The sequence below is a fragment of the Pimephales promelas genome, chromosome 13, assembly GCF_988280905.1.
Source record: "Pimephales promelas chromosome 13, fPimPro1.hap1.1, whole genome shotgun sequence".
Classification (NCBI taxonomy): domain Eukaryota; kingdom Metazoa; phylum Chordata; class Actinopteri; order Cypriniformes; family Leuciscidae; genus Pimephales; species Pimephales promelas.
Window position 1 is genome coordinate 20455149 of NC_142781.1, and position 144179 is coordinate 20599327.

Below are 144179 nucleotides of genomic sequence, written 5' to 3' on the forward strand. Positions count from 1 at the left end.
AGGGACTTTGCCATGAGTGCTTGGCATGCTGAGCGAGGAGCTGGCAGGGACTCGACTGAGGGCAAATAGCACAGATGAGACAGGTTAGTCTTTATCGTCTGGCTAGATCTTCACACACATTTCCCTTACCATTTGTACAGCTGGGACCTGGGGCTTATTGGTTCATGGGTAGGTCCACAACATCAGGGAACACTGCCAGGGCTTGGACACCAAGACCCACTGGTCTCATTTGACCCACTGGTGTCCCACACTTATTCCTCATTGCCTTTTTGAGAAGCCCCAATAGCACAATAATTGAGTAGTTGCAGTCAGACAGAGCTTTGAATCTTTCCTCTATTTATTTTGCTGCCTATCCCACTTGCTTTGATGGTGAGCTGTCATAAATTGAGCAAGGTTTCATTTTGACACAGACAAATTGCCAAGAAAGGAGGTGTGGTGACTATCATGCTGAGAAGGTCCAAAAAAACAGGAGGGAGGAACACCCGAGAAAAGTCTGTTAGATAAAAGTCCTTAGTTCTCCGTGTAGGTTCTGCCATGAGCAGCGTGTGACTGTTAGCGGAACTGTCATAAACACCATAGTGCATTAATTGCGAACCCATCACCAAGAAAGTTAATTACAAGCACTCTGGATGAGTTGGAGGTTGAGCACGCCCCTTTTCTTGAACTCTGAAATGTCACCTCTCATTTCACTCTCCCAAACATTTAAATAGCACACCGCACTTGTTGTCGTTGCAGCTCTGCGTCAGTGTCAATGCACGGCACGAACATTACAAGTGCTCGGCTTTCCCCCAACATTCAGCCCAGATCTGGCTGTGCATCACATCGCTGCAAATGTAATTATGGTCTGTAATTACAAGGATCTCAGGGAGTTTGACTGAAAGTCAAATTACAAAGGCAACAAAACACTGGCTGAATTTTGGGAGTACTTGACAGGGGTCATTAAACCGCCATTCACATTCAAATGTCTGAAGCGTTTCGATATCGTTCTTTGGGTTTCGGCACTTCGTCTCCTTCTTCTTGGGATGTTTGCTCAAGGCTTTTGTGCTGGGATTAAACAAATGCTTTGTGGCCTTTCAGTGCAGGTCATGAGAAAAATAGAATTTAGGCCAGATTTTCCCAACTCCTCCACCCACCTGCGAGGGCAATTACCATATTGTTTTATTTGTGTAAGAGAACTGCACTTGAAATAGTATCAAACAGTTTTTGGGAGGGTTGGCATAGACAGAACTAGCAAGATCATTTCAAGAAAAAATACTTAAATGGTGCATTGATATACAGGACTCAACAATTGTTAAAAGTCACCATGAAATCAAAATGTTTTTTTTTTTTTTTTTACCACTACAAACTGGCATTCAGATCTGCCACTATTTAGTTGGCAACTTCCAAGTTCCTGAAGAACAAAAACAAAAAAAATGTCCATCGTTTCACATGGATATATGCCGATTTTAAGGATGGTCTGGACCAGTATGAGAGTATCAGACCCGGATCACTTGTTCTTTTTTCGTCAGTTTTGCATTACCTCTTCAAACATTTCCATTCATTGGTTGTATACATCCATTTTATCCATTTTCATCCAAGTGCACAGTTGTTTTGCTAATTTTGTTATCTACCTGGCTGACATAGATGAAAATATTAGTTTGTTAAATTAACAGAAAGTACTTGTGAAAGTCTTGAAAGCATCCGTAAGACTGTTAAAAATTACGAACCAATCAGTCATGTTTTGCATCAGTTTTCAGAGAAAAGTGAGATTGGGTTTATGTGCAGTTTACACTCAAAAATATTTCAAATATGACAAACTCATTTAGTTTGTACCAAATCGATTACAATTTACATTGGCAATAAAATTCAGTTGAACCAACTTAATAAAATTCAGTTTCACCAACTCAATGAAATGTAGTTAAATTGAGTTGGCTGAACTGAATTTGGGCTTTTTTTTTAGTTGAGCCAACCTAAAAAAAAAAATTGAGTTGGACTAACTCAATTTAATTGGCCAAAATTGCCATTTTTAGATAAAATTGAGTCAATTATATTGACCCAAATTGAGTTAGACCAACTAAATGGCAATACAATTGAGTTGGACCAACTTAATAAAACTGAGTTGGAAGACCTTAATTGAATTGAGCTAGACCTAGACTTTTACATTCCATTTGTTCTCAGCTCAACTCAACTAAAAATGAATTGGACCAACTCAATTACATTGGCCCAAATTGAGTTGGACCAAATGATCACAGTTAAACAGGATTTGTTTCCAGGTATCACTGTGTCCAAAAAAATGTGCTTTTGACTATACGTATATAATTTATCATTCTTAACAGTATTATTTTATTATCAGTTTTAGGCTTTGCTAAAATATTTACTAAAAATAAAAGTTCAGTTTTTACAGCAAAGAACAGAAATACATAGCATAAAACCATCAGCCATGTTTATTTTTTGTAATAATTGGTGCTGGAATTTATTTGTACTATGAGTGCCATGGTGGGCTGACAGGCTGACGACTTTGGTCAAAGAAAAATAAACCATGCAGAGTTTAGTAGTTTGGCATCTCTTGGATGTGGCATGCAGCATTCCTCCAGAGGAACTGCACCCTTACACTTCAGTCTGTTCTTAAACTAACTAACAGACCCACTTTGGGCTTTACAGCACACCACATCCTCCCCAATGCCAACCAGACAAAGGGATTTTGAGAAGCAGGGCTTGTGGTTAATTCATTATTCTTTCGAAATAAAGCAAGTCTTTTTTGTTTTCTTGCCATGTGCCACATTAAAAAATAACTAAATCTTGTGAACCTATCAGATTCTTTCTACACAGCTGTTGCTGCTCTCTTGTAAACCACCAGGGTCCAAACGACTTATCACCTTATGTTTTTTTACATATCATTTCGCTCTTTTCTGTAGTAACAGATTTTAATAAGAAAGACACATACTCCGCTCCCCAGGTGTTCCCTGGAGAATGAAGTAAACTGATTTATATGCAGCTCGCTGGGTCATTACCACACACTAACCACTGCAGAACTCAACAGGAAGGGAATTTCGGGGCGCATTTAGACATAACATGCAAAATGTATCGATCTCTATGCAGCCTGGCGTCCATTTGTAAAACTACTCCTGTTGCTTCTGTCGCTGCTGCAGCAGTTTTTCAGCATCTTTTTTCAAAATACAGCAGTGTGGCAGTGGCAGCAGCTGGCTGACCCAGTTTCCCGACTTCGGCAGAGATTTGAAGTTTTCGCTCAGCACTTCTCAGGTGGCCAAGGGGCAGAGTCCTATGAGACTCATTCTTCTCTCCCTGATTCCCTGTCTTCCCTGCAATGTTATAGGAATTAAGGTATGGTCATTATGACCAGGGTAGGAAATTAGTGTTGCATGGCAGTGGTCCTGCAGGGGCACTATAGGCTTTAAGCACCATTGTTGCATTGTGGTTTTTCCCCTTATAGTATGCAGTGTCCATTCCTCTGCTGTTCTGTGCTTTGAGTTTAGAGTGAAATGAGTGTGAGGTGGATCTTTTTTAAGTTTATTTATTGTATGTATATATTTTTTTAAAGGGCCTTTCTTTAATTACTTAACACAAGTGCTTAATTGTTGTTAATGTAATTAATTCATTAAACCAGGCAATTACTTCAGTTGAGACTAGTTGTTATTTTTTTTATTTTTTATTTTTATTTTTTTAAAGCTTTGGGGGATAATAATTGTATCCCTTAATAGCCAAGTCAAGTTGAATCATTTACCTTAAGTTGTTTACTTTTCATTTAGTTCTTAGGTGCAAAGAACTTATATGGCTTTCTTGGCTCTTGAAAAATGCCCAGGTGCTCCATTTTGAGCTTCTGAGCCGAGCTAAATTGTGATTGAATAATGTCTAAGAAATAATCAAATGAAGTCATCTCAAGGATTACACAGGGGCATGTCTTTAAAACGAATCCTCCTCCCTCTCAAATCTATTGTAAAGTGGGGGGCCTCCACAGGGAAAAACAAGGCTGTGTAATTATGTCTCCTGCAGGCAGGGCGAGTGTGCCTTTGACAAAGGGCCGATTCTCTAGGAGAGATGTGAGGAACTTTGGGGATCAGAGAAATCCGGGGCTAATTATCTCAGTTCTGCCTGGGTGTGGGGGCTGCAGAACGCCCTCCCTCATTGGTCAGCTCCGTAGGCATAACTGAGGATTAGAGCGAGGGGGGGGGGGGTGGGCGGAGTCACCCCTGCGGTGTGGAAGATCATAATTGAGGACATTCCAACATTTCCAAGGAATCAGCGCCGCAGTGCCGCGGACAAAAGTTTAGGTGTGGACAATAAAGCTCTCAGTTTGGCTCCACGTACGGGTCCGGAATTATCTGCGGCATTGTTACCCTTGCCTGCATTTAATTTCCCTGCAGTCCCCTTTAGTTCACAGTGTCTAAGTCTCTAGATGTGAGTCTGAAAAGGCTTTTGTGAGAGGTGCATGCTGGGAGCAGGGTCTCTGGGTCTTGTCTATGGGCAGCTACCATCCTCTCTTTGGTTGACAGCTTTAGCAAAGGAGGCAGTTTCGGAGTGGGCAGCGGTGGATTTTATATTTTAATATTCTTGGATATGGTTAATTTGAAATGGGCTGGGAATCTGTCAGTGTGCTAGACATCTTTATTCAAGTTCCTCAGCCAGACTTCCATCTCCAGCGGCCGACTGCAGCAGTCCTGGTGCTAACTCGCCGCCTCGCTGACCCTGACCCGCTAAGCTCCATAGCTGTAATGAGCAGGGAGCTCATGCTAGCAGGTTAATGTGCTTTTATTGTCATGGTGCACCTATTAGAGCTGTGATGTCTTTCAACCTAGATCCCTCAATTTCTCTACTAAATGGAGGACATGGTGGAGGGAGAAAAGTCACAGTGAAATATCCCAGAGGGGATGGAGGCTGTCTTTGAGCTAGAATGCACCTGATGGATAAAACATTTTGACAAAAATGTATAGCTCTGGGACACCTATACAAATGATGAGAAGTTTAAAGTGAAATCTCTCTATTTTCCTTTCCCATCAATCCAATGTTGCTGATTTTGGGTCATTGGTGAATTTGACATCGCTCAAGGAGAGAAGGGAAAAAATGACAACTCTATACATTCCCAGTTCCCTTCCAAAACTCATAAATTTATTGATTTTAGCCTAGTCTCAAGCTTGGAGACCAAACTGCCACTTATACAAGCACACTGAACTTTTGCTCTAATGCACTATTGATTTATCATAATGTTTTGCATTAGCTGAATCACAAATATATGCTTCTCTCAAGCCAGTTAATGGGATGTACCAGGCAAACTGAAATATCTGATCAAATAAACAACTTTTAAAACGTTCCAGACACACATTTATTGGTTCAAATCCAGTGACACTGATTTATGTTAGTTAGGATTTTGCTAAATTGCAGTTACAACATAGTGTATGTAGGTTATTCTGGAAATGCTGGCTATTCAACCTATAGTCAAAGAATTGCAGCAAATATTAGAATTATGTCAGATATGATAAGCTGTTCATTATTTTGGTGTGATAACTGATGTCAACAAAAGAAAGAAAAGAATGAATTTTAAAAAATAATTCAATAAGTAAAATAAAAATATATCATGAATTGCTGATATCATTGTTATGGGAATAGGCGGGAACCGGCAAACATTTAAAGGTTTTAATAAAATAAATCCCCTTCTATGGTGGACGGTAGCAGGCTCCTCCCGGACAGCATCCACCCCTCCAACACCCAGGTGGCTGGCAGTAGGGTTGGGTATCGTTTGAATTTGAACGATTCTGATTCCGATTCCGATTCCTTGTTTCGATTCAGGTTCCTAACGATTCTCGATTCCGATTCTTTTAAGAGGCAGGGTCAAAAAAATTTAGCTAACCTTGCTAACCAACCGCCTTTCTGAAGGAAATACTCCTTCTGTAAAAATACTCCTTTTGTCACAAATTTTGCATTTTGCCGAGATTTCGTTATTTTTAGAAAAGTGAAGCCACACTTTGGATCGCCGACGTAAGCTACTCATGTTCGACTCGCGCGGTTATACCAACACTTCCGGTATACGCTTCTTCGTTGGTGTTGTTCAGTGGTTTCTTCTTCCGCTCGGCGGACTGTGAATATCAAAACTAGGAATCGAAATTTTAACTTTTGAACGATTCCGGGAAAAACGAAAAGTTAGTCTCGGTTCCAATCGATACTCGATTCTCGATACCCAACCCTAGCTGGCAGCGAGATCCCGCCCCGGCAACTCACTCTAGCGCACAGTCTCGAACGACCATGGCGATGGATTCTGCCCGCCATGCTCAATGGCCGTTGATTCGCCACAGCGGTGAGGGCTCTCAGACAAAGCGTTGCTCCTCCTTCCTAGGTTTCGGCACTAATTTAACAAGGTTCAGTTGTTATGGGAAGAAGAAGGTGGGAACCGGCGAACGTTCAACAAGTTTGATCAAATAAATCAACAAATACAAAAATGAAAGTATAAGCCAGCAGCCCCTCACGAATGACTGCTGTACACACAAAACAGAAACTAACCAAAACACAAAATAAAATGAGGCCTGTTCCTCATCCTTTATGCTACCGCTCCTCCATGAAAGACTGGTCCGTCACTCAGGTGTCATTCATTATCACTCATCACTCGCCGCTCTCTCATGTCCCTCAGCCTCATCCTGCTCGCCACATTCATTTTTAATAAAAAAAAACACTTTGATCTGCTGTAGCTTAAGGTGTTATCTGAACAAAACCCACTAGTTTTAATCTGAGAAAAATTTGTGCATAGATTTTGAAGTAATCAAGTCAAGTCACCTTCATTTACTGTATATAGCGCTTTTTACCATTCAGATTGTTTCAAAGCAGCTTTACAGTGATGAACGCAACAAAGATCGTTTTGAAAAAAGTATCTAGAAGAAAGTCACTGTCCAGTTTTTGATTGATTCATTTTCGTTGTAAAAATCATTAGTTGTTAACTTAGGGGCCGCTGACACGACACCATTTTCAACTTGAAAAATAAAACTTTTAATGTGTTCTGGTCGTTCATTTACACATCAACAGCATTTTGGTGACATGAGAACGCAAACTTTGAAATGGGTTTCAAAGTGAAAGTTTTTGAAAATGAGTTTTGAAAACGATACCGTTATCGTTTTCCGTGTAAACTTCAAAAACGTGAATCTGTGAAAATGGTGACGGCATGCACATGCGTATTACGTGTTTAGTCAACATACAGTACATGTTTGAATGCTTATGTCTGCAGGCGTGTAGTCTGTCTTTACAGAGTGACATTGGCAATTGTTTGTCTGGCATGCACAATACACTGGTTTTAGTCGCTTTTACGACCTGGCTCAAAGTCATAACATAAAGAGGATGGAACACAAACTGTTTTACAATAGAAAATATAATTTTATTTAAAGTTAAACAAATAACATCTAGGATCAAAACATAAGATAATAATTATAAATATGAACACAACATCAAATCAATAAACGGTTGGAAATGAGGTTTGTGGAGCTGTGGAAATAATATGAGAACACAAACTCAAGAGCCCACTCTTCAAACAAAATCACAAAACAAAAATGAGAGAGGTTGCCACAGGTGCTCCTTAAATAGGTTGCCACAGGTGCAGCTGATCTTCATTAGGGCAAGCACGCCCTAGGCCTAGGTCCTAGGATTCTCACAAGAAATAAGAAATTAAAAAAAAAAAACAGGGGTGAACGGGAATCATTTTAATAACGTTTTTTAACTGTACAGAGGAAAAACCTTTTTTCATGACAAAAACTTTTGACGATGAAGCCTTCGCAGGGGATAGTCTAGTTAATATTTTTTTTCCTTAGCCAGTATTTTTGTTGTTATTGTAATCAGATTGGAATGTCTTTAATTTTGAGGCTCACAGGGTGTTATAATTGAAGCAGCCCCTGCCAAGCAGGGCAGTATTGTGCATTCCTCATCCGGCTGTCTTACAATGTGTGTCCATAAAACCATGATTCTTTTGCATACTCATCTGCCCTAGAAATGCATGGAATATTTAATAGACATCGGTATTCCAAGCCATTCACCCACAGCAGAGTCCGAACACATCCTATCCAAATCCAGCTATCAAAATCCCAAATCATATGAGTTGTGTCCACACCAAGAGTAGTAAGATTTATTTTTCCTGCAGACTACTCTGATGAAGTCGGGGTGTTTTGCCATTCAGACTGTGTACATATAGAAGTGTTTACCCTGTCTAATATAAGCTGTGTGAATGTTTAAGTCGAGCAGACATTCTTGACTGTTCGTACTGTAACAACATTCTTCTAAAAGTAGGTCTGCCCGATACTGAAGAAAAAACTGTGATGCAATTAATTTTTAAAGAGTGTAAAATCAATTTATATCATATTTAAATATATTTAAAAACTGAATACAATAACCAACATAGATGTTTCACATTAGTTCTGGGAAAAGAAAGCATCTCAGCTTCTGAAAGATGATCGCCTCGCAAATGTCCACCCTACCCTATCTCACGACCAATTCGTACGAATTCGACGAATGATTAAAAAGTGGCTAATTCGTACTAATTCGATTCGTACGATTTGTCTGAACCCACGTGATGGGTAGGTTAAGGGGCAGGGTAAGGGGTAGGGCATTCCTACGAATTCATACGAATTGCCCAATTCGTAAAATATGTACGATTTAGCAAAATCATAGAGGTCGTACGAATTGTTAAGAATTAGCCACCTCGTAAAATTCGTACGAATTTCCATGAGATCAGGCTGGTCCACCCCACGTAACAGTGGCATGCTCAGTTTATTCCCTGCTAGCTGTGATGTCCTAACTTTCGCTTTTGTATCAAAATATTGAAATCATTCAGTTATTACAAGGAGTTACTATATGCATGTCACCATTTTTACATTTGCGATATTTTTTTTAATATATCATGCGGCCTTATATGCTTTGAATGTTTCCAAAATGTTTTGTTTTTGTTTTTTGTTTTTTTTTTTAGATGAATGTAAGGTTTGAAATGAGGGTAAGTAAAATTATGTCAGAATTTGTATCTTGGCATGAACTATCCATTTAAATTAATTTCTTATTGCTGTTTTTATTTTTATTTTCAAACATCCAATTCACATTCTGACACCTCGGCCTCTCTCTGCAGTGCCGGGGCTTCAGTCTACAGAGGAATTCCTCTGAACTGAAGTGCCACTGAGAGTGGTAATTGTGGAAAAAAAAGGATAAGAAAAACAATGTCTGCTTCCCTCATGTTTGCCAAGAGTCTCCTACTCCCCTCCATGCACTCCTGTCCAGAAAAGTAGGATTACGTCTCCACCGAGGCCAGTAAATCTCTAAACCCCAATTACTGTGCTATTTGGTGATTTATGGGTTTATTTTAATGACACATTAAAATGCAATTAGTATTAGTATCCAGAACAAACTGTGTGCATCCAATGAAATTCCAGCACTGTAAATGACAGCCTCTCTTTCTTTACACATCACTGAGTGGCTGCTTGGCAGGGTGGATGGTGCTGTGTTTTGCCCGTTGGCTGCAATCAAACAACACTTAATGGCTGATCCTTTAAACCTACTGGGTAGTACTTCCATGGTGTTCCTTGTAGGAAAATTTTGGTTTCTCTCTCTCCCTTTTTTAGGAACTATTATGATTATTATTATTATCATCATCATTATAGTTACCATCATCATCATCATTATTATTATTATTATTATTATTATTATTAATCTTATATAAAGGAATAATTAATTCCCCCCAAAATGATAATTCTGTCTTGATTTATTACTCTCGTGTTGTTCCAGACCTGTTTAACATGTTTGTGTTAAAGCTGGAACAGCTTTTTTTTTTTAAATAGTTACACCCATCAAAAAGGACACAAACGCACCATAAAAGTATCATACATTTGTTGTTCTTTTATATTAATGTGGGCTTTTTTATTAAAGGGACGGACTGAAATGTTAGTCTATATGCCTACAGTAACTGTCCCTTGGCACATACATTTTTATTTATTTTTTTTGATTAATAATAACATGGTATCATTCAGTTTACAAGACTAAATCTGATTTAGTTCTTTAGTTCAATTCACTGACTCGTTCTGGTCACTGTGGTTAACAGCTCACTGGATAGGAACATTTTCAGTGAATTACAACATCTGGGCCATTTTTATAATACTTTTATGATGCTTTTATGTCCTTTTTGAAGCTTAAAAGCTTGTGTGTTCCATGAAAGGAAAAACTCATACAGGTTTGTAACAACATGAGGAAATCATGACAGGATTTTTATTTTGGGATGTTTATTATTCCTGTAAATGGGAAAACTGGATAATTCAAAAGAAAACCCATTTCAAACATTACTATTTGGTAGCAATACGCAAAGACGTCCTCCGGCATTGACCTCTGAAATGAAGGAATTAGCTCTGGTTATGTGTGAGGAAACATTTTCTGACAATATCTCCTGTGACCTACAGATGCCAAACCAAAGGCTGTCTCCCCGCAAAAATGATAGTCATCTTTACATGCGGCAACATACAGAAATAGCTCAGAGATCAGCCGATTGCATTGTGAGATGCCCCACAGCATACTGATTGCTATTCCCAAGCTCCTCTCTGAGAAATGAGTTCCCTCAGTGTAAACACAAGGCTGCAAAATTAAAGCACTGTATGTCATGCAGAATGGCTGCTATAATATCTTTTCATCTCAGTCATCTCACAATGCGAGACACGCACAAACAAAAACCATGTAAAAAGATACTGGAGGGACTCATGAACGTCACAATAAAATACAAAAATGTGATGCAGAAATTGGTAAACACAAAATTTCACTGTGCACTTTCCTGTCATATTTGTACTTTCTGTACTTCTCTTGTCCATTAAATGCAGTTCATGCTTTACACATTAGCCAGTGTGTGTAGCTTTTTTAATTATAATTTTATAATAATTTTATATTATTTATAATAATATCATAATAGCGTTTTTATCATATATTTTTTTCCTTTCTTTTTTAATTATTATTTATCATTATGTATTTATTTTCATTGAATTTATTTTAATTTTATGTATATGTATATATTCTAAAATTTTATTTAGAAAATTTGGGTTCTGAATGCACATGATCAATGTAGGAACTACGGAAGAGGATTAGGGCCGAGCAATAATAAAAAAATTAAACCATCTCAAGATTAATGACATTATAATGCGAGTTAAACTTGTTAAATTTCGAGATAAAAAGTCGAAATACAATCTTGAGAATAAACTCATTAAATATAGAGAATAAAGTCGTTGTGTTTCGAGAAAAAAAAAACTCGTTAAATTTCAATAAAAAAGTCGTAATACAGTCTTTCCTGACAATAAATTCATAAAATTTCGAGAATAAAGTCATTGTGTTTCAAGGAAAAAAAAACTCTTTAAATGTCAAGAATAAAGTCATGTTTCAAGAAACTGTCTCCATGGTTACTTTGCAAAAACCTTTGCATTGCTGCCACACTATACCATTTTCAGACCCCATGTCCGCGCGGAGCTCTCGGGACACCCTCCTATGCCAGTAACTATGAAGCAGCTAACTGGCTATTACTTTAGGATCGTTATTGGTTGTGTATGTCTCCATCCACAGAATCTAAAGACTGTAACCATCTATACAACCATTAATGGGAATGGCGTACATACGGTTTTAATTTATCAGCTGTCCATATGCCAGAGTGCATTGTGAGACGGTGTGCACAGAAACGGTGCGTTGTGGTGCATTTAAAGTTTTTGTAAAATATCATTTTCCCATCTGGTGGTTGTTTTTGTCGTTCAACAGCAATTTACTAGTGAAATATGTTATTGTTAGAAGTTAAATAAAATAAAATAAATCTTATATATAAAAAATTAAGTCATTTAAAGTTTCATTTAAAGTTAAATTGTGTCCATTTGTCTTTGTCCGTCAACAAACAAAACAAACCAAAAATACATGTTTCAGGACATTTTTTAGAGGATAAAATGTTTTTGTTGAGAAAATTTGTTTATGTTAAGTAATTATCATTTCTTTTACATTTTATCTTTCAAATAGTGGTTAAAACCAAGCAAATATCGGCCAAATATCGGCCAAAATAAATTGGCAGCATTAATCGGCCATCGGCCGACTCGGATTTCAAAAGATCGGTATCGGCATTGGCATGAAAAAAAAAAAAAAACATATCGGTCGACCTCTACACTGAAGAGCAAAGAAATGGCTTTTCACAATTTTAATCTTGCTTCAAAATGTTTGTACTTTCAGTCAATATAGGGCTACGTTTCCCAAAAGCATCATAAGCCTAAGTTGATCGTAGAACAATTGCCACCAATGGTCTCTATAATCAAATTAGGCTCACAATGCTTTTGGGAAACGCAGCCCAGGTCAGTAATTCATGCAGTATGCCATTTGGCACAGCAATCAGTGTGCCAGTCTGATTTGAAAAGTTGATTAACTGAGGGTTAAACCTGTGGTTAAAAAAGACATTAACACAGACTTAAGTATGTAGTGTGAAATGAATGCTAGTTCACACTGCCCTAACAGACACCAACACACACCAGCAGTTGTTAGGTCAAAATGCGTCTACAAGGTTTGCATTTGTCGGGGCAGCGTGAAAATCACAGTTGTGTTCAAAAATTCAAGGAGTGTGCCAAATATCACTGGCTAGAGAAGCAAAACCTTCTGCGGAACTAGTTATTGTTATTGCATTCTAAATGCAGTCACATCAAGGGTTTCTTTAGGAGGAAAGGTGAAATCAAAAAAGATAAATGAAAGAGGACATCAGAGAGTCAACGACTCAGGGTGAAGGAAGCATCAGACATTGAGCACAAAGGTTCAGCTGAACTACAATGGCAGTCTGGATGTGAGAAATGACCAGAAGCCAACAGCCCTGTCAGCACAACTGACCAGTCCAGGGTCCAGTCCAGAGTCTAAAAAGGGTCTCAATTCCATTTATAAAACCCCACATCTGCATGTTTATGTCACGATGGCTTCCTGGACAGCAAATGGCTCTCTTGTAGCGATTCTCTCCTGCTGTCTCTCTCTCTCTCTCATAAACTAATTAACGCACCTAGAACATATGGCTGCAAGCACAGTGAAGTAATCATATGCAAATCTCAGAGATGTATTTTAGGGTTTTCATTTTGCCTGGGACACATGCCATGAAGCCTGTCAGGACAATGCGACGAGGAAATATCCGACTCTGCGGTATTTGTGTCCATGGAGACTGCAAAAAATATCAAATTATGCTTCTCTCTTACACGGATGGTAATCCTAGGCCGTATTCTTTATTTATTGAGAATTGGACACTATTTAAACAGCCACTGCACTTCAGTAGTCTATATATAGTCTTGTGGAACAAAAAGTGCTTGGTTTATTTCAAAGGATAATGAAAATGACAGTAAGCATGACGTCCACGACTGTTCAAAGATCAGTTTCTTTGACAGATGTGTGCTTGAGTTCTTGATAAATCTCTGCTATGAGTAAGTGCTGTGGATATGTCAAACTAACATTCCTCTCTTAAGAGCCGTCACTAAACCATTTGCATCATTTTCCAGAACAGTCTTCCTTGCCATAGCTCAGATGCACTTACCCAGCCTCGACAGATGTACAACACAGCTGACAGCTGCATTACCAGAACAGAATTAACAGTCATAACCCAAATCAGGATTTCTCCTGAACAATTACTTCTGAATGGAGGCCAAGAGGTTAATTTACTAATCATGAAATCTGCATAAATGGGAGCTGTAATGAATTATGTTAACTGTTGCAGTTGCTCGCCACTCTGAGGGGAAAAAAAAAAAGAATGTGTTTCAAGAGGGAATATTTATATTTGTTGGCCTATAGGCATATACAGGCATAAATATGTCACCAAAAAAAAAACATTAAATGAGTTAGAGTTGAGTTCCTTTAAACGGCGCCTATTATTGGTAATATAGCATTCTGTGCATTTAAATGTCTGTAAAGTTACAATGCAAGTCCACACCAAAGGTAGTTCATTTCTTCAACAGAAAACCCTTGCCTGAAACGCCTCGATTGTAGTCCTGCCATTATTTCTTTGACATGATCATTATTTCCGGCACAATCTAACCACAAATGGATGATAACCACACCAAGAATGCAGTATAATGTCCACACCAACATACAATAACATTGTGCTTATTATAAGTGTGTGTTGCAGTTATGTCACATAGCACTTTAACCTTTTCCCCGCGTATTAAAAAAAAAGAAAAAGAAAAAAGTTGCCAGCCATCTGCAGTCTTTTTGATAATTTTTACAAAAATATTGGCCACCAGAATATTTTGTTGTATCAATATCTGAACATGGAATATCTCAAAACAAAGAACATAGCCAATGTTTTTAAACAGCTCCATGCATTATCAAACTGGAAAAACTTTGAAAATAAAACTTTTTTATAGCACATATACAGCATTTGTTAATTTTTGTTGATGTTATTTTCAACATTTACTAATACTTGATTAAAATCTTGTTAACATTAGTTAATGCACCGTGAACTAACATGAACAAACAATGAACAGCTGTATTTTCATGAACTAACATTAACACAGATGAACAAATGCCGTAACAAATGTATTGCTCATGGTTAGTGCATGTTAGTAAGTACATTAACTAATGTTAATGAACCTTATTGTAAAGTGTTTTTTTTTCAAAGACTGCAACCTGCATAAACAAAGCCTTTACCACTTGTTTCTGCTCCTTTTTTGTCTTTGTTTTGATCTTGATTACTCTTTCAGAAGGTTTGTAATGGCGCCCTCTACCATATAACATTGAAAACAAAGAAATAGAAAAAATTCCATCAGTAGCGGTTATCTATTAAGTGTTAACTCATAAATGATCGAAAATTCTGTCAATAGGGAAAGAGTTAAATGCTTGAGCTCTTTAAAGTCAAGTGGATTCTGTTTTGCTGACAGTGTGTGTGTGTGTGTGTGTGTGTGTGTGTGTGTGTGTTCAACAGGTGGATAAAAACATTCTGAAAGTGATTCCAACGACTTTATTGTTATCACTATTGATTGTCCTTGGAGTGAATGGGCCTTGCGAGTTTGAGAGTGTGAACTGCATTGCTTGAGAATACATTATCTCGCATAGGTACGAGTAGTCGGTGTATTCTCTGATCTGTTGTAACTGTGTTGCTTAGGTTTTAATGCTAGACCCATAACATCATGAGCTCTGGTCAAGGGGGACGTGGTTTCCCATGATCCTTATCACGATGCACAATGCTCCACAGGTAAAGGTGGCAGTAAGCTAACCCAGTTTACAATAAACACACTACATGAGGTGAGGAGGAGACATGTACCCCATATATCATCAAGGCAGTTTTTCAAACGAGGACAATACACCTGAGGTCGACCGAGCACAATAGAGGAATACAAGCTTTTTATGTTGTTGTGGAAGAGTATAAACATGTCAAGGGAGAAGGATTATATTTCAATTCAGTTCCATTCAATTCACATTTATTTGTAGTGCTTTTCACAATACACATTTTTTCAAAGCTCCCAAACAGAAAATGCATGTCTACATTGCAATTTAGAGTGATCTGTTACGTGATCTGCCATTTTAGTTTCCTCAGTCTGATACAGTAATTTGCAGCATCGTTGGATAAAAGCGTCAGCTAAATGAATAAATGTAAATGTAAAACAAGCCAAGAAATGTCATAACTACAATGCTTGCAGTAACAGAAATAATCCACACTCACATTGTCATTAGTTTGGATTTCAATCATTAAGCATAAAATGATTTATTTCCACCTGCTGCTTATCAATTAGCCGAAGCGCTGTATCTATTAATCATGAAAACAATCATCATTGATAACAATGAGAGCTGAATTTGTAGAATAATACGCCAGCAGTGAGAGTCACAATAGTCCTCCTTGATCTTGAAGATAGCTCAATTTAGAAGAATTTTCTGGCAAATTCCCTCGTGCTGTGGTGGGATTACACTGCCTCGTACCCCTGGGAGTAATCAATACTGAATGTCTGTTGTTGCCTCTCAGAACTCCGCTTCCCTTCTTAAAGTTCAGCTGTGTTCCCATTTAAACACATCAGTAACACACTGGGACCCAATCAATGGCGTCAGTATCACCACCCACAGAGGCATCAGGGCATCGACCCACTCCGCTCACCATGGGGCACGGCTCCAGTCGCATGTTCTTTTTCCTTTCCTTTTGTTTTCTTTTATTACATAGATAGATAGATAGATAGATAGATAGATAGATAGATAGATAGATAGATAGATAGATAGATAGATAGATAGATAGATAGATAGATAGATAGATAGATAGATAGATAGATAGATAGATAGATAGATAGATACCATTTTGATGCGTAGCTCTTGTTTGTATGAGTGGGTGACTGTAATGTTCAGCTGTGATTATTTGCTGCAGTTGAGTTGTTATCAGCTGGGTTTTATCCCAACCTGCCATCCTACCAGAGCATCAGCCAAACATCTGTTACCACCTCTGCTATGCTGATGCCGTGCAGATAAATTATTACACATTCACGACTTCCAACTTATGTCTGTCTTATTTCCTCCATGTTACTCGCTCAGGCTGATTGTGGTGTGGTTTTTCAAGCAATGTGTAATTACTGAGATGAATTAAACAAGGCAAATTGCATAGGGATAGGAATAGCAATATGAAATTGTCAAACAGTTCAGCGTCGGTGTTACCAGATGTCTTTCTCATCGTATTCAGAAAATTGAAGCTTATCGATTTGGGCTTTTGTCCAGAGCTGAACTTCAAGAAATGAAATTCAAGAAGACAGTTTGCCAAGCCAGCTATTAGATCAAATAGTTTGTTCCAAGAAAATGCGCTTTGTGCATAATTGCCATTATGACTCGTGATTGGTCAAGTTGTTGGGGTCAAGTACTGAATGTGTTAACCATTACAGATAAATGCCTCAGAATGCAGAATTACTTGACAGTTAAGTTCTTTGTTAATAGAGATTTTTTTTTAATTTATTGTTTGTTTGTCTTCATTTCTCGCTCTGTCTGTCTACCTTCATCAAGGTATCAACTGCATCCTGCAGTCATTTTTTTCAATGGTGTTCTTCTGTGATCAGATTGGCAGATATCCTTTATTCATCTAGTATCCCAGACCATCAAAGCCTCTGGGATTCTCTGTTCTACCCATTATTACGAGTAATATTCCACATCTTCTGCGAGATGAACTGATAATGGTGTCACAATGCTGTCATCTCTCTGAGCTTCATCCACAATGGGCTATTCTCCCATCTGTTGAGTATTTCGTGTCGTCTGAGCCCGAGAAGACACTCTCGTGGCCTCCATCTCTGACCCCACATTTTTCACGGTGTAATAATTACGTTTGTTACAGTGTAATATATATTCTACACAATTATATTTTTTGTGATTATACAGTTTTAATGTAATACATTTGTTACAATGTGATTATACATTTATGCTGTAGTTATATATTTTAATGTACTACAGTACTGCATAAAAATGTTTATTACTTTGTTATAATACATTTTTTACATTGTGTAAATATGTAATTATACATGTATTACAGTGTAATAATACATTTGTTAAGTATAATACATTTTTTACAGTGTAAAAATGTTTGTTACAGTGTAATACAAGATTTATTACAGTGTTATTATACATTTAATTGTAATTATACATTTGTTACAGTATAGTTGTGTGTTTATTAAAATGTACAAATAAATTTGTTACAGTGTATAAGGTGTGATTATACATTTATTTTAGTGTTACATTTGTTAGTGTAATTATATGTTTACTACAGTGTAATAATACATTTTTATACTGTAATTATGTTTATTAGAGTGTAATATGTTTGTCATAGCATAATTATATGTTTATTACATTATAATATTACCAGGGCTGAAAATGGGGGGAGACAGAGTCCGGAGAGTGAATTCCGAGGGGGATGATGTTCCAGTTCATATCATTAAAAAAAAATGTAGATCTGTGTAAACTGGAATCATTCTGACAATGTTATCATCTGTATAGTCTGTTTTCCATCATTGTCATGTAAACGTACCGTTATTTGTTTCAGTTTATGGAATGTAATAGCCTATGTATAGAATATAGAATATGTATCTCTAAACATTGTAAATGAATGTACTAATAATGCTTGCGTGGGTTATAAAACCCAATGTTTTCTGTTGTATTGTGTATTTTTTCTTCTTTTTGTCTCTTTCTGCAAAACATCATCTGTGTGGTGCCTGTACAGACCATTTCACAAGATATAAACAACACTGGTCCAGAAGCACTTCCTGTTTCAGTTTTTTAACACTACATAAAAACTGGGATAAAATACAACCAATAGAACATATAAAACTGAATCAAAAAGTTAAACGAATATCTTTAAGATGTTTTCTTTACATGTGAAATAAAGAAAACAGTTACAAACTGAAACAGGAAGTGTTTCTGGACCAGTGGTGTTTACATCTTGCAAAATGGTCTATATGATTTCCACCTCTGCAGCTCATTTCTAATTGCTTAAACGTATCGAGTGACGGCCTCCCTTACTTTAGTTTTCTATCACAATGTGGCTCAATTTGAAGGGAGATGGTGAAAATAATGCAATATTTTCAAATTAAAAGCTGTCTAAAATTCATAAGGGTCTACTGGTTTTTCCTCGGTTCTGGAAATACAATGCTAATCCATTTATCTTGCTGACCTTTTAAATCTTTTCAGGCCTCAGATGCTGTAAGCGCAGTGGCAGCTCCATCCACACTTGGAGTCATTTCACCATCATAAATGAAATCTCTGTCCTTCCAAATATGAGCTGTCCGTGCCACAGGCCGGCTAATGGCGGCACCCCTATTACTCATCCCGGTCCCGTGTGCCTTTGAGGAAACCATCATATCTGCCAGATCCATCAGAGGAGGCATCAGCCAGCCTGTGAAATTGATCATCTGCTCAGGAGATGGGAGAGGATGGCAGAGAGGGGACACATATTTTAGTGGTTCCTTTAAATACTTAATGCCATGAGGTGCCATGAGCCCGGCCATAAAAAAAAGGAAATGTGCCGGTCCATGCCTCTGAAAGGGCTCGGACTGAAATTGCCTTTAGGTGTAGCTAAGAGATATGATAAGAGCATTTAAAAGGCTTTTAATAAACAATACAATATCCCTGAGTCCAGTCACGCTATCTCTCTCCATTCACCACTAAACCTGATATATAAAAGAGCAAAAGCCATAATATTGACTTTAAATTCCTCAACACATTTGCATCGGAAATGGAGATGCCGGTGATCTTGAGCCGTGTGGCAACGGTCACCGAGTGACCGAGAGGAAAAGATATGTCTCCTTTTCACCGTGTTGATATGAATGGCTGATTATTAATGTTATTATAACAGGCACGCTGGATCCCCTGGCAAAGAAAGCACTCGGTTATCATTATTGCATCACAGTGCATGGGGATCGTAATTACTACCCAGAAACTTTCTGCACCTTTCCAATTATACGGTACATCATGTTCTCATGGGTATTGTATAACCAGCAAGGAATGAGTATATTAAAAAGGGAAAAAATAATAAAGGAAGAACAGACCAAAAAAAAAAACACACACACACACACACACAATACATACACACATAAATCAGACTTTATGTAGCTGGATGTGGTTACACTAACACACACACAATGCTAAATATTCTAAGTTCAAAACAAGTTAAGCTCAATTGAAACCATTTTAATATTGATTATAATATTGATTGATCGTGTTGCTTTATTAGTGTAATTGTAGTATCATTGATATACAGTTTGAGGTCTGCACAGGCTTTAAACTTAAGCCCAAACCCGGCCCGTACCCAAAATAATTTAACCTGACCCAACAAACTTTACGGTTATATTTTAAGCCCGACCCGAAGTAGCTTCTTCTTCTTTTTTTTCTTTTTTCTTTTTTTTTTTTTTTTTGCAATATGCTGTATTTTATGATTACTTACCACGATTTTATGTTTCACCAAGGCACAGCGACACCCTCAGTTCACACACAAGAAAAAAAAAAGAGAAAAGCATGGACTTATTAATTACGAAACTTTGATGTGGTTGAACAGGTGAAACAGTCACAAATTTCCCGGGAACTCAAACACTAAACTTCAAAACAAAGTTTGCGCTGTTGCACAACTATTTACATAATTTAGTCTATCCTTCTCAGTTCGAGTTATAAAGGAAGAGCAGCATCGACAGATGTACTCAGTGCCGTTCTCTGTAATACTGCGTGAGGGAGCACATGTGCAAAAAAGATTTTTAAAATGAAATATGCTAAAATAGAAAATTATTCATATATAATTTTACAAAAATGTTTTGCACATGTTCTCCCACACGCACAGTATTTCAGTCACAACACTGCAATCAGAGGAGGACGGCTGAAACTGCGCACATCTACTTTTCTAAAGCTGCTGGCTGTTTGACACATTTAACATTTATTGACACATTGGCATTTAAACGATGCCCAGTTGGCACTAAGGGGCCTAAAGTGTGCCAAGAAAACATCCCCCACACCATTACACCACTACCAGCCTGCACAGTGGTAACAAGGCATGATGGATCCATTTTCTAATTCTTTTTATGTCAAATTCTGACTCTCCCATCTGAATTTCTCAACAGAAACCGAGACTTATCAGACCAGGCAAACTTTTTCCAGTCTTCAACTGTCTAATTTTAGTGAGCTCTTGGAAATCGTAGCCTCTTTTTCCTATGTGTAGTGGAGATGAGCTGATTACCCGGTCTTCTGTTGTTGTTGTCCATCCGCCTCAAGGTTGTGCATGTTGTGGCTTCACAAATGCTTTGCTGCATACCTCGGTTGTAACGAGTGGTTATTCCAATCAAAGTTGCTCTTCTATCAGCTTGAATCAGTCGGCCCATTCTCCTCTGACCTCTAGCATTAACAAGGCATTTTCGCCCACAGGACTGCTGCATGGAGGTTTTTAACTTTTCACACCATTCTTTGGAAACCCTAGAAATAGTTGTGCGAAAATCCCAGTAACTGAGCAGATTGTGAAATACTCAGACACCAACAACCAACAACCATGCCACGCTCAAAATTGCTTAAATCACCTTTCTTTCAAATTCTGACATTCATTTTGGAGTTCAGGAGATCGTCTTGACCAGGACCACACCCCTATATGCATTGAAGAAACTGCTGTGTGATTGGTTGATTAGATAATTGCATTAATGAGAAATTGAACAGGTTTTCCTAATAATCCTTTAGGTGAGCGTATGGAAGCTAGTTTTAAGCACTTTTTAAATTCGTTTTTTTTTTTTTTTTTTCAAAAGCTTGTTAGTAGAAAAAGTTATGTTTATCTGAACTTGGCTGATGGCTATGATTTTCAGTAAAGGAATTTTGAGAAAAACAGGTTTAATTAACTGTCAACGTCACCTTTTTTTTCACATCATATTTTAGTAATCATCATAAATTAGGTATAATTTGAAAGCTTACAAACTCAAAATTCATCCTCTGAGTCCATTATGATATAATTTAGGGCTCTGACATCACAGGAATTAGCAGATTGAGGCGAGCAAGCTCATTTAAGTGAGCAGCTATTTCAGACTCCGTTGTTCTCTTGGTCTCCTCCATCTCAAAATAACATTATAAAACTGTGTTAAACAGGATAAAGCGCACTGATACACGTTCACGGGGAGGAGACTTTATAGAGTGTTCAATGCTTGCATTGTATAAAAGATATTGACCAAAAATGTATGCACCTCTTAATGGAAATAACATCACAATGTTTATTTCCATCAAGAGGTGAATTACTGTTAATCAGCTGCCTTTAGCACAGTATATCCATAATGTTCAATGCCTTAGTGTAGAGTTGTAAAGAGAGTTGGGTTGAATCTCTTAGGAAACTTTGAGCAGGTTTCACGCTGAGCTGTTTTCATTAGTGAAAGCTGACACCTGAATGTGTTCAAGTCATGTAGCGCTTGTACACCTGACAGAATGAACGCTTGAGACAGCTCCCTCGTTCATTAATGTCAAACACACACGTCTGCACTCCAACATAGAAAGCAGTGTCTAATGTTTATCCTCTCTTTCTCTTTCTCTTTAGATGCCAGGCCATTAAAATATTGCATATAGACAAAAAAAAAAAAACTCACAGAATAATCTGTGGAAGACAGACTGTGGTATTTGCTGTTTGTGAGGGAATATGGCACGGATGAGTGTTCAGTCCCTGGTAAAGTTCATCAGTTAGGCACCTGGCAAATTTTTCTATCATCCCGAAAATGGCAGGAGATAAAGAATACAGGAGCTAAACTCATCTCTTTTTCCGTTAAAAAATACTGTCAGGATTTACAAAATTCACGCATTGAAAACTTTTAAAAATACAGGGTATATTTGTGTCTGACCTTATTGCATATGCATTTGTTGCAGTTTTCCTTTCAGACGCAACATTTATGGGATGAGAGTATTTAAATGAATCATGCAAGGTGTTTTAGGCTTTATGCAAAACAATTTACTATCACTTGAGCCATTATATACTGCCCCCAAAAATTGAAGATTTTTTTTTTTTTTTTTTTGGAAGAAGTCTCTAATGCTCCCCAGAGCTGCATTTATGATCACAAATACAGTAAAAACTGTAATATTGTGAAATTGTATTTTTCAGCAGCTATGACACCAGACTCAAACATATGATCAATGTTGAAAACAGTGGTGCTACTTGATATTTTTGATTTAAAAAGAATTTACTTGAAATATAAATTTTTTGTAACATTATAAATGTCTTTACTGTCAATTTTCATCAATTTAATGTGTCTGCTGAATAAAAGTATTAATTTATAAAGAAACAAAAAAATAAAAAAAAACAACAAAAACAAAAAAAACATCCAAGCATTTTCTATTAGTGTACAGGACAAAGACACTCGAGACAAATAGGTAGTGCACTGAGAACGTGAAAACAACAGCTGGGCAACATCTTGATTTGGCTCTCACTCAACTTGCTATCAGAAATATTCCTCTCTCTTGCGGCAAATGTATTTTTTTCATAATGTGCAGGTTTATGGAGTTCCTGGAATAACCTAATAAACAGAGTGATGTCAACATTAGTTAACTAAATGAGTGGGTCATAATCATTCGTGAAAAGGATGGAGAACATTTGTACCAGGCTATTTAATCTTGTGGAATTATACTGTGTAAATTGCAGGATAATGATTCAATTGTTGAAGCTTGAGCTGCAACTGTTTTTCCATTTTTTCCTTGATGTTCTGCCGTGCAAAAAGCTTGTCGTTCGCTGAATCTTGATCCGTTTCATTTTTTTTTCTTTTAAAGTAGAATCTCAAATGAACTCTAAAACTGGAAATGTCATGGAATCAGTTGCACTGTTGTGTTTACACCAAAAGAGCATAACAGCCTGGTAATTCTTGATGGAAGCAAGATTAGCAGGGATTAGGAATGTGTTGTCATCAGAGAAACAGCTCCTCTCGTCCTCCCTCTGCTGAGAGCCTATGAACTTGTGCCAGAGTCTTTTAGTAACCACATATACAGCTTTGGAGACATGATTAAGGTTAAGATCCCCCCTGAGTTAATAAAATAAATATCGGAGTATATGCAGTGATATAATCTTTATAAATCCATTAGGGCCTCTTTGTTTTACTCCCAAAGGGGCTGTGGCTTAATTTTCCCATGTCGGAGGCTTTGGGTAATGTCTTTTTAATGACACTATCCAGGATCCTGTCATGAGCAGGGTCATCAAACAAATCTCCCACCCTCTCTTCCTCTCGCTCTTTGTCTTGTCAATACATAATGTTAATATTCAAGTCAAAGAGCTTCAGCAGGGAACCATACAACTCCCAAGGGTCATATTATCATAAGTAGCCAGTTGAAAAACAAAAGTAACAGAGTGACCAGAACTCTGCAAAAATCTCCCTTTCAAGTGTGAATTTGAATTGGTCATGTCCTACAGGAAGCTCAGCTGGAATAACAGGAAAGATCATTTTATTTTTATCAGAGTTCAATTTTTTTTTCAATAAAAATTCTAATTAAACATTGCAAATCACTTTCAAATTCAAATTACAATTAGTTATCTGGTTTGCTACCTTAATCAAAGATTGTATGTTCAGCATACCAAGATAGTTTCCTTATAGTGCTATGAATGGGAGAAAGTGCAATGTGCATTCTGGAGGAATAAGTCCCGCCTTCCAAATATACTGGAAGAGCCAATCGGCAATTGGTAAAGTCTTCACGTCATTGCAGCTGCCGTTAAAAGCTCAAGTTCGCAAACAATCAGTGTCCTGAGATGCTTGGAACTACACGTAAGAAATGTAGGTGTCATTTAATGCTGATTTGAAATATATGTTATTCAAATGTGTTAAAGGAGCTCTATGTAAGAAATTTATTTCAATTAACCATAAAATGGCCCTGATATGTCACTAGACATTAAGAAATCATGTTCATTTCAAATACTTATATCACTGACAACAGTAGCCCGGCCAGGATATTGTCAGTTAAAAAGTGAAGTTGCAGCCCTCAACTGATTTTGATGTTGTCATGTTGTGTTTTGGTCTGATGCTCCACCCTCCACCGATCTACCAATCACGAAGTCAGTAGTGTTGCGGCATCCGGGTTTCCATACCGCTTTACAGTAATTTGAAAGTGATTGCAGTACCAGTTTTGGTCACAATCTTACATACAGCTCTTTTAATAATAATGTGGAGAATATATGTTAAATAAATGTGAGTTTGGCATTTCCCCATTCAAGTAAAAAGGAACAGGTCTTGTATGCCTGAAATAGTTGCCAAATATGGTTGCTGAGTCAACGGATTTTCCTTGAAATGTACTTTGCTTCAAAAGTTGAATTCATGTATTTAAAAGGCAAAGGCATAAACCCATAAACTATAGTCAAACCTCATAATTGAGAAAAACAGAAATCGAAGGCACAGACACCACTATAGAGATTGCATTATATTTCCAAAAATATATGTACAGTCTATTACAAAGGTTACAAAGCAAAAAAAAAAAAAAAAAAAGACAAAAATGGTCTATGTAACAAGAAATTGTCTAGGTAAATGACCATACCGTTTTTCAGCTAAGGAAAATACTTCTTTTTTTGACCAATGAATAATCCATACTCTTGTCACAAAAAATAAATAATAAATCAACAATTCGTTTGTACTGTACATTTTTTTCCAACCTAGAAGAGAAAAAAAAAAAATCTTTTAAAATGAAAACCTATTAGCTCTCTTTGGTCCTAAATGAAAAATTATGTACAACTAAAAGAGTGAGGGTGAAGATAATCAGCTGCATGTGAGATAGAAAAATATAGTGCATTTTCAATGAGCTCACTACAGAGTACTTAAGTGAAAAATAAAGAGAAAAAAAAAACAAAGAATTATAAATAAAATTTACAAGTTTTACAGCTGGAACATATACAAATCGCCCTCTGGCTTGTGATTACTCTGACACAATCAACAGTGCTGAACTCTTTGGAATATTCCACTTCACTTTTGTCTAGGTGGGCTCTTGACCGTCTTTCTAGAAGTCTTTAATACCCTGCTGCACCGTGAACTCAATCAATCCACAGCACAAACTGTCTTGACCGAAAACTCTGCTACTATCAAACCAGAAAAGTTAGAAATGGCACAAAGCAGAAAAATTGACAGATTTGTCATTGACCCGTACGGTGGCCTTAATGTGGGATTGATTGAATCCAGGCGTTAATCTCAAATTGGCTCAAATTGCTGTCTCTACAGGGGCCCCGGATCCGAACGGAGAGGGTAAGGGACTGCGAGGGGCCCCGGGAGGCTGGAGTGTGAGATCAGAGTGCTCGGGGAGGCTGATCTGAGTGACTGCAGCTACTGCCGAAGCTCAGGAGGTTTGTGCTGACCGAGAGCCTTTCCGCTCGCTTTCAATTCAAAGGCCTGGCGTGGGCTCAATGCTGAGGTTAGCGAGATGGAAGGATAGCGGATCGGAGTTGGGCCTCAAACCAGGGCACAATATGATCCATGAGAGACGCACACACAAACCATCTGGGTTCACAATGGAGACGGCACAGTCGATGGCTTTTTTGAAGCGCAAAACGTTAGGCTAAATCCTCCAGTGATGCTGCGCTCCAACGACTCCATCTTCGCTTTCTTTCCAATCAAGAAAAATGCCACACGTTGGCACGGCTTTTGTGGTAAAAAAAAAAAAAAAAAAAAATGGCATTGGCTCCTGGAAATAATGTTTTGTATGTTTGAAATGTGTCACATTAAGGTTTTACAGTACAAAAAAAAAAAAAAAAAACCTTCCTTCAGCTCAAAGCTGAATAAAATGGTAGAATTTTCAAAGCCCAACAAATTAAGCCTAAAAATGTACACAGTACTCCTTAAAGTATTTAACACTATTACGCGTAACAATTGTCAACGAAACATTCAGTTGAGAGTGGAAGGCTGTTATGGCACTAAAACTTTAGCGTAAGTATCAACTTTGAGCTCAGCATAACAAAAGGGTGGAAGAAACAAACCGAAAACGTTGCAGTCTAGGTGATGAGATCCTAGTAAATAAATTCAACAACTCTCTTTGATCAAATTTGACAGAACTGCTGCTGATTTCCAAGCAGTACGTGAGTAAAAGTCTATACAGCACCTCAAATTATTGCTCATATTTGTCAGTCTTTGCCCAACACAGCTGTGATCTCACCAATAATCTAATCAACTAAAATTAAGAGCAATAGTTGACTTGTTTTAAGGCAGTATTACTCCTTTATACCACAACATCGTATGATTTTAAAGTCAGTCGCCTGCTAGGAAACTGATACTAAACACAAATGAAACTGTTGCTGAAACTGATTTTGTTTCTAAATTAAAAAAAGCCTAACTTTGTTTTGTTTTTTTCATTTTGTGTTTCTTTATGGAAACAGGTATTTATGGTAAATCATGTCAATATTAAAAAGGACACATTCAACAACAGCACTGATAAATCCATTCATGTGGTAAATATAAACTTAGAAAGAATATTGCCACCGAAGTAGTTGTTCTTACATTAAAAAACTCCATCACCAATTCTCTTTGTACTAATTCACATCTGATGTCAAGTAGGATCATAAAATATACCTAACTGTCTGTTCAGGCTGGTATAAAACACAACCAGCCATCCTCAGGAGCTTCATGTATCCAAGCGGTGGGATATTTCTGCTTGATAAAAAAAGGGCAGGTCGGCCCGATTCTCTGCCAATGCTTCAGTCTGCTGAGAGCTTCATGTAATAGTGCTGGCTGGAGAAGACAAATCTCCTCTTGTCTACTTTCAGCCTCTGAATCGGTCTCTTTCCCTCAAGATGAGACGTTTTACCCTGTTGTCAGTTCCGTAACACAATTCGAGAAAACAAGCTAACAAAAATCAATCGAGTAGAAGAGTAACACACCACATTGTCTTTATGTGGATATTACAAACCAAAGAAAAATAAATCTCTCCAAATTCACTCCTCATGAGGTGGATTTGCTTATTTTTATATTCACCCTTGATTTAAAAAAAGAAAGCAGTGAAATCTATAGCAACTATGAGCAAATCAGCCTTTCGTGACAAAGTCCGTACAAAGCATAAAAAGTCTCTCAAACTCAGTGACGTGAGGAGTTCTTTAGAGCATCCAGAGGAGGGTCCATGTAGGATTCTCTCTCTCTCTCTCTCTTTCGGCGCATGTTTGCTTTTTCATTGTCTCTCCATCTCTTGGTTTCCAGCACCTGCGCCAAAATCCTTCGCAAATAACAAAGGAATGATTCTGTTCTGCCAGTTGTGGAAGGTTAATCTCACCGGAAGGGTGTGGAACGTTTTTTTTTTCTTTGTTGTTGATTTGATTTTTTCATATTTTTTGCCGCGTCACACACTTTACGGTGTTTCCTGGAGAGTTCTGGTTCATCCGACCGGGAGGGGCTTTGGACCTCCATCACACTTGAATACCCGTCCCGTGAAGATGCAGCATCTGGGCTCTCATAGTCTGTATACTGCTCATGATCTTCTTCTGATGGCCCACCAAGGAGATTCCCAAACTCATTACATCCCTAAAGCAGAAACACAACGTTCATAAATCACAGCAATGGAGCATGAAGTGCCTGAGAGGTATTTCATTACCAAAGCAAAAGGAAACTGAGAAAAGGCCATATTAACTACAACACGAGTCAGAGTGTGAGTCAAAGAGGTCTGATTAAAATTCAGTGCAATGTCAGGATCGTATTGTGAATGAGAGCTGAGGGCTGAAATTACTCCTAGAAAGATCATGCATTTCTATAGAGCGTGACAGTGTGTAGGATAGATCACAGCAAAGCGCTCTTACTCGATAGTCATTCTAGCGACAGATTCGAGGGAGCTGTAGCCGGCAGCTGTGAAGTTGTCCACGTATCTCTCCATCTTGATAGCTTCCAACCACTCACTGACCAATCGGAAAGAGGTGAAATCTGGAGTGTTCTGGTCAAGCAGTGGGCTTATGGGTCTGAGGAAAAGGAAGATATATATATATATGAGTGTTATAATGGCACAGTAACATTATCATTATTACATTTAGATTGCCATTGAGGTAATCTCACATCCGCAACACGACAATGATTGAAATTTTGTTTGGTATTGGTATTCAGCCATTAATTCTCATTCACAATACAATATTACGCCAATCCTAACTAACATGGATTTTTGTATTCACATTGTACTAATTTAGAGAACTGTTGCTTTGCCTTACTTTGAAACAGGCATGATAAAGGACGGTTACGTGGGTTTCTTCCCAAGATTTTAAAGGTCATATCTTCAATGTGAGATGCAGATCCTGTTGTGATTGTAAACACACTTCCTCTGACTAATACCTCACTGGAGGCTGAAGTTCCCACAAGGCTTTAAAGTTTCAAACACTCATTATGACAATTGATTTAAAGTCCTTGTTATCGAACATAAAAGCATGGAGGCTGTTTCGCTTTATTGATTCCCTGGGATTTATCTTTCATCAGTAAGCCCTAGCAGATAAACCAAATGCTGGACAGATGGAATTGTTCGCAAATTTACTCACGGACCTATAAAAGGGCTGAAAGACATTGCAGTGATGTGCAGGAGTATAAAACATAACAAGCAACGTCCATGCATCGTAAAAACAAAGCTGGTCTGTCAATGGCATCACTTTCTTTGAGAAGAGATAGATAAAGCCGGGCATAAACAAAAAAATAAATAAATAAAAAATTGAGTGGGTGTCCTCACCGCGTACACGTTCCCATCGGCGTTTTTAAGGTGTTAGGGTTGCGGATCATTTTGTCCAAGATGCCGACGATCTGGTCGAATTTGGGTCGGTCTGCTCGGTCTTTCTGCCAGCAGTCCAACATGAGCTGATGGAGGCCAGGAGGGCAGTCCATAGGGGCGGGAAGACGATAACCCTCCTCTATAGCCTTTATGACCTGCAAGATCAAAATGAGAGATGGGAAATTAGGTCAAAACGAGACAGAGGTCAAAACGAGTAGCTTAGACATTAGCATCCAGAACAGAAAGTGCACAAAGCCCTGCCTGCACCTCCAGCTCTCTATTTTATCCCTTTCTCCACTTGCTCATCCTTTAATCAGGACTCTGTAAACATCCGCTTTGCTGGATAAATCTGTTGTGGTTTTCTTCCAGCATTACAAACTTCAACAGAGGAAAAGCAGGCTAACCAGATGTGATTATTCTTGCACTGGTTATTGGAGGGTGCCTGAGTGCAAGGAAAGTGTACCAAAAAAACTGGATGTGAATAAATCAAGCGCACTGAAAGCTGTTTGTCAACAGCTGCTTGTGACAGTCACACTATCATACTATCACAAAGTAACAGTTTAAACCAAGGATGAACACATTGTTGGCTGGGTGTCTGTGCACGTCATGGTTTATGAATTGAATGAGTCCATAGGGGGTCCATTTTGTCCTACTAACTCGGCATGCTAAGAAATGATTCTAATAAGACATGTTTATTGAGCACCAAATCAGCATCTTAGAATGATTTCAGACAGATCAAGTGGTACTGAAGACTGCCTGAAGACTGAAGTCCTGGCCTTATTGGCTGCTGAAAGTTTAGTTTTGCAATCACAGGAATTAATGGCATTTAAAAATATATTATTACAATATATTGAATATATCACAATATTACTGTTTTTCCTTCTTGCTGTAAATGAGACTTCTTTCAAAAAAAAAAAAATAATAATTGTTACAACCCTACACTTTTGAACATGTAGTGTCTGTGTCTGTATGTGTTCGTCAGTAAAAAATGTAGACATACGATTATCGTACAGAACATGAGCTCACAACTAGCACTAAATTGATAAGAATTATTTAAATCGAGGCAACTAAACTAAACATAGATTTGGCTTGTCCAGATCTATGTTTTTTTTTTTTTCCCTGGTCTACTCCCAAGGATAAAAGCAGACTGTATATTTTCCCCAAATCCTCATCTGCTATTCTCGTCGTGTCTCTCCAAACCAGGCTTAAGCTAAGGAAAGAAAAGTGTCAAAACAGAAAGAGTTGAAGAAATGTAAATATTTTTTTCTTTTTTAGCAGCCCTCAAGGAATTGTTCACCTCCTTCTCAAAAGGGTATAAAAACATCTGACGTTGAGGCCTGACAAGCATCAAGACTCAACTGAGGCGAATGTTGTAACGCAAAAAAAATAATAATAAATAAATAAATAAATAAATAATAATAATAACATTAAAGACTGATACAAGCTATTCACTTTCATGGAGAGCTAACATTTGCTAAGGAGCAGAGAATTATAAATCATCATTAGTTTCACTGATAATTTCACTGTTTACCTTCTCTCAAGCTTGTGTAATTTTGACAAAGAATCTGCCTAACAGAGCATTGTACACAAGACAAGTGCCTACATACAGTGGCGGATTAACAACACTTTCCCTCATACATATCATTAGCCGTGACCATATCTGAATTTCCATCCGGTTCAACTTGAAAACCCTGCGCGCATGTGATCAGAATGATGAACGGCACTTTGCTGTCCCAATTTCTTTGAGACAAAAGCTCAGCGCGCATATCGTTCCGAAGGTTTTGCATGGCTAAGCAGATATCTTTGAATTGATTGAACTCTGCTAATGATGAATTTGGCACGCATTATCATTTCTCATTATAAAGGTTGAAAGTGTAGCAGAATACAAAAAAGGAATTCTACAAGCAAAACACAGCATTCCTTTCCACAGATCCATTAAACCTTTTTATCCTCAAAATGTATCATTAGAATAAGGTCACTCCTGACACCTGTGTTGATATCCAGCTAGAAAATTCAAAGTGTCAGGCATGCTTAACGTCCTGATACCTACAAATTATGTTCACGTTGTAACTAAGGACTTTTATTGCAAGCCGTGCTTTTACAAGACTATAAAGATACTTCTATTTTCTGCTAAAAGTGCCTTGAGGAAGTACACAACTTTTAGTTTTCCTAAGCATGAAAGACGCTTGAAGGTTATCAAATATGTATAATGGTGGCATTTAGGGATATGATGGTGAGGAAATTTTCTCACCGGTGTGACAATCTGTAATACCGTATCTGTAATCTGTAATTTTCCCTCTTTTCCACCTCACTTTTAAAATCGCTTAAGAATGCCTGTGCGGCAGTGCGCATTTTACTTTCGCCTTCAAATTAGCGCCAATTTGGAGGCAGAATTTTCTTGAATGGAGGGTTCATTGTTTTTCTTAATGAAAAACACAACAACTACAAAATTACAACTATTAGCATTGGATTTAAATCCAAAACATAGGCAAATAGGAGCTTTTACATTTCGCTTTTAAACCAAATCTTCCACCATCAGTCAACTCGCCTCACTCTCGTCACGTGATAAATGAAATCTGACTCCTGCTTCTGATCAGTGCTGTGACTCTCATTTGTCTCCTTTTAACTGTAGTGTCTATTCTCTTACTGAACTAAATGGGGGTGCGGTGAGCAAGTGATGTAACCGGTGTGTGTGACACTGGTAAAACTGACTGTTCAGCAAGCCTAGCGGCATCATTAAATACGAATTATTGTAGAAGGAATTTAAATCATGATCACAGAACCTACATATGCATTGAGTGCAGTGGTGATTGGTGAATTGATATTGTGATGATGACTGCCTAATTGAAATCGGATATTTGCTATTGTGATGATGACTGCCTAATTGAAATCTGTTCAACTTATATAGGCATGATTTGAATGAATACAACTAAAAAGTTGACTGATTGCTAAACTGCAGGAATAAGTAAACTTTAGAACAGTATAACACAGTTTATAACTGTAGTATATTGTTACATAAAATATAATACAAATTGTAAATAATTGTGCAAATTGTATAATTCTTTGATATAACTTGTGCTAATTTTATCTTTTTTATATAATTGTATATGCATTTTTTATAATCTTATAGTATACTGTATCATGTTACATTATTCCCATTTCAAGAACCATTTGGGTTAATGTATCTGTACAAAAACAGTAACCTACATCTTGATTGGACATGTCCCAGTAAGGTCGTTCCCCGTAGGACATGACCTCCCACATGACAATCCCATAGCTCCACACATCACTAGCTGATGTGAATTTACGGTACTGGATGGCTTCCATTGCTGTCCACCGAACTGGGATCTTGCCACCCTGTTAAGTAAAATATAGATATTTTAAAATAAAAATAAAAATCACATTCAGTACACTCAACCAGAGAAGAGTTAGAAAATATTGTATTGATTTTTTTGTAAGATTCTACCATCACAATGCACCACAAACAGTATCTATATTTGTACAGCACGGATTGATTTGTTTATTCTGAGAGCGCCGTGGGCTTTCAAGGCAGGTACAATGAGACGGCAGCTTAATTGACTCACCGTTGTTGTGTAGACAGCTTCGGGATCGTCGTCAATCACTCTGGACAGGCCGAAGTCGGACACTTTACATACTAGATTGCTGTTGACAAGAATGTTTCGCGCTGCCAGATCGCGATGAACGTAGCCCATGTCTGAGAGGTATCTCATCCCGGCTGCGATGCCACGTAGCATTCCCACCAACTGAATCACAGTGAACTGCCCATCATGTTTCTGCGCAAACACAAAAAGAGAAACGTTGTCTATCCATCACCACCGTACAACAGACACATGCTCCATCCACCACATGGGGGGATGCTGACAGTGACACGGCCGAAGAATGAGCAATGGAATGGTAAATCGCAGTGGGTGTAATGAACAGAACAGAAAAGATATTGTATTCACTGACCAGATTGTCTAGGGTGGTTTATACGTACCCTGAGGAATGCATCTAATGAGCCATTTTCCATGTATTCAATTACTATCATGACTGGTTTTCCTGAAAGAGCAAAGAACAGACTCCATTAAAGTGAAGTGCGGCCAACGCACACTGTACGAAAGCAGTAATGAGAAACAATTCACAGACAATTCTACAACACTGGATTCACTTTAGTCTGAAGACGGGGCTTTTCATAAACACTTTTTGAATGTACACCCGCCAAAAAATAATAATAATCGGCCCTGAGCCACTGACAATTTTATCCAAAATTACAAGATCAAATCATAACAATATGACTTCACAACTGAGCTTATGGTAAGTCATAACTCTTCAGAATTTACAAGATTAATAGTGCGCCATAAAAGTTAAGCAATAATTTGTCTTGTTTAAATGTCGTGTAACTGCTTTAGTCTCTAACTGATTTTGACTAACAGACCTAGATAATGGGATTATAACTTTGGGATTGGACTAAATTCGGCCTTGTCGTTTCGTCTGATGTGTATTTAAGATTTTAAAATATAGAAAATGTCAAATATATTGAATAACAAACAAGTACTTTGCATGCACTTTAGTATGCTAGTCATCACATCAAAATAAGGGCTTCTTTAAAATGCATTACAAATCATTATGATTTAATAATCTTGTCATGCTTTACAGTAAAATTGTAAAAAAGTGCACTTTTTCAAAGTGTATTTAAGGATATTTAGAAACGGTCATGAAAGTGTACTCTCTTCATTTTTACAAGATAAGGACTTCTTGCTAGTTAAGAAACCACATCCAGTATTCAATGCATGTGCACGTGATGAACTTCCCACCTCTTGTGACGACACCCTCCAGATGGACCACATTCGGGTGATCAAACTGGCCCATTATGCTGGCCTCGCACAGGAAGTCCCGTCTTTGTTTTTCAGTGTAGCCTACTTTCAGCGTTTTTATGGCCACTGACACGTCCCTCTTTCCCGGCAGCTTCAGTCGTCCACTGCACACCTCGCCAAACTCTCCTGTGAAACACGCAACCACCAGCAAGCTGAGTTCGAGAGATCCAGGTCAAGTTTAACACCGTTACCTGTTCCGATGGTGCTTAATACATTTCAGTCATGCAGGCAGCAGGATTCAGCATTATATGATGCTATGCATGGGGGAGTGCAACCAAGAGAGCAGATAATTGGATATGCTACATAGAGGACACGCTAACACACTTATACGGTTTGTAACTAAAAGGGATGTGGCAGCAATTCATCAATGGAGATGCATTTATGTGCATCCTGGCCTTAAGAGAAGACATATTAATTATAAACCAATCCTACAGCAGCGCTATCAATAACAGGAGGCCAGAGAGACGCACTGGCCGCTATCGAGAGTGTAAATATTTGGTTGTCATTGTGATAAATGAGAGAAGTGTGTGACTAAAGCGAGGCAGCGGAGAAGACAAGAGAAGAGCTCACCTGCGCCGATAACCCTCTCAATCTTAATGCAAGAGGCATCCAGCTCCTTCGCGAACTGATGGACAGCCCGGTTCGGGTCCTCGTAGGTTTCAGGGTCAATGTATGTTTTGGTGCCTGGAAATTTAACTGTAGAAGGGTAAGAGGATTACTGTTACGATTAAATATGCATGCCGCACACACACAGAGCCCTTGATGGACGGATGCGATTACTGGAGGGTTTTGACACGGGGCTGTGGGCTAAACAGGCGCACTGTGATGGTAGATAGCATGTCAAAAGGTCTCTTTCATCAAATAATAAAACCTATGCTTTTATTTTTCCACACATATTTCATAAAAAAAAAAAAAAAAACGCTATTACATTTTCTTGTTAACCTTCTCACAGTGGAGCCGAAAGGGTATTAGCCATACAGCATGGCAGCAGCATGCATAGCTGTCACTCATTGGATAATGGGTTTCATAAAACTGAGCTATTGTTTGAATGCCGAGAAAGAATGTTCAAGTGCATTGTGAAACAAACATGAGAGATTTGGTATTATTATTATTAATAAATATGTAAATATATAAAAGATAATATAAAAAAAAAACCTATTTTTACCAAAAAAAAATTATTTTTAATAATATTAATAACAAAACAATATTTATTGTTTTATGAATACCATGGATGGAATTAATTATTCATTGCAACAATTATTAAAACATTATGTTAATAATATAAAGCACTAATTACATTAATAAATTATAATGCCCAATTGACAATATTTTACTTTATTTTAACCATACGCAAAACTTTTTTATTTAAAGGCCAATTAATGTGCTCGCCCAGTCTTACTATCTAATCAAATCCTATAATTACATTGCTACCTGTCAACTTCAACATTAAGCTCCACTTAATGAGATGCAAAAACTAATATGCTACATCATGCTGGGATGAAAACGACTAAAATGGACTGTTGCTAACGAGTAATTAAATTACTAATTTGCAACAAAAGCAATGCCGACGAACAGGGCGAGAGCTTTTTCCTGACATCCCCCCATTCCTTCAAGGCAGCGCCGGCCTACACGATGACATAATCAAACAGGCGTTGTGCTCCAGTCATATGCAATGGCAGCAGATATTTCCCTTCTTCTTGCCTGCTATAATTGCTTCGTCCATCTAAGTTGTCAGTAAATCTGATAGAACGCGTTTATCGCTGCTGCCCGCACAACACAAGCAACAAATTGGGCGTACGAGTACGATGCGCGCCTTATCTGCCTTTTGTCAAACCAGCTAGCATCTTGTGGTTTTGCGTAGCTGAGCAGATTCTCTTTATAAGCAGATGTTGTCTGTAGTGTCTGGTGCTGTTTTTGGCAAGGTTGCAAGACGGCGAGAATATGGCAAGCTGTAAGCCTCAGCGTGTGGGTAAGAACGCTAGTGAGATTGAGCTGCCCCTGAACAAGCAAGCTGTGCCACCTTGAACCTTTGTTTCCAAATCAGCAGTTTGCCTACAGCACTGATAATTAGCAGAGCAAGTCTAGGGATGTCGTAGCCAGCGCTATCTCCAGGGGCTTCATTAGGGATTGCTGAGAGAAAACATCTTACTGGCCGAGAGGCCTGGGCGCAGGGGTTCAGAACACCTAGTGGAACATCTTAACGCTAAGAGGTCTGAACGCTCTCTTCAGATGAAGATCTGGGGATGAGGACATGTTCCTATAGGGTTATGGCCAAGCTTTACACCATAGGCAATGCTAGACATGAAATTTGTGAACATAGAGCATTGACTGTAGCTCTATAGAGTTATTGGCAGGATTTGCACACATTTGTATTCTGTGGAATAGATTTAAACTTGGCAATGTGCACAATATATCTTATCATATCATGTTAAACTGTGTTTTTTTAAGTATCTTATTTAAATTATATGTGTTTTTCTCTTCTGTGAATGCGCACATGCATGTATCTTCTGTGAAGCACTTTGTAAACAGTTTTTTTTAAAGTACTATAAATAAAGCTTTATTTACATTTAGTTGTTTAGGTCTAGTCTAGAAATCTAGACGCACCCAAGCGGCAGCAAAAATTATTTTGCAGCCAGTGTGGTCTAGCAACTCTCCGTTGGCTTTCGAAGTGGAAAAACCAAACTCTGGTCAGGCCAGTCACATCGTGTATAGAGTTGGTGGGCGGGCTTATCTGAGTGCAGGTAAATGGAGAAAGAGTACAGATTGTTCATTTACATATAATCATTAAAAATGGTGAACTTATCATTTAACCAAAACTAATAAAAATTAAAATATAAATATTAGATAAAAAACTTGATAAAAAATGGTGCCTTGGCAACTAATTGAAATACGTTTACTGTATGTTAAAGCACTAAAATTACTAACTGGAAATTAAGCCAATAATAATAATAAAAACACATAATAACATTACGAATAAAAAGCTGAATGTATAAAATAGTATAAAACAACATATAAATTGGTGTATCATAATTGTATTTTTTTTTTTGCTAGCTAAAAGCATTAAACTAAAATGATCTCTTTGAGTACTTAAAGGAAAGGTTCTAGATTTTTCTTAAAAAAACTGGAGCATATGAGAGGGTACAGCTGTTATGGTTGACCAGAATGTGATCAATGATGTACAGCATGGCTCAGTCTTGCTTCTCTCCTCCTGCAAAGTTTAGTTCCCATCCTGATTTAACACACCTGCCTGTAATTTTCAAGTGTGAGTCCAAAGACCTTGATTAGCTGGTTCAGGTGTTTGATGATTGTTGGAACGAAACTCTGCAGGATGGTTCTCCAGGGGCGAGGCTGAGCACCACTGATGAGCATGTGTATTAGGGATGTGCATCTCCATAGCGGTGGCCTATGCGATACACATCTCGATGCATAGCCAATGATACGATACATTAAAGATAAACAGCTACTGACGCGATGCAATACGATTCACTACTATTACGATGCAGTGGGATCCGATTTCGATTCGATTCAACGCGATGCGATTCAATTTAATACGATGCAATGGAGAAAAAATATGATGCTATGCAATTTTTTATTATATATATTTTTGTTCAGACGTACAGCAAATCATAAAGTATCTTAAGTGCCATCTGACTTTTAATGCATGGCTCTTTCAAAATATTTGGTTTTCACAAAACCAAAAGATTAGGCTAAATAAAAACGGACATTCTTTTCCTATCCTGTCTCCAGTTACATAAATAACTCACAGATTTAACAGTGAAACAATCTAGGGATGCACAGGGATAAACAATAAAGAAATGTTCTGTAACTTGCCAGCAGGCATTTGTGAGTCAAATATTATACAGTGACCAGAAAGCAGGACCTGTTTTGACATAAACAATAATTAACTTTCATAAACAGGTCTTTCATAACTGTATTCAAATGTAAACAAATATATATGAAAAACTAGTATTTGCATTCACAGGCTTCTGTAAACCAGATTAACTTAAATGTCCTACTTTAAGGTTTAAAGGTGACTCTAAGGACACGCCGTGCACTCCATATGGTTGTGATACGTCATATTCACATGGCAACAGCAGCGGTGGTGATGAGAGAACGCGCTTGAGCAAGAGTTTAGTAAGGAGAAATCAATCTAGTCGAGCTGGACGCGACGCAGGACCTCCAGACCCACGTCAATGCGTCTTTACATTGACTTTACATACGTATCCACGTTCGGTGTGAACGCAGCCGTTACATAATAACATATTGGTCACAAATGATTGGTCACTTTCTAAATAGTAAAAGTATAACACATCTACTAATAATTACATATGAATAAATATTTTTTTTTTACCAATGCAGATATGTTAGAAACGATGCCTCGCGATACAAATGCCAACTTGTATCGATGCACACTTATTTAAAGGTGCCACGAACTTGCAACATTTCTTTTGGATTGGTAAGTAAGATGCTGTAAGTATTTCACTAAAAGTTTGTTTTATATGTTTGTTTAGTTTTTTGGGAAGTAATAACATAGAAATGTATCAAAGGATGTTCGATTACAGTGCTAATGTTAGCGATGGCTAACCGTATTTGTTAGCGCTTGATAGACACAGATCCGATCCGATTTTCACCTGTTATCTACCAGAGCCCGTCTCTACCAAGGGGATGGTAAAATGTAACATTAGCTAAGAAGCTTGACATGTCTCTGTGTCCTCTTTGCTTTGCGATTTTTCGGTACATGGCAGCTCTGAATGGCACTAGCTTGGTCAACATCAGCGAATGCTGTCTGTCAAATGAATGTAATTCAAACTAACAATAAAAAGGTAATATTAACAGATTGACTGGTAAAGGTGAAGGGGAAGTAGCTTGAAGATGTCATATTTAAAAATCACTTGACATCAACCAACGTTCCTCTGGAATCAAAATGTCCTCTATTAGGAGTTAGCTTTGCTTCGGCTATGGCTCAAGGGTCGTTGTGAAGGTAGGGGCGGAGCATAGAGACTATGCCGTTTCTCGTTTGTTACTCTAGAAATCCCTTTCTGGAGGTATACTGCCCCCATCTGGTATGGAATGTGGAGTATGATTTTTTTTTTAACGGGCACCTTTAAATCAATGCATCGCATCGTTAGCTTTTATGCAGATGCACCGATGCGAATCAGTGAATCTTACCATCCCTAATTTGTATAATGAGCTGGTGAAAGCTGCCACTCACATTGAAAGTAGAGCTCCTCGTCCCCTTCCTGATCGGCCTTACTGTAGCCACAGTGTCTATTAGGGAAAAAATAAACTAATTAATGTCCTGCAGTCACCAGACATTTCATTTAAAATATAACATGGCTATTTTTTCTGAACACGGAATAGAAATGCCGTGTATTCCTCTTCCGCTCTATGAGCTTCAACATAAATTAATTGATTTAGAATTTTGTCTTTCAGAATGATTGAAATTTAGATAGTTTAGATAGATAGATAGATAGATAGATAGATAGATAGATAGATAGATAGATAGATAGATAGATAGATAGATAGATAGATAGATAGATAGATAGATAGATAGATAGATAGATAGATAGATAGATAGATAGATAGATAGATAGATAGATAGATAGATAAGAATAAATCCATAATGAATTGAATACCAAAGCATTATTATTCAGAGCATTCAGTGTCGATGGACATGCAGGAGAGCAATACGTGTTTGTGAAGGGTTGGGAGGACATGGGTATCAGTGACAAACATCATGAGTAAAGTTTTCAGAAGGAAAAACACTGGCCCTCTTGGTTCAACAATGACAAACAGGTACACAAGTGAAAAGGAAGGATTCACAGTTGTGAATCGCATCCTGGGTGTATGCTAACAGAATGAACTAGTGAGGGGAAAATGCATCAGAGGTCACATTCCCACAATGTACAACATGATGGTGTGATCACACGCAAGTGGGCGAGGGTGTGAACTCCACAGCTATGGTGGCCTTTGAGGGACAGAAAGGCAAAATGAGAGAGCGTACGAGACTCACAGTAGCGGAGAGTCAATGGGGGCCGCGAGAGCGTACCTTCTCCCTATGATGAAACCAAACACCATGAAGACCAGGATGATGGTACCGGCTACCGCCACCACCGCAATGATGATGACTGGATTCTGCTCACTCGAAATGACTGTAGCTGCAAATGAAAAACAAAGGGATTCAAAATATATCTTTATCATATTAGAATTCGTTTTTAACATTTACGTTATTGAATTAATTGTTTATGCTCATTCCTCCTATTTTTACACTCTGGTTAAATGTGCTGTCATCTAACAACACTGTTAAATTAAATCTTTATTAAATCTCAAAATGACTAACCATTTTCATACTGTTCATTATTATGTTGTAATGCCTAAATTTACTTGCAACATTTACAATGACAACAAATTTAAATATTTAAACACAATTGTTTAGAATTTGAAATATCAGTCATTTACAGCTTATTGGAATTGGCTAGAATTTCAGACTAGCTTAAAGCTAAGCTCCATTGAAAAATCATAGGACGGTTGTAGCCCCCGTTTCGTCCTCTCTCTGGTTCAGGGAGGGGCTGGCTCTATTTTAGGGTCTCGCTTAGTGCACGGTTCTACTGTTTCAGAAAGTGGGCTTAATAGTCCCAGATGGTAATACAGTGGCCTGCATTTGAAACAATGACACATTCAGGTTGGATTGTTTCACGTTAGGTTTGTTTCTTCGAATCGAAAACACTGCACTCATTGACAAACCGCAGAGGGAACCGAAACATCTTATCGAAAATACACAATGCCTTGGAAACAGTCTAGGTCAGAGATTTTATCTGGAAGAAGCTGGACCTTGCCTTCAGGTGTAATCAGATCATAATGCAAAACCTTGCTAAACTAGAGCTACACAAGCAGGTCAATTAGCAAAAGCAGATAAGAATCACATACTGTTCTGCTCACCAGATCCAGTGGATTCTTCCTTGGTGGTGACCTCTAGTCTTGGTCCGAACATGCCGTATCCCGCAGCGGTGAATGCTCGAATCTGAAAGACGTACGCTGTGCTTGGCTTCAGATTATTGACTGTGGCTGAAGTGGACTTTGACTTCACGGTGGAGTAAATGCGATCCTTCTGGTCCTTCGGGTTCAAAAGAAGAAAACAAAATAACAATCTTGTCACAGGGTATCAAAAGCACAAAATTGTACAAATTCTTTATAGAGAGGGGGGTTACGCTGAAGTGTTTGGCAGCGAATACTGGAGCATTTGGCCCTTTTCACACGTAAAGAGTTCAAGCAGAGGCAATATCACAGTTTTTCAGCCGTAACCTAGGTAACCAGAAGCAAGCTGTTTGAGGGGAGCTGGTGCTTCATTTACAATTGGAATGTCAAAGAGAGCTTGAGGAAACACAAACACATGCACACCCACACAGAGTGTACGGCTATATCCCAATTTGCATGCTATCTGCCCTATGTAGTAGTTGAATTTAAGATTAGAGTGTCAGTGTGTTGAAAATGGTATGCAAAAGATGTCTGAAGATGTTCTATTTTAGTAAAGAAAAAAAGAAATCCATGTTTTTTTTTTTTCTAATATTGCCTACTTGTACAACAAAAAGGAAGCAGCTTGCACTGGTTCTACTACCACAATAATATCCAAATGTTTGAAATTAATTCTAACTAAATTAATTTAGCTATATGATAACATAATATCTACCTGCATGTCCATTTCAGCTTTAACAAAAACAGATACGATTACAGATAACATTAAAACATATAAATAAATTGAAAATAAATAAAGTTGCAATTATTGAAAAGTTGGTAATTATACCAACTTTTTTTCCCCCAAAAAGTTGGTAAAATTAGTTGGAAAGTTGGAAAAAAATAACTGTGAGATAAATACACAATTACGAAATAAAGTCACATTGAGATAAAGTCACAATAGTAATATGTAAACTATGAGAAGACAAGAGTTGCATTTACACAAAGTACAGTGAAAATTGTGAGATATTTTAAAAATTATTTTAAATTGTAATATAATATTATACAGTTTTTACTGTATTTTTTTAAAATTAATGTATCATTGGGGAGCATATAGACCAAAAACATATTACTGTAAAAATTTTTACAAATCTATATATTCTTGTTTTAATGTAAAAAAATGTAAAACATTTTTTTTTTAAATATCTATAAAAAGTATATATTTATGTAAAGGTGCAAATGTTTTTCAATGCATGAAACCTGCATCACCTGTGTGAACGCCAAAGCTGCAACATACGAATAGCATGTGCACTAGTGCAATAAATAGTATTTTCTCTTGGACTTCAGCAAAAAAAAAAAAAAAAAATCCTTAAATGTAATGCCACAGGCTGTTAGGAGTGAAGTCAGGCTTGCTTCTAATTTTCAAACAGGACGGACAACAGCCAGGGAGCACTGCTCAGGAGGCTTGCTCTGCTTTCACATTGCCTAAGAGACCGGAACCCTACAGGGTGAGCACCGAGCGAACGTGCTGGACCTTTCTGCTTATGCTTGACTAGCTTACATATGAGTTTGATGGTAGACACTATCTTTACAATGGATGGGAGGAGAGATTAAGCAGGAGAATGAGCTGAGGTGAAAAAAAAATTAGGTGTGGTATGCATTTGTATTCACGATTTTTTTGGGACTACAGTACTGCTTAATATTTTAGTGGCAGCGTGAGCAAACCTGCAAGGAGTTGTGGGTTGTTTTTCATGGAACAGATGCTCAGGTACAATTCCAGACATCACGAGGTATGTGTGCTGCTCTTGTGCGTGCATTTCTGAAGTGGTCTTAGACATGCACGAGTGTGGCTGTGGTAAACTGAGACGGTCTTTTGTATGTTTGTGTGGGATTGGTGAAGGACCTCAGTCTAATTAAAATCTTATGAGTGTCTAATTCATTATAGCAATTAGATGGGAAGGATCCACTCAGACCGGAGAGTTTGACTAAGAGCTACGTGCACAGAGAATCCAAATCATAAAAAAATCATGCAGGATAGGACAGGTTGCATGAGAATTGGGATGCTGACGGACAGGTAGACACAGTGATTGTCTCTCTGTCTGTTATTTTCTGAAACAAATACATATATTCATTAATAGCTTGAGCTCTGGAGCAGGTGGTGTGGACTCACTTTCTCATAGTACTTGATCTCATATTCGGTAATGACGCCATTGGGCTGTTCTGGTTCCTGCCAGGAGAGCTGAACGCTGTGCTGCTGAACTCGCTCTTTTATCACCTCACTCACCTGAGATGGGGCTGAAAGAAAGAAAAAAAAAAGAAGAAAGATTTTTGAGTTTTAGTAATTCAGTTTATGTTAAAAAGGAACAATATAAATACCTTATTACAAAGTGAACAAATCTTATCTGTAAAACTGAAAGTTGCTTGATTGACATATCACAAAACTGATGTTTGTGTAACTCTGTGTATTCTCTGTATTGCACAATTTTAATTTTAAATGAAACATACAGAAACAATTCCAAGATATAATGGACAGACAGACAGACAGACACTGAACCAACAGCACCTTAATCTATTCACGTACTTAACACATAAGAAAAAAACAAAGAAAAAAAAAACTATTTCCTTGCTTTAATGCAAATTCAGTACAAATACACACAGACAGAATCTTGTGTCACTACTGCTGCTCTGATGAATATTCACTTGGTGGCTGCTAAATGTTTACACCTCATAATGGAAATTTCAATTACTGAGCAAACAGCAGAAGACAGCCTTATCCCAGTCTGAGTAAAAGTGCAACGTTTGGTTTATGAATGTCAATTAAGTCAAATTAATTCTGCCGACACATGCGGAAGTGCTTTTAAGAGAAATGCACCCAACCCCGTTGGGCGTCTCATTTATTCCCTCCCTTAAGCACCACTTCCAGATCCTTGTGTGCCTCCTATACTCTTTCTTCGCCAGTGTGCTATAATTGTCTTTAAATTAGAAAGTTATTACACACTTTGTATGTCGACTGGGTATACTATTTCCAAATGCAGTGTGAATTTAAAACGAGAAGCTTGTGGGTAGCCCAAATGAAATTCCTTGTTTTTAATAAACTCAGAAATAAGATCCGTTTGAATCTCAAAAGGTAACCTTCGGATGAGGACGTTCTGGAAGAAGTGCGTGGAAAAGTAGCGCTCATGCACACAGCATTAATGAGTGTGTCCACTCTCGACTGACGTCTGTTAAAGTAAGAAAAGACAGAATTGCCTCAAGTAGAAGGGAAGGAAAAAGAGAATTAGGCTTCGAGAGGAATTTAACTGATCTGTGTGTGTGCAGTGAGACAGAGTGAGAGAAGTAGTGACATCTCCACATCGGTGCTCAGTGATCCGTTGAGGGCAAGAATCCAGGGTCACGACCTCATTTGACCCGGGATTAATTTTTTTTACGCTGATCTCGTGGTAATGAGCGATTCAGGATTAAAACCTCATTACGGCCTATCTGGTACCACGGATGGCAGCACAGACCTAAAATCGCAGCAGTCCGATTGTGTTTTGACATATGCAGTATAATCCAACTAAAACAATCTAACTTCCCATCCAGATCTAAAGGTTGGCCAGACCAACTCGCACAGACAACACTGTGCCAGCCTGCATGGTAGTTCGTAATACCAACCAAATTTCTTGTTCTCCTTAAGAGGCTATTCAGTCTACACCACACTAGCTTTCATTTAACACCACAACAATCGTATCGATGCATTTAGGGATGTTATTACATTCTCAAGGTGTTTTTAACTCCCTCAGTCGGAAACTGTGCTGAAGAAGAAGACTTAAACAAGGCTGATTTCCTACTTTTTTTTAGCTTAGTCAAAAGAGCCCGAGCGTCTCAGAATCGGTGTTTGTTTTTCGCCTCTGTCCACATTCATTGTATGCAGAGAGTGTCAATTACCCATGAGGAGTGGGCCGATGGCAGGCAGGACACGCCAATTTAAAGAGCACACTTGTACAGCACAGAACCAGTTGTACAGGGGTAATTGGATCTTTTGCCCCTTTCAACTGACTGCTCCTTCTGTAGTGTTTCGTATGAGGTGCTCGATTGTCTTTCGGAGTAATAGCCTCGGTCCTTTTAACCTGATCTGGAAAATAAAAGTTGTTACTGTTTCTCTGGAGTTACTTCTTCCACATGAAGTGTTTTCTTTTTATTCTTGTACATGAATTTCCATATCTCGGCACCAGATCCGATGAGCCATATACGCACACTGCACAAGTTGCGTAGGGACCTACAAATTACTCAAGGCCCCGCCTCCCCCTCATGTCAAAGCGTGTCAATCAAACGAAAATTAAGCGGAACTCTCCTTCTGGTCACCAAAAGAGAGAAAAAACACAATGAGAGTGAATTGCTGGAACAGCGCTCAGACAGACTTGTGTTTTCTCCTCTCCAAGTTTGATGTCAGCAAAGAACCGTAAAGTACAGATGATGTGCATCTCTCTAATCTGTCTGTCCGTCAAACCCAGCTGGGCAGTGCATATTTTGGTCTATCTGTTTCTGTCTTGCTAATTCTGGCAACTTCCAGGGCTGTGCTCTGTGATTTTGTGCCTGACAAAAAAAAAAAAAAAAAAGTGAATAAAATACAACTTTATACAATCGGAAAAGCTAACTGTGTCGCGCCTTAACATGGGTTCATATGCAAGTGCACAAAATGAAATGCACACTTTTCAGCAAAACATCTGTAGGGACCAGTACAATATGGGCGTGATGGCACTCCTCATCATAGGCGCGCTTACATTTAAAACAAGACAATTATTATTTAGTCTCCAAGTCAGTTTAGTTAAAACTCTGCAAGATGGCATTTTGCATTTAAAATGACTTTAAAGCATTTAAAATGTTGATTGGCTGGACATACTGGTTAATATGGATGCCCATTCTTCAGCATTACTGTCTTGATGGTTATTATTTTGTTATCATTTAAAACACAGTGACATGCTATGACAAGCCATTTTAGCTTGTATTCATTCACAGGATGCATTTTTAATATCAATAATTAAATTTGTACTATTTAAAATGTGAATTCTTGATATTAAGAATGTCTGTTTCTGATATCAGGAATTACATTTTCATTAGTACTATTTACAGGAGGGAGGATTGTAGTGGGAGCACTGGGGTGTCAGGTGTGACTGTGTGGCAATGATAAATGGTTTAAATGGCTCATGGGTCAGGGGGGCTTCAGAAATTTGCTTAGGGCCCAGGGAGGTCAGGATCGGCTCTGTCCAGCCCACCCTCTGACTTCTGAATCTAGTTACACTATACAAACATGTGTACGCTGCTCTTGGGATTTCAAAGGACAATTTTCGACTGACAGGAAAATTGTCGATCTGTAAGACAATTGCATACTTGTAAAATCACTAAACTTTGGCCTTAAGGCAACAGATGTTTGCTAGTTTTGACAAAGCCACTTATCAAGATAAAACCGAGTAATAAAACCAAATAATATTAAGTAAATGGAACCTAAAATGTGTTCAAGTGTAAACGGATGTCTTTAGAGAGAAACTAGAACAGAAAATTCAGTTCTTTAAAAAAAAAATGAAAAAGAGTTGTGGGGCTTTTAGTTCAAGTCTGTTAGATTTGAGAGTTGATCTGCTGATGCACTGACATTAAAATTCTGGCCAATATAGATAATTATATTAATGTTATATCTGATAACTGCCCTCGTCAAGCCAATTCACTGGGTCTGAGACATCTATAATAAGAACTTCCATAAGAACAACCTTACCACTACCTTCAAAAACTTAAATGTGGACAACTATTTGAAATATCCACTGATATATTTATCTGCTCCACAACTTTCATTACATCATGAAAGCTAAAAACGCATATCTATATATATATATATGACATAATTTAAGGCAGGAGCCAAACTTTCATTCTAAACAGCAGCCTCCAGTTCCAGCAATGCAGGACAGGCCACCATCGCCTCTCCGCTGAGAACCAGCCGGGTAATTGAGAATCGAGCGTGATGACAGCCCTCATATCGACTCGAATCTGCGAGCTGGAAGAGAGACCCTGAGTTCAGTGTTAATATGGAGGAAATGTGTCCCTCACTCCCTCTCCGTGGCACTTTCCCCATGGTATGTTTAACCACTGCCCTATAACAACCATTAATGACATGCTTACCTCAGAACGAGTCAACCCACTCCCACTTTTATCGCACGTAAGGGGCCTAGCACAGCAGAAAATCAGATAATTGTTCCGTCTGTCCTAAAGAGGCAGTGTGAGGCGGGGGGGGACGTTTTGTGTGCAGTGGCTGGGTGACATAAAAGCAGATATTAGTGACCTTCTCAAGCCTCCTAATGCATAAGTTAATTCAAGCAGAAGCAAGCGTCTATCATGCTCTGCATTAGAATACATTAGGGATACATTATGCATGGATGTTTTTATATACTCTCAGCTTCTTTCTCTCTCTCCCTCTGTTGGCTGGCTGTGGGATTCAGTATCTGAAAGTGCAGAAGCACTATACAATGCTACAGAAATCATTTACTCATTCTGCTTTGCTTGTGCAGTATTAACTTTGAAATATTTTAATTATCCAGCCACTTAAGTCAAGGCTGACACTCTCACGTCCATGAATTCTTTTCATCCACCTAAGAACTATTGAATAACTCTGAGCGCTTACCAAGAGATGCCAAATGAAACGGCTCCACAAACACATCCTTAAGTGCTGCATTGCAGCTCCTATTCTTTGACGAAGGCCAGGAGACAGAAGAATAGAGGTTTTGCTTTAACCAAGGGTGTAGGAATAATCTGAGAAGCATGTTAAAAAACCTTATCAGCCTGGCTCATGAATATTAAAGAGTCATATGAAGCCATTTTCATACAAGTTAATGATTCTTTAGGGTATAAATGAAAAGTTTGCAATATACTTTAATTAAAAATTCTCATTAGTATTGGAAGAAAACACTAATTTTACCTGATCAAAAACAGCTCTGTTTTCAGCACGCCATTTCAATTCATATGCCTTTAAATGATAACTCCTTTATAAACTATAAACGTGGAATTATGACTTATATTGAGAACGTCGTAACATGCCGTAATGTACCCAGAGTGTAAACCTTAGCTGCATTCTTTGGGAAGCGTGCAAGCTATTTGCAAAGATTAATATAAAGTATACAATTTTACACTCACTTCTTCTGGAGGTGCAGCAGGGACATGAATAGTTCGTAACGATTCTCAGCCAGTCCGGTGAAAAAATATTTGTGAATTGTGCAAACATGAAAGCATTGACGTTGCTCGTGGGGAATTTTCGAAAACAAAACTCAGCCACTGTGTCTTCATCATTTCGATTTTAGGAACATCAAAATGACTGTGTTTGTTATTACACCTAAGAACAGAACACCACAATCATTTAGACGCCATTCTGCTCCAACGTATCAACAATGATAGACTATGATGGCAGCTCGCTGAGGGGGGGGTCTGTGTTGAAACACTGCTGTCAATTAACAATCGTGGGAGGGGCATCAGCTCGAACAGCTCGATTTAAGACAGGGGGAAACATATAAGGAGATTAAAACAAAACACAGAATGGATTTTTAGCATTATATGATGGTTGGGTACAGGCACTGCCCACACACATTTCAGTACAATCAACTTGTAAAAGTTCATGTACCATTATATGACCCCTTTAAAGAGGCAATGTTAATTTTCGCCCAGTAGTTCTAACTGGTTTGCTGAAAAGCAGGTGGCTTTGTTTGATTGACTGCTAATTCTATCATCCAGCAGAGGCTTCTTCTTGGTTGTAAGCTGTTGTTTTATGTAGCCAGCTACATTTTTGTCTATCAAAACAGTAAATAAAATTACTACTGCAAAAAAAAAGTGTTATAATAGTCAATACAGCTTTAAGTGTGGGCAGTTTGACGCATCACTAAAGAAATCCTGCATACACAGCAGGTGGGGAGTTAGGCGGGTATGTGGGACGTCCTCTCTACAGATTTCTGTCATTTGCTGGCTATTTTTTATATTTATGGACGTCCCTCGGCTGGAGCACAGGACTTTAATAGAGCTGGGCCTCCCACAGACGGCTTTTCCAGAGCCCTATGAAAACATTGAGATCGGTGACAAAGCTCTCGCTGGACGGACACTAACGAGGGCTGACGCAATCAACATTACTTAGCTTGACATTTTGACTCTAAGCAGGAAAAGAAAAAAAGGCCCGTGAAAGAGACAGAGCAGCATAAAATAAAAAAAACTCAAGGAGAGGCTGTACCGGTGTGTGAGTGTGTGTAAATGAATATGAGAATGGAGAAAAGCGTGGGTGTTAGATCTGCCTCATTATTGCCCCCGGCTACCGCAAAATGTGTGTGAGTGTGTGAAGGAGCATGTCCTCTTGTTTCTTCAGTTTGCCGCTGCTTCACAAGCCCAGGGAGATTGTGTGTGTATGTGTCATACTTATTTAGACTAACCTGCATAATGAGTTTTTGTATGTGTGAATAATGGTACTTCATGACCCAAAAATGATGGACAGCAAAGGGAAAAAAACAATGCTCAACGTAAACAATGAAATGCTACTAATAAATGTATAAATCAACAACTTTAAAAAAAAAAAAAAATCCTATTCAGAATATTGTTGAGCCTATCGATTTTACAGTCATAATCAAATCATGTTTATTTATTTAGCACATTTTTGATCCAAGAAGTTGATCCAAAGTGCAGCACAATTTTAAATAAATAAATTGATCAAAATATATGTTTACTCTTGTAAAAATATTACATTATATTATATTATAACAAATCATACATAACAAATAATAAATTATAATACTTAATTTTCTTTTTATTTACTTTTGTAAAGTCCAATGTAAAATAAAACAAACTGAGAACAACTAATGCACATCATCATTCTCTCGTGGTTGTGTATGCTTGGACCGGCTTCACGGCGAAGGTTATTCACTCAGGCAGTTGATAGTGCACATAGTTTAGTGCAAACATTAGAAAGACTGAGTGGGGAAAAAGAAAGAGAGGACAAAACGAAATAAAGAGACAGAAGCCAGAAAGGGAGAGAAAGCAAGGAGAGGAGAATTCACTCCGTCAGTAGAGGCTCAGTGATTCAGAAAATAAAGTAGGTAGAAGATGATGGCCCCCCGTTTTGATGAATGTTGAGGGAACTGGCAGAATTGCAGTGACAAGGTTTTCTCTTTTGCTGTCTTGTGCTGTCTCTCCCTCTCTCGCTTGCTGTCTGTCCCTCGACCCCCGGCCCCGGCGTCCACCCGCTACACACTACCAAACAGAAATGTGCTTTCCCAACCACCGTTACCAAGAGCTTTGTCACTTTCAGTTAGAGCGGGGCCAGGGGGACGCTCCGATTTGGCGCTGCACACAAGAACCGCTCAAGCTGCTAAGTAACGCTTTCATTTCTCTCAGGGATCAAAGCCTGAGCTTTTCGGCAAACCGTGAGATGCTTTAGAAGTGAAAAGGCCATTGAAACTCACGCTTGCAGCTGAATCTGAAAGTAAAAATTACAGTTCTGGGTCTAGTCACGTCTAGTTTGCTTGGTGTTTTCTTTAAATGATGTGAATGTAAGTAAGCGAAACGATCACAACCTGTAATATTTTGCCCTAATAATAGCTTTTTAGAGTTCCATATGAGAGTTCTTGATGACACAACCTGTGCCGTAGAGGAGTCCTATTACGATAGCTCTCTCAGAACTCAGTACTATCCTATTAGGCTGTAGAGAGAAGTGGAATCCAATTCAAAAGCAGATCCAGGCAGTAGAGGCTATTCTTTCCGGAGTCTGTCATTGGTAGAGCTGATTGATAAAGATGACTATTTGAAAACACAGATTTGGAAAAGCTCTAAAACATACAAATTACAGCTTCACACTGTGAAAAAAAAATGTTTATCCAGAACAAAAACAAATGTTATGTAACAAACAAAAAACTATTTTATTGGAGGTTGTTTCTGGCTAGGAAGGGAGGGAGGAAGGAAGGAAGGAAGGAAGGAAGGACGGAAGGGAGGAAGGGAGGGAGGAAGGGAGGGAGGAAGGAAGGAAGGAAGGAAGGGAGGAAGGAAGGAAGGAAGGAAGGAAGGAAGGGAGGAAGGGAGGGAAGGGAGGACGGAAGGAAGGAAGGAAGGAAGGAAGGGAGGAAGGAAGGAAGGAAGGAAGGAAGGAAGGGAGGAAGGAAGGAAGGAAGGAAGGGAGGAAGGAAGGGAGGAAGGAAGGGAGGGAAGGAAGGGAGGAAGGAAGGGAGGGGAGGAAGGAAGGGAGGAAGGGAGGGAGGAAGGGAGGGAAGGAAGGGAGGAAGGAAGGGAGGGAAGGAAGGAGGGAAGGAAGGGAGGAAGGAAGGGAGGGAAGGAAGGAAGGAAGGAAGGGAGGAAGGGAGGAAGGAAGGAAGGAAGGGAGGGAGGAAGGAAGGAAGGAAGGAAGGAAGGGAGGGAGGAAGGAAGGAAGGAAGGAAGGAAGGAAGGAAGGAAGGAAGGAAGGAAGGAAGGAAGGAAGGAAGGAAGGAAGGAAGGAAGGAAGGAAGGAAGGAAGGAAGGAAGGGAGGAAGGAAGGAAGGAAGGAAGTCTTAAGGTCCTTCTCATTTTTTTTATTTTTATTTTTTTTTTTATTTTTTTTATTTGGAATCCTTGCCTCTTAGCTCCACCCCGTTAGAATGAGAGGGAAGGAGACATCTGTGTATCCTCGCTCATGACTCTACTGGAAGCCTCTTCGTTCCTCACCCTTTAGTGGCACAATTAGAGAATTGAGATGTCCTTCAAGATAGCAGAATTCAATCGGTTTCTGAGCCACAGACTGGAGGATGTAGGAGTGCGGAAATGAGGAAGCATCAATTTGAGCATTGAGAAGCACCCATAATCACAGTCATTTTTTTGTTACATAACATTTCTTTGAAGGAAGAAAGGAAGGAATATGAAAGTCAAAATTAGGAGAAAATAGACCAAGTGAAACGGCAAAAAACAAAACGGCAACAAATCAGAGCCACTAATATCTCTGAAAGATGTTTGATCTGAAAATCTAGCTTCCTTCAATATAGTGAGCCCCTTGATCACACGTCACCTGCCATGGATTCTAACTCTTACTCTAACAGCCCAGCTGTCCAATGCGACGAGCATGCCATGAGTTTGGAATGGCATTTAAACGTGCAGCAGGACGCACGCCGGAATGTCTGATACCTACAGCGGAGCTGGTGAAGTTCATCCCCACACTTCCTCTCACAAAGCCCAGCGGTGGCAGCCTATTATCAGCCATCACTGTTCTCACTGCACCATCTGACCCCCAGACAGAGTCACCTGACCTACATTAGAAACACTCATTTACAGACGTATAATCATACAGTAATCATGTAATCTCACTGGTCCAAGGTTGCCACTGTCCACATACTGTGAGGTTCAAAGGACACTAATGAAAATGCTTCTATCATGCATTATGAGCATATCAATGAAGAGTTTAATTGAAAAATGACAATACGTTTCAAAATACCCTAGTATTAAGTCCGTTCTTCTTTTGTTTTAATTACAGCAGCACACAATTTACTTGAAAATGATCACCATCTTCTCCAGGATAATTTGAGATGATCCAAAGAGCATCTTGTGCCTCAGTGGAAACAAGAACATCTGACAGTCCTTAGAAAGTGTCACATGATAAATGTCACAAATTAATTCTTTGAATCTGAAAAATCTGAAATATTTCTTATTCATTTTCCAAAATGTTTCATGTCAGATTTTCAGAGTATAAGATTTTGGGGTCTAAATGTATCATTAAATTGGATTCGTACAGCACAGCAACAACAACAACAAAAACAAAATCTCATCTAGTTTCACATTTTTGGTATTTGTGATGCATTGCTGTTATTTCTTATTTCCATACCACCAAAATTGGGCCAGTAAGACATAATAAGAAAGCAAAAAAGATTTGAACGGTAACATCCGTAAACACAATGAGAAATTTTTATCAACACAGCACAGAGACGTTCCAAAACAAGCAATAGCAGAATTATGTTGTCATTTCCAAAGATGAGTAATAGTTAAGGGAGATAATGAGAGACATCCGTGTGCATCCGAGTCTCCGCTGTGGGTGAAGAGAGAAGAAATAGAAATCATGTGATTATGACTTGACTCCCATGCGCTAGAAAAGACAGCACTCTGGATTTTATCAGGCTACCCAGCATCCCCTCCACTCAAGCGTGATGGCCTCAGCCATAAGCGCCTCATCATCTCCGCAATACACACATCAGCACTCCACGTTCAATTCCCAACTACACCACAGCTTCCGTAGGAGAAACCCTCAGACCGCTCCTGACATTACACACCCCATCTGCTGCCACGAGCCGCCCATGTGAATTAGTAGCAAATGACACAACACAATCAAACGGCTGAGGTTGCATAAAAATTGCTCTAGATTTGATCTTGAATTCTGTGGAAATGACAAATTTGACATATGGTTTTTGCTAGGGGTGTCACGATTTCGATATTAAATCGAAATCGATCGAAATTAATTCAATGGTATCGAAATCGAAATAAAAAATGGTATCGTCGATACTGCCACGCCCCATGTCGTGTCCGTGATGGAAAGTTCGGATCGTTTTACTGACTCTATTGTTCAATCTCGTTCATCAAAATTAACTAAACTTTTTTTTGTCATTTCAGGGGCTTTAAATGTTATACCATTAAGTTATGTTACTTGTTTTTGTTATATTTTAAATTTGGCAATGGTGTAGTGTACATTGTGAACAAATTTATATTGCATAATGCATGAATGTGTAGTCTAAAAATTGCATAGCAATCTGCGCTTTACTTTTTTTTTTTAAATCGAGAATCGAATCGAATCGTGACCTTAGAATCGATAACTTAATCGAATCGAGGATTTGGAGAATCGTGACACCCCTAGTTTTTGCCTTACTTCACTCGAAGTTCACTCATGCTGAGACTGGCCTCTGGTTTAAGCATGCGCGCACGCACACACACACACACCCAAACAAACAATCATACTTCACTCTAATTACAGACTTTTCAGGAACACAGACTTCAGTGTTGGGGTGAAAGGTTGCTATGTAATCACAAAAATATGCCACAGACCCTTCTCTCACTGGGCGTTTCAAACAGTGATCCTGACCGCACAGACCATCGGAGCAAATACCCGACCCTGAAAGGGACGCAATTCAAATGAGGGATGAACTTCCTGGGACAGAGGCCAATTTTGGCCCACTCTTCCAGTTTATCTGCTGCCAGCCTGACCTTTGGCTATACAAGCAGCTACACGACTACAAGACATCTCGGAGTGTTAACACGCGTCATGCTTTTCATAGTTTGTCTTAATAAAACAGAGGCTGCATGACGATTCGCATTTGAAGGGCTCACTAAACAGACAGAAGAACCTCAGCCTTCTCATCTCAGCAAAATGTCAAAGTAATGCCTCAGGCTTGCGCAACACATTCACACACGCACGCCGTGCTGATTGCATATCTGAGCTCTGGCGGACCCGAAAAGCTAAGATTATTCACCAAACAAGCTGTGCTTTAAACTGATGGGTTTTTCAGGGTCAGAGGCACATAGCAAAAGCTATTATTTTAGATTTTGCATGCATTCAAGGCCACTTATCTTAGTTTTACCATCAGTTCAGTTCCTTTGACTATCTTTTAAAGGGACAGCTCACCCATAAATGAAAATCCTTCCATTTACTTACTCTTGTGTCATTTCAAACCTGTATGAATTTCTTGCTTCACATATGGAGGCTTTGGATGAGAAACGGACCATTTTTATGAGACTTTTATGGTGCTTGCTTCCTTTATGAAGCTTGAAAGCTACATTAATTGATATTGAATGGAAAACAGCGACCAGAACCGTACTGTTTGGAATCTAGGTCTGGAACGACGTTGATTGTGTAAAATAGTCGGCATGCTGAAAATCAGCCGTTATTAGAAAAATATCAAGCCCGATCTAAAGTGTGGAAAGATTTTTTAACAGAGACCGAATAAAATGGTGCTATGCATGCTCTATAAAACTGAAATGGCAAACCACACCCGCACAACTTCTATACAGGACCATAGAAAGTTTTACACAGCTTTAGAATAGACTGTAAGTTATGACAAAATATGCCTTTACATTGCTTTAACTCATCAAAAAAGTTAAGAAATGTTCTACTATTTTTATAAGTCATACAAGATTCAGCTCTTTTAAAAAAAAAAAAGTCAGTTTAATGAAATTTAAGTTGAAATGATTTAAACATCCAAGTTGATTGAACTTAAAAATTTAAGGCAGCAACTTTTGTAAAGGTTGTCAGTCTCATTGCGTGCATACAGTATTCAGTTAACAAAGCATTTAATGCTATTGTTGGTTATTTAAATATTTAAAGGGTGAACTCACACCTTGATCGCACTCATTTATTTAACTCCTGTCAATCGTGGTAAAACTTCAGGGATTTATGGACAACGTCATGTTTGATACTGTCGCTATTACCGCTATGGTTGGCTAGTTAGTTACAACTGTAAAATGTTTGTTTTTTTCATACAACTGAATAAATATATGTGAATAAATAACTGAATAAATAATAAATATAAATAAATGAATTCATACAAATGAATAAAATAACTTAATAAGCAGCTACTTTAATCTCTAAAAAAAAAAAAAGAAAGAAAAAAATTAAAGCAGCTGCTGCTGTAAATCCCAAAAAGTGACTGTGAACACAGCCATAGTAAAAACCTTTCCTAATTAGGCCTACACTGCAAACCTAAACTTGTAAAATTTCATAGATAGATTAGTTACCGTTACTATTTGTTGGTTAACTATTGGTTATTGTTCATTTGTAAATTAACCAAAGGATTAATCAACTATTCGGAAAATAATCAACAGATTAACAGGGAGGAAAAATAATCATTAGATTATTGAATTAATCAGAAAAAAGAAATAAAAATAATAATAATCAATAGATTAACCATGAGGAAAAACAATCATCAGATTATTTGATTAATTGCAAAATAAAACCATCAATAGATCAATCGATTGGAAAAATAATAGTTATTCCCAGCTCAAGACACAAGTAAAATTTTTTTTTCTTTTTTATTTACTGAAAAAAACATTGCTAAAAAATAATTTAGCACCTGATTGATGAATTTAAAAATCTCTAATTAAATTAAAATTGCACAAGCGCTTTGAAAAATGATGCCATCATACAGTAAATAGCCATTTATTATCCCAAAGCATCTGTCATCGGCAATATGATTGTATTAATCAGACCTCATATGCTCTTTAATCACAGGTTTGGATGCCGTCCACATGGGTGGAACCAAATCCAGTACCGCTCCGTTTTTTCCTATTTTCACTGGTTAAATGTATGGCTCTGATTAAAGCTTGTGTGAACGCCAAAAGGCTTAGTCATTCACCAAGAGCTGGCTAAACTGAAAATCAGAGTCATTGATCTTTCTTAAAAGAACATAAAGAAATACTTGAGTCACATAAGAAAAGCTCAAAATCACACCCACCCACATGATCATGTTAGACCGACCCACATAAATAAATATGTATATATAATTAGTGTTGCATTTAAAAGTTTTTCTGATCATCCGATTATGATAGATGCACATTCTTTTTTGCATGCTTGCTTTCTTAGATGGTGAGTAATGAGGAGAAAGAGAAGAAAGGCACAGAGAGAGAGAGAGATAGGCATGTATGTGATGTTTTATTTGGCCTGAACGCTGCAATCAGAGGCAGAGAGAGGGACACATCTGCAAAAGCCTGGACATGCTCCGCTCCAGCCAAATTGGCATCAAAGCGAGAGAGAGAGGTAGAGAAAACGAGAGAGAGACAGATGAGAGATTGAAGGGTAAGAGAGAACTGCTCGTTCAACAAACACTCCAATTCCGCTTGTAGCCAGAGAAAATATGAAATGAAAAACAGAGGAGGCTGCCTGGGCCTAAAAACCAAACAAAGAAAATATTTTTTTTTTCCTTTTACAAAGAAGCCAAATTTATTTTCCAGCCTACAGTGTCGACCCACACTTGCCCCTCTCTCTCTTTTTAATGACCTCTTGTTATCCTGCTAGTGATGGAGAGAACATTTGCTCAGGTTGATGTCACCGTTACTCCACACAGATATGCGGTGACAACCCCTCAGGTTTTGTGTTTAACATATCTGCACACTGACATGCCATATAGGCACTCGTTCAGCCAAACGCACCTGGCAACAAACAGATACATACCATACAATGTGTACTCCGCTTTGTGTGTGTGTGTGTGTGTGCTCAGTTGGATTCGAACAAATCTGCAATAGCCATAAATAAACCTTGTTAATATTGTATCATATCCCTTTAAACAGAGGGTTACAACAATCTTCAACAAACTCCGCCTAGTGTTTTTTTTTCTTTGTCACAGAAACACATTAACATTTAAATTACAGAAACATATCAAAAGAATTTGATAGTAAAATAGGATTTTTTTTTTTATTTTAAGAAAGAGACATTAGATAACAAATCCATCAAATTCCGCTGGGAAAGCCTCCCGTCTGGTGTGTGTTCTTCAGTTTTGTGAGGCAGATCAAACAGAGAGAAGAGAACTGTTCTGATCGGCTATGTTTTGTGATTGATGGTGTAGTGGCACGCCCCACTTTCATGTTCGGTGTGAACAGACAAATTGCTTGCGACTGCAATCCTTGTTATTACAGTCGGACAAAACGAGTGACTCAACGTTACAATTGGCTTGTTTTGAGATGCGTCTGGTTTTGTTCATCTGCGCTGCAGTGAACAGACTTTGATGGAGGTCATCTTAACTAACACTAAACTAATTCCAGACACGCTCGCACACCAACACCAGCTGTTCGTCTGCCACAGCGGCAAGACTTCTGAGTCATGCCATTGCGGATCGTGTTTGTTTGCATGTATCTGTCATCGCAGGTGAGCAGCCCTATCATTTTTATGTCTCATCTGGACTTGACGTCTTCTTCACAGGCGCACAGAACCCAGCGTGAAGGAATCGCTTCTATGGCACGCAGCTGCGTATGAATGGCTGCCACATCTTTCTTTTTTAGCGTGTTTAGACAAAGTCCTTGTCGGTACTTACAGATGTATTGCCTCACGAAATTTATTCCAAGTGGTCTTGCTTCTGTTGGCCTGCGATATTACTGTGCGGTGACGTCCATCGGATTACAAGTAATGAGGCCCAGAAAGACCCACTGCTCTGTTCTGTTAGCGAACAGAAACTTCTGTTGATTGTGATTAATGTCGAGTTGAAATGGAACCAGAAACAAACAGATTTGTTAATGAGAATTGTTGTATTAGAAATAAAAAAAAGTACGTTTTTAGTGGTTGGGCAGTAGATCTGTTTTAATCACACCTGTAATGATGATTTGTTATCAATGACCTGGTAATGAGATGATTCATGCCCCGATTAACTCTGGCTCTGTGAAACAGACGTTTCAGGGAACCGGACTATGCAACGGGGGCTGAAAGTTCAAGCTGATTTCAGTGCTTTTATTCTTCTCTTTGGTTTTGTTCCTGAGAATGGGGTGATCAGAGTGAGAAAGAGCTGATTATTCTCTCTGTCTGAAGAGAAGAGGATTCTGGTATCCATCTGGCTCGCTTTAGTGTGAGAACCTGAGCGCTGCTGACGGATCCTCTACAAGCTACAACAAAGCTCTCTCTTACTCAGCCGTGGTTTACCAAAGCTCTCCTCTTACACCCTTTCCCACTAAATGAGTCAAATCGAAAACACAAGAGAGGCAAACATTTTTGTTTTTAACTCACAGGCAACCTTGAAAATAGTATAAAATATGAGTATAAAAAAAGTCTAAGATCACTAGTGGATTTTATATATATATATATATATATATATATATATATATATATTAGTGCAGCCAAACGATTAAAATATTTAATCACGATTAATCGCATTAATGTCCTAGTTAACTCGCGATTAAATCACAATTAATCACACATTTTGATCTATTCTAAATGTCTCTTGATTTCTTTTTGTCCCATTATTTTTTCTCATTTTAATGCTCTTATCAACATGGAAAAGTGGATCGGCTTTTTTTTATTGAAAACAACATTGGCATATACAGTGTGTTTAAATTCACACTAGAATTCTCACTTGGAGCAAATAATCTCTCAAACAATGTAACACTGTCCATCAATAAAAGGGTGAAAGAAATACTGACGAGGTCCTTATATTGACGAGGGGGCGGAAAATTTGCATCAGCTGTGTGTGTGTGTGTGTGTGCATGGCCATCATCAAGCGGTATTTCAGACTGGACGTGCTGCGATGATGATAGCTCAGTTCACAACGACAAAACACACAGATCACTTTGGTCTTGTCAATGGAACCATTTGGCAACTTTTTAAACGTAAACTTTCCATTCAGAATCTTATTGGTGTCCATTTCGATGTCTTGTGTTCGTCATCCACTCAAAACGTAACATTAGCCAACTATTTGGCGAGCTCGCAAGCCCAAATGAGTGTGTGCGGCATGCCTGTTGTTTTGTTTACGGTCTAGCTAGATCCGCTTGCGCTTTGGTCGACGAAGCAACAAAATGTCTTCGCTCGGCACAAGTAGCGCAGCGCGCGCATGGCGCGTCCTGTTTCAAAAACATATGGAAGAAAACTACAAAGTTAGGCCAAAACGACCGTTAATCGAGCGTTAAAAAAATAACGCCGTTAAAATGGGTTTGCGTTAACGTCGTTAATAACGCATTTTACTAACAGCCCTTATATATATATATATATATATATATATATTCAATTTGAACAACTGTTCATTTAATAAACAGGCAACCTTGAATGTAAAAATGTAAATAAACAAGACTGATGAATGCAGTCCAAAAGACTTTTTTATTTGATTCTACTGTTATTTAATAAAGAATCTTAAATATTACAAAATATGTAATTTAATCAGTATTAATTAATATATAATTAATTAAATAATGAATATTTGATCAATATAATAATCTAATTTAATTAATCACAAAAAAGGCTTATATATTTCTTATTTAATCTCTAAATGTAGTTTTAAAATACACATTGGACGCCATCTTTTCAATGTATTCTCAGACTTTTTTGACCCCATTATAAACCTATAGATCTTATCCCTGTCTTTCATGTCTCTTTATTCTGGGCTTTCTAGGCCAAAACGTTACGCTAGGAAACTCAAACATGGCTTTTAGATGACAGACGGCAAAGCATATTCCCCTGTCTCTTCCCTGTGTCCCTTCATATCTCCATATCTCGCTCTGTACATTGCAGATTCAGCCGACTTAATCGCTCCAATTGAAAGTGCCTGTGAGCAGTCCAAGCTCCCAACGCACATTGCAGAGATAAAAGAGAGGGCCAGTTGACTCTCATCCCCCAGGATAGCTGGCCCCTAATCCTATTTTCTGTACTTTTATGAAATGAGAATAACAATATTCTGATGGATAAAGCGGTGGCGACATTCATCTCATTGCTGGAAGGGGTCTCTTTTAAGCCGGTTTCGTCCGGGTGGCTTGAACTCTGACCTGTGTGTGGAAGAAAGCTATTCCTGAGGAAAATATGTCTGCTATCACTCCTATAAATTAGTACACATTGTGTGCATGTTATCGTTATCGTTTCTGGTTACACAACATTTTGATATGATGCTTCCAGGAGTTTGCAAATGAAAGCCTTATTTTCACAGCCAACTCGCAAAACTGTATTTTCCCCATGCTGCTGTTTTTAGCACAGTCGTCGTACCAGTTTAACGTAAAGCAGTGGCATGCATTCAACGTTTTTAATAGGTGCAGGACGTGAAAGCCTTTAGTGTCAAATTTCATCATATTAACATAGTAGTCAGAGTCAGTGAAGACAATAAAAGTCAGCTTTTAAAGCCTGTCACCCTAATGGACTAGACACTGACTCCACGGTTTAAGTACATTATGCTATTCATTATCTTTAGTAGTAGTATTTTTTATGAGAAACGGAGCAATACGCTTCTATTAAACAGATTTAACAAGACATACAATAACTTATGATCAACTGCAGTATAAATAACAACAAAAAATGTAGATGTATTTGAAATGTATTTGAACTACATATATAATTTGCTTTTAATTAGATACTAATCTAAACTAATAAAATTATTGTGATGCATACAGATTTATGCAGATTTATTTCGTAAAAAAATGCATTTAAATGCAAACAAACACGTGGAAATATTATCATTATTTTTTGTGTGTACTGTGAAACTGTACAAAACCGTTAAAAAGCAGTATCAAATCAAGAAACGACTGTCGATCTGAAGCACAAAGTGAAGATTAGGTCGGCTTAAAGCTACTTCGCTTGAAGAACTCCACAAATAGTCCCATAAATATGGTGGTCTCTAGATAACATACCTTTTTTCATTGAGTAATTATTGAGGGTACTTGCTGAAATTGCTCCATTAAACGGATAATGTTTTCTAATTTAGGATCAAAGCCAGACTCTTTTGCCAGCCGACAGAGGACGTTATTGTGGGCTCCTTAAAATGACAAAACCGTAGAAGATTCAAATAAAATGCTGCTCGGAGTGCGAGATAAAACATTACCCCTCTCGCTCACCCCTTTCCCTCTGTAGATCTATAAGTTCGCAAGAACAGCAAGTGGAAAGTATTGAGAATGTGAGGAGGGAATAGAGGTCTTGCGGATCCTTTGAAGTCTGATTAAAGTTTGGTGAAGAGCCAGATTCAAAACCTCCAGCTTAGATTAAAAATTCACCCTTTTCCTCTGGAAAAAAAAAATGGACAATACATAAAAACGCAAAAGTGCAAAAATAACACGCATAAGAAAGACGTCTCCAGATTTCCGGTCAACTGAACTTTCCATGCATATGGAACTAATCAGTATCCGATGCAGTGAATCACTCTTAATGGCACTGTCTCTAAAAGTGGTCGGCCTAACACAAGCATCATTAATCAAAGTACACATCTTTAAAAAGGAAGCTGCTCTTGTCTAGTCTTTGTTTATTGGCTTGAATTACTGTAATCCCTCACTATTAAACTAGACCAATAGCCTTTCAAAACTATAATCCCGCCCCCCCTAGTGAGACTGGGCCAATCAGGACACGAAGACCACCATCACTGTATCTACTGTGGCTTTTGAACATACAGGATTCCTCGTAACAATGAACACAGCCCAGAAAAAGGACCAAGAGAAAAATAGACCTGACAAGCCATAGATCAGGCCACTCTACCGGGTAACAACTTAACAGGTGCTACTATTTTTTTCTGTGACTGTGGGGACTGAATAGCTTTACTGTAATTGGTGATTTTGCATGAGCCTGGTTATAAGTGGAGGACCAGGACCAGTGTTTGCTGAATAAATTGTGACCGAGCCTGCCCCCAACTTTTCAGAGCACAATGATGGTTAGAACGAGGCTTTGGCCTTTCTTTGTGCTCTCGACTTGTTTTCTTAAGGGAATTAATGCACTTTGTCAGGAGTTAATTGGAGGATGCTGCTTTTCTATTATGCAAATGGAAAAGTTTTCACTTCATTTAAACAAGAGCCACCGGTTCTGTTATTCAGGGGTAAAAGAGTAAGAAAAGCCCTTCACTAACCCTTCTCTGTTCCCACACCTGCTCAAAGAGGCAATGTGGCAGACATTACTAACAATGTTATTCAGACTGGGTGGTCATAATGAACTGTCAGGTTCATGAAAACATGGAATCAGAGTAATAAGAGTTTGATAAGTTGTATGAAAACTCTATCTCCCCATTTGTTTGTTGCCATATTGTTGATTTTCAATGAAATGGAGGATGTTTAAGACATTAAGGGGGCCTGGGAGACACTTCCCAGAGTGTAGTCCTGCTTTTAGAGTGTTAATATTTTGAAATAGTTATTGTATGCAAAACATTAGTTAATTGTATAATATTAACGAAAATATCAGTTCATTAACTGGTTAAAATATCTTATATTCATGTCTGTCACCGATGATGATTGGGGTAAGGGGCTAAACCTGTTTACAATCTGTGATCTTTCTAAAAGAGGAAATACCTGTCTAGACCACACTGAATCCCCCGTTCTTTCTTTATGGAGAGGAAAGGTCAGCAAAAACAGACAAAGCAACACAAAGGCGGTGGTTTGTGGTTTGTTTTGTTTTAACAGCACGTGAAAGTGGGCACCCACTCTTCTCTAAAGCAGTGGAGGGGGATGCTCTACATTTTCACAAGTTCTGTTTTTTCCTCTGTTCTGTCAGGGAAGAAAAATCACATTCCTCCACGCAAAGGAACGTATAAAAGGAAAGAGTTATATAAATAAATCAGAAGGAAATGTAGGAAAGCAACAAAAGAGCAAACAACTCAGCAATCCCTTGAGTCTGAAATCTGCACACATTCCACATGGTTGTAAGCACAATATAGTTATGTCAAATGTCCCGTTTGGTACCATTTACAAATTCAAGCATGAGGCTAAAGATTTAACTATATGAAAATCAGAGTTCAACAATAAGGGATTTTATATCTGTCAAAGTTCAGATTGTACTTGCCCTGACAATTATTTTCACAGGTTTCGCCGCATTAATAAATAAATAAATATATATATATATATATATATATATTTTTTTTTTTTTTGCTTGTTTTTGGTATTTTTAAATTATAGGTTTTCAATTATTATATAAAAAACAAGCGAATGAATGACATTTTGCTTGTTTTCCGTAAAGAATATTTAATAAAGAGTTAAAATTATATATCGAAAAATTAAATCAATCTAGCTTGTTTATGCTTCTACATGCTTGTTTATGTAGAAAATTATACTCTATAAGTAATAAATAAATAAACAAAAATGTATACATTTTTGGAGGGGTGTGTGACAATTTCATCAACTGGCCCGAAACACTCTGACACTGGCTCCGGGCTATCAGGCCTTCATTTCTGGTGATGACCCATGATAACTAATCCAAAAGGAAGCAAACGGACACAAAAAAGATAAAGAAAAGCCTTCTGGCCCATATCATATGTGGTTTTAATTGTGGCAACACAAAGCTGGTCCTAAACAAAAAGTAGCAAGCCATTCCTGTCCACTGCACTGACAGTACACCTGCTGTTGGATAAGACAGAAATACGTTTTCAAAGCTGACGGTCACTATCATCCACTCTGCCTCCTGTTACCCTTTTTTTATGGTGTCCAGTCCAGCTGTGTTCCCCATCTGTCTGCTGAATAGATCCCTCTCACTCTGTATGTGGATGCTGTAATCTTTTTATTGTTGTTTTATACTATAAACATTAAAAGCCCGGAGAGCAGATGGCCCTCATATCGTCCTGCAGCTTTGATGAAAAGGCACCAAAGCAATATGATGGAGAAGCAGAGTTTGTGTGTCTGTGTCTGTTTGTGTCACATATAGCTTACAGAAACCAGCAGGTGTGAGAGATGAATAAAATCAAGTTAAGCTTAAAAAACAGCTAAAAGTTGTCAGAGTTGACAATCCTGTGCAGGTGCCATTGTGGAAAAAATGTTGTTGTTGTTTTTTTTTTTTTTCATTCTAGTGAACGTTTACTCTCATGCACTTATTCTGATGCCAAAAGTAGCAAGACTAAAACTCATTAGAATTTCTTTGGCTAATGGAGAGAATAGGAGGAGGTGTGAACAGGAAGGGATGAAGACATAATTAGTTTCCTTCTCCACAGGAGACGGTGCGTTGATGAGACAATGAACAACAGAATAATGAGGAAAATGAGAACTTTTCCATCATCTTCTGGCCTTTAATCATGTAAAAAAAGACCAGTCCCTAAAAAAAAGATGTTACGATGTTTCATAACAATATGACGAGTCTGCTTTAAATGAATTGGCAAAAAACTGTTTGACTACATAACAATCTTAAAAGACCATTGACTTCTCATTTATTTAATTTATTTAGACAGAATTGTAGAGAAATCGCCATAAGATGAAAATAATTATCAGCTTTTCAGTACAAGACAGATTTTTTTTTTTTTTTATATTGGCACTAGGGCACTATCGCATCAAAATAAAAGTTTGTGTTTACATAATATATGTGTGTGTAATGTGTATAATTATTTTGTATATAAAAATTCACACACGTGCATGTATATATTTAAGAAAAATGTGTTATTAATATAAAAAATATTAATATTTCTATTTAATATAAATTATGTATATACAGTATATTCATGCAAATAGTCCTTAAATATATGCATGCATGTGTATGTATTTAAATATGCAAAATAATTATACACACTACACACACATACTGTATATTCCGTAAACACAAACTTATATTTTGGATGCGATTAATCGCGATTAATCGTTTCCCAGCCCTATTTGGCACATCCCTACAATAAGTAAAGAAACTTAATTTAATTTGAGATGTGGGAACAAAGAAAAGCAGAGTGATTCAAGAAATGTGAAACTAGCACACTTAATGTTCGCACAACTAGGCAGTGGTCAAAAATGGTAAAATATTTTTTTTTTTAAAAAAAGAGTAGTTTCTTCCGAATGCTATAGAATCAAGATTTACAGACAACATAATAATATAAAGATCTTTTTCTTACTTTACCACCAAAATGTGTGTATATGTCTGATTCCTTTACTTTGAGTGTTTGACAAGCTTTACGGCTGCTATGAAGAAGTAAAATCCGATGTGCAGTCCTCAGTTCAGGTTGGCACATAGATTTGTTCTTGTCACACACGTACAGTAACAGCTGTATTTCACATCCAAACACACATGCAAACTTTAACTGCACATGCACGCAATTTCCCTCTTACACATTTTAAGCATGAGTTGTTAAGGCGATGAGATTGCTCTGGATTGTGGTAGGTTGCGGCAGCTGGTCTCGGGCACCGCTGACACGTATCTCAATTCAGTTGCACGCTAGCATAGTACCTTCCCTCTGTTTCAGCCCTTCTGCAGCAGGAAATGAAACACTCTAACCCCAGAACAGCATGTAGGAACACATGTTGCATGTAAACAGTAGGACAGAGTGCCACAGGTGCATTATGCGTGAGTGACTGTGTGTGCGTGTGAACATTTTCAGAAATGTTTGGCTAAATTATATCAAATATAAATAAATAAATAAATTATACACATATATATATATATATATATATATATATATATATATTAGGGCTGGGTAATAAATATCGATTTCTCGATATTAATCGATTCTCATTTTTACAAACCGATATCGATTCTTAAATCTCAAGAATCGATTAGTCATCCTGTTTCATTTGAATGAATGAGAGATTTTATCGCGGCTGTGCGCATCCAACAAATCGCAATAATCTTTGTCCTTTGTTACTATTGATATGAAACAAAGTCTCAATTTTCAAATTACGTCCATTTTCTTTAGAAATTCAAAAACATAAATAGCGTTTTGCCGTTTTGGCTCTGTGGCGTGAGATCGCTCTGGCGCAGCTCCAGAGAAGCAGCAGCGCTGATCTCTCTTCCGGCTCAATAATACCAGTCACAGCGCGAAATAAACATGAATGAGCATCTGAAAGTGTGTTAAAAGATAGAGTACAACTTATCGAAATCCCTATCATGTCACATTGATTCGCTCAATCTGCGTTTCAACCGTGGAAAGACGTCAGTTAAACAGCTTGTAATCAATGTCATGTATCGTCATATTTACCTCAGAAAACCCACATAAACTCGTTAGTCCACACTCGTTAGTGTTCTTCAATATTTAATGCATATTTGAATAAATATGGCAAGTTTTTTTTTTTTATGACAGCCACCATTTAAATGTTTATATTTCATATAATCTTCTTATTATAAAAATAAATAAAAGTGTAATTTAAGTGTTTGTATAGCTACAAAACAGTTAATTATTAGCTTCATATTAGGCTAATGAAGTCTAGTAGGCTACAACTAGACTATATATATAGACCATAGTTTACAGCATTTAAGATATCTGATTCCCTTGAGAAAAATTGCCATTTATTGTAACTGATATCCAAAATAATCGATATTGAATCGAATCGAATCGTAATCGAAATCGAATCGAATTGTGAAATTTGTCTCAATACCCAGCCCTAATATATATATATATATATATATATATATATATATATATATATATATGCTCTGAAATATTGGGTTGCGTCCAAAAGCATAATAAATAACTACATAAAAAAAGTAGAAATGGAGTCAGAAAAAGCATATATGCTGCTGTGGACCCTATTCACGTGCCTGATGCAATTGACTGGGTTTAAAATATCCTCATAACCTCTATTTCAGACTCATTATGAGCTGAAACAGTCTCCTCAAAGTCTCTATGAATTATCCAGTCAGAATGTTCAATTAACGCCTGTCAGTTAGAACTGCCCGTTAAGAAGCACCCGCAGTGATGGCCACCAGCATTATGTGACGCTTCCATATTTGTTCCAATTTATATTTCTCTGCTGACGGCACATCTGAGGACATTCAGGTGAAAAGCCTCGGAGAGTTCAGAAGGTGGTGACAATTACAAGGAGACTAAAGCATCCGACTTTAATGCATGGTAGGCACCTGGAGCTCGAAAAAGATTGACGGTAATTTGGAAAGCATCTAATACTCGTTTGCTAAGGGAGAGAGACAATGCATTTGATGGCAAAGGCAGGAGAGAAGAGGTGAATGGGGGGAGAACTTTGCCTGAAAACTTTGTTGCTTCCTCACAGGAATCTAAATAATTGAGCGAGTTGGTATCCGCTCCTCTGACAGAGAGAAAAGAGTAGCAAGAGGGAGGTGGAAGGTAGAAAGTGGAAGGGGAGGGGGTTAACAAGAGACAGAATGAAATCCCTGAATACATACAAGTGAGACTTTTCATATCTGTTGAGTTTGACATCATTATTACAACAGTTACTCTTTTCTTCAATAGATCTAACAACAATATACCATTACAGTATTTTCCTAATGTAATTTACAGTCTAAAAATGGCTGGGGAAAACTAATCCTTATGAAATGTAGCACAAAAATGCACATTTTCTGTGGAATTATTAAAAAAATATATATATTTTTTTTATATTATATATTTATATAATATTATTTTTCCTCATTTTTAAAAAATATCTAATTATTTCTTCTGACCCCAGAATGTAATTTGAGGCAATAACACTAAAATATGTTATTAAATTGACAATATAATTGATCAAGTTGATTGATTTGATAATAAAAAATACAATTATTTATTTAAATTTAATTGAAATGACTTTAAAGCCCTAACTTAAGACGATTCTACAGTAGAATTACTTCACAAGGTCCATCTGACACATCTCTGAACAGCCATCTTTGCTCGATTCCACTTGCTGGACACTCTCAATCCAACAGATCCCTTTAAGGTGGTTGGCAAACTTTCTCTCAATCCCCTCGCTCATTTTGAGAGACGAGTGTAGATCTCTTTCTTTTCCTCTGTGTCTGTCTCTCTCGCTTCCGTGACACAGCGGCCAGTTCAGAAGGACACACTGGAGCAGTGGCTGCTGGGAGTCTGCAGTCAGTCAACCAGAGAAGATTCTGGGGGATTTGGGGGGCTTCGTTTGCCAGCAATAAAAGGCTTGCAACAGGATCCTCACTAAGATTAATGACCTAGATAGGCCACCGCAATGCCATTTAAATGGGAAAGTAATTAAAGTGCACCTTCCATGAAAATTATTCATTGCTGACGGATTGGGTGACGGACGAATCGCGAGGCATTCCGCACAATGCCACAGGTTAAGTGCCCAGAGTAAGGCCAGTGTGAGCCAGACCACCAGCGATTTAACCACAGCTGTTGAATTGTAGCGACTGGTCCAGCTCTTATCAAATTACCACAGATGGAATTACCAAAAGAGAGACGACAGAAAGAGAGAGAGAGAGAGAGAGAGAGAGAGTGGCAAGGGAGAGAGCGAGAGAGAAAGGCCTCTCAGGTAACATAAAACGGCATACAAATGCTACAAAAGAGGCTTGAGGGATCCGCTTAACTAGAAAATTACACCACCTAGCACTGGCCGACTGGGAATCCCGGGAATCAATCAATCCATTCTGTTTAACGTCCCTGCCACAGATTAGGACTTTGCAGAGATCAATCAATGGCCTTATTGTTCCCCAAAGTGTGATTCTTCTCAGGGGTATTGAACGGGATCCATTTTGCAGTGATAACGTGTCAAAAAAGTGGCCGTATTAATTACAGGAGAAATGCCGCGAGGATTGTCTTTCGGTCTGGGGCATGAGAATGCCTTCTCGCACTTCATAACGCTCGCCGCAACACATTTAGACATTGCTCGAAACATTTCGCAGAACAAAAGAGGAGCATTAGGATCCTCTGAGCTCAGCTTCATTTGAAGTCACCATGAAATCTGATGGAATATTGCAGTGTTATTATTTATCTGCGCGCATCGTTATTCGCAATTTCCATTTCACGCCACCTTACAAACACAAGGGATGACAAAACAGCTCCAGCTAATGCGACCAGACTGCCCTGAACATGAGTACATTTTTTGTCTCGCAGCTCAAAACAAAGGCTCTTTAGATCAAAGTACGCCGCTCATTCTGCACGGCGAATCTCCTCTCCTCGAGAGATGAGAAGAAATAGCACAAGTAGAATCTCGTAGCATTGGAAAAACTAGGCTATGTATGGAATCAATGCGCCTTAAAGAATACTATTTCTTATTTAAGCTATTTCCTCTCGAAAGCAGAAGATAAGAGCAGTGTGGCGGGCGGTGGAGTACAGGGTTAATGTGCTTCCCTATCAAACACTTAAACAACTTTGCAACATCCTAGACATAGTGGGCTGCAGTCAGAGGCAGCTATCAGCGGGCAACATGCACATCGTGCTCCTCTGACATGTAACCTAAGCATTAAAAATCCATTTCCACAGCTTCTCGCCCTCCCTCGCTTTGATTCTGTTTACCGCGCATGCTGTTTGCATCTAAAATGTGCGTCTCACATCTGGTTGCTGAATTCTACGCCGTTGAAAGGGCTGTTCGGTGCCTGATTCCACACTGTTCTCCTCAGAAGGACTATCCTGAATAAATATTAATGGTTATTCTTTGAGCTATTTCCGCATAAGAGCATTGTGAAGAACAATGGGTGTTGTTTAGACAGACAGAGAGAGATGAAGCGAGAGAGGGAAAGAGCGAGAGAGAGAGAGATGCATCCGAGGGCATCTCTACTGAGATGTCAAGTGACAATAGAATGCTGATTGAAATGCTCTTCACCAAACTTCCCATGCAGTCCTCTAGGAAGAGGGAAAAAAAGAATTGCCATTAAAGTGAGAGAGAATTCACAATTGTCTGCAGGGGGGATGGCAAGAGCCATCAATGGAGGAAAAAAAAAAGAGAAATGATGATGATGAACCTGCCGATACAGAAGCAATCGCTATTTAAACCCATTTCATGGAGAGCAGGGAAGTAATTAGGCTATGGAAGAACAATGAGTACTTTGAGTAGGCCCTCTCTCATCCGGACACATCCCTTATTTTGCTCTCTTTTTGTCGCTTATTGTGTCACTCAGTAGTGGAAGGATAATTAAAGAGAAGATTCCTGAATTCCTCATCAGATGTGTAGCCATCTGGATTTGGGCTTCGCACCTTTGCTTTCTGCTCTCAGTTTCTACTCCTACGCTTGGTGCCTGAAGCGCCGACTTCTTCTCGTGCAGATGGAGACCGGCAGTGAGAGTGTCTAATTCCCCCTCACCCAAAAATTAAAGTGTTGTCATCATTTACTCACCCTGATGTTGTTACAAACTTGAATGACTTTCTTGAAAACATGACTTTCTTTGCTTTTCATGACTTTATGACTTTTTTTGATGGTGACTAGGGTCTGTAAAGTAAAAAAAAAAAGAACATAAAAGCTGAAGTTGACGTTAATGTAAATATGACTGATATATGATAAGATATATAGGGGTGTAAAGATACACGTATTCGTATTGGGTTCGGTTTTCGGTGTGCATTTTTGAACCAAACGGTTCGTTGGACCATTTTTCCTGCCGACCAAAATTTCGTTATTTCAAATGTAGGTGCATGTAAGGGACGGTGGCGTGACCACAACATTGCCCAACATAATGCAAGCGGAACGAAACTGAGCTACTCGTTATTGTGTGGTTGACGGATCATTTATCAGTTTGGACCAATGCAGCGCGAGCTGATCTTAATCAAGCAGTACTGCTAGTACACAGCGAAATCCATTAAAGAAAACATTTGAATTCCACTGAAGTAATAACATCACTGCGAGATCTAGTGACTATAACTAATTTAAAACCTTTATTTATAACTACTACAATGTTACATTTCATTTCAAGTAGTTGTTTTGTTTTATATGCTCCTAAGAAAAGTCAAGTATAGCTCCATCATTGCTCAAAGTAAAAAAAAAAAAAATATCATACTTTATAATGTTAGTTTTAATAAAAATATAATTAAAAAAAATAAATCAAGGCAATTTCTCTGGCATTTCTTTCTTTTTGCTGTATCGGAAACCATGAACCATGACACAAGCGTATCGTATCGAACCGAACCTAGAGTTTTGGTGAACCGTTACACCCCTAATTATATATGATATGATTGATATGATGTATTATTAAAAGGTTCAGCGTCTGTAACACTTTTAAAATGTTTTGAAAGACGTTTGTCCGCTCACCAAGGCTGCATTTATTTGATCAAAATACTATAAAAACAGTTATTATTAATACAATTAAAAACAGAAAACATATTGTAACTTAAAATAACTTTTTTTAGTTAAAATCTTTTTTCTTTATCTTTTTAAAATGTCATTTATTCCTATGATATTCTTGTTATTAAAAAGCTGAACTTCTTTTGGAAACTGTGATACATATTTTTTTTCATGATTCTTTGAGAGTATTAGTAGAAAGTAAAAAAAAAAAAAACTATAACGTTATATCAATTTAATGTGTCCTTGCTGAATAAAAAATGTTTAAATTTCTTAAGAACAATTGTACGGACGCCAAACTTTTGAACAGTGTAATATTATGTATTTTTATTATATTCATCAAAAAAAAAGAAAAAAAAAGAAGTCATTTCAGAGGTTGGGAGACTGATTATTTTTTGATGGTTTTGATATGCACTGATGGATCTTGATTTATTTAAATCATTAGGTTACATTAAATCAATTGTAATGATTGTCTTCTTATACTCTTGCAGGTCTCCCCCCACCAGGTTAACAAGTCTTGGCTTGCCAAAATACCATTTTTTTCTACTCTAAAGGCCTAGATAAAGTCATCAGTGTTAATGAGTGTACTGCTCTGTCTGACTGGCCAGCAGCTTATTGTTTCAGGAAGCTCCATTCTCGCCCATTATGAGGTAGTCATCCATTGCCGTGGTAACCCAGGGGTAAAATTGTGCCTGTAAGGCTCTGGCGAGCAGAGAATTGAGCATGCATAGATAGGGTTAATTTTTTTTTTCCATCTTGGCTCTAAACAAGGGGCTGATTGTCCAGGGGTCCTATCAATTTGCGTCACAGAGAGCCTGTTGTATTCAAATTAAGCTTGAGCTTAATTATCAAAGGTGAATCATTAAATCTATGTGTAATTGAGTGGGCAACCATTTCATTTGAATTCAAATGTAGATATATCCAAAGTTATAATCAAGGATGTGCAGTAATTAGGCAGGTTTAAGATACAAATGACAACAATTAGACGCATTTTTTAGAGATAATTTATAGAAGATGAACACTTGTGTGGACAGAGCAATATACAAAGTATATAAAAAAATGCTGATTTAAGTTTGGTTGCTAAAAAAATAACAAAAATTAAGGAAAAGTCTAAAACTAGTCAACCTCACTAAACTGAAAGACAAGGAGAATTGACGACAGAGACTCCTACGATTCCTAGCTAGAATCTATTCATACTCAGATTTTTTCTGTTCTCCATTTTTTATTTTTTATTTTTTCAGTCTCCATGGCCTACTCTGTAGTTCGAAAAACATGAAAAATGAAACCGGTAATGCTGGCACTACAGAAAACAGGGCTTTACTAATATATTTTCTCAATCTGACAATAACTAATGACTAAATATTGCCCAGGGTGGCTGGTGTAATTGTCTGTTGTCAGTATGCCAGACATAATTACACACGGCTCTCACTTTGAGACAAGGGTCTTTCCCCTCTCTCTCTGTCCCTTATCTCTCGTTCTCTCTCTTTTGCTTCAAACCTACCAAGGTGTCCGTGTGTCCTTGTGGCTCCTAACTCCAGCGAGTGTCTGTCACGATCCCTGTCATAAAACATACATCATCCCCTCTCCCCTTCCTCCTCCCTCATTTTACTGCCTGCCGGTCATTATCGCCTCTCCCTCTGTGTCTCTTTCCTCATCTCTCTTTGAACACGTGCGTGCGTGAGCTACTCGTATTATCCTGTCACTGACCTTGTTTTGTTTGCAAACCATAAAAACAACAAAAATGCAAATGAGAACTTGAGTTTTGAATGCAGGTGAGGAAAAACTAGGGATGTACAAAACTGCACACTGTCTGAATCAACGAGTCTGAGAGTTGCCTGAATGACTACTTGACTAATTGGTCTAGATTAAAAGGAACTTTTTTGCATTTCTTAGACAGTGTTTACATAAAACATTCTTGCATTCGAAAACAGCTAAACTAAGTGAAATGGAATGAAAGAAGAAGCAGGACTGGCCAAAAATGTTTGTTAGCTGTAGCGCTTTACTAAGTTACGTGTGTAGATAAGTAAAATAAAAGAGAAAAAAAATAGAAAACATAATGTCTAGATAAAAAATATATTATGTAGATAAAGTGATAAACCAGTCAAGATATTTGTCTAGATAAAATTATTATACATTTATTAGATAAAAAATCTATATAAAGTCAGATGTTAAACTATAAATAATCTTGAGAAAAAATCTAGATAAAATAGTCAGCATATGTCTAGAAAAAAATATATGAATATTATTGTGAATTATAATTATAAAATATCGAGATAAAATAAATCTTAAAAAACTAGATACTATATAATATTTTACAGACTTATATATTATCTAGATAAATTCTAGATCAACTAATCAACATTCAGTTATTGCCTTATATATAATATTGTATATATAATATATATTCCAAATATTGGATAACCTGTTGAGTATACTTTATGTCTAGAAAAAAAACATTATATATTGGCAAAAGAAGAAGATTAGATCAACTAATTTTGTATGTATATAATATTGTCACATCGGACAATTTTTTGAAATTGAGATTTATACATCTGAATAAATAAGCTATCCATTGATGTATGGTTTGTTATAGAACAATATTTGGCCGAGATAATATTTGTCCAACTATTTGAAAATCTGGAATCTGAGGGTGCAAAAAAAAAAAAAATTAAACATTGAGAAAATCTCCTTTAAAGTTGTCCATTTATGTTTGCCATTTATGCAACCGAAATAAAGTCTAACCTAAAAGCCTAATGATTTCTGGCATAAAAGAAAAATCATTTTGACTCATAAAATGTATTGTTGGCTATTTCCACAAATACACCCATCCTACTCATGACTTGTAATATGATATACTATTTTACAATGTCAGCTTCAATGACATTTTAGTCAGTTATTGGATTACTAGTCAATTAGTTAACCATTGTGACCATCACAGGTGACATATCCGATTAGGGTTTTGTATCGAGAATCGAATATCGATTGGAATCGGGACTAACTTTTCGTTTTTCCCGGAATCGTTCAAAAGTTAAAATTTCGATTCCTAGTTTCAATATTCACAGTCCGCCGAGCGGAAGAAGAAACCGCTGAACAACACCAACGAAGAAGCGTCTATCGGAAGTGTTGGCATAACCGCGCGAGTCGAACATGATTAGCTTACGTCGGCGGTCCAAAGTGTGGCTTCACTTTTCTAAAAATAACGAAATCCCGGCAAAATGCAAAATTTGTGACAAAAGGAGTATTTGTGACAGAAGGAGTATTTCCTTCCGAAAGACCGTTGGTTAGCAAGGTTAGCTAAACTTTTTCGACCCTGCCTCTTAGAAGAATCGGAATCGAGAATCGTTAGGAACCGGAATCAAAACAAGGAATCGGAATCGGAATCGGAATCGGAATCAGAATCGTTCAAATTCAAACGATACCCAACTCTATATCCGATACAGTGAAATCTCTTCTCCAAACAACAAACACTCAAATACTGAATGTGTGTTTTGTCTGTGTACACATACAACAACACCGCAGTCTATGTGCTAGTTACTGAAGCATGGTGCTATGCTATCACTGTCTACTAACCACTTATTAATGACCAGAACCACTATGCATAAAGGCAAAATGTATTTCATGGATGCTTGGGCATGAAATCTTGCAGAAATCTTGTTTTGCAGACCTATAAAAAATAGTTCATTAAAAACATACATTTCTCTAGCATGTGTAGTCTCAGAAACAGCTCTTAAATTAGGGCCGACTCCCGCGAGAGAGAGAGTGTGAGAGAGAGACAGAGGGAGAGCCAAAGACAGGCAACCACTCGTCGAGCTAATAATGTCTGCGGCCATGACTTCAGCACCAATGCAAGCATTTGCCACCCATTTAATTTCAGGGGATAAAGTGAAAGCTCATATCATTTATCAGGAATTCAACAAAGACTCTTATGGAAATGTCAACCATGGCGACTGTAAGTGATATTTAAAGGTGGCGGTTCTCCTGGCAGACAATAAAAAGCAAAGGGGAAATGAGAGAGGTATTCTTGTGCGTGACTTCTATTATTTATCATCTGTTGCTGTATATCGCCACCACAAACCACAAATTATGAATTGCAGGAATATGGTTGGCAGATAATTTGTTAAATTATCCCAACGGCGGTAAGTACAATAATGTGAATGTGCGCATTAGAAACTATACAGGCTTGAGATGAGAGTCCACCCAAGCAACACAAAAAAAACACCAGAACATCCTTGTAGCTTAAAATACACATCAGAAAACATGCTGCAAATATACATGCAGATTTGGTTGTATAGTTTTAGAACCTGTCAGATCTGCAATCAAATAGCCATTGAAGTCCAAACCTCTTACCTGCTTGGCTGGTTGCGATGCTGACGGCTGCAAACAGTCGCTGGGTACGGCTGAGATCGGAAACGCCATTCACGGCCTCAACCTCAAAGGTGTAGTTTGCGTGAGCCAACAGGTCGGTGATGGTGACATAGGTGTCAGTTAATCCACTTTGCTGTGGAGAGAAGCCAACGTTGCTCCCGCAAGGAAAGCACTCTTCTGGCTCCCAGGTGCAGCGGCGGCATATAATCCGGTACGTCACGTCGTTACGCCCGCCCGTGTCGGCCGGCGGGGTCCACTCCAGGCTGACGGTGGTGTGGTTGATGTTGTAAAGCAGGTTCTGAGGAGCTGATGGTGGCCCTGTAGTAAGAGAAGATTCATAGATAAACATAAGACTCCAGATTTTTCTTTACTCAAGAAAAAAAAAAAAAAAAACACGGAAAAACAGGGAATCTGTGCCCTTGGCCAAATCCTGGCATGCAATTATTCTGTAACCTAGATACATAGAGATGTTATGCTCAAGAATGCTGGGGAGTTGAACTTGAGCGGTGCCAAGGTCGTTGTAGACCACGGATGTGATAAAATGGAGAACAACCGGATACCGTTTTGAGGTAAAAAAAAAAAAAAAACCTTAAAAGATAAGACCGTCTTCCTCCTACTCGGTATCTTTGCAGTAGCATGTCATTACCGAGCCTGGGAGTTATGAGATTCCTGTGAAAAGAAAAGAGGTGATACGTTCGGCAAAACCCTTTGTTTCTTGACTGCCAGGGTGACAAGGAGTCTAAGCCATGGAAGACAGGGAGTCTGAGTCACTTCCAGAATTTAAGAGTCAGATCATGAGCGAGTTATCGCCCCGACAACAGCAGCAGTGCGGGATTGCACTCAGCCTACAATAACCAGCTCACAGACGGATGACCACAGTGGAAAACAACCCATCATCTCCTAATCCCCGCCAGTGCCAAGGAATCTGGCGTGTCTCATAAAGCAATGATTTATACTTTGCTACTTTTATCCAACCACCAAGCCCTTGCTTTTATCACCCTAATGTTTTCATAACGGCACCACTGTCTGTTAAATATCTTTTTTATAAGAACTTGTCTTTGAGGTGGTCTTGCATCATGGGTTTGTCGTTTTGGAGAGGTTCGATTTTTGCACCTCAAAAAGAAACAGTGACCCGTATGTGTCCACTGGTGTGGAGCTAAATGGGCATTTTCAATCCATTCTCCAGGGAAGCTGTAAATAGACACATAAAAAGCGATTGTGGGATTGACAGCAGAGCAGGTTGGTAAACGTAATGGAATGGAGCATAAACGATTAAATACCAGGATTTTGCATATGTATTATTATGCGTCCCTTGTATACTTTAGGCATACTAAAGTAGAGTCTGCATTTTTATATGAGTAATGTCTGGTCGCTTTGTAGCTACAAAACACTGTCAGTGCGAAAGCCCCCTTGGGTCGTGTGTCGCCAGTGTCGCCCGTCTGCAAAACTGGGGACATTTAGTAACAGAACACTTGTTTCATATGCATGAGGGGAAAGAGCAGGCATTAGAATTGTGCGAATAGTTAATATGACACTTAAATTTTGCTCCTCATTAAAGCTAATGGCACACACATCCATCCATATTCATCAAAGTAGGAGGGGAACGAGTGAACGGAGGAGATGAAAGGGCCACCTGTGGCAGGTGAAGAGATGTGGTCTGTCTCTCCATCTCTATCTTCTCTGTATCTCTCTCTCTCAAGTTGGAAGCACAACTTCAACTGCAGATGCTAATGATGTCCCTCCTACTCCATTACCCTTGGGGAGAGCTGCTCACACACTCTCATCCTCCTGGGGCTTTAGCATTTTATTTCTATGGTTACCTGTAATAATAATAATAATACCACTAATGGCTCCATTTGGCATGGCCTTCTCGTTCTGCTCTTGAGTGGCAGAGATCAAGGGATTGTTTATCTTTAAATGGCCAGCTGAGACAGCAAGGGACTCAAGTCAAGCTGTCATTGAGCATTATCTATTCAAACCAAAAGTTAACAACGAATAACCAACTAATTTAATCATTTAAAACATGAAACAAAATAATGTATATAATAGCAGTCCATGATTTTATTCTAATTTCATAATTTGAGGCTTTGTAAAAAAAAAAAAAAACGTGAATCACTTAACGGACAACATTTTTGTATGGAGGTATGGCACCTTTTCGACATATGCAAGAAAATAATTAATGAATGCAATAGACACTTCTATATTGCAAATGCAATAAATGCATAAATGTGAATGTAATTTTAAAAAAAAACTAATTAAATAGTAAAATTTATAAATGGGATCATCATTTGGATAAAAAGGAATATGCGACGATTATAACAGTTTTATTCTATTTCTTTTTGGTTTTTGATAACACTGAAATTGGCTAAAACAAGACTTTCCTGTCAAGCGTACATCTGGCGTCTGGAGAGTCCCGCAGTCGTCTTTCATTTTAATGCACTGTTGTGAGCGTCATCGTCTGCTGGTTTACAACAAAATGCCCTGTGAGTTTACCGTTCTCATTTGCTCTTTCACACACGAGTGCATATGTGTTTCTATATATGTAATCTGTCACCTCCTTTGCAGTCTGCTTTGAGACGGATTCTGCAGGGACGCTGAAAGAAGTCTGGGGGAAACTGGGACAAAATTCTGCCACAGACAGCTTCATTCTCCACAAACCAAACTATTCGTTTAATGGATATATGGAGGTTGCTTAAAGCCCGAGTACACTCTTTGACACTCGACTTTTTTGCTTTCCTTTTCAACCTTCTTATAAAACAGGTTTGTTTTTTTTTTACCCACACTTTATAGATTTTATAGCCTCAATCCGCCCACAGTCTGTTCACAGAGTCTCTGATAAAGATTGCACTCAAAACGGCAAACATTCCTGCAATTTTTCTGTTTTCTGTACAGACGTTCACAGCAAGGGCTGTGCCATCTGAATGATTTTCCCACAACGCTCTATTGTTCTGGTATAATATATTTCAGATAACCCTACCCTTAAATATAAAAGCAAAAATGTGATTGATTGTTTTATATGCCAATTTTTCCTTGTCTAATTGGGCAGTTCTTGACCAGAATGACCTCCATTGCATTGTGGACCAAATTTAAGCCTTTAGTCAAAAATTTGGCTACGTGAGATACACTTGATATGTTTTCTAACAGTGATTTTCAAGTGATTGAGCTGAATATCCTTCCAAACCAAAGAGTAAAGTTTAATGCATGTGGGAAAAAAACATGTAAATCAGTAAAAATGTGGTCACGATTCTTACCATTGCAGTTTTCCTGTGAGAAAACATTAATTAGGTCAACCTGCTGGTCGTGTGTGTGTGTGTGCGTGCGTGCGTGTGTGAGAGAGAGAGAGAGACGCCTGAAGTCTCGGGCCAAGCAGTACAGGAGCTTAACTCAGGAATCCAGTTGTTATCTGCACTTTGAACAGCTCTTGACTGTCTTAGTGCTACTCCTCCTAGTAAAGGATAATTTACGCTAAATAGCCATTTACGTCATTCCAATCATGTATGTTTTTTTTAAACAAAAGGGGATTTTTTTTAAATATCCTATTTTTAATTTAATAAAAGTGAATGAGACTTCGTAGTGAATAATGACTATCATGACTATCACACAATAGCTTAAACAAAAGCTAACACTACAACATATGTAATGCGTTGAAAGGCGTCTATTGATCACCAAGGATGCATTTATTTGATCAAAAATACAGAAAACTGAAATAATATTTTAGAATATTACAATTTAAAATATCTGTTTTCTATTTGAATATATTATAAAATGTGATGTATTCCTTACTCCAGTCTTCAGTGTCACACGATCCTTCAGAAATAATTATTAAATGCTGATCTGATGCTCAAGAAACATTTCTTGTTATTATCATTAATGCTGACAAAAGTATTTTTTAGTAGATTCTATGATGAATAGAAAGTTCAAAAGAACAGCATTTATTAGATTTTTGAAAGTATTCATTTATTTGCCACAGAGGAAGTCGAGTTTTAGCATGGGATGAGGGTGAGTAAAGCAGAATTAGAATTTTTGGCTGATTATCCCTTTAAGACTCACCCCAATAACGAGGCCGCTACTTGTGAACCGTGTTTAAACGGTCCAGCCACTAATCCTTAATCTACAAACATGGTACCTGAACTTTGACCTCACTTGTACCATTCGCCAATTATAGATAGAGGGCCGGAGCCAGAGCGGTGCGCGAGAGAGGCTGGTTTACTACTGTACATCTGTGCCAGCAACTGTGGGGAAAAAGGAAAGTCTCGCCCTGAGGGACATGTCAATGAACATGAGGTGATGATTCCAAGGGGTTGAAGGGAGCTGAAAAGATACTATGTAGGTTATGCACTCTCACTTTCTCTCTTTCTATTTCTCTTACTTTCTTTCTCGCTTTTTCAATGTCTCCCGCTCTCCCTTTTCCTCTTTTTCTCTCTGTCACAAAGTCCCAACCTCCTCCCGCCCCTTCCAGACCTTCGCTAGTGCTGACACCATGCGCAGCTGTCGAATGATCGATGTCACCTCTGAAAGCTGTCAAGAACTCCCTACTTTCGCAGCAGGCTTTTGCCTAAGTATTGCCTATTTATATTGGCACCTCACAGGTAAACCCAGGAGAATTTATGCCATGCAATTTGGATTAATAAATAAATGTGAATATTTCTGTACAATTTTGTGCTAGATTTCTTTTTTTTTTCTCTCTCTGAAAGTGAATATTAATTCCTTTCACTCTAGAAATCTGAATTTCATTAAGGCCGCTCTTAATCCGTGTTCTGAGGAGCTGAGTGTGTATTGACAGAGCTTAAGATTCGGTAGGTTTACACCTCGCTCATTTAAAAAGCTGTCCATCAGGGTGTTTATTCAGCGAATGTAAATTCACCCCCAATTACCATTCAGTTCCACGCTGCTTTAACCCCCCCAAAACCCTCATATAAAAAAAGAAATCTTCATCCCAGACAATTCAGATGGTCACAATAACTTAATCCCGAGATAATTAAGACAAGTCTGGTAAGAGAGGAGTATTTGAATGCATTACACTTCAAAAGAGGCGCGATTTATGTTTGTTAAAACTTTTTTGTTTTACCCCCTTGATTTGCATTTTTTTCCCTCTTGTCACATCCTTATTATCCCAAACTCCTGCCACATCCTCTGCGACTCAAAGTGATTTAAAACAACTCCCCTCCCCTTGCCAATTATTTGTGTATCTGAGTTGTATAACTTATTTAGCGATGCATGGTGTCTGTACTGTTGTTCAACACTAACGTACTTACTGCTTTACATTCACTTTATGTTTTTTATATGTATTAAATGCTCAACAATGCTGCATTTGATTAAAAAAATACAGTAAACACTAATTTTGAGAAATAATATTATAAAAATGTAAAATGTTTTCAAGTTGAATATATTTTATAGTCATTTTTTAGTCATTACTGCAGTCTTCAGTGTCACATGATCCTTCAGAAATCATGCTCAAGATGAATAGAAAGTTTAAAGTACAGCTTTTATTTAAAATATAACTATTTTGGAACATTATAAAATGTTAATTTTGATCAATTTAATGTTTTCTTTCTTTCAGGGCCTTTAAGGGCATGTGTCATCTTCATAAATCATTATATTTATGAATTACCTTTGTTTCCACATTTTCCAATTCGCATGCTTCACCATTTATTTGCACTCTGGATGCCATGGATGACTCTTAATCCCTATATTCTGTGTCTATGTTGCAGCAGTAAAGTAAACATGTTTAATGCCCAGACAGCCAAAAGTGTGGTCAGGGTAGAAAAAGATCTGATGTCAGATACTGTGGAAAGAGAAAGAAGGCAGAGGAGACGAGAGTAATTATGTGGTGAATGTCAGGCCTGTTTCTCCTTTGTTCTCTTATTGGTGGGCAATGGGCAACAATTAGACTAAATCTCTTCTTGTGTGATCATCTCTTTTGTAAGGCAGTGGTGAGACAAATTTGGGGGAGTTACTGTAATAGAATAAAGAAGAAAGCTGGAATGAGGGTGGGAGAGGTAAATCGTAGTGAATGATTAACGCATGCCATATGCGTCATCATTGGGTAGGCTGCACATTTGGCCTGTTCCACAACAGCACAGCTAGGGTCTAATATGTTTCTCTCATCTACTCAAATTCATTCGTCATTCCCTGTAGTCTATTGCAGCATCATAGCTGCACAAATAACAAAATTAAAAGTATCGGCATATGGCCTTGTGCGCATCGTAAAAACAAAAAAGGCTGTGATTTAATTCAGCACTCTAGTTTGTCATCTACTACATATACTGAGCATGCATGTTGTGACTCAGGATCTGGGTCGGCGAGGGGGCAAAAGGTGCCCCTTCAGATCTGATTTGTGTTAATTTGTCCCCACTCCACCCCCGCAATGCGATTGATTTTAACCCTTTGACATATACGATCATACTGGTGTGATAAGAACACTCAGTGTGTCACTAATAAAACACAAAATACATTCACTAACACATATTTGACAATCGGAACATATCATATAATTCATGATATGATAAAAAAATTTTGTATACTATTTTGCACTATTATTACAGAATTGAATTGTAATATAGTTACTATTACTACTACTAATAATAATATTAATAATTGCAGCACTAAATTACAATGTTTATTCAATTTAGTAATAATAATAATTAGACAATATTAAAATGCAAAAATATAAAATGCAAATACATTGTAAACAAAGTAACTCTATTGGCAAGATTCATTAATACAGGCAGCAGAGCATGGGCAACACATAACTTAACTCTGCGTCAAAGTTTCTTGTTTGTGATTTTTTATTTCAATGTGATTTTATGTCTTTTTGCTCTTTAGCCTTGAAATCTTTCTTTTTTTACCAAACTGTACAGCCTTAATCCTTACTTTAATGTTCTCTCCATCTTTTTTTGTCTTCAGGAAGTTAAGCACATCCTGGGATTCTACTAGATTGAACCTGTCCTTGAGCATATTTCCAAGTAGAACGACTCGCCCTGAACTCCCTCCACGCCTCTTTTCACCCTTGTCTGGCCTCTGTAAATAAGTCATCAATGGCTGAGGAATAGCTGTGCTTTTCATAAAGAGAGATGGCCGAGGACAGGAAAGGAGAGGACAGGTGGTTATTAGAAGGGAGGGGAAGAAAACATAAAAAAAGAGACAGAGAGGAAAGAACTGCTGAGACCTGCTTCCATTACTTCTGACTGTAATTACCAGAAATGCTATGCCTATTCAAACCAAACTGAATCCAAACACATGCCCATTCAGACACCCCGCCGACCAAAAAATAAATAAATAAATAATAACAATAATATTCGCTAGTTCCCCCTCAAAAAACTGACACCCCTAGTAATTATAATCTCACCTGACAGGAAGCAGACAATTGTCTGATCATGACCTGCTAGTTAGTGGGAATGAGATGTGCCAGTTTGCAATCATAAAGACATAGAGAAGGGAGAGAACAAAAAGGAAGAAGAGATTTACAAACAGCTCACTCACTGGTGCAGGCGACAGAAGGGGGGTCGGAGAGGGCTCTGTAGTAGCCATCCTCGCAGTCACATCTCCACGAGCCCTCTCTGTCATTATAACTGTGTGCGGGACAACGGGAACACTGAAGATCCTGAGATGAAGACTTGTAGAATCCACGACCACAGGCTGGATGGCGATGGAAAGAAAAAGAGAAAGAATTAGAATGTGTTCACATTTTGTATCGTCTAGTGTTTGCATTAGACTGCCCCTTTAGCACCATCATAAGAACCATAAAATATGCCTTAATTGATATCTCAATTGTTTCTTGTAGACATAAATCAGATTGAATTAAGTAATAATGGAAATGTTTTAGCTTTTCAGATTTTCAGACCATGTTCAACTTGTATGTTTCTTTTCTAGGGTTTCAGAAGACATCTCAAAGTATCAAATGAGATATGCTAACAATATGAATTTCAAAGTATTTATAGCTAGTGTTGTTATATTATCAGTAGTTGAAATAAATCTTAAATAAAATAAACAGTAAATATTAGATAAAAAAGCTTAAACTTAAAAACAAGTTAAAGTTTTAAAACTGAAATAAAATCAAATAAAAATGACCACACTTTTACAACTAAATTAAAAGATTAAAAAGAAACCTGAAAATATGAAAAAAAAGCTAATTCAAAATATGAATACACACTATATATTAATAAATACTAAAATAGTATATAAATAATACTAAAATAACACGTTTATCACAGGAATGTTGTCAACAGTTAGTTCAGTGGACATTATAAGACACAAATCGATACATACAATAACTGAGAACTATGAAAAGATCAGCCTCTGAGCAATAATGTATTCTGCTGGGTCATTACAACACACATTTAGTCACTCAGAGACCTTACATTCCTGATCACCCCAAAAGCTCTTGCATGCTTGCCTTTGCACCACCTCTAGCAGTCAGAAATGTCCTAGAGGCAAGGTTACTTTGGAAAATAGGAAACTTAAATGGATTATTTCAGTATTTCACCTTTTATGAGGGGAAAAAAGGACATCCCACAGGCAGCCAGGGATCAGAGACAAAGCAGAAATTAGGGCCAGAATGCTTTAGGCTATGCACAAGAATCACCCTCACACGTTCCAATGACAATGAGTCATTTACTCCCATACTTTGTTTCATATGCCCATATGGGCTGAATTTCCAATGAAGCACCATCATCATACATTACTATTTGTATTATAATTAGACAATATTAAATACCTAAAAAAAATCTTCTTTTTTTTCTGAATTCACATATCATCACTAATACACTTTGTGTTAATTAACCTTGTGAAGAGAAGAGAAGAAAAAACTGCAGAGAGAACAAATGGGTGATTCCACAGGCTGGGTATTTTCCTGGTTCACATCAGTAAGCAAAAAGAAATAAGCTATTTTCGGCTGGCCTTTTGGTCGGCACTGCTGAGAGACGCTAATCCACACTTAGCAGCTGTTTGCTTAAAACCCCCTTCAGCCTAAAGAGGGAATCGGGCCCACATGATTTTTCTTAAACCCCAACCACGCCCGCATCCACAGGATAAATATTACTTTGTTCACAGCTATGCATTTTAATGATTATTACCAGGGACACAACACTACTGATTTTCAATTCTAAACCCAGTTTTTGTATCTCAAGTAGTTGCATTATTGTTTCAGGGCCTTCCTACTGCAGCTTTCCGTGACAAGACTAAAATGGTGCTCGCACAGGAGGTCGGATGATTTCCTCATTTTAAACACCACCTTGTTGAGATGGGGGGTGGCTGAGGGAAACGGTCTCCCCATTTCAGCTACATGAAAGCCTTGTCACTGTGTATTTTGCTCAGAACCATAGCATGGTGTGGCCGTGCAACATAAAGAACAAGGGCCTTCAGAGGCTCAGAAGAGGAGGAAAGGGATGTGATTTTATCTGGAATCTTTCTCAACTAGTGAGGACTTGTAATTGAAAGCAGGAAATCTACTTCTTGCTTGTAAGGAGGTGGTGCTAGCAAAGATTACAGTGAAATAGTCATGGTTAAGAGAAAAGGGTATTCAGTGTTGTTGTTGTTTTTAGGATTACTATACTATTCCTATATAGTAATCATTTTTTACAGCATGTTTAAATTGTCATTTTTGGGGGCTCAGAAAAACGCACTGTTTTAGTGTGTGCCCTTTAAATGCAAATAAGCTGCTGCTGCCGGCACAGGGGGCGGAGCTTCATGAGCTCGCGTTCAGTCTCTCAGGACAATTTCATCTCACGGAATGATGATAATATCAGAAACTCTCAGTAACGGTGTTCATTTCGAGTCGGACAATAATGCCTACAGAGTCAGAGTGCTGTAGAGAGATGGAACAGGTATAGTTTAGTAGTTTAATTATGGTTATTATAACACATTTGTCATCTGCTTGGGAGCTAGGGAGCATTCCTGTGGGCGGACATTAGCCAAAAAACTGTTCTACTGACGTCATTAAAGAAGGAAGTAGTCCAAATGTGCCGTTCGATATAGGCTACTTCCGTTAAATTAAATATCTCGCTTGGCATTGAACTTTGAGCTTTATAATTTTACAGATATTATTTATACTCTAACAACAATATTACAAACTAACTAAAGTTCGAAACATGGGATCACGAAGAACGGGACCTTATTTTATAATATTTATTATAATATTTAATATTTTTATAATATTAATATTTTTTGTAATATTTAATAATTATTTTAATAATACACCCCCCAAAAAAACAAGTTATTTTAAACTATTTAAAAGGAGAGGAAAGAAGAAGGTAAAAGGAAAAGAATTGGGGGAAAGAGGAACAAGAAAGGAAAAGGAACAAGGAAAGGAAAGGAAAGGAAAGGAAAGGAAAGGAAAGGAAAAAAGTAACAAGAAAAGGAAAAGTAACAAGAAAAGGAAATGCAAGCAAAAGGAACAAAAGGAAAAGGAAAGGAAAAAAAGATACACACAGAAAAGATCAGGCAAGCAAATGAAAAAGGAAAAGAAAATGGAAGGAATGAAAAGCAGAAGAAGCAGAAGAAGAAGAAAACAATTCCTCTGGTAAGCTGTAAGTGTGTCTGTTAGTTTTTTTTTTTCCGGAAAGATTCCGTCTGAGCCCGAGAGCTCAAGACCGGGCCACGGGCACTCAACGGCTCTCTCGTGGACACACTAAGATTAGCACCATCACAAATCACCAAAACAGGAGGACTCTTGACTGCCTTTTTACGTCTCTGAAGTGGGGAGGGTTTATTTTTACATCCGGATTAAGATTTGTTTATCACGCCGTCTGAGATGCCCAAGTATCCCTGAGTTGTTTACACAAGCAACCAACCAGCAAATTAGGCCTCAAATCAAATGCATTGCTGACACGGGGGCCCGCCTGAGAACCTGTCTCCACTCCACCTCTCTGGTTTTACCATGAGTGACATGCACAAACACGGCATTTCTGAGGCCCAAATTCCTGACCTCCCTACACAGACGTGCAAATAATGACACTGAACTAGTTGGAAAAACATGCTACCATTGTGCTGCTAACGCAGTAACCCGCCACCGCAGAGATAAATGATAGCTTTGTTTTCCCCTTCCTGACAGCTTTATTTCTGTGGAAGAAAAAGATGAGGCTTGCCCAATTATGCCTCCCTTCTGCCATGCTGCATAATGTCTGCTAGCATGTAATCATGACTGAATTAGCGCTACATGACCCCGTGTGCCAGGGACTCTTGAGAGCATGGTAACCAATCTCTGAAACTGACATTGAGACGATATCCTCCACTTAACTGCCCATTTCTGCTCTGAATTGAAAACATGTCCTGCCAACGTAACCGCTTGGCTGCTAAATTGCAAAACGGGAAGGAAAAACACTAGCTTAGGCGGGTTTAAAAAGTTAGCAGAAGGACTTGGTGAGCATGAGCTTTATTCAAGCTGCCACGAGCATGAAGGCGAGCTAATGGGATGTGCTTGTTGACATGGGTACGCAGAGCAGGCAACAGCAACCTCATTTACTGCACAAAGAAATTAGTCGGCCCCTTAGAAACACAGGTTGAGGTTAAACAGAACAACAGAGAAAGAGATTAAAACAGTCTGACATTCCTCCCAGAGTCTTTAGCAGAAGGCGGGTGCCAGCGTCAGTAATTTACCTTTCAGCGGTCAAGTTGAAGGGGAAAAAATGGTCTCTTAGCGTTTCTTACACGGAACTGAGAATGTAGGACGACTTTACCACTAAAATCCCTCAATTATTATCAATTAGTATCACAAGACAGCATAATCTTTTAAAGGGTTACTGGTTAAGTAAACTTTCTTCAAAATCAGCTTCAACGCTGTTTTTGCCTTTGCAACAGTAAATCCCTTCTCATTTTTAAAGACTTATTAGCGAGATTTAACAACAACCCAGAGGTAAAATTCAAGACAATGTCCAGTTGAACTGCACAGACTGCTGACTTGTCTAAAATTAGCGTATATTGACTACAAAATTCTCTAACAGTCCTCCCTCTAGGGAGAGTGAGGAAATGTCCTAATCACAGGCTTTCCTAAAGCAAGTGCTGGTTTTTCTCTTGGTCTTGTGCTGTCATTTGTTTTCTCTTGTTGGCTTTCTTTCAATGAATTTCCTATAAACTTCTGGGCTGCCCTTTTTAGAACTTTGCATATTATTTTCTGATCTCAGGCTGGTGGTTCAGAATGGAATAGTACTTTGCTGCAAAGTACCCACTTGTAGTTCCTTGTGAAGTGTGCGTAAATGTATTGAATGTGCAGTTGTAGTATACTTCAAACCATAATAGTATGTTTAAAAAAATTGTACTTGCGGATAATAGGCTAATGAAATAAAAAGCCACTTAAAGGAGTAGTTCACTTTTAAAAAAAACTTTTGCTGATAATTTACTCACCCCCATGTCATCCAAGATATCCATGTCATTTTTTCTTTAGTCGAAAAGAAAAGGTTTTTGATGAAAACATTCCAGGATTGTTCTCCATATAATGGACTTCAATGGGAACCAAACGGTTCAAGGTCCAAAAGACAGTATCAGCGCAAACTGTTCAAAGGACTTTAAATGATTTCAGACGATGAATAAGGGTCTTATCAAGTGAAACGATTGCTCATTAAAAAAATACAAAGTTTAAGTTTTATAAGCTCAAATGGTCGCCTTGCTCTGTTCTGTGATGGGCGTTCGTGGCGCTCCTATTCGAACTCGTTCATCAAAATGAACAAATCTTTTCCCGAGTCAACTCGTTCATTTCGTTCGTTGAATGAACCAAACGACACGAAAAAAGATTTGTTCATTTGTGCAATTTAGTGTGCATTCAGTTTGCACTTAACTATATTTAAGTCCCTTGAAAGTAAATTATTTCTGTTCCTTTTCTTTTTTCCCCAAAAGCTGCCTATTAATTTTTTTAATAATAAATAAAATACTACTCATTATGTTTCAAACTGTATTATGCCACTTTATTTCCACATGTGAGTGACATCCTGGAAATGCAACATTATGAACATAAAAAATAACATAAAAACAAAATTGAATTTTGAGTGAAAAACTAATCTAAACATTTGACATCCAAATCAAATAATGAGTTAAATAAATCTAATTAAATCATTGCATTGTGGGATACAGTATCCCATGCAGTGTGATCTGTTGTAAACTGCACATGGATATTGGCACATTGGCATATGTAGTAGATAATCTGCATATTTCATGCATACACTATATTTCTATCAATGATATTATATCACTCAATTTACTTTTAAATTAAAATTACACTTCGAGGCAGAGAAACGTATATAAACAAGATCAGAATTAGATATTTACTCTTGAATTACATGTATACACTTTCTGGCTATGATAAGAAGATATCAATAGACATTATTTCCACCCCCGATGAAAGCAGTCTGAGAGAACCTAAAACCTTTCAAACTCACAGAAAGCCTGTTTCCATGCTGTCAGCCCTTGTGTGGCAAGCATTTTAATCTTTCTTCCTAAGAGGGCGAGAAATCTACCCAACTCCAGGAAACAGACCGAGGGTACAAAGGAAAGGGGAAGAATCAAAAGGCATCAAGAAAGCAACACACCAGGATGGGGTCCAATTTTGGCCCTGTACCCTTTGCATTTATCCTACATAGTGAGACGAAGAGACTAACGGTTACAGGGAAAAAAAAGAAAGAACGTTGGATTAGAGCGTTGTGAAAATGTCAGATTAAAATGTTAAAAGATGGATCTTATTCCGAGCTATTCGCGCAGTGCCCCACACATTACTCAGAGCGAACAGGTTGGATTAGGGGTGTGTTCCTGATGCAGACAAGAATCTCATTCATGGCAGCTACCTGTGTGGAGGAGAGATAAGTAGCTTTCCGTCAGAAACAAAGAGAAGATTAGCATTCTCTTACACTGTGCTGAAGGACACACCAGGATGCCCTCTGAAGCCCTCAGAGAGGAACAAGAAAGACTTGTGAAGAAAGAACAGATCAAAGCCTATCAGAGCGCTCTCCTAAATATAGTTAAAATGTTAACATCATGAATTGTGCCAAAAAACAGCTGTTCGTTTGAAATAGTCTCTTAGGTGCCAGTTATACTCATTGTTATAAAAATAGGTTACATGTTTTCAGAAAAAGTAGGTCTATACATGAAGTGCTAATAATTGTGAAAGGTAAATAAAAAAAAGATGAATAAAAAACGCTGAGGAAAAGTCTTTGGCACAAAGCTTCACGAAAAGCAGCTGTTAATGCATCTAAGCTAAATACATTTTACAGTAAGTTCAGCAAATATGTAAAGGCCTTTTTTGTATACATAATGGTACAACAATTCTTCTCTTTTAAATGTGCATTTTAAACAGAAGAGGATAGTAAGAGTATATCTCTGCAATTACTGCTGAATGCATTATGCTTTGACAGTCACATTTGTGTTGGCTGGAAGTGGTCGTCGTCGTGCCAAGAACAGATCTTTCAACTTGCTCCTCATTTCTCATGTGAGGCAGACTGCAAATAAATGTGATTACACTCAAAATACTCTCTGGTCGGTCATGAAATTGTGGCAAAACACTGAAAGGATCTGTAAAATGTTATTGCTGTTAAAAAGACCACAAAAGAAAAAAAGAGCCATTACGGTTAAATACAACAGCTAAACTCATCCCCATTGCATCTGCCCAGATGGCTTTCCTGGCATATGATATGTTCTGTGATAGCGGAAAAGAAGGAAACATGAAATGTCACTTTTACAGTGAAAAGGAACACTTTTAGAGCAAAGAAGCCTTTTAGGGGGGGAAAAAAGGATGAAATGCTTTGAAATGCTTCCTTCCAAGTGTAAATGCTGATCTTGTTTGCAGCTGATTGCAAAACAGAAAATATAAGCATATCCCGAGGCACCTGCACTTCCTCTTCCACGTCATTCGCATTGATTTGCGAATGAAAAGAAAACAAGATAAAGAAATTAAACCAGCATTAGCTACATTTACATTCACACAAATATTCAGTTACTAATCAGATTGATGGATCTCCAGTTCTGAAACCTTTCATTGGATTCCACAGTTTAAGTTTACTTTAAACAAAACTAATCTGAAATTAGATTGGACTCATTTAGATTAACGTAGATTAATGCATGTAAACATACTTACAGCATTATTTTGCTTCCAGAAGTTATACTGATATCTCGAGTTAGCTCCTCCCCCATAAGCATGTCTTTATTTTACCCTTATTTTTTCGGTAACACTTTACAATAAGGTTCATTAGTTAACATTAGTAAATGCATTAACTAACATGAACTAACGATGAGCAATGCATTAGTTACAGTGTTTATTAATCTTTGTTAATGTTAGTTAATACAAATACAGCTGTTCATTGTGCATTCATGTTGGTTCACAGTCCATTAACTAATGTTAACTAATACAACCTTTGATTTTAATAACGTATTAGTAAATGTTGGAATTAATAAACTAAGATTAATAATTGCTGAAGAAGTATTGTTCACATATTGTACATGTTAACTAATGTAGTTAACTAATGTTGACTAATGAACCTTATTGTAAAGTGTTACCATTTTTTCTTTCAACGAAAAGTTTGTGTGCATGTGTGTTACAAAGTCCTGAAGTGAAGAACGGCTGTTTGGAACAAAAGATTTGGTCATTTCTTGGGGAAAAAAATTGTAAGATCTCCTTAAGAACACTATAACCACACCTAATCAGATCTAAATCAAACACACAAACACTGAAAACACAGTCTGGATGACTTTGCAGCTTTGACAGAAGAGACTAACTGAACGCACAATGGCAAACCGGCAGAGGATTCCTTATTATAAAGCCAAACACAGACGTCGTGACCCGTCCAAACTTGTAAGGACACACACCTATTTGGACAACGGCAAACCCAAAGCCACCCACACACACTCTATACCCGTCTATATCCCTGCCTAGAGAGTGATACAGCTCTCCATCAAATCCCTGATGCATGAAAAACTAACATGTGGCACACATTTCTATCTTCCAATAATCATCTCCTCAGACAAATGATCGTTTCATATAGTCTTGATTACTGTGCCGCTCATAGCTGTCCCCACAAAAGCAGAGAACGGTATTACTTTCTAATTTTATTGATTCTTTTTTGGCACAATGTGTTCACTTCGAGTTACATTCAGTAATAACTTGGCTGAGAGACAGTGCTCTGTGTGTGTGACATTTCTTCTCCTTAATCTCATTTTATGAGCAGAGAGAATTTAGTCTGCTTCTCATTAGCAAACAGCATCTCGGCCCCAGCAGAGCACCGCAAATGTGGAAAAATTTTGAATGTGAATTTGGATAGCTTCAAAAAAGCATTCAATTCATTTAAACGTGGGATCTCAGAGGATTCGATTGTAAAAGTACACTGTGACTTCCGAAAAAACATACAAATTAGCAATGCCTATTATGCAAATGTATGTTCGTTTTCAAATATCTCATTAATTTGATCTTTTTCCATGAGGGGTCCTGTTGATCACATAGCAATCATATCCTGAAATGGATCATTTTAAGACTACAAATACTGAAATACAAATTGGATTCATCCACAATCTTTAAAATGCTGTAATGAACTCTTATAATCACAAAATATACAGTATGATAACAAATAACCAGCCACTTTCATGGTTTAAGATACACAAACTCTACTTTGCTTTTGAATGGAAAAGTGCAAAACGTGAGCTTCCTCAATCCAACAGCATTCGAAACATGTTATTTCTGTCACGTGTAAAGCAAAACTAAAGTTCAGCAATCTACTAAAACACAATGAAGCTGAACATGACTCAGCAGAGAAACGTGTCGTTCCATCAAACGCACATATTTTGACAGCGCGAACAAAAACACTGCGGCGATGTGAAATAAATAGCCCACGTGAATAGCCAGGAATCTTTGTCGTTTAGCTAGCAACATTGTGATTTCCGTGGTGTCACCAGGGTCGCTCACGGGCTGGGCCCGGGGTCAGTGAATATTAACTTCATTTACACATGGTTGCAAACAGAGCAGCTTGCACAATGCAGGCCTGCCTGCTCTGCTTAGTAACGTGAGCAGCCGAGCTGACAGGTCACTGCCAGGCTGGAAGATGGATGAGCAGAGCAGTTGACCCTTGGCTTGCCTGAGGAGCCAGCTCTATGGCTTCTTTCCCCTCCAAACAAAGACCCCCTACTAGCAACCGCCCTGCTCACAACTCCAGCAGCACTAACAGGTCCCGACATCTCCATCAACCCTTGCATGCACACAAACACACAAGCAGATTTTGATAGGCTTAGTCGTTTTAGCCCGACACACCCGGCGAAACACTCTTTTTATGCATGCATTCACACACATGCGGCCTATGGGCAGCTTACCCCCTTCAGCTGCCTAAACGCTGGCACACACACTTCTCTTTTCGAATTGCCCTCTGCTCATCCGTACTAATGAATGCAATTGGACAAGCGGACACTGTGTTAAAAGCAACAAAGCAGCCGTGTGTGTGTGTGTGGAGCAGCTCTGGCCCGAGGCGACCGGGTGAAAGTGATATGTGACCAGGTTGAGGGCCTTAACACTCAGTGAGCATCAGGGAGGGTCTGTTGTCAGAGGGACTCTCCTCTGGGAGAGCGGCAGTGCAGGAGACTCAGCAGCTCAATCTCTCCCTAAGAGCAAAATCAATAACTTATTACATAACTGCACACTTTTCTCCTTTACAGAGTGAGAGAGAGAAGGAAGGAAGAAGTCTTAGGAGGTTTGTTCTAGTATGAAAATGTCTTGCTAATATCACAACCAGGACTTCAGAAAATGGCATGGGAGCCATTGGAGCTTAAATGAATCATTTAAGAGCCAAATAACTTTTAGTTGACAAATTAGAGAATCGCTCGATTGTTCAGAAGCACTGATGTTCGTTTTTGTCAACTGCTGTGGTGTAGATCCACTGGGATGGGTATTAAACACTATGAGTTTTTTCTCACAACTGTTAGAAGATCAGTTAGTGTGTGGAAAAGGGGTGTGTAGTAGACATAACTGATTCGATTCAACCTTATTTGGATTCACTACAGACAATAACCAATATTTTGTGTAGCACATCTGAATCCTTTAGAATAATATTTTACAACAAAACTATTTTGTGAATAAGTAACTATCAGTAATTAGACAGAGAATTTATGCGATTCTCTGCACATTTTGAATCGGATATATCAGTGAATCCCCATAGCTGCTTTGAACGATTCACTGTGTGAGTGAAGTTGCCTGTGAGCTTAAGACTAATTTATTAAAAAAAAAACAGTTCAAACGGGACATTTGTACATGAATCTCAGCACAGTGAGTTTTTTATTTTATTTTATGTATTTAATTACGAATGGCAGTATGTTAACCATTTGTCATTCAACCTAAGAACTTTTTTTTGATCCAGTGAAACAACAGGAAATGTGATTGTGAACATGAAGCAACGACACATCAATAACTGTTCTACAGCCAAATGACAGCCTTGACAACACAGCACAATGACAGCTCCCCTCATGTTCAAAGCCACTTTCCATCTGACAAAACCGAGGGGGAAAAAAACAAACAGTGCTCCGAGAGCACGCGGCTGTTCGAAGACCCTGACTGGCCGAGAAGGCCATTATCCATCAGCAGATGATTCTAACCCTGACAGTTCCGGACCCCACGGGCTTCCCCAAGGAACTCGCCTCCATTTGAATAATTAAGCCCATTTACAGTTCTCTAACGGATGACCGTTTGTAGCCTTTACTTTCACACCTTATCAATCACTTGCATGTCAAGCCTTTATACAATCCACCCACCCCCAACTCCTGGTGGCATCATTTGAAATGCAAAGCACGGCCTTCACTGAGCCTGGGTCTTGCTCTTGCGTCCTTCCACCTCGGCTACTTCTGCAGCTTGTTGCGACAGCTATTGCCCTCCTTCTGTGTTCTGGCAATCCGTCAGGCTTTGACTAACTTCTGTCCAACTATTTGACATCTGGGAGATGGATGGTGTCAGCGCCTGCCGTTGCCAGTACCTCCTCCTGTTAGCATGTTAGCCAACGCTATCTTGTTTTTTCCCCATAGAATAATAAACAGAGGCTTGCCTTGTAAATAACGCAAACTGGAAGAGCGGGTCAACTATCGGTTAATATTAGCAATTTCGTTAGTCAAGATACAGTTATTAATGTGATGTGATTGAGCAACATACATTCCACGGATTGTTCGCAAAAGCTTAACGGAAACAAAGAGATCAATGTCTGTGTACAAGGACTCCTTTTTTGCCTCCAAAGGACTTAGTGTCTCCATTTTCTCTGAGTAGACACTGTTGAACAGAGCTTCGCAAATGAATAGCCGCTATTTTTCGTGAGCTCTATGCAAATAAACTCTCTAAACACTTCAGACTCCATTTTTTCCCAATACCCATAACACTGATTCTTGTAACTGCAATGAGCAGATCTCTAAAAAAGCAGGAAGGAGTGAAGCCTTGTATTACGTACCATGAAATGATTTTACGAGAGCGAGGGATGAAGCATGTAAAACTTTTTCTTCTGTGAGATGATATTTTGAAGGTTTTTGGTCCATATGATCCAAAACAATATTTGAGCCCACTTACTTTCACTGTGTATAAAAATAACTTATTGTATGTTCCACAGAAGAAACAACAAATTGTTTGACAACATTTATTTATGTGTTAACTATTCCTATTAAAGGACAGTTTTAGAGTTAGACATTTTCTAAGTTTGTGGCATCTCAAACACGTCACAACATCTAAAGTCTTCCGCTTAGCGCAAGTATGTAGAAAAGCAATTAAAATACCGTGCCAACGGATGTGTGTCCTGTGCGAACGGCTGTTTAGAGGAGGAGGAAAAAAATGAAAGATACACAATCCTCCATCAGGCATCTGATGAATGAGATGGTCAAAACATGCATTTTCATGGCCCTCCTTAAGTTTCCCCACTCAATTTTTAATGCAAGACATTTTAGACTTTGTTCCGTATGCATGAGCGTCTGCTTGTGTGCTTGTTCTTATATAAATAGAGTGGATTTTATAACAGAACACTGTGAGATGGTGTAAAAACAGGAGCTTTCGAAGGCTTCAGGGTCACAGTGCCTTGGCCGAGCCCCCGAGGGGAGGAAGAGAAAAAAGAAGATAAAGAAAAAGAGAGAGCTGCAACATGAGCCGTATACTCCTGGAAAGATCAGTCCTCCCATATTAAAAACACCCTGTCACTCACAGGCCTTCAGCCCCAGATACCGTGCACTGCATTACAGTTTCCCTGACAGAGGGGGAAAACACACCAGTATTTTTCAGTCTGGTTGCTGCTCGGGGGGGAACTCTGAACAGGCAATTTAATATCGGGAAGATCGCTAAGAGGAAGTGCTGATGCGGCAGTCTCATGCTCATTTTATTTAGATTAACTACAGTGGTAATATCACAGCCACTCATGCCAGGAGCGACGCACAACTCATAAAGTGACAATGGAAGGGGGCAGGAATCTAAATGGGTGACAGAGTTTGTTTGTCGCCAGCTCTGAGAGAAACACGCAACATTGTTTGAGGAATGCAAGATGGCTTCGTGAATGGCGATTAATTCACAGGAAAAGCAATCAAGATTTTCTGAGAGTTTGGAGTTGCTTAATTATTTAATCTATTTATTTATTTATTTTATTTATTTTATTTTTTTGCTTTGAGTAAAAATTCCAGAGTGTTTAATAGGTTAAAAAGGGTGGAATTGTAAAAAAAGAAATAAAAGGCATCCTTTTAATATGCTTAATGTGTACCAAATAGCCCATATTACATAGAAGCACCATCAACTTTCTCCTTTGCTCCCTTTCTGGCTTTTGAAATAGCTTTCAGCTTTGCAGCAACCTCTCAGCGTGAAACAGTCTTGCCCATTTTAGCTTTTGATAACATAATAGTGTTCTGAAGCACCCTTTACGTGATAACTTAATGATGTAGACGTGTATGTGCACCGCATAAAAGCTATCCAAGCCTTCCGGAGATATCAGATTAATCATTACTGGTCTGCACACTTGATAATCTATAGGTGGAGGAGGTGACCCAGATTGGCAGAAAAAAGGCTGGACGGCCACTTAAAGCACACAAAACCGAGAGGTCCTCTCCCGCAGATCCTAATCGTGTGTCATGTGACTGGCAAAAAAACAACGCTTAGCACCATTAATGGCAGTGATGGCAATGGGAGTGTTTTAGTCTTAATTGCAGAGTATGTCAGAGGCAGCTGTAATTGTGTTTCCTGCTCGGACACTTCTTAAATAACTCCGGGTGTCCGCTGTTTATTTTCTCTTTCCGTTAAGGTCATTTCAAAGGTCCGGAAAAGGACCCGGCGTTGGGGCTGAACCTCCTCCGGACGCGGTGTCGTTTGCGAGCAATTGGCTTGGCTCGGTGCCAAATGGAAAGAGAAGAAAAGAGACGAAGAAAGAGAGCATGGCTGTTTCTGAGAGCGAAGCTGGAGTGCTAGTTATCATTTAATTCCAGTGTCAATGTGCATAAGGCTATAAATTAAGTGCCCACAAATCAAGCTACTAACAGGGATTCCAATTATTGTTCCAAGGATTTTGCACCCACATTTAATCCATCATTATTATCTCTGCCCAATAAGCATGTTGTTTTTTTCTCCTATTTTTTTATAAATCTTTTTTTTTTTCAGCCTTTTTTTGTTTTGTGGTTGCATTGCTTTGCTGTAATTCGGATGAATTACCTCACATTAGGGTAATTCTATGCTTGGGCGCTCAGTCATCCAATTAGAACAAGGATTGTCTTGGTAAATGGACACATAAGCAAGTCTTGCACGTGATAATAACTTATTAATTGCTCCATTGTCCTCTCTTCTGTTGCATGCAAGGTTAATCAGTGTCACTCTAAAGCATGCCAACAGATGTGTGCAAAATAATGAAAATAAAGTACTCACGTTCACAGGCATCTCCCTTCTGGTGAAATCCAGCTTTGCATATACATTTCCCAATGGGAACCAGCCATTCTCCTTCTGCGCTGCAGTGCATTTTGGGAGAGTTGTCGGCCTCCTCCTCTGCGTCGTTGACGCACATACCCTCCACTTCCACCAGCGACGAAAACTCTGACCCCGTCACCGTATCTGGGAACGTGGCCAGGTTCTCAATAATCGACCAACACTTCTTGTAATACACTTTGACGGAGACCAAAGCGATGCAGGCACCTACATCCTGGAAGGCCAGGTAGAAGCCTCGGCGGGAGAGGGGTCCGATTATACGCACCTCCGTGTTGAGCTTCATCTTTCTTTCCCCCAGGTCACCCTGAGTGAAACTTTCGTCCGCAGCTATAGTGTCAATTTTCACATACTGACTCTCTCTAATATTCCTGCCCACCTCCACGTCGGTTTCCTGGTAGTACAAGTTGAACGTCTCCTTGCAAGAGCCAACCACCCCTGGAAGGCTGTTACAATCCCTCAAGGTAAACTTCAGCTCCACAAAAATCCTCTGGGCATCGCCCTTCTCAATCCAGTTAGTCCGTAGCCAATTGTTCTGATTTGGCTCCATGACCTGGCAGACCTGATATGTGCGAATGGGTGTGTAGTTTTCATCCAAGCCGCTGATCTCTTCCCACTGAGAAAAAGGAAAACGCAGTTAATCATCATTATACCGTGAGTTGTACTAAAATGCTCGGGAATAACCTCAAGGGAGAATGTTTCAGCGTGTTAAAACTGGCCTCTGTGTGAACAAATGCACAACTCCTTGATATAAAAGGATCCGCATGAATTCATCTGCAGCCATGTGCTTCATTTTTTTAAATCCTTTGCATACAGTGAGAATTTAAAATACCTGTATTCTATTAATCAAAAATAATGATTTTTAGTGCGATTATATGCTGATCATTGTTGGTATCAGTCAATCAAAACACTAAGATAGCACATTAAAATTATTTAAAATAAAAATGTTTAAAATGTTTTGTTGCAAAAAAAATGCATAGTAATAATGTACACTACCATTATTTAGATATATTTTTTTAGAATAGTAGAATTAATAGTAAAGCCATAAAATCCCACAACAAAGTTTCGTCAAGTATCCGAACATTGTGCTTCTTGTGTTAACATCAAAAATAAACTAGTTTTAATTTCTAAAAAAATATTAAACATATGACTCAACCCGACTATTTTAATTTTCTGGGTTTCTCTAACAACTTCCACTTGGAAGGCTAAAATTCAATGTGCGCTGGACACTTGATGGCTGTGTTTCTTTCACTATTTGGTTTAACTAAAACTAAAAATCACAATGCTGTATTTTCTTTAATACTCTAAATAAGATATATTGCAATCAAACCACCTGATAAACAATCTAATAAAATCTTAGTCCTAAAAGTTTAAATTGCTCTTACTGTGTTAGTTTTCAGGATGATTGTGTGTTCAAATCAATTGTTAAAACCTAAAGGGCTTTTAAAAACACCAACAGCAGCATAATAAGAATATAAGTTAATTTACAAAGTTCTGCAAAAGATCACTCATGGCCTTATTGTTGCACGACTCTAAAACAAATGCGTTTGTATTTTACACGTCTTCCTTAACCCTTTATTGAGGATCAACAACGACAAACAAGTTTTAAAAGTAACAAAACCACCTTATAAAGTAAAACCAAATTACTATTGTTTAGCATTTTAGAAACACTGTGATGTGGCGCAAAGACTCACAATGGGAAAAAAACACCACATAATTATAGGTTGCACTTAAAATAAAATAAGCAGTATGCGCATTACAGAGGCGAAAATCATAAATGTCTGTGTGTAAAGACAAAGTTGTAAAGTTTCCAGCTTACCCCGCTTGGAGGAGACGATATCCATTCCAGCTCTGTCTGCTGCGCCTTTGAATCCAGCAGGATCACTGCCGACGACACATAAAGCGTACACTTAGGCTACAATAATGCATCTTTAATTGTGATTAATATTTGGCACACATCTCGCGCATATTCCAGAAGCATTTTACATCGCGCTCGAGCGGAGAGACAGACTAAAACTGAGAGAGTGCGCGACTTTGACCCATTTTCAGCAGACAGCGGTGGAGATTTATGACAATGAGCACCTTACACCTCTGAAACCTGTGCGACACCTGTTCGTGCTTCAATAACCGACGGACACGCTTTCTCTCTTTGTGTGCGATACAGAAATCGGTAAAGTTCCTTGTTTGAACCGTTGCGGAGATTACGCGGATACGCGCGCGGGGTAAGAACGCGTCAAAATTAGCCGCTATTTTGTTTTTTAAATAAATTTAATTGAGGCGATATCTGTTTTTGTGTGTGTGTGTGTGTGTGTGAGAGAGAGAGATCATATGATTAAATAAATCTGATTAAATAATACAATAATTAATCCAATGGAATATTGCCATTCAAAACTCTCAAAATGGCATTAGCTGATCATTTAATAAATAAATAAAATTAATTTAATAAATAAATTCGTCAATGTGTACGTTGAGTATTCTAATCAATACACATCTATACACAGCTAACAGATAAGCTCAACTGGACATATTTATTACCATCCTTTAATTTCATATTTCGGTAAGGAGCCACGATACCTTCGGCTTATAGCCTAATATAGTCGATATTGATGTGTGATATTGCTACTTATTCGCAGTATGCTAGAAACCTGCTAAATCTGCCTACTCGATAACTTGGTAATGAAGCAGTTCGATTGCTTGATGATTGCAGGAGGTTTTCATCTCAGACAATTCCTTTACTCTATAGCTAACTGAAGATGATCCCATGAGTGTTTTAAAATAATAACGTGGTATGTTGCAGTCCATTTGCAGAATTAACTGTAGCCTATACTGTAACATTAAGGCACAAGCAGATCTTTTCAAGTTTGTTATCGCTTTTGTTTGCAATAGCCTACATGGAAAGCACGTAGTGTTTCCTGATGATATGAGACCGTGATACTAGGCGATACAGAGCTGTGATGTTTCATCTTAACCAGATAGTATAATATGTCTATCACGTTTTTTATGTCAAGTTGCGATGTGCTGTTGTAGCCTAAATTACACGTCTTCGCGTCTGATTAGCGAAAGTCTGTGCGTCAAGGAAATAAATACTCATTATACCAGACACACTCAGGTGTAGTCTAATGTGTGATAAAATAAAACTGTTGTCTGTCAGACTGTCGATACTGTATATGTTGTAACTGCTGGTTTGCTCGGTGCTTGCGCTCGCGCTGTCAGGATGCAATAAAGGAAACTTTAGCACTCACCCTCCCTTGTGTTCTGTGCTATTCCAGTGTTCACATAAAGACAAAAATGAAGGCAAAATATAGTCCACAAACACGAAACTGAGGTGCAAACCATGGTGTAATTGAAAGTTGGCTAAACAGTGTGCGCTTTTTCCAACGCGGCGTTCCCTTCCCATTGACGACGCTCCAGCACCAGCTCTGGGTGAATAAACCAGCCGTCTCTCACTCAAATAGCATCGGCAGCTGAGGGGCGGGGCTTAGAACATTCATCGTGTCACTCACTTTGACTGACAGAGAGCACACCCACATTAGGCGCGCGAAAGGCTTTTAGTGTAAATACGCGGACGAATCACTTTAAAGCGGAGGCGGACCCTCAATTTTAGTCCAAAACAGACTAGTGTGGATTCTCACAAACTTTAAGATTCGTCGGGCAATGTAACTCGTTTGTTAAGAACATTTTAATATTCTAATGTTCGATTTTAAAATGCTCTATTTAAGCTAAACGTTGTTACAGCTGTTATTAGAGTAGCCGTCTAGCCTACTGAAAAGTAAATACAGATAGGCCTATATCAAAATAAACTTTTAGAGAGAGAGAGTGAGAGAACTTTCGCTGCTCAGAATCCTACTCTATCAAGATTAGACTTGAACCTTGGGTAGGGCACTCAAGCATGTCACGACATCAGAGGAAACGTTTAGCTATATTTTTCCCAAGCCATCGAAGAGCATTACATCATAAATAGTTAAGCCCTTAGCAAATCTGGTGGCTGTCTGAGCTGTCTTTGAAAAGCATATAGCCTACTCATAGTTTGCAATGTCAAAACATTATGTTGTCAATATTCTGTCATCATACTGTTTGAGTTACAATAGCTTATCTATCTATCTATCTATCTATCTATCTATCTATCTATCTATCTATCTATCTATCTATCTATCTATCTATCTATCTATCTATCTATCTATCTATCTATCTATCATCTGTCTGTCTGTCTTGTCTGTTCAATTTCCCAGTGAATAGTGACATTTTTCCAGATTTTTAGAATAGTCTATTTGTGCACATGAGAATAAATTGTATTTGCTTTTATGTTTGCTTGCATCTATAGAAATTAGAGAGAGATGTTAAGAACCATTCTAGGACACTAGAACTATTAAGAATGTATCTTTAGTTGGCTGATCACAACAACCAGGACTTTTTTACATGTACTCCAAAGGGACAAATATTAAGTTAAACATATTTGTCCCTTTTACAAATTTAGCACAATTTTAATGCCTGCTGAATTTAAAAGCAAATAATGTAACAATAACAATAAAGTTAAAGTAACATATATTTGTTTTATGGAATAGCATAATAAATTGTTGAAATGAATTTTCCTTTTCTGTTGTGTACACATTCATCTATTTATTTATTTATTTAATTTCTGCAGGTTTGGTCCTCCATCTCCCATGACACTTGGGATTGAAAGACAAGTATTTTGCACATGTTATTTTGTTGAAAAATATACAGAGATGTTTATTGAAATGAAAACTGTTATAAGGCAGAACTCCTTGTTGACTGACTCTAGTGAAGGACAGAAAGTCTGTTGTGTAGGTATAAAGACAGAGACAGACAAACAGATAAACATTGACTGCTGTGTTTTTTCGAAGGTCACCTAATGAGGAAAGTGCCCTGCTGATTCTGGGCAATGGGTGTGGATGCATCGATTCATTATGTGCGTTACTGCTCAAGAAAAGTTCGAAGATTGAACTGCTGGGGTTTTAAGCGGCGCCAATGAATTGAGATAAACACAAAACACAATTAAAAAGTGTAAAGTTAATTTCCTGCTGCTCAGATGACTTGCCAAATCACTGATAAATGAAAGCATGAAAGGGACCTCATTACCCCACAAACGTATAATGCATTTGTTACAGGTCACTTATGAATCTCCATTTCCTAGAATGAGTAAAACAACTGTAATTATGCACCATAAATATTGATTAATAAACTCGGTGCACACAAATGGATGGAGGTAGACAAGGACTCATGTCAAGGTTTATTTACCTCTTTTCTTATTTGTTTTTTGTTGTTTGGCCTGTTTATTATGCAAATGATTTCTAATCCTCTTTACCCTTGATGCACGCACCTGTGTTGCATATTTCCATTTTGGTGTGTTAAACTAGCTTCTATGTAAAAGTAATGTTTCGGATGGACATATTTTAGTAGTCAATATCTTAAACAGTTTCTGATCAGCTGGCATAGGTGTACAAATTATATTCAGAATTTGTTTTGCACATATGAATGTCATTGTCTGAGCTGGATTAGCACAACCTTGTAAGCATGTATGAATTCATGTTTGAATATTTATAATCAACAAAATGTTCATTAACATTCTCATTTAAGTGAGTCTCGTGTGATAGTGCCAGGCTTTCCAGGTTTCCTCTTGTGGTTGTTAACATATTAATTGCAGATTTCTTCTTGGTAACTCAAATAAAAAAAAATCCCCAAATCTTATTGAAACTCAGAATACGCATTTAGCAGCCACATTAGTGAGTCCTCATCAGCTTAATGTTGCCATGGCATCAGTTAATTGAATTCCTTTGTTTGAATTGGGATTATACCACAGTAGTCATGTGGAGATGACAGTTTGTGTAAGCGACGTTATACCTGACTCCACATAGAGCTCTCAAAAAAAGCTAATCATTTTAGAGGATACTTCATTCTGAGTAGGTCTTTTGTGTGTCTTCCCTGAGTACAATTGCCATCCTTCAGTAAAAACTCTAACCGTCATTGTCAATTTACCAAAATTCGTTTTAAATGAAATGGCAGAATTTAAATGAAGTGTGCTATTATTAAAGCAATATTTTAGAAATTAGCTTGTTGAAGTGATCCTGCACTAAAGGTAATACAAATGTTTAGTACCCCACCACCACCCTTAAAACTTCACTTTAAAAAAAAAAACTGCTATATATCCATGTCATTCTTTCTTCAGTCGAAAAGAAATTAAGGTTTTTGATGAAAACAGTCCAGGATTTATGTCCATATAATGGACTTCAATGGGAACCAAACGGTTCAAGGTCCAAAAGACAGTTTCAGTGCAAACTGCAAACTGTTCAAAGGGCTTTAAACGATTCCAGACGATGAATAAGGGTCTAATCAAGCGAAACGATCACTCATTTAAATAAAAAAACAAAGTTTAAGTTTGATAAGCTCAAATGGTCGCCTTGCTCTGTTCTGTGATGTGCATTCGTGACTCTCCTGTTCGAATTCGTTCATCAAAATGAACAAATCTTTTTCGTGTCATTTGGTTCATTCAATGAACGAGATGAACGAGATGACTCGGGAAAAGATTCGTTCATTTTGATGAGTGAGTTTGAACAGGAGAGTCACGAATGCATATCACAGAACAGAGCAAGGCGACCATTTGAGCTTATAAAACTTAAACTTTATTTTTTTGTTTTTAAATGAGAAATCATTTCGCTTGATAAGGCCCTTATTCATTGTCTGAAATCGTTTAAAGCCCCTTGAACAGTTTACAGTTTGCACTGAAACTGTCTTTTGGACCTTGAACCGTTTGGTTCCCATTGAAGTCCATTATATGGAGATAAATCCTGAAATGTTTTCATCAAAAACCTTAATTTCTTTTCGACTGAAGAAAAAATGACATGGTTATCTTGGATGATATGGCGGTGAGTAATATTAGCAAAAGTTTTTTTTTTTTTTTTTTTTTTTTTTTTTGTGAGTGAACTACTCCTTTAAGTGCTAGTAACCAACAAAAAGAAGGCATGAAAAAACTAGGACATGACTTGTTCAAGGTGTTCTTATTATGTCTGATCTTTTTGGCAGGTATTTGCGGTATACTTCACAGCACAAAGTGACTAGATCTCTCCATCAGCAGGCAATAACATGCTGTTTGATGTCATTTCCCTTCAGGACTGCTTGTTACTTGTTTGTTAAGTCCATTTAAAAAAAAAAAAAACTTGGGCAAGCCCAAAATTACTTAAATACTTCAATATATTTTCCACTTTCTTTCACCCGAGCTTGTTGGAGTGGAACACCTTCAGAGCGGCAGGCTGTCGGCCTGATCCCTTCGCTGAGGCTGGGTGAGGCACAGTCGGGCTATCTGGATACTTTGAGAGCTTGAAGGAAACACCGCCCAGAGATTTAATATCCAGAGGGATTGGAAGCCTGGAGGACGGCTGGGCTTGAGCACTCGTGGGCAAGTTTTATGCAACTTTTTATCCACAAGTTTCCGAGGGGCGCTCCTGTAAAAAATAAAGTGGGTGAAACTTCCGGTGACGCGGCGGAAGTAGCATTCCAATGGTATTTTGTGTGTCAGTTAGCGAAGAGGTTAGCTGTTTTTCGGAGAATTATTTTACTATTTAAAGACGCAAATCTTTATGAGAGATGTCGTTACGGAGCTCAGGGACAACATGTGCTGTTCGCGGTTGTATTTATAACCGGACTAAACTAATTTAGTGGCTTAAACGGGATTGTTTTGAACATAAGCTGAAAACGAAATCAGAGTGATCCTGCCAACAACTTTCCATCACCTCCCAAAAGACGACGACTCTTCCTGTGTAACGTTACATTTGTTTAAATTCTTAATGTTCTCTAAACTCTATCAGCATGTGTTTGGCTGTTCTCTACTGATGTTACACCTAAACTCAGGATCAAAGCCTGTGTTGACAGAATACCAAATGTATTCAAGCAGCACATTCATTTATAATTTTGAATCAACTCCAAAGCACAATGACTAAGTGTGTATTTTTTATTTTAATTGTTTGTCAGCTCACACAACTGTCTGTCACCATGCCTTGATGAGTATTGATTATTAATAATGTTATTATAATACTCCCAATCAACTACTGCGGAGGGTAAAGGTACTGTTATTTCACCCTTTTTAATTTCGTTGAGGTTGTGTTCCCACATCGTTAGCTAGTTTGGATCGCTATAACTTGAATGACTGTCAACTGTTGAATGAATTGAGTGTCAAGCATGTCAAATCGCGCTTTGTTTACTTCCAACCGGAAGTCGCGCCCACTTTTGACGCAAGGCCTCATGGGGCGTAGGAAACTTGTGGATAGGTTAGTAATATAATGTCCGAATAGACCCAGACAAAACCGGGAGTGTTCAATATTACTCAGGAATTGTTGTGGGCTGCATGACTAATATTTACCTGACGCTCTGTGTTGGTGTAATAACAGATCTAGACCTGTAATGCTTATGTGTTGTAAGACATGTTCTAAATTGCAAAATGATTATTTGCGCAATTATTATTATGATATTTTTGATTAAATAAATACAGCCTTGTTGAGCATAAGAGACTTCTTCCAAAAACATTATACAATCGTGCTCAGTCCAAAGTTGAACAATATTTATAAATATTTCTTTATTAAAAAATATATATATATATATATATATATACTGTATATATATATATATATATATATATATACATACATACACACACGTATGAATTGTATTAAAATAAAATTAAAACATAAATTAATTAATAAAAGAAAAAAGTGTAAATAAATCACTTAAAAGTTTTTGTTTTTTTTTGCGCTTACAACCACAAATGGCCTACCAACTTTTGCAATTATGGTTTGCCCTTTAGACTGAACGGATTTTCAAAAAGCAGCCATTACTTTTCATGCAGAAGTGAACTGGAGGGAGTTATTCATATCTCCTTTTACCCTTTTCAAAAGCAACAATTAATGAAACTTAACATGCGCATCAATTTCAAACGTCTATTGTGGCAGGTCACTCCCACTCGTGTTTGTCTGGAGTAAAGACAAAGACACCTCATTTGTGTCGGTGAAAGCATGTTGCTGTGATCTGTCAGTTTAGACAGCGAGGCAGTTTAACTCCACTAATTGTCAGAGTAACATGAAAAACAAAGCTCTTTTTATCTATAATTCAATTATGTACAGAGCAACAGTCGCCATGCAGTACAAATCAGAGACAGAAGAGGGACTGCCTGAACCTTGAGCTATGCGAGTCTGTCACCAGAGGCGGCAATAAACTCCATGCATTGATTGATCTGCGCTCATTAAAGTGAAGAACCAAAGCCTGCTCATGTCTCTAATGTGAGCATGATTATTAGTCAAACAAAACCGATTCAAGCTTTTAACCACAACTTGTATTCTACTCAAAATGTGTGTGAAAGAGTGAAATCTACACCATGTGGGGGATATCTGTCATTTAGAAACTAAAACATACTCTATTTGACTTTAAATACTTGTATTTGTCAGACGATGCTTCCCTAGATGACTCCAATGTCCTGCCTCAGCGTTCACGTCACATAAGTGCTATGTATATCTGTGTCTTTAAATAAGCTCTTTATGGGGAGCTGTTCAGTTTACCCTGATATGAAATACGTGTTTATGAAAAGATTAAAAATGAAGAGAAAAATAAATCAGTCTGAGTTATGTAATTCCACAGGCACCGCTCTCATGATTATCATGTCAACAACATGACTATATCTATTTCCCTATGTGTCAGTTTCCTGGTCTGTGCGGACTACAGGGACACTTGTGTAGTTGTACGCCGATTTTGTAGTTGACAGATGAAGACATCCAGATGGCCGCGTGGAGTTAGTCACACCATAGCTTGCTACGCTAGCCCAGCATGTAGACCTAAGCAGGGTTATGGCCATTTGATGATTTGGTGTTTTGGCCTTTCATGTCATTCTACAAGCTTAGCGAGCTACGTTACCACTTAGTCCCAGGATAAACAGACAAATCACATCTTGAAACGCAAGTGTGGAGGCGCCTGACACGCACATCTGGAGATGAATAGTGTGCAGGCTTTCAAAATCACTTACAGAAATCTGGACTTTCATCAAGGTGACTGTACAAAAAGACTTTACTCCCACTCATGTGTCTTGTCTTGCTCCCTTCACGATCGATGGAGATGAAAGCGAGGAATGAAAAGTAAAATTGCCTGAGTGATTTACAGTTGATCAGATATGAGACCTCTTTCTCATATATCACTCCATGTGGATCTACACAAATTCCTTTTAGGTTAAAGGTAACACCTAGAGCTGATGCTAAAGGAAGAATGGAGCCAAAGACTGTATATATAGTATACCAAGATGGTCCATTCATATTACTCTGAATGGGAGAAAGTGAAACGCATAGTATGGGAGAATAAATCCTGCCTTTTAAGTAAAAGAGCCGATTAGTAAAGTCATCGCATCACGGCGAAAAACAATCAGTGTCCTGAGACGCGTTTGGGACTGTACATCCGGATTGGCTGCACCAACCTAAAAAATAGCCATTAATGGACAGTTCATGTCAGATTATATTGATGATTTGAAATTGTATTTAAATGTGAGTTTGGCAAGCAGTTTTAGAGAAATTGCACTGCCGCGTGAACTGACTTTCCTCAAAAGGGACTTTTGATGTAGTTGCATGTTTACATGCATAATTTGTTGTCTTTAAAATGTCCCACAGTCCAAAAGAAATGCTAAAAGTCTGTTTTTTGCAAAGTCGAACTAATCTGTTCGACTGTTCGATAACCCCATCCCCCCCCCCCCCCCCCCCCTACATTTGGCTGCATTGTGTGGGTGAATTTATTTAATCCTTCAAAAACTTGACAAAGCATTTTGTTATGTATACTCAGACCAATGAAGACTGTAGTTTAATGCTTATGTTTTATTCCCTTAGAATCGTAACACGTTCAAAAAAGGTGATGTATTATGTTTTTAAGCATCATAATAGCATCACAACTGTTGTTATTAGCATGAATTACACAATTAAATGTTGTCACAAAGGTCCATTTGCATAAATTCAATTTTTAAATTGATGTTCTTCAGATCTTTAACATGATGCAGCTGTTCTGCCATATATATATATATATATATATATATATATATATATGGCTCTTAGCTTACCTTTCAAATAAACCTCCAGCCCAGGTACAGCAGACAGGCATGGACCAAATGTAGCAACGGTCTAACATTACTCAGCCGACTCTTATAAATCAACCAGCCGTGAGAGAAAGAGAGGGAGAAAACAGCCCGCGTGGGTTTTCCATGGTGTGAAATAGTAGACGGTGGCCCCTGTTTGAATGTGAAGGATGGCTAGCAGAAAGGTGTATAATTTCAGTGTTACCCCAGCTGCCTCAGGCAGCCCTTAAATGCTGACGGTACTCAATTTGCTGATCCGTGACCCACCAGCCATGTTGCATCACCTCGCTATGCTGCCATCAGCATGCGTGTGTTATCCAGACATCACTCCCTTGGAATTAATGTTCATTTGTATGTGCAAATAGGCTGCATGATAAGATGTTAAAGGCTTTGTATAATCTCCCCCGTGACTTACAAACCAGCACAATATGTTTCACTTTATGACTACAATTATTATCTAAATCTATTATGTATGAACATAATAACTTCAAATCATGCAATAACAACAGCTGTCGTTATCAGGCTGAGTGGGAAAATATAGGTGTGAATTTGCTGTCCTTGAGGCATATAACAAATATGGTGCATATTGATTTTTAATTTCACAAAAGCACAACCAATAGTGATCCAGACACCTTCAGCAATTATTGTTCAATCAGAAGGCTAATGACATAAAACCCAGGCCCAAATGAGCTCACTTTAGGGAAAGTCATTGAACACACACACACACACACACACTCACAAACATAATTTAATGAAATGCACTCAAGCATCTGTGGTGATGAAAGCAAACAAAATTGGTAGCCAGCAATCCAGGTTTTCAAGACTGTCGTTATGTTCGCATGGGCTCATCAATGCATTGCTTTGGTCTTATCTAGAGTAATATTAGGAGATGTTTCAGTCAAAAAAAAAAAAATGAATGGAAGAAGTCAAAGCACTCAATATAGTTCCATTGTTAAGAGCCAATCTGAAGTTAGCATAAGCTTTGACAAACAGGTTTGAAGATTTTAGTCTTTCTTCATGCACAAAGGAGACTACATACCTGATTGGAAATGCTGCCCAGGGCTTTGTGTACTTTGGCACACAGGTGATTGAAGCTCATACAGAATTTAACACTAGTGCTGTGGTGATGACAAATTATAAAGGCACGATGATATACAAACCTTGAGATGTCAGTTTGCTTGAGAAGCACCATCAGTTAAATGTTCAGCTGGAAGTGGAAAAAAGACAAGTTATAGTCATTATATAGATCCCACTGGCAGTTATGGCAATTAAATGAGACATATAATCGTAAAAATTTGTGGCGTGTCTTGAGATTTCATGTCATTCTTGTAACAGTAAGGAGGACAGGCACTAATAAACTTGCAATCCCAACTTCCACTCCCTATCTAGATTTATTAATCTACTATTTCACAATTCTATTGTATGATAAAAGTGTATTATGATTAAGTTTGCCTAATACTAATTTATTAACTTTTCCCCCCACATAAACATCGTTGGTATCTTCCTTTCTGTTATGCAGGCCTAAATATTATTACTAAACTATCTTGTAATATATATATATAACATTTAATTATATTATATTGTATTTCTGTATTTAAATTGTAATTTCATCAGAATATTGAGTGTATGTTAAAAAGAGAAGTAAATTGATAGTTGATAAGATCAAGTCATTAACATATGCACCTGAAATGTATTCATTGTGTATTTGTGTCACTATTTGGGCTGTTGCTTTTTGTAATGGAAAATATGCCAATTTTTTCCATTACAAAAGTAAAAATAAACAAGCCAATACACAAGTGATTTTAAAAATCCCAAAGGATTGTATTGGATTATTGGCTTAAAATGTCAGATCCTTGGTACATGCCACTCGTTGGTTTCAATTTCAGATTTTGTAGCTGCGTTAAAAGAAAATCCAGGATATGACGGAAAAAGGATGTTTCTACAGCTTTTGTGGTGCTGAGGTTTTGGGGCACCCCTCTTGATGCAAGATTAAATGTCCAAAGTACAAGAAATTATATATCGCAAGAATATCAGCATTCTTAAATAAAAAATAAAAATAAAAAGAGACAACAATGTACTACAACTAGTATAGAATAGAACATCAAAGCTGCCATGAGATGTTCAGAAGGCCTTGCAAGGGCTTTATTTATGTCACACTGTGCCAACTTCATTAACTTCACATTGTGCCAATCTAAGCTTGAGGCCCCTAGCAGTCATTTGCCCTGAGGCAATGGCCCTCATTGGCCCGGGTCTGTAATCCATCTTTGCGTATAGTTAAATCTGCATTGTTTTTGTTTATTTAAATGAATTGTTTTTCATAGAGAACATTTAAACAAAACTGTCATAGTTGCAACATGGCTAAAATTCCATTTGTTGCTTTTTCTTACCACTGTAGAAAGAAAGCAGTGGGGAAAAAAACATGTTTTGTTGGTTATTCTTGGTTAAAAAATGAACACATAAGAAGGCGAGGGAAAGGGGAGGAGTACCCATCCTTATTGATAGTCTGAGTACCCATAATGAGATGCCAGCAGCTCTCAGCAAAGTTTGGAGTCATCTCCATCATTAAGGCGCCCACATGGACTTTTGACTTTAAGCATAGGTAAAATTTCCTTGAGGGAAAGAAAAGAGGGATTATGTAAGCTTTGAGGGGATTGGAGCACGTACACCCCAGTTCCTCTGCCTTGTTTCATCTTTTGATTCAGTTAATTCTTTGTAGGGTAAAGGAGGAGGTGAAAGCGCTGACTGCCGGCTGAATATACTCTCTCTCTTTCATGTGTGTTCTTCCGCTGCGTCCTTCTCCTTCACTTTTCTCTCACCCTTTCTTCCCCATCTCACTGCCTTTCATTCGCACTTTCTCTCTCGTTTCCAAATGCAGTGCTCTTTTACTCTTTCTCCTGTTTTTGTTGCTCCTGTCACCTCACAAGTCGTTTTCACTGTTTGCTCTTCTCTGCACCCCACTTTCAATCACAGTGGGGCATAACATACTGATGCTGACAGGCAGACTCCAAAGTCACATCCGAGTTAGCTGGCTGCTCATTTTCCCAAGCTTATTCCAAACACACTGCTGTGTACAAATAGGCAGAGCTGACCCCACTCTGTGCCACATGCAGTAAGTGTCCATGTTTACAAAAAAAAAAAAAAATACTCAGAAATTGTTCAACCAAACAGAAGAGCACAAATAACCACTTGTTTCCATTTCAGAAGTGTTGTGGGTTTAGGGAATGGCAGCTCTAATTCCCGAATTAGATTTAAGGAAATAAACTGAAAATTTTAGTTTTGAATTTAAAGGAGTATTTCACTTTTTTTAAAAAAAATTTGCTGATAATTTACTCACCCCCATGTCATCCAAGATATCCATGTCATTCTTTCTTCAGTCGAAAAGAAATTATGGTTTTTGATGAAAACATTCCAAGATTTTTCTCCAAATGCACTTCAATGGTAACCAAATAGTTCAAGGTCCAAAAGACAGTTTCAGTGCAAACTACAAACTGTTCAAAGGGTTTTAAACGATTCCAGACGATGAATAAGGGCTGTATCAAGAGAAACGATCGCTCATTTTTAACGAAACGATCGCTCATCGCTCAAATGGTTGCCTTGCTCTGTTCTGTGATGCGAGTTCGTGACTCTCCTGTTCGAACCCGTTCATCAAAATGAACAAATCTTTTTTCGTGTCATTTGGTTTATTCAACGAACGAAATTAACAAATTGACTCGGGAAAAGATTAGTTCATTTTGATGAATGAGTTCGAACAGGAGAGTCAAATGAGCGATCGTTTTGCTTGATACGACCCTTATTCATCGTCTGGAATCGTTTAAAGCCCTTTGAACAGTTTGCAGTTTGCACTGAAACTGTCTTTTGGACCTTGAACCGTTTGGTTCCCAATGAAGTGCATTATATGGAGAAAAATCCTGGAATGGTTTCATCAAAAACCTTAATCTCTTCTCGACCGAAGAAAGAAAAACATGGACATCTTGGATGACATGGGTGTGAGTAAATTATCAGCAAAAGGTTTTTTTAAAAGTGAACTACTCCTTTAAGAATATAGAAATGCATATATGTAGATTATGATTTTGAAAAAGACTCTTATGCACATTTACTTGATCTAAAATAAAAACAGTAATATTGTAAAATATTATCATAACTTATTTGAATATATTTTACTATGTAAGGTATTCCTGTGATGGCAAATTTATGATTAGTCATTAAAAGATGTAGCAAGTGCAGTACACTTAGCAGCTAAATTATTAATAGAGTAGATTTGTCCTTGCATCAATGCAGGCAAACATTGACTAGTATTTACATAGATGAGGGAGCTTCAGATGATGGACTGGCACACATGGTTATGATGTTATCATTTTAAGAACATGCCAACAATTGCATTCAAATTGCACAAATGTACAAAGCTCAGCCTTTGAGTGTGATTCTGATCTAAAAGTTGGCGAATATTCAAGAAATGTGTCAGTGATGACGCACTGCAAAGTAATAATCTGCTGGACCTTGAGGACAGAAGAGATTTTTAAGGATGGGGGGTTCAGGCCGCAAGTGGCAAAGCTGCTTCGAAACATAAATTTAATTGAAGAAGCATCAGCCGCACAATGATATCAGATAATTAAATCAAGAAACAATTGTGCTTTATGTCTTCTTAAAATCTCTGATTTAACACCTGAAATCTGAAACCACCACTCGGGAGACACTAAGCCCAAAAAAGGGAGGGGGTGGGGGGAATCATTTTAATTCCCAGGGATAACTTAGCATCAGAGGAACAGGAGAGCTTGTCGTCATGGAGGGCAAGATTAGCAATTATTCTTCATTCCGAGAGCTCTTCACCATCGCCGGTTATGTATAACAAAGGCTCTCAAAGTTTGCACTTTGCCTCTGAATAGGTATAAAATCCCCTTTTTTCTATTAAATTGAAATCTTCTCCCCTGACATAACAGATATGGTATCTGAAAACTTAATAAGTCATTTTCACAGCTCATCAGCCATTCCCGTTCGAGAAGCTTCGTCCTAGCGCCGTGGACATCGCAAGCCTCAGAGGCCACGAGGATAATGTACTTTCCATCAAATCGTGACACTTGATTGACATGCCGAGACAGGTATTAGGCCTCATTTTCTACCCGTACATCCCTGAGTTAATATCTCTAGATGGCTGAGGAAAAAGAGGATGAAAATAGATTTGTTTGGATGAGTGTTTACTCCCCTGGATGCTTTAGAAACAAAGCTCTTAACAACATCCTACACTCTAAAAAATGCTGGGTTGTTTTAACCCAATTTTGGGTCAAATATGGACAAACCCGAAATGTTGGGTTAAAAATGTAATGTAAAAATTTAACCCAACGGCTGGGTTAGTCCATATTTGACCCAAAGTTGGGTTAAAACAACCCAGCATTTTTTAGAGTGTATCAATGCTGAATCTGTAAGCGCATGATGCATTTGATGGCATGAAGTGGAATATCTGACCTCAATCTCAGCGGTAGTCACACTTCTACAGAACGAATAAAGATTTCTATGAACAAAACCCTCCGTAAATAACATTAGATAATCATATGGTCATCGTATTTGCCAATGTTAATGTAATGTTTGTTTTTATTATAAAAACAAGCCAAGAAAGAACATTCCTAATGTCTGATTCATGTGCAGCTTTGCAAAAAGAATACATAAAACAACAACCTTTCATATTTTTGATTTGTTATCCTGATTCTTTCAGATCCGCAGAAATCTCTTTCAATATTCATTATTTTCTCTACTCTGCCTGTGCCTTTGGAAAGGTAAAGGCTGTCATTCTTTCCCATGATGCACTGCAGTCATACTTGTATTAGCAACTGTAAAGCTGTGTGACAGTACGGATCATGTGTTGAGAACAGACATGCTTGATCACCCAAACTAGAGAGCTGATCATCATTTTCACTTTTGAAAGGTATGTTTAAAATTCCAAAAATAAAAATTCTGTCATCCTTTACTCACCCTCACATCGCTCTGTGAAACAAAAAAAAAAAAATATATATATATATATATATATAATTTTTAATTCTGGGTTTAAACACTTATAAAAGGAGTAAAAGATTTTGATATTCCGTTTTAGACATTCTACTTAGTATAAGAAAATCAGTCATTGGAGCATTAGTAGATTGTCTACTTAATATCTGCTAACATTTTATTTAGATGCTCCCCAACAGACATTCTACTGAATATTTGTAACTTTGGATCTACATGTCCACTTATTATACAAACCCTGGCCCCAATCCTAACCCTAACAGTCTACTAATAATACGGTAATGAGAGTTAGTTGATGTGGTATTATGTAGTCTGAACACCTGGTGTGACCACCATTTGCCTCACACAGTGCAACACATCTCCTTCACGTAGAGTTGATCAGGTTGTTGATTGTGGACTGTGGAATGGTAGTCCAGTCCTCTTCAATGGCTGTGCGAAGTTGTTGGATATTGGCAAGACCTGGAACACACTGTTGTATACACTGATCCATAGCATCCCAAACATGCTCAATAGGTGATATGTCCGGTTAGTATGCTGGCCATGCAAGAACTGGAATGTTTTCAGCTTCCAGGAATTGTGTAAAGATCCTTGCAACATGGCCGTGGATAAATGGCACAACAATGGGCCTCAGGATCTCGTCACGGTATCTCTGTGCATTCAAAATGCCATCAATAAAATGCACCTGTGTTCTTTGCCCATAACATACGCCTGCCCATATCATAACCCCAGCCCCACCATGGGCCACTCAATCCACAACGTTGACATCAGCAAACCGCTCACCCACACAACGCCATACACGCTGTGTGCCATCTGCCCTGTACAGTGTCAACCGGGATTCATCCGCGAAGAGAACATTTGTGAGCATTTGCCCACTCAATTCGGTTACGACGTCGAACTGCAGTCAGGTCGAGCCCCCGATGAGCTTCCCTGAGACGTTTTCTGACAGTTTGTGCAGAAATTGTTTAGATTGTTTAGTTATGCGAACCGATTATTGCAGCAGCTGCTCGATCGTCTCAGACGATCTTGACGATCTCTTCTTATGGTAGAGAAATTAACATTCAATTCACAGGCAACAGCTCTGGTGGACATTCCTGCAGTCAGCATGCCAATTGCATGCTCCCTCAAAACTTGTGACATCTGTTGCATTGTGCTGGGGGATAAAACTGCACATTTTAGAGTAGCCTTTTATTGTGGCCAGCCTAAGGCACGCCTGTGCAATAATCATGCAAGAATCACATCTGTGAGGTGGATGGATTATCTCGGCAAAGGAGAAGTGCTCACTAACACAGATTTAGTAATTATGATTATGTTCAATGAACCATAATGTAAGATGCCTAAGACAGTACCACAAGGCGACAAGAAGGACAGCTGAGAGAAAACTGTTGAGAGAGTCACCACATTCTGACTGCAACTTCTTGTCAACTTCAACTTTCCTGTTGATTCTGACATGCTATGAGCAAGTACAATTTAATATATCGTGTGAAGAGAGAGTTAAAATCAGGGAATGTGTGGCATCAACATAAACAGTAAAAACATGCTTTTCAACCAGCATTGATCCACAAAACAGTGAAGGACGTTAGAAATCAGACTGGCGTGCGATTGATATTAAGATTCAAAAGCCATATCACTGCACCTCAAAAATTCACTTTGACCATCTGAGAAAAAATCTCTTAGATTTAAAATTGATTTGCTGTCAGGTTTTAAATTAGGCCTATTTAAAGAGTTAGTTCACCCAAAGTGACCATTCACTCATCAATCACCCACCTCATGTTGTTCCAAACCCGTAAGACTTTTGTTTATCTTCAAATCACAAATTAAGTTCTTTTTAATGAAATCTGAGAGATTTCTGTTCTTCCACTGACAGTCTACACAACTACCACTTTGACACTTCAAAGAGTTCATAAAGTGACCGTAAAACCATAAAAATTAAGAGATTTTGTCCAAATTTTCTGAAGAGACACGATTGCTTTATTTGATGTAGGCTTTTGCTCACATATGGACATTCAACCCACACATCAGTTGTGGTAAACGGTAAACTCAAGTATGTTTGTTTGATGTGCAAGAACCAATGAGGTTCATTATCGTGTTTTATGCGGCAGGTTGGGTTTTTATGTTTTAAAGTGCCCCATTATGGATTTTTGAAAATGACCTTTCATGTGTGTAAGATAGCTCTAAGTGAAAGTTAAACTTTAAACAATAAACAGAGTGGTTGATCGTCAAGAACAATGAAGGTAAGCGTGTCTAAGCCTCTCTGTTATTTTTATTGCTCTTGGGGTATCTTTTGACATTTTTTCTTGCCTTTGTACCTCTCGATATTAATGCAGAACAAACCGTGAAGATTGCCATTCGTGGGTCGTCGTCATTGATTTTGAAAATATTTCCACACTGCTGAGGCTGACATTGCATCTGCTGCGGCTGGTGTCTCTGTGCGCACTGGAAAGTTCTGTCAGTTACGTCACATGAGGAGTCTTTGGTATCGGGTCTTTGGTATCGGTACATGAGCTTGGTATCGGGCCCGATACTGGTATCAGTGCATCCCTAATTAGAAATATCAAAAGAAATGGAAATAGAAAATGTGTAGGTTTTTAAATGTCTTTACTGCCTTTTTTTAATCACTTGAACAAAAGTTTTAAAAGTTTTTTTTTTTTTGTAAATATTATTTAAAAAAAATTTGAATGGTAGTGCGAATATATGCCATCAAATACGATGATGATTTTGCCAAAGCAACGCACATGGCACCCTTTAGCATCAATATAACATGCTTCGGTTATGGGTAGGTTTAGGTCTGGGGTAGGGTTAGACCACTAGGAGATGGCCCATATATATCTGCGTCGCATATTGACGCTAAAGGGTGCCATGTGGGCTGGATGTATACGCATTGGCAAAAGCGTCAGTATATGACGCCTTGCGATGTGAACGGGCTGGTATATATGTAACTAAGTTGGCACCAAATGTTTTAAGCTAGTTTTTCCAATCAATGTTTATATATATATATATATATATATATATATATATATATATATATATATATATATATATATATATATATATATATATATATATATGTCTGTTATTTACCAATATTCTAGCTCTCCTGCTCCATTAGGCCATTTAGAAGGCAAGGCCATACAGCACCAAGGCTGTAGGCTACATGCTCTATCTGTGTAGTGGTAGTATAGAGAGTCCTGCTGCTCTAGTCGTGGTGGGGCTGTTGAGAAAACAAGATAAACAGAACTTTTCCTGCCAGCTGACCCAGCAGGTAGAAATCGCTAAGGTACATTCTCCCATTCAGTGGTCTACATCTATCTCCAAACCCCAGGGTTCCTATCTTGCGCTCTTACTCCAGCTCAAACCCCGGCTAATGCTCCGAGCTTTGAATTTTCATTCTCATTTTCCAGCTTATTTGTCTTGTCAATTTTTGAGGGATGTTGGCGAATGGAGCCTGTCATTTCCTTTGGCTTACGAGTGCGGTTGTGAAACTGTGCCAGTATTCGAGTTCCGCTCGTGGTTGCCCAAATCCGACTGCTCTTTGCTGACATTTCACGAAGGAAAATCAATTTCTGAGCATTACCAAATTCAAAAATGAGCATTCTCTCTACCTTCCCTACCGTTTTCCTTTCTTTCTTTCTCTCTCTCCTTCTTTCTGTGCCATGTTGATTATGTCAAGACATTGAGCCCCACTGTTGCTTGTTCTGTCTGGACTCTGATGTGCATACAGGTAGAAAAGTGGATGGCTGTTGTTATTTCAGACACAAGTCCTCTCTCACTCAAATGTGTCAAAGCACTTTATTTTCCTTTCGACACAACTCTGCCGAGAAGTTCCTGCTTGAAGGATTGAGATGGAGGGAAGGAACACGTTCCTCCTTTCTGTTCCCTACTTTCATCATTTTTTTATCCTGTGACTTTAATCTCATCTCACATAAGCATCAGACAGTCATAAACAGGATGTCAGAATACATTACACCCCTCATAGAGCAAAAGCTCTTTTGAACATAAACACACCTAAATTTAGAGCTGATAATAACAAAGAACATGTTTACATCAAGCTAGTTTGATAAGATATTTGGATTCAGCAAGATAACTTACATTAGTTGTGAGAGGGTATTGAAGTTCTCCTTGCCTCAGGTGATTAGTGATCTCATTATAGTGTTGGAGAAGATAATCATTAGCCTTTGCTTGCTCTGCAACCCTTTCCCAACCTGACTATCCCATTGTAGCAATGCAATAATCACCTCCTTTAATTAGCCTATAGTAGCACCTTTCCCAGAAGAGCAGTGAGTCATTTAAGAAAATCACCCACATGAATCAATTATCGGCCACTACAAGACCAGTAGACAACTGTTTGCACAAATTAAGTATATTGTTTGTGCTATAAAACAGTTACAGGAGCCCAATATTGTGTTTGTGTCTGAGAGGCTTTGTAATTACTGGAAGCTTTTACCCAGGTAGAAAAAAAATTTGTAGAATATTGAGGCGCACTGTCCTACTTTCACAAGAATTCTGATGAATTACCATCTCTACTAAATGTACGTCCCAGACAGTGTCGGCCCAGATGTGGGCCAGTTCTGGGCCGATATGTTGCTGTCTGGGATGATACTAAAGAAAACAAACACATCGGGTAGAACTGTCCTCACGGGGGTCTGATGGAGTCTTGTTTCCATTCAAACTGTTTCATTGTGTAAATGTGGCGTATATCCTGCTGGAAAGTCTTTGTTTGAATGTCAATGAATTCCCAGATATGGAGCTGTCATCCTGCCAACCTGTAAATTTGCTCCTTGCGTAGTCACTCATACAGCCAGGAGGAAAACGGCAGTGATGATAATATTCTGTAAAGTGCTGCATACATATGAATTTGATTTATTTGTATTTACACTAGCATTCAAATGTTTGGGCTCATGAAGTTATAGAAGTAAGTTATAGAAGAAGAATAAATTAGTTAAGTTGATTTGAAAAAGAAAAAAAATGTTGTGATAACGAATCTTGAATTTTTTTTTTACAGTGCTGTAATGTCAAAGTGGAATTTTTCATTGTTATTGTTAATTGTTATTGTTTTTCATTACTCCAAGCTTCGGTGTCACATGATCCTTCAGAAATCATTCTCATAATATGCTGATTTGGTGCTTATGATCAATGTTCAAAACAGTTGTGCTACTTAATATTTTTGTTGAATCTGTGATGCTTTTTTTCAGGATTCTCTCATGAATAAAAGGTTTAAACAAACAGTATTTGTTTGAAATGGAACCCTTTTGGGTCATACTGTATGTTAAGTGGCTTTAAGTAATATGTACATACATTGAAATTAATAATTTGATACAATGGACTTATTGTGTACATAGATGTTTTACATTCTACTTATATTTTTAAAAAAATACCAGCTTACAGCTGTAATTACTTTATGTAATTACATTTGTTATTACACAGTTGACCCTCCCCTTACAACTTAAGCTACCCTTAGGCCGTGTGTCCACCAAAGCCTCTAAAAACGCTAGACGCTCTGCTAAAGACGCCGTGCTTTGGGCGCTTGAGAGCGTTTTGGCAGCGTAGCGTTTTTTTTGTTGTTGTTTTTTCTGTTGAGGCGTTTCGTTGCTATGATACACAATATCCGCAGCACAGTTTACTTGTAACTGATTTCGCAGATAATTTGTTTCATGCTAAAAAATAATTTTTCATCCATTTTGTTCGGTTAGCTCTGCTGGTTGATGTCGTTGTACAGAAAGAATGTTGTGACCATTGGTCTGTGTGGTTTAGTCCTGCCCCTCCTCCACTGTGATTGGACAGTTGGGTATAAAGTGACAGCGTTGAGCGCTGCGTTTTATCCAAAGTTGAACATTTTTCAACTCCCGGCGACCAGTAAAAACGCTGGGCGCTCGGCGCTTCAGCGTGAAAAAAAACGCTCAGCGCTTCGTTACGCTCATGGTGTCAAGGCGCTCCCATTGAAAACAATTGAAAACATACGTCAGGCGCATGGAAAAACGCTTTGGTGGACACACAGCCTTAAACCGACCCATACCACCATACAGTATCTGTCCCTAACCTTACCTATATCACACCTCAATAGCAGCAAAAGTGTTTTACAATGCAACAGGAACACAATAATACATAGTACTTATTTGTCAATGTAAGAACGTAGTACTTAAAGCCACTAAATATAAAGTGGGACCGTCCGATTACATCATTACGAACAATGTCTTGTCCCATTACATCATGTAAAAAAAAAATACCCTTCAAGCACTTAAGCTGGATTGTCAGCATATATAATTAAACTGCTCTTAAAAAAAAAAAACCTCTTAAACAATTATTTTCTGTGGAACTCTTTTCCATACAATGAATTTAAATGGGTCTAAGCACAGTTGTAGTCATTATATAAAAAAGAGCAGCTGGGACATTCTGCTTAATATCTTCTTCTTTTTTATGTTTGAGTGAACTAAAAACACCCCAGGTGCTTTTCAGTGTTCCACCGACTGCCTGATCTTGTTGTGTTCTTCGTTTGGTTGCATAAGACTGTAAGCTGAATGGGAATTCTCTCGGTCTCTCCCTTCAGTTTTCGCTCTCTGTCTCGCTCTGTGCTTGTGTGGAGGGTTTGGTGTTAAAATGAGCAGCATGAGACTGGCATGCGTTAAGTCTCTGTATCTGACCGTAGATTGATTCTGACACATTCTTTACCAACTATCTCCCTGTGATAGAAACCAATGAATAAAAATCAGAAGCTATTTGTTGGCTAGTGAAGAGCCATATGTGAGATGGTGGGTCTCGTTTAATCCATGTAATAGGTTATTGACTTTGACCCTTTGAGAGCTGGGTATGAGCTATTAGGTCGGATTTAATTTACATTACCGTTTAGCCTGTGGGATTATCAAACTTCTCTTTATGTCTGCTCTCGCTTACTGTGCTTCACCCTCAGAAAGCTCAAAGATGCTGTTTCACACTTGGACAACATTTGTAGCCGGCAGTTGATGAGAGAGCCAAGAAAGTTCATGGGGTTACTTGCTAAAACGCTGTTCTTTTGGGTCTCTTTGCATACCACATTAAATGGCATTTTCAAGCGGCGTTTAGCTTCTGCGGTTCATTAAAGAGACATTTAATCAGGCATTTCCCTAACTGTTTACAAAATCAAGTGATTCATAAAGATTAGAATATAATCCCTGATCATATTTCTCACTCTGTTCAAGCTGACAAAAAAAAAAAGTTACTAGAATGCATTGGCATTACAAAGTAATGAAGACAGATGCCGGGTGATAATAAAAGGCATGTGGCATTAGATTAACTCATGTAAGGAAAAACTGATTTTAAACTTATTTTTTTGTGATATTAATACATTTAGTCAGTGTTACAGCATGTTATCTAAAATTGCATGTCATTTTAGTAGATGAAAATGACTTTAGTTGTTGAGAAAGTGCATTGTATATAATAAAACATCTCAACATTTAAAAAAACAAAATGTCAACCTCATTGTGAAAAGCAGATTACCTGAAATAACAACATAATGATGACGAATGTAATGCACTCTAAAAAAAAATGCTGGGTTGTTTTAACCCAATTTTGGGTCAAATATGGACAAACTCAAACATTGGGTAGAAAATTTGATTTAAAAATGTAACCCAGTGGCTGGGTTTTGTCCATACTGTAATTCAGGCGTGCCCAATCCTGCTCCTGGCGATCGACTGTCCTGCACAGTTCATCTCAAACCCTAATCAAACACACCTGAAGTAGCCAATTAAGGTCTTTAGGATCACATTCAGGTGTGTTTGATTAGGGTTGGAGATGAACTGTGCAGGACAGTCGATCGCCAGGAGCAGGATTGGGCACCCCTGCTGTAATTGATACATATAACAGTCGGTGTAATTGATATATATATATATATACATATTGACATTGAATCAACGTGGAAACAACGTTTCTCATGACATCGAAACAACGTTGATTGATCTGGCATTGTTTTGCTCATGAAATTAACGTTGAACCAATGTCAGATGCGCCATTCTTCAAAACTAACTGAAAATTGACGCAATTGGTTTGCTTTCCTAACGTTGAAACGATGTTGATTTCAGTTGATTTTCCAGCCCGTTCTCATCCTTTAACGTCATATAGAACGCTATATGACAAAACGGCGCTATACTACGCACATGGCACCCTTTATCGTTAATATAACACGCGAACCCAAGACGTTGTAAATCCTTTAGCGTGAATATGACACGCACACCCTACCCCACACCTAAACTTAGCCCTCACAGCACGTGTTATATTAACGATAACGGGTGCCATGTGCGTAGTATAGCGCCGTTTTGTCATATAGCGTTCTATATGACGTTAAAGGATGAGGATGCGTTGGATTTTCCGTTGGTTTTTAAGAATGGCGCGTCTGACGTTGGTTCAACGTTAATTCGATGAGCAAAACAATGCCAGATCAACGTTGTTTCGATGTCATGTTTCCACTTTGATTCAATGACAGTTTGCTGGATATATATACATATATAACAAAAATATAACAATATTCGAAAAAGCTATTTATGATCCCAACTCAACTTTGCATAAGGGCGATATTTTTTTTATCGCCCGATAAGAGTCTCACGTTAACGCAGCACGTTAACGCCGATAACGGCCCAGCACTAATATATATATATATATAACCTGACAAGTGAAATAACCACTAAGGGAAAAAGAAATATAGGGCTAAAATAAATACAGTAGCCTACATTAGAAATACATACAGGTCAACAATTACATTAAATACAATTTAAAACACAACACAGTAGACGACACAACACAACATGATTATGTAGAGAAGCGACTGCATGTGTCCGTGAACAAGGATGATAAAATAGTTTTAAAATATGAAATTGAAATTAGTGTGTCTTGGTTGAGAATATTTCACAGAGTACTCCAGTTAATTGTTATTGTTGTCATATAAAGAGTGTATTCCCAGCATTCTGTCTACCATGTTTTTTTTTTTTGTTTTGTTTTTTCTGATTTGCTGACTTATTTTGAATTCCTAACATATACCTCTGATTATTCAGAGAATGGCCTGAAAAGGCCAAAAAGATTAATCACAATAAATTCGCTTTAAAAACATCATAATCCAACAATTTCACAGGAACTCATTGTCTAAGACTGCTTAGTTTGTGTCGCCTGCTGCTTCATTTAAAAGAAAGACTCAATCATTAAACTATAGCGAAGCTGTGTGAATTGTTCTACAGCTCATTCTTTCGCTCTGTAAGGCAGGAGCGATAGAAGCTTTGTCGAAGCTTGAAAATGCATGTTTGGAAATTCATCTTTGGCAGTCATTACACCATCATTATTGAGTTTTGAGCGCGCTTTAAGATTGTCTTGATTGCCACAGTCAAAATCCCATGTCAAAGTTTGTTTTAATTACACTTAAACAGGTGTTGCTAAGCTAGAGACAGATAACGGAATCATCAGCCGCATTTGCAAAACAATGAGCGTGAAGCAACAGACTTGGCTGTCATTTAAGGTGACTTTGCATAATTATGCATCTATTGAAAAACTTTGCATAATTATTCATGTGTTAATGCTCCCCATGAGAATCCAAAGCATGGATCATAAACCTGAAAAACCGTGTGGGTTTGCGTGTAATTGCTGTCCATTCTCTTTAACCTGTTCCAGTGGCAGGTCAAATGTATTGCGACTGTAAAAGACACCCATGCACAATATTTGCTCAACGCACTCAATTTGACAGGGAAAAATGATAACAAGAACTCATTTGATTAAATTAAACATAGTAAAAAAAAATTAAAAAGTGTATGTGGCTACATTTATACTAATACCTATAATGCACACATTTTGACACAAATTCAATATTTTTTTTCTCGTCCGTTTACATTCTGTTTACATTTTTATGTCAAACATTAATTTGACGTTTCCCCCTATATATTTGCATTTCAAAAGACAAAATGTATTGTTTTAAAAGTCATTTTGAATGCAAAGTCTGAATCTTCTATCCCCACATTTCTGACAGACCTTGTAAAAATTGATATTTCACATAATATTTGCACCGTTTGGCCAGAGTTTGCACCTTTGTTTGGGCCTTCAGGTGTCTTATACCTTTCTCTACACATCTACTGAAACTGAACTTTCATATCTATTCAACATTCAACAGGGAGCTTCACGACTGTTACAAAAGTATGTGTGTAGTATGAATATTATCAAGCATAAATATGTGTAGTATGAATGATGTACATCATTGGGGTGGTGATGGCGCAGTGGACAAGACGCATACCTTTGCCTTTGGTGTGAGATACCCGGGTTCGAATACACAGCAAGACACCAATGTGTCCCTGAGCAAGACACGTAACCCCTAGTTGCTCCAGAGGCGTGCAACCTCTGACATATATAGCAATTGTAAGTCGCTTTGGATAAAAGCGTCAGCTAAATAAATAAAAATATAAATGTACATCCGCCATCATTTTGGCATTGCCACGACTCCCCTCCCATGGTCTATGTATAGTAAAGTGTAATTGGATGTGAACTTCAGAACCATGGCATTAATATTAGGTCGTCTGGATACTTTTTTTTATGAATACTATGAATTCAGATCATTTCACATACTGCTTTCAGATTCGCAATTAGTTTTCAATATAAGTGAATTTGTTGCTCACAATTGTGCCTGTACAGTACAGTTCACATTGCAGGTTTTTTTTTTTTTTTTGTATCACAACATGACTTACTTTATCTCACAGTTACCTGCTTTATTGTTTACTCCAAGGTTTCCGTGCCAAAAAGATCTGAATTGTTCAAAAATGTAAATGCAGCCGGTGAGACTAACTCAGCAGGCTCTGTTCATTGTGAAGGATCCAATTAGTGAAAACGTGCATCAGCTCAAAGTCAGAATAAACATATTTTCTCCTATTCTCAAACGCAGCGCAGCAGTGAGTCTGTGATGACCCTGTGGTCAGTAGGTCTGCACTTCTCTCCTCCAGTTTTTGGCAGACCCAGGGGGACCCGTGGGCTGAAGCGAGGTGTTCCATCCCCCTTCTGCCATGTCAATTCCAGCCTCCAGCCCTGGCCGACCAGTCAGAGCCCCGTGTTTGTCCGGGTGCCAACTTCTGAAGGTAAACAACATGCACAAGGGCGCATAGGTCAGGCTGCCGGACCGTCTGGACAGAGGCGGCTTTTCCCCTAAAGACAGATCCTGTCAGGGGCTGAGGCTGGCCTGTCTGTAGCCCGCTGAGCTTCGAAACCCGCCTGTCACTGTGGCTGACATCACGTCAAGTGCTGGGCCTGGCGTATTGCTGCTTCCTGTCTCAGACGCGCATCTTAGAATTCAGTAGTCGTATCCTTGTGTGTGTGAGGATGGAGGATCTCGCTACAATTTAAAGGCGCGCTGTCAGTGAACACTGGCGTAAATGCTGAAAAGGCCGGGGCTTGAATACTGAGGCTGCCTACATAAGAATGTGTATAAACAACGACAAGAGGATGTAAATTATAAATGATGCCTGACCTTCTGGAAAATATAGCATAAAGGCTGTAGCTGTCTTTTGAAGCATAGTAGCTGGTTTCTAGCAGGCCCAAACTGGTTGTTAGCATGTCAACGAAATGTCTAAAGTAGTCAAGCTGGTTTTTAAAACACAATGGGTGATCAACCAACAAATTGCCTGAAAACCAAAACACTGCTACCTGTTCCAAAGTCAGATCTGATTTGAAGATGTAAATGTTTCCAGACTGTAATCTTATCTGCTACACGATAAGTTGTCCCTTGCCTGAAGATAACTGATTTTGAGAAGAAAAAGAGGAAATGAGAAAGCTGTGGGTTCCCAGTCAAGGTTTCAAATGAAGGAGTTTGTATAATGTGAAGCAGGTAGATATAATCATAGTAGAGGAATAAATAGAAAGCGACTGTTTTGAAAATTACAATTTTGGCAGACAACAAGAAGGAAGCCTCATTAAAAAGCTGCATGATTTTAATATTTAGCGACCACACTGGTTCAACATTGCAGTTTCCTCTTATCGTTTACAGTTATAGTGATTACTTCACAATCACATATTTTGGTTAAAAAATATCTTTTTATATGTGGAGTTTTTTTAAATGTAATGCATTTAAAGCATTAACGTGTTTTTTAGCCTATTCAATTTCAAATTCTGTCTTTACTGAGAAACATGCAGCATGTATTGTACATTAGCTACAGTAGCCAATATGTGCACAGATAAGATATACCCACTAATTACGTTTGAATGACTCCAACGCAGAATGCTTAGATATGAAGGCCACAAGTTATTCACCGCAATGCAAATATTAGCAGATGAGATAATAAACTCTTGTGAGTGAAATGCACTTCGGTAACAGTTCTCCATTCACAGAGTATCAACAATTGGATTTTTCATGCTCAAGGTCACACTCAAGCACTGTTTCACTGTGGGCTCTGTGGAAATATGTCTGCAGTACAGTGAGTCATAGTATAATTCACCCTCTTTGACTCTCACCTCTATGTGACTCCTCTTAGCTTATCAATTAAACCGCCACCAACGCATGGCGATCTTCAAAGTGCTGCAGAGAGACATTTGGACCAGCTGTGTAACTAGACATGACACCTGACGACCTGAGTGCAGACGGCAGGTATATTGTCAAGTGCTCGCGCACACGCTTTTGAGGGTTTACGTCTCAATAAAACCAGGCAGAACTGAGAGCGTTTTCGTCTGAAAGGAGATGTTGGGAATCTAAGGAGCCTGCCAGGTTCTCAAAGGTTCTCAAGGCCTTAAGCTCATTAGAATGCTTGTGAATCAGTTTAAAACAGAAGGAGAACAAGACAAGCACTCAGGCCCGACCTCTGCTGCTCCCTCTAGCTCTGCCTTTGTCCTGAAAACCTCCGACATGGCGAGGCGCATGTTTGTGCAAGAGCTCACGGGCTCAAGCTGACAGCTGGGTCACAATTGATAACTTATTAAAAAAAGACTCCAAACAAGGTGAAGATTTATCAAGATAGAAGGAATTCTCCTTAAAGCAGTACAAGAGGGTAGATGTTTCTGTGTAGCCATGGAGGTTATTATGATGGGCTTCCAGAGGAAATTATTTTTTTTTTTTTCATCTTTCATTGCAGATATATGTTGTATTTATCGGTATTAGCTTTGTCTCAGATGTTTCTGATCAAATTCAGAGAAATGTCAAGAAATAAGATTCAATGAAAGAATTTTTTAGTTCATATCGTTCATGGTAACTGTGATTTTGCCAACTAAGACAATCAAATTTGTCAAAGGACTAACAAAGGAGGTCAGTAGGCACAAAACACAGACGGCTGCCAACACAGTAGACAGTCGGGCAGACACCAATGATGGATGGTGACGCAGGGACCTCGGTGGACGACTAGTGCTGGTGCTCTGATCCCGTGAAAGTCCCTCATGACGGTGCTCGGTGATCCAGTGAAGGTGCAGAGAATCCAAACGAGAACGATGACGACGTTGGGTGTAACTAATTACTAAGTAATTGCTGTAATTTAATTACTTTTCCCTTGAAAATGTAAAGTACGGGATTACTCTTCATTTATCTGTAATTTAATTACAGTTACTTCTGATGTAATACTGTGTATAGATAGATCAATCCGATCTCACAGCGATTCGTCTGCATTTTATGAGGTGTCTAAATCTTACGAACGCACTCGTACAAATTCGTATGAATTACCTTCTCCACCATGGTCAGTTTAAGGATAATTCATTTTTTTATAGAATTTATATGAAAGAATTATAACAGATTCATGTCTATCCTTTGAGATTGAGATTGATATGGGATTTTGAAAGTAATTAGTAATTAAAAGTAATTAAGTACTTTTTAGAGAGAGTAATTAGTACAGTAATCTAATGACACTGTTGAAGAGGTAATTAGTGCTAGTAATTAATTACTTTTTTAAAGTAACTTACCCAACACTGGACACAGGGAATCCACAATCCAACACGAACACAGTAACAGGAAACACACCAGGAAAACCACAACGATCTGACAACATTAGACAGTTCCTGAAAATATAACGGGACAAACAAATTGAATCCAGCTGGCACCGATGATCATCTGTGATCAGTGGCCATGCCTACACAGACACAACAGCACGCAAGACCAGAGAGAGACAGTGAATTCATGAACCGTGACATTTAAGGTTCATGAGGCTCTTTGGTACTTATAAAGCACATATTAATGTCTTGTTCTACATTACATTTTTCTGCATTCCTAATCCTACCTAAACTAACTTACTAACTATTAATAAGCCAACATGACATCATGACTTTTGCGTAAACATACACGCCACTTTCGAGTCAGGTGGCGTGTTATCTCCATGCATTTTGTGCTATCCGCGTGTATCCGCGTGTATGCGTATATGTCTACGCCATTAACGTCCGCGTCATTCCGTGTGTCTGTACACACAATCAAATCTCCAGTCATAAATGCCATTAACCCCAGTGACGGTTAAGTTTAGGGATGGGGTTGAGGTAAGTCATATCTTTTTCTTTCCTAGGATGGTAAGGGAACATTCATAAATGCCATTAACCCCAGTGACGGTTAGGTTTAGGGACGGGGTTGAGGTAAGTCAGATATTCATATAACGTCAAGTCAACGGCGTTCATAAACACGCTGAAAGGCGATTATGCGTCTTGATAGCACGCCAAAAATGGAAATACGAATTGGCGTGGCATACACACGCTACTTCATGAGATCAGTCTGAATAAGCAGTAGTTTATTGAGGCAAAAGTCAATAATTAGTTAATAGTAAGAATTGGACTAATCTAAAGTGTCACCCTATCAACATACCATTTTTCAGTAGCATAAGAGTACTGTAGTTCATCAGACTAGTACAGCTTTTCTGATAACAATCACTTTTTTCTCCCATAGTCACGGTATTGCAACTAAATAATATTTTGCAATCTGTGTTAAGGAAATAATAACATGCTCGCCAGTATATGTGGTGCTGAAAAGTTGTTGTTCATTTTAGTGAATTAATTAGCGAACTAAGTGTTAGAATCATTCATTCACACACACAAAAAAATTGTTTCACACGTGTTGTGTTGCTATGCTAGATTACATTTTAATATTACATGCACAAAAAAGTCTCTGCACACTCATTTAGGTGATTAGATTGAACAATCCACTTTAATTCATCCTCTGTGTTTTTCATTATGTGTTTTGATAGCCAACAACATCACGACTGTCACTAGAGACCATCGCCCATCTGCAGGTCACATTTGCAGTGGCACTCTGGGAGCTGGACATGAGCAGAGCATTTCTCTCCAGAACTGAAGCATTGCTGCTTTTCCTGTAGGTGGTGGACCACTTGGCAGAGGATGAGAAGTGGGTTTATTTCGCCTGCAGAGGGGGATAATTAAAATGCAAGCAAGCTGCGCCTGTTTCTTTTCTTAATTTAACCATAACGCTACACTGTAAAAAAAAAATCCTAATTTCACAGAAAATAACTGTGATTTTTGACGACCATTTTCTTTCATTTTAAATTGTACTCAAAACACTGCAAAATTACAAATAATATCTGGAAAATAAAAATGCAGCTGATATTTTAGGTATTGTTACATTAAAGAAAAAATTCCAGTCATTCACATTTTTTTTACAGTAATTGATTGTATTTTTCATACCGTATTTTTCTGTTTTCTTAAATTACATAAACATTTATGTAAAATTACAAATAGAATCTGTAATTAAATGGTAACAAAACAGTTAAATGATTACATGACTGTAGCTCAAAAAACTGCAACATTAAAGTAAAATTTCATAAATTAAATAAACTGAAAAACACTGTTATTTACAGGTATTTCCTGCATTATTATGATCAAATACCTTCATTGTAAAAAAAATCATAAAAAAATGGTCAAATGACTGGCAACAAAGGCTGCCAAACAAAAACCATAAAATTAAAGTAAAATATTTAAATTTAAATAAACTGAAAAAAAAAACACTGTTATTAAAGGTATTTCCTGCATTATTATGATCAAATACCGTCATTGGAAAAAAATCGTTAAAAAAGGGTCAATTGACTGGCAGCACAGGGTGCCAAACAAAAACCATAAAATTACAGTAAAAATATGTTAATTTAAATAAAAACTTGACATCACCATGATTGAGATGAGTGTTTGCTTTAGTTGAGCTCTTGACCTTTATTATATGCTATTAGTTTTACTCTGGCTGCTTTAATTATGTTTTCAACATACATTTGTTATAGCATTGAAAGCGGGAGAAAATATCAGGCAGCTGATGTTGGTCAGTTATTGGTGATGTTATAGTCATCATATGGTGACCTGATTCACTGATATGACAGAGAACTCTGTTGTGAGTGTATCTCTTGTGATTACATTGTAAATAGGTGTACTTAAGTTTTAGATTAAATCTAGGATTGTCGTATTTTTCCCATGAACCTTGTTATATTGAAACAATATTAATTAAGTGATTAATTTAGTGATGATTGAGCATTATTGAAGACACATGGTGATAACAAGCAGAATCACTGAAGGAGAAAATCACAAATTGTAAGCCACCGTTATGGCGATAAGTGTTTACTTTAGTTGGGCTCTCGAACACTTATACTTTCACTTTAAATTTTGTTTGTCTGCTGTTATTGATTTATAACAGTCAAATGAACAAAGAAAAGTGGGATCTGACAGAGTTGGTTATTTTTTGATATAATCATACTGTGATCTAAATGAAACCTATTCAGATGATTCGGTTTAACTTGTTAGCAACAGTTTAGTGGTTCTGCAGCATATGATAATCTGTTTTTTTTTATAATCCAAAACATGTAATAAAAATTGTTCTGATCAAATCCCTTTATCTTTATTTAGAAACACAGACATCAATAATCAGCCTGTGTATCTCAACCGTGGTGAGAATAATAATCCTTGTTGCCACCAATCACAACTCATTCATGGCTCCCATCATGCATTGCGGTATGAATAAATTATGATCTGAATCGTCTATGTAATTTACTTTTCCTAATTGATTATTCTGCTCACCACCATTGTTGAGAAGCATTGACTGAATCTTGATATCTGTGTGTGCCTAAAAGACAGACTTTCTTTTTTGTACAACTTTTAAGCTATCCATTATATCATATCTCAAATTCTGGGTATTTATACAGAATCACAGTTATAATGTAACCAACAACATAAGTCACAAACATTAAGTTCAAATAATGATTGTCATAACATAACAAAAATTATTAGATCATTTTTTTTGTTCATCTGGCAGGTATAACTCAGATGCAACAGCAAATTAAAATATAAAGTGTATAAAATAAGGGTCAAGAGCCCAACTAAAGAAAACACTCATCTCCATAACGGTGGCTTACAATTTAAGATTATCTCCTTGTGATTCTGCTTTAGGTGTCTTCAATGATGCTCAATCATCACTCAATTAATCACTTAATTATCTCATTAACTTTAACACTCTTGAGTGTGTACTCCTGTATCCCAGGAGTGTTAAATTAACACTGACTGAGTTTTTGCTGTGACAAAGAGCCGTAGTTGGCTGACAAGTTGAGCCATAGTGCATTAAAAATCAGGTGATATCACTAAGCATTCAATTACATGAAAAACATTACCATTAATAAATGATCAGATCTTCTGAACTGAGATTCTCTTGGACTCCTACCATAACAAATATGTGTCAATTATGACACTCAGTTAAAGCAGCCAGAGAAATAGTACTGTTAAAAGCAAAGGGTCAAGAGCCCCACTAAAGCAAACACTGATCTCCATCATGGTGACATCAACATTTATTATTTTACATAAAAAATCAACGTCTAAACATCTGTCTCAGTAAGAATGTTAGTATGCAATAAATAAAATCTGGATTGTTTCTGTATGGTGTGTTTTGTGGGTCACCATTGTGTTGAAGAGTAGAGCCTGTGCTTCAGTTCAGGATGAGCAGAGTAACACTGATGAAATGGTGCATGTTCCTTTATTTAACTGACAGTAACTGTGTAGTTGCTGATGCAGTGATGTATAGTGACAGAAAATCATACATCACCTACATGTTTCTTAATAAAAAATTCAGGAAATATGTGAAATAACTGTGTTTCTGTTAAAGAGCTTAATGAAGATTTCTACTTTTGCACTTATTTAAATTAGGCTATTTTACATTCATTTTATGTTTTTTGTATGGCAGCCATTGCTGACAGTCATTGACTGTTTTTTACTATGAACTGTATTTTACTATGATCATAACAATGCATTGTTTTTATAGTTAGAGTGTTTGATCGTAATAATCCAGATAATAGCAAAATAACAGTGTTTTTCTGTAAAACAACTTAACTTATATTAGGATATTTAACTTTATTTTTACGGTATGTATTTGGCACCCTTTGCTGCCAGTTATTTGACCCTTTCTTTACGATTTTATTTTTTACAGTGTAGATACTAAATAATAACCCAGCTTTAAAGGAGGATACGTGTAACACATCCGTGGCAGATTAATTAAATATGGTTGTGGGTTGTTTTATGGCCCCAAGGGGTTTCGTGCACTTTGGCCGAACCTGATAAAGTCAAAGTTTTGTACTTTGAGTGTAAGTTATCAGGTGAGGAGTATTTGGGCAGTTGACATTTTTCTGCTCACAAAAACAGGAGGTGGCAAAAATTGCTAAAAATTGCTTTAATGATTGTTGTGCCAAAGGCAACAGCTGCAATCAGTAGCATTTACACATCTTATATCTGCTACCAACAGGAATGCAAAAATGTTGAAATTACATCTGATACAGTTATATTTTTGTTATGGTTATACTTGGCTATGGCTTTAATTCTATATGGCTAAAGATTACATTTTAAGAGAGTTATTAAAAGATTAGTGTTTTATTGATTAACTTGTGAGCGTTAAGCCCAATTTATACTTCTGTTTCGAACTCACGCCATAGCTACGTCATAGGCTGTGTGTAGCGTGCGTACCCTGACTTGCACCTCTCCAAAATTCACGTCAATTCTACGCGTACTGCAAGCGCTGTGATTGGTCTGCTTGAACCACTCCCCGGCTTTCACAAGCTCCCTTTGCATCTGTAATTGCACGTCAACGTGGACAATGACGCCGATCCAGAAGTAGCCTATAAATGAAAACCAACGTAGTCTATTAGCGTAGAGGCTCTGGCGTAGAAGTATAAATCATCCTTAAGATGTAACTGATGGTGGTAGTGTGAAAATAAATAAATGTGGAAATGAACAGGAACACAATTACATTTCCAATATCAGTTGATTTCAATGAATGAAAAAAAAAGATCTAATATTAGCTGATAACCAATGTGCTACCTCTATCAAAAGTGCATTTGGACATGCTTCAATTTCTGACGCTTTAGGCGCCCTTTAGCGTCAGTTAGATGACGCCCTAGGATCGCGTGTACCCTACCCCCACACCTAAACCTAACCGCGTCCTCTAACTGACGCTTTCCTTTAGCGTCAGTTAGATGACGCCGTAGGATTGCGTCATGTAAGTGACGCTAAAGGGCGCCTAAAACGTCAAATATTGAAGCATGGTCAAAGGTGACGACTTGGGGTGAGAATGCGTTGTTTATTCCCGTTATGGTATAACTCAGTCATTACTTCAGTGTCACATGATCCTTCATAAATCATTCATGCTAATTTGATGCTAAAGAAACATTATTATCGATGTTGAAAACAGTTGTGCTGCTTAATATCTTTGTGGAGACCGTGACACATTTTTTCAGGATTCTTATAGAAAGAATAGAAAGTTCACAAGAATTTGAAATGGATTTTTTTTTGTGACACTATTAATGCCTTTACTGTCACTTTTGATCAATTTAGTTCATCCTTGCTGAATAAACATATTTTAAAAAGTATTCTTTTAAATCGTACTGACCCCATGCTTTTGAACAGCCCCATATGTACGTATGTTGTGCGGCTCCTGAGGTCTTATGACTCCTATCCATCTCAAATGCATGGGCGGCATTTACACGTGGTCTTTTTATGACCTGATAGCTGTCCCTTCAGTAAAAACGCATGAAGTACCCTCGTGTAAACACTCCCATTGATGTTCTGAGACAACATAGGGTCAAACAGTTGTTAACCACAACAAAAGACAAGAACAACTTAAAAAGAAACTGCATGTTGTAAATGAACACATCAAAGTTCTCTGCTGTGTGCGTTGGTCTTTCAGCTAAATTTAATGATTAGCATATTTGAACATGCTGAAGTAGCCCCTTTGTACTTCCCACGTAAATTCAGATTTGCAGTTGAAAGTCATCTTTGAAAAGAAAGAACGAGGGGGGGAAATAGCCATTACATTTTTGAGTGACATCCATGTGCAAGAGAACCTGAATCTCTGCCAAGAGACTTAAAGAAGAGCCATTCAATGTGGGATTTGGAAAAGAGCAACAGAAAGTAGAAACATGTCCAGAGGTGCTGTGCTGTTTTGCACATCACCTGTCCAGATTAGCTTTGGGATGAGGCCTTCCCGCTGTGCCAGCTGCACATTCAGAGGCTTTAGGGGACTTCAGTGTCAGTATCGCTGGTGAGGTGAGAGAGAGTGTGAGAGTGTTTTTTTTCTGAGGACGTCGAGGCTGGCGCTTGAGTTTGTTAGTGTAAGGCATCTGTTCTGGATGTTCGGAAGAGACAAGCCTCTGGCACCTCATTCAATCCCCAAGGCCACTATACTGCAGCAGATCTCCACAGAAAGAAAGACAAGAAAGAAAACATATGAAGGGGGTTAGAGAGAAGTGTACACAGAGTAAGAGACACTGGAATGCTGTATTGATCGGTGAAAGATTAGTATGTTTACTTACCTGCCCCGTCAATATTACACTTCCCCTGAGCCACTGTGGAATCAAAAAAGGTGTTAGGAATGTTTGCGCAAAAAAACAAAAAATAGGCCCCAGGTCACTAAAGGAGTTATGCTAATCAGTGGGGATGCACAATATACTGGTACATCAGTCTGCTTTAGAAAGGTGTCTAGGCGGACGGATCGTTCAATCGGTTAGGCCAACTTTGAGCAAGTGGTGTCTCCCAAGCCATGCTTTGAGGCCATAGGAAGAGGTTAAAAAAAGAGCCTGAAACACCAAACGCTACATAGACGATACAGAAGGAGTAGTTCACTTTTGAAAAAAAAAAAAACGCATGCTGATAATTTACTCACTCCCATGTCATCCAAGATGTCCATGTCTTTCTTTCTTCAGTCGAAAAGAAATTAAGGTTTTTGATGAAAACATTCCAGCATTTTTCTCCATAAAAATATGCACTTCAGTGGAAACCAAACGGTTTAAGGTCCAAAAGACACTTTCGGTACAAACTGCAAACTGTTCAAAGGGCTTTAAACGATTCCAGACGATGAATAAGGGTCTTATCAAGCGAATCGATCGCTCATTTAAAAAATAAATAACAAAGTTTAAGTTTTATAAGCTCAAATGGTCGCCATGCACGTTCGTAGTCCTGTTCGAACTCTAAATGAACGAATCTTTTTTCCGAGTCATTTGGTTCATTCAACGAACGAAACGAACGAATTGACTCGAATTGACTTGCTTTAAAACATAATTTAACTGCACTGGTAAATGTTTTGATTATTGATTTTAGTTTTCAATGTTTCTATTATTGTTATTCAACTTTTATTAGCTTTTAGCAGTTATCAGCCATTTTTTCAACTATAAATTATTCATCACCTTTGGTATCAGTTAGAATTGAACTAATTTGATGAAGATTTTCCTATTCAATAGAAAATGCACACAAACAAGGACATTTTTTCAGTACTGACCTCAAATAAGCGTAAGCTGCATAGAAAACATGTTTGTGCTGAGAAGAATGATAATGATTTAAATACCCAGTGTAGGCTATTATATAGCATCTGGTTAAACTGGATTGATTATGGGTGTTTAGTGAATAAGACACATTTCTTTTGTCCCAAACTATCGCATACAAAAGCGATGCAAGTTTATTGTAGTTGCCGGATCTCCAATAAAAGATTCTTTCCCATTTTTTTTTTTTTTTTTTTTGTCATTCTGCTGAATGTTGGCCAAGTGTGTAACATTCTCCCCAGAGCAGAAGCAGTTTCCTCCATTTTTTTTTTACGATTACACGATTACCTTTGCTCTTGATTGAGAATAGCTGAAGGGAGAAGAGCGTATATGACGTGTGTCTGTTACTCAACCAGGCCACGGGAAACATGTAAAATCTCAGTTTAGCCTGGAAGACACGCTCATGTTTCACACCAGATACTGTTGATCTCCCATGCAACAATTTTACTGCTTCCCCTCCCGCAGTTAGCCAGGCCCTGGGGCGCTCCACACCATACACACGAACACACACAAAACCCTCACTTCTATTCAACAATTGTTCTCAGTGCACACTGTCAGCTCAACAAACTAAAGACGAGCTGGAATCTCATTTTTAGCTTTTGTTGTCCACACAGTATGTGTCAAAACTGTCAATCTCAGTGTTCTCTTAAAAATGGTTTAGTTTCAAAAACGGACGACGGTTTTTGGAATTAATCGGTGACTGTGTGAAAGGAGAAGAAGAAGCCCTTATCTATACAGTATATTCTTGATGGAAAGAAGAAAATGGGCGAATATAATTTTGTTTGCAATTTGCACAAGTTCCTCAATTACCAGCATAGGGAACACAGCGCTGGGTTGGCAGGTAAGCATTGTGAATGAAATTGAAGCTGACTGCTCCAGGTTGGCTCACGGTGTGAAAGAGATTGATTCGCTCACGAGGACGCCATCCTGGAAATGTTCTCCAAGTCATTTCTATAAGGCACAACGTTTTAGCGATCAATGGCAATCCACAAAACTTTCCGTACGCTGCAGTAAGTTTGAGGAAGCCCCGTCGTGTTCTTTCCTGTCATTCCTGCTGTTTCTTCAGTCTGCAACAATGGATGTTACAGACACGTTGTGACCGAGAAAAACACAAACCGTTTCTCTGGCATGAGAGCGGTATCTCCAGTCGTTCGAGTTCTCGGGCTCGTCTGCAGGGTGGATGGCCCGCTAAGAAAAAAAGATGTGCATGGTGTTTTCTGTCGGGTACTGATGCCTGTGGTCACCAGAGACCAATCCCGGGTGTCCTTTACCTTGTCAAATGTCAGAGATAAAATCTGCTGTGACAGAGTTCAAATCTGCTGGGAAACACATGCACAAAACATGCGTAATCACACACCGGATCTTTGCTTGTCTTGTTAGTTTGTTGTGATTTATGTGTTGTTGAGTATTTTATGTTTGGAGAGTTACAACAGCCTATTTACTTGGTTTGAAGGTTGATACAACCTCATATGAACAGACCTGGAGAATATAAATATATATGAAAGTTTAAGTTTAATGAATTATTGAAACAATTATGCCAATTGTTTTAGGAGTACTTCATATTTCTTTATATATGTACTTAATACTTTTTAAGCCATATTTGCGTTTAGTGGCCCGTTCTGGAGCTTGAATACTAATTATATTATAATATACAAATTATTGGCATAATAACCAGGTTTATAGTTTACACCAGGTTATACTAGATGGGATGTTTGTTGACTAAATCTAAAATGTATTCTCAGGTGGATAAATCTTCACATGTGCCTTTGATTAATGTAATACAATGGCAGAGTATTCCAGCTTGGCGACTAATGAGGTGTTTATTATTGGTCAGATATTTATGGTTTGATGTTTACAGCTCAGCGGCCTGTACCTTTTAAATAATCGACGTGCGCAATATCAAATATCTGACCCCCGCAAATGACATCACATTAACGGCACCCTCCATACGATCTTCGAGGAAATGATGCGTTATTACGATGCGTCGGTGACAGCTTGCCTATAAACACATAAATCTCTCCTCCCTCACTTGCTCTGTCATCCTATCAGTCACCCTGCCCTAACAATCGCATGTGCAAAAAAAAAAAAAAAGCAGTGGCCTTTGTTGTTTCAGAAGGGAGTAACTACATCAGGCTCTTATTTCAGCCTGATAGGCACACACTCCCCCTCAGACAATTAATATTTCACCTGATAGGCTAAAGGGACAGGCTTTGAAAACAGATTAGAATGGAGGCAATTTAAAAATGCAAAATGAAACCATTTTACTGCAGCGCAAGTGTAAGTCATCTCGGGCCAGCTGTAAAGGCCAGACGGCGAGGCTCATTTCTCAATTATAATAAAAGCGCCTCTTTTTGCAGCCTACTGTTTGTTCTCTTCCAGCCTCAGCCCTTTGTGAGCTTGGCCTGATCGTATTCATCCCCCAAAAGAATAGCGCTCATGGTGTGCTATTTCATATCAGCGCTCAGGTATACCCAGAGTTGCCACCTTCACTTTAGACACCCTTGTTGTTTGTAAATATATGAGATATGAGTGATGTGGGCACTAATGGATTATTACCCTTCAAACTGCCCTTTGACCTGAACCTCCCAAGATTCCACTGCAGTGAAACTCAACCGCAAGGCCAAATTATTCTTGGAAGGACCCCTGGAGAGTGTGACTTTCTGCCCTCATCGTAGCCAGACAGAACTGGCCTCCGACATTCCTGAGTGTGACAGTGCAGCGTTCCACAGAGGCTTTCCCAGCTAAACAGGCTCCGGTAGGACACCGTTTTTGGCAGGTCAAGGTATATATGACACTAATGACCGTTAATATTGTACAATACAAATTATCCAATCAAATTTACAGTAAAAAAATAAATAAAAATAAATCGCAGCTGTGGTTGCCAGAAATTACTAAACAGAAATATTACAAAAATAACTACAACTAATCAATCTACACTGAAATACAGAGGGCCTTCCCTCTGGAATCATTTGGACCCTGTTTTAAAGACTAAAATCACTATAAACTCTTTCAAAAGAGAGCTGAAAAAATTGTTAACATATAATTAAGTTTTTTATATTAAGTTTTTTAAAATATAATTAAGTATCATGTAATTTTATGTCCATTTTAATGAGATTTTGGGGAAGTGGTTTTATAAGACCTCATGGTCTTCTCACTTTCTCCCACACAGTGTGTTTTTTTTCTTCCTTAATGGATTTGTAAAGTTGTATTTTAAATGTTATATGTGCAAATAAATAAAAAATAAAATAAAATAAAAATTAACCATAAAAAAATACTGGGACAATTTTTCCCCCTGTAGTCAATAATTAGCCTATATCTCTTAAAAGTCATCTTTGATCACCAAAATTACAATGTCTTATGTCTTAAAATAGCTTTAATATAACTCTACACTCTTGCCTCATTTGGTATACGCGGTTCTGTAAATATGCAAATTAGCCCCGCCTCCACTCTCTCACACCAGCTCAGAGATCCACTCGTTGACGTGATCAAGGTTTGTGACGTTAGAAACACCAGCGATTTCAAACCACGTTTTTGAGACTGTCTTTGGTTCACTGCGGTTTTAAGGACAAAATACTTGAAATGAATTCGTACAAGGTTTGTCTTACAGCATATTAAAAACACCACATATAAACAACATTTAAAAACTTGATTTTCACCACAGGGGGACTTTAAGTGATCGTGTTAATATACCTTCTTTAACTACCAACAACTGCCTTTTTAACTTAAAATGTACGAATAACCACCACAATAATAAAGAGTAGGTGGCACAAAAGAAAGCCACGTGATGAATCAGAGCTCATCGTAAGCAACCAGACAGCCCGTTCTCATCCCAAGGCGTCATATTCAACACTTTTGCCAAAGCGTAGACATCCAACGTACATGGCAGCCTTTTGCGTCAATATGAGACGCATATATATATATATATATATATATATATATATATATATATATACTGTATATATATATACTGTATATATATATATATATATATATATATATATATATATATATATGGGCCAGAAGGCGCCCCCTAGTGGTCTAACCCTAACCCTACCCCAGACCTAAACCTACCCTTAACCGAAGCGTGTTATATTGACGCTAAAGGGTGTATTGGGCCAGCTCATAAAACAAAAATATGAAGAGACTAAATTATTTATAAATATGTAATGACCAAAATTGTTTAAAATGACAATGAAATATTTACTGAATTTATTTACAAATTTAAATTTCTAAATTTAATTACAAGAAATGATTAAAAAAATATGAGAAAACAAACACTGGTTGAGGAGAATTGGTTCAAATTGAGATGGATCAAGCTGGCTTATTTGATTCAATTTTACATTACATTTCAGTTATGAGCCAATTTTTGATAAATAATATCCAATTAGTGACCTGTTGTGTGACACCCAGATCTACTTTTGAATCAGAACGTTCCCATGCTAAGTCTTAATCTGTCGTGGTGTGTGGCAGAGGGTTAAATACTTTGGATATTGTAATTAGGGGATTTACATACAAATGAGGAAAAGGTCATCCAAATGACAGACCCTAAATGAGCGTTTTTTTAGACTGAGGGTGAATGGTTTTGCTAATGTGTCTCAAAGTCAATATTTGAGTCTGCTGATATAGTGCTTCGCCTCTCTGCGTCCATTGTGGTCCTGTCAGACAACGTCGCTTTTTTTTTTAGGATGTCTCAATTGAACAACATTTGAAAAGCAGTGGCGCTATAGCAGGCATTTACCTCTGAAAGGGGACGTTTAAACATTACTATGGGTCTTCGGTTTTACCATTGATGGAAAATGAATCCCATTCTGCTGGGTTTTTTTTTTTTTTTTTGGACAAGTAATGGCCGGGCATTTTTTGCTTACAAATGCAATTTTGAAAGAAGTGTTCTCGGGTTAAGGATACCATATAGATCTACACAGAAAATCCATTTCTCCCCAATGAAATTTGAAATATTAATGCTATCTGTCCCCAGAGTGCGTTTTATATGCTCAAAGTGTGAAAATCTTCTGAAATAGTCTGGGGTTTCTGGCTTTGTGAGGGATTATTTCTTTATTTATTCTGACTCGCTACATGGCCACGTCCTGTCGTTCTTGCCAAATTGCTCGAGAAATTTATAAACATTTTCTGAAAGCCTGTGCACACATTCAAACTGTCAAGTCTCTGGTGCCGAGGAGTATTTCTGGTGCTGAGGCTCTAAAAATACACCCAGGCAGGCTGGAGAGACCTCAGCCCCTCGCAGAGCCGTCTGCCTTGACTAGAAGCTCCGGAAACCAAAAGAAAGATGTCAAAGAGACAGATGAATACTACAGTCTCACTGTGAGTGAGATGCCCGTCTGTTTGTTTGTGATTGCGTACGTGTGTGACGTAACAGTGTAGAGATATCCAACTATCAAGGAGGTGTTTGGAAGGGGCTGTCAGCACTTGAGGATGCAGACTGAGCCGAGGGGTGAAACACTTCAGAGATGGTGAGATTTGTGTGTGCGCCATTGTGGTGTGTGGGCGGTTATTTTTTCCCCAGCAATGCAATACATATGCAATCGAATATAAAACCTTGGAGCTGTGGCCTAGTGGGTTTCTTATGGTCCCTGTAAGGTCAAAATTAAGTGTGTGTTCAGAAATTTTCACCCCACAGAAAAATGTGTTACCTAGTGCCACATAGCCAAATTTCAGAGTTAAAAAAGCCCGCAAGTACATAAAATAAGCTATCAAAATCTTGAAAAAGGCATCATATACGGCTCTTTTGCCAAAGCGTAGACATCCAACACACATGGCACCCTTTAGCGTCAATATGCGACGAATTTAATCAAAAAGTTAAACAAGCATCTTTAAGATGTTTTCTTTACATGTGAAATAAAGAAAACAGTTACAAACTGAAACAGGAAGTGTTTCTGGACCAGTGTTGTTTACATCTTGTGAAATGGTCTATATATGGGGCAGAAGGCGCCTCCTAGTGGCTTAACCCTAACCCTACCCCAAACCTAAGCCTACCATAACCGAAGCGCGTTATATTGATGCTAAAGGGTGCCATGTGCGTTGGATGTCTATGCTTTGGCAAAAGCGTCGTATATGACGCCTTGGGATGAAAATGCGTTGGATTATCAGTGAATCCCAGTTGTCTCTGACGAAAGTTTATAAAACTATCCCATGTAAAATGATCACTACAGAGGCAGGTGTTGGCGGTGATCCTCAGCTCTCCATCAAGGTTGGCTCTTCACAAAATTAATCCAACTCTTCTTGATGTGATCGTTTTTAGGAAATTTAAATAAAGACACCGATCTGTTTTGTACATGATACAGGTAGTAGTCTATGCATTTCCATGTTGAAGGCATAGTTAGCAAACTGTAGGCTGTAGTAACTAATAGTACTGACAGTTATTCGCGATTAAGCGGCGAACTGATCATGCGAATGTGCTCTATTGTTAGATGACGGACCAGCCTCAGTGCATCATCAAGTGCGTCATCGAGCCCTGTTTTAGCCCTGCCCAAAAAATCTGGAAAACAGCAATGGGGAAAAACTGTTTAACGCTCTAACTCCACAATTCAGTACTTCACAGTTCACAGCCTTTGTAATATGTTTTAGCAATACATTTCTAACATTTATAATGGTTTTAGATTTTTTTTTTTTTGTAGAATTGCCTTTACAGGGACTTTAAACTTTGTGCACGTGGGAAATGTGAGTTTCGAACTATGGTTTTGAATCGGATTTTTCCCCCCTCCTCGTTGTTTCCCGTCTTTTCTCTAAAAGTGACACAATGGGAAGATGAATGCAATGCTGATTTAATGTTAAAATCTGACTGGTTTACTTTATCTTTTCTTGTCGTTTCTCTGCTATTATTATAAATTAAACTGACACAATGGCGAAAGATATGACATAAAATAAGAAGATTAGCAAGTAGATGTGTGTATTGTGTTTATATATAGGGCCATTCGTTTAGCGTATGACATGTATATGACATCACACATGTATTGTGAGTGTGTATGTGTGGATAAAACAGTGTGTTTGCTCCTGTATGTGAGTTAATACACCTTATCAGGATCACTGGGAGGAAAGGGAGGATAACGTACGGCCAATTTAACACATGAAGACACACACTCACCGCTGGAATGGGCTTCAGATAGAAGAGATGAGAGATCAGTCTGTTTGTTAGCCCCTTTCATTCCACCTGCATGGTGTGAGCGTGAGCGTGTGTGTGTGTGGTCGGGGGTTACTGTGGCCTCAGCAATACAATAGACAGCAGGGCATGGTCAAGCCGTTTAGTTCAGCAGTGCAAACACAGCAAGACATAATGGATAGATAATAAACACACGGCTTCAGAACATAAGCGTCAGCGTACACATAACACAACTATTATTTTAATCCTTTCTCTCTCTCTCTCTCTCTCTGTGTTTCTCTTTATTACAACATTGCTTCACGTCCTGTAACCCATTTGAGGAGCCATGTTACACGGGTTGTCCTCCCTAGACTCCCTTGGTTCATCGTTTTTTTTTTATTTTTTATTATTGATTCAAGCCGCCTGCATTCTGGTCTCCTATTTGTCCAGATTTATGCTCCCTCTTTCTATCTGTCCCCGTCTGTTTTTTCCTCACTCTCTCTTTCTCTGTTTCCCAAGAAGAAGAATCCTTCCTCCGTAAAATCTTTAAAAGCCCTCACTGTCTCTTATTGAATTACTGTCATCT

General features: G+C 38.1%; 1 protein-coding gene across 4 annotated transcripts; it reads right to left on the reverse strand.

The window, feature by feature from the left end:
• Positions 1-24807: 24807 nt before the first annotated feature.
• epha7 (eph receptor A7) lies at positions 24808-101122 on the reverse strand. Of its 4 annotated transcripts, none has more exons than XM_039692630.2 (17): positions 100920-101122; positions 99497-99561; positions 97624-98293; positions 83292-83447; positions 75792-76127; positions 43105-43229; positions 40923-41097; positions 40033-40141; positions 39196-39251; positions 34554-34667; positions 33924-34109; positions 33107-33168; positions 32694-32903; positions 32317-32466; positions 29071-29264; positions 28166-28321; positions 24808-27893 (listed from the first exon to the last, which is right to left on the reverse strand). In XM_039692630.2, exons 1-17 carry the CDS (start codon positions 101011-101013, stop codon positions 27779-27781), a joined length of 2973 nt encoding a protein of 990 aa, XP_039548564.1. In that variant the 5' UTR covers positions 101014-101122; the 3' UTR covers positions 24808-27778. The 4 variants fall into 4 exon arrangements, with proteins under 4 accessions (XP_039548564.1, XP_039548563.1, XP_039548562.1 ...); XM_039692629.2 differs by having other exon boundaries at positions 34554-34679; XM_039692628.2 differs by having other exon boundaries at positions 39997-40141.
• Between the last annotated feature and the right edge of the window lie 43057 nt (positions 101123-144179).

Coding starts and splice junctions, on each gene's coding strand:
- epha7 (XM_039692627.2), bottom strand. CDS start 101,013: ATGGTTTGCACCTCAGTTTCGTGTTTGTGGACTATATTTTGCCTTCAT. Junction 98,294..99,496: donor TATCGTCTCCTCCAAGCGGG/GTAAGCTGGAAA, acceptor CCTTTTTCTCAG/TGGGAAGAGATCAGCGGCTT. Junction 32,467..32,693: donor AAGCTGTCTACACAACAACG/GTGAGTCAATTA, acceptor TTTACTTAACAG/GGTGGCAAGATCCCAGTTCG.